We start from the raw sequence: 144,179 nt of genomic DNA on the forward strand, positions 1-144,179 counted from the left end.
TACTGCTTGTGAGGCACTAATGCTGCTGGTTAGGCACTAATGCTCCTGGTGAGACACTAATGCTGCTGGTAAGACACTAATGCTGCTGGAGTGACACTAATGCTGCTGGTGAGACACTAATGCTGCTGCTGATGAGACACTAATGGAGACTGCAGGTGAGGCACTAATGCTACTGTGACACAGTAAGTGACACACTAATGCTGCTGGTAATGAGCTGGTGTGACACTAATGCTGCTGGTGAGAGGCACTAATGCTGCTGGTGAGACACTAATACACTGCTGCTGGTGAGAGACACTAATGCTGCTGGTGAGACACTAAGCTGCACATAATGACACAAATGCTGGTGTGAGAGGCACTAATGCTGCTATTGAGACACTAATGCTGCTGGTGAGACACTAATGCTGCTTGTGAGGCACTAATACTGCTTGTTAGGCACTAATGCTGCTGGTGAGACACTAATGCTGCTGGAAAGACACTAAGACACTAATGCTGACTCTAATCCTGCTGGTGATGCTGGTGACACTAATGCTGCTGACACTAATGCTGTTGGTGAGACACTAATCCTGCTGCTCGTTAGGAGCTGCAGTAATGATGCTAATGCTGCTGAGACTCTAATCCTGCTGGTGAGGCAGTAATGATGCTGGTGAGGCACTAATGCTACTGGTGACACAGTAATGCTGTTGGTGACACACTAATGCTGCTGGTGAGGCACTAATGCTGCTGGTGTGACACTAATGCTGCTGGTGAGACACTAATGCTGCTGGTGATACACTAATGCTGCTGGTGAGACACTAATGCTGTTGGTGATACACTAATGCTGCTGGTGAGGCACTAATGCTGCTGGTGAGACACTAATGCTGCTGTTGAGACACTAATGCTGCTGGTGAGACACTAATGCTGCTGGTAAGGCAATAATGCTGCTGATGACACACTAATGCTGTTGGTGACACACTAATGCTGTTGGTGAGGCACTAATGCTGCTGGTGAGACACTAATGCTGGTGGTGAGACACTAATGCTGCTGGTGAGACACTAATGCTGTTGGTGACACACTAGTGCTGCTGGTGAGGGACTAATGATGCTGCTGAGGCACTAATGCTGCTGGTGAGACACTGATGCTTCTGTTGAGACACTAATGCTGCTGGTGGGGCACTAATGCTGCTGGTGAGACACTAATGCTGTTGGTGACACACTAATGCTGCTGGTGAGGCACTAATGCTGCTGGAGAGACACTAATGCTGCTGGTGAGACACGAATGCTGCTGGTGAGGCACTAATGCTGCTGGTTAGGCACTAATGCTGTTGGTAACACACTAATGCTGCTGGTGAGGCACTGATGCAGCTGGTGAGACACTAATGCTGTTGGTGACACACTAATGCTGCTGGTGAGGCGCTAATGCTGCTTGTGAGACACTAATGATGTTTGTGACACAGTAATGCTGCTGATGAGGCACTAATGCTGCTGGTGAGACACTAATGCTGCTGGTGAGACACAAATGCTGTTGGTGACACACTAACGCCGCTGGTGAGGCACTACTGCTGCTGGTGAGACATTATGCGCTGTTGGTGAAACACTAATGCTGCTGATGAGACACTAATGCTGCTGGTGAGACACTAATGCTGCTGGTGAGACACAAATGCTGTTGGTGACACACTAATGCTGCTGATGATGAACTAATGCTGCTGGTGAGACACTAATCCTGCTGGTGAGACACTAATGCTGCTGGTGAAGCACTTATGCTGCTGGTGGGGCACTAATGCTGCTGGTGAGGCACTAATGCTGCTTGTGAGACACTGATGCTGCTGGTGAGACACTAATGCTGCTGGTGGGGCACTAATGCTGCTGGTGAGACACTAATGCTGCTGGTTGGGCACTAATGCTGCTGGTGAGACACTAATGCTGTTGGTGACACACTAATGCTGCTCTTGAGGAACTAATGCTGCTGGTGAGACACTAATGCTGTTGGTGACACACTAATGCTGCTGGTGAGACACTAATCCTGCTGGTGAGGCAGTAATGATGCTGGTGAGGCACTAATGCTAATGGTGACACAGTAATGCAGTTGGTGACACACTAATGCTGCTGATGAGACACTAATGCTGCTGGTGAGACACTAATGCTGCTGGTGAGACACTAATGCCGCTGGAGAAACACTAATGCTGTTGGTGACGCACTAATACTGCTGGTGAGGCACTAATGCTGCTGGTGTGGCACTAATGCTGCTTGTTAGACACTGATGCTGCTGGTGAGACACTAATGCTGCTGGCGGGGCACTAATTCTGCTGGTGAGACACTAATGCTGTTGGTGACACACTAATGCTGCTGGTGAGGCACTAATGCTGCTGGTGAGACACTAATGCTGCTGGTGAAACACTAATGCTGTTGGTGACGCGCTAATGCTGCTGGTGAGGCACTAATGCTGCTGGTGAGGCACTAATGCTGCTGGTGAGACACTAATGCTGTTGGTGAGGCACTAATGCTGTTGGTGACACATTAATGCTGCTGGTGACACACTAATGCCGGTGATGATGCACTAATGCTGCTGGTGAGACACTAATGCTGCTGGTGAGAAACTAATGCTGCTGGTGAGACACTTATGCTGCTGGTGAGGCACTAATGCTGCTGGTGAGACACTAATGCTGCTGATGAGACACTTATGCTGCTGGTGAGGCACTAATGCTGCTGGTGAGACACTAATGCTGCTTGTGACACACTAATGCTACTTGTGACACACTAATGCTGCTGGTGACACACTAAAGCTGCTTGTGACACACTAATGCCGCTGGTGACACACTAATGCTGCTGGTGACACACTAATGCTCTTGGTGAGACACTAGTGCTGCTGGTGAGACACTAATGCTGCTGCTGGTAAGACACTAATGCTGTTGGCGACACACTAATGCTGCTGGTGAGACACTAATGCTGCTGGTGAGACACTAATGCTGCTGGTGAGGCACTAATGCTGCTGGTAAGACACTAGTGCTGTAGGTGACACACTAATGCTGCTGATGAGGCACTAATGCTGCTGGTTAGACACTAATGCTGCTGGTGAGGCACTAATGTTGCTGGTGACACACTAATGATGCTGGTGAGGCACTAATGCTACTGGTGAGACACTAATGCTGCTGGTTAGGCACTAATGCTGCTTGTGAGGCACTAATGCTGCTGGTGAGACACTAATGCTGCTGGTGAGGCACTAATGCTGCTAGTGAGACACTAATGCTGCTGGTGAGGCACTAATGCTGCTGGTGAGACACTAATGCTATTGGTGACACTCTAATGCTTCTAGTGAGGCACTGATGCTGCTGGTGAGACACTAATGCTGCTGGTGAGGCACTAATGCTTCTGGTGAGACACTAATGCTGCTGGTGAGGCACTAATGTTGCTGGTGACACACTAATGATGCTGGTGAGGCACTAATGCTACTGGTGAGACGCTAATGCTGCTTGTAAGGCACTAATGCTGCTTGTGAGGCACTAATGCTGCTGGTGAGACACTAATCCTGCTGGTGAGGCACTAATGCTGCTGGTGAGACACTAATGCTGCTGGGGAGACACTAATGCTGCTGGTGAGACACTTATGCTATTGGTGACACTCAAATGCTTCTGGTGAGGCACTGATGCTGCTGGTGAGACACTAATGCTGCTGGTGAGGCACTAATGCTACTGGTGAGACACTAATGCTGTTGGTGACACACTAATGCTGCTGGTGAGGCACTAATGCTGCTGGTGAGAAACTAATGCTGCTGGTGAGGCACTAATGCTACTGGTGAGACACTAATGCTGTTGGTGGCACACTAATGCTGCTGGTGAAGCACTAATGCTGCTGGTGAGGTACTAATGCTGCTGCTGAAGCACTAATGCTGCTGGTGAGACACTAATGCTGCTGGTGAGACACTAATGCTGCTGGTGACACACTAATGCTGCTGGTGACACACTAATGCTGCTGGTGACACATTAATGCTGCTGGTGACACATTAATGCTGCTGGTAACACATCAGTGCTGCTGGTCACACATTAATGCTGCTGGTAACACACTAATGCTGCTGATGACACACTAATGCCGTTGGTGACACATTAATGCTGCTGGTGACACACTAATGCTGTTTGTAACACACTAATGCTGCTGGTGACACATTAATGCTGCTGGTGACACGCTAATGCTGTTGGTGACACATTAATGCTGCTGGTAACACACTAATGCTGTTGGTGAGGCACTGATGCTGCTGGAGAAACACTAATGCTGCTGGTGAGGCACTAATGCTGCTGGTAAGACACTAGTGATGTTGGTGAGACACTAATGCTGCGGGAGAGGCACTAATGCTGCTGGTGAGACACTAATGCTGCTGGTGAGGCACTAATGCTGCTGGTAAGGCACTAATGCTGCTGGTGAGGCACTAATGCTGCTGGTGAGACACTAATGCTGCTGGTGAGACACTAATGCTGCTGGTGACACACTAATGCTGCTGCTGACACACTAATGATGCTGGTGAGGCACTAATGCTACTGGTGAGACGCTAATGCTGCTTGTAAGGCACTAATGCTGCTTGTGAGGCACTAATGCTGCTGGTGAGACACTAATCCTGCTGGTGAGGCACTAATGCTGCTGGTGAGACACTAATGCTGCTGGGGAGACACTAATGCTGCTGGTGAGACACTTATGCTATTGGTGACACTCAAATGCTTCTGGTGAGGCACTGATGCTGCTGGTGAGACACTAATGCTGCTGGTGAGGCACTAATGCTACTGGTGAGACACTAATGCTGTTGGTGACACACTAATGCTGCTGGTGAGGCACTAATGCTGCTGGTGAGAAACTAATGCTGCTGGTGAGGCACTAATGCTACTGGTGAGACACTAATGCTGTTGGTGGCACACTAATGCTGCTGGTGAAGCACTAATGCTGCTGGTGAGATACTAATGCTGCTGCTGAAGCACTAATGCTGCTGGTTAGACACTAATGCTGCTGGTGAGACACTAATGCTGCTGGTGACACACTAATGCTGCTGGTGACACACTAATGCTGCTGGTGACACATTAATGCTGCTGGTGACACATTAATGCTGCTGGTAACACATTAGTGCTGCTGGTCACACATTAATGCTGCTGGTAACACACTAATGCTGCTGATGACACACTAATGCCGTTGGTGACACATTAATGCTGCTGGTGACACACTAATGCTGCTGGTGACACACTAATGCTGTTGGTAACACACTAATGCTGCTGGTGACACATTAATGCTGCTGGTGACACGCTAATGCTGTTGGTGACACATTAATGCTGCTGGTAACACACTAATGCTGTTGGTGAGGCACTGATGCTGCTGGAGAAACACTAATGCTGCTGGTGAGGCACTAATGCTGCTGGTAAGACACTAGTGATGTTGGTGAGACACTAATGCTGCGGGAGAGGCACTAATGCTGCTGGTGAGACACTAATGCTGCTGGTGAGGCACTAATGCTGCTGGTAAGGCACTAATGCTGCTGGTGAGGCACTAATGCTGCTGGTGAGACACTAATGCTGCTGGTGAGACACTAATGCTGCTGGTGACACACTAATGCTGCTGCTGACACACTAATGCTGCTGGTGACACATTAATGCTGCTGGTGACACATTAATGCTGCTGGTGACACACTAATGCTGCTGGTGACACACTAATGCTGCTGGTGACACATTAATGCTGCTGGTGACACCTTAATGCTGCTGGTGACACACTAAAGCTGCTGGTAACACACTAATGCTGCTGGTAACACATTAATGCTGCTGGTGACACACTAATGCTGCTGGTGACACACTAATGCTGCTGGTAACACACTAATGTTGCTGGTGACACATTAATGCTGCTTGTGACACACTAATGCTGCTGGTTACACACTAATGCTGCTGGTGACACACTTATGCTGCTGGTGACACATTAATGCTGCTTCTAACACACTAATGCTGCTTAAGACACACTAATGCTGCTGGTGACACACTAATGCTGCTGGTGACACACTAATGCTGCTGGTAACACACTAATGCTGCTTGTGACACACTAATGCTGCTGGTGACACACTAATGCTGCTGGAGACACACTAATGCTGCTGGTGACACACTAATGCTGCTGGTGACACACTAATGCTGCTGGTGACACACTAATGCTGCTGGTGACACATTAATGCTGCTGGTGACACATTAATGCTGCTGGTAACACATTAATGCTGCTGGTCACACATTAATGCTGCTGGTAACACACTAATGCTGCTGGTGACACACTAATCCCGCTGGTGACACATTAATGCTGCTGGTGACACACTAATGCTGCTGGTGACACACTAATGCTGCTGGTGACACATTAATGCTGCTGGTGACACGCTAATGCTGCTGGTGACACATTAATGCTGCTGGTAACACACTAATGCTGCTGGTGAGGCACTGATGCTGCTGGAGAAACACTAATGCTGCTGGTGAGGCACTAATGCTGCTGGTAAGACACTAGTGATGTTGGTGAGACACTAATGCTGCGGGCGAGGCACTAATGCTGCTGGTGAGACAATAATTCTGCTGGTGAGGCACTAATGCTGCTGGTAAGGCACTAATGCTGCTGGTGAGGCACTAATGCTGCTGGTGAGACACTAATGCTGCTGGTGAGACACTAATGCTGCTGGTGACACACTAATGCTGCTGCTGACACACTAATGCTGCTGGTGACACATTAATGCTGCTGGTGACACATTAATGCTCCTGGTAACACACTAATGCTGCTGGTGACACACTAATGCTGCTGGTGACACATTAATGCTGCTGGTGACACCTTAATGCTGCTGGTGACACACTAAAGCTGCTGGTAACACACTAATGCTGCTGGTAACACATTAATGCTGCTGGTGACACACTAATGCTGCTGGTGACACACTAATGCTGCTGGTAACACACTAATGTTGCTGGTGACACATTAATGCTGCTTGTGACACACTAATGCTGCTGGTTACACACTAATGCTGCTGGTGACACACTAATGCTGCTGGTAACACACTAATGCTGCTGGTGACACACTAATGCTGCTGGTAACACACTAATGCTGCTGGAGACACACTAATGCTGCTGGTGACACACTAATGCTGCAGGTGACACATTAATGCTGCTGGTAACACACTAATGCTGCTTGAGACACACTAATGCTGCTGGTGACACACTAATGCTGCTGGTGACACACTAATGCTGCTGGTAACACACTAATGCTGCTTGTGACACACTAATGCTGCTGGTGACACACTAATGCTGCTGGAGACACACTAATGCTGCTGGTGACACACTAATGTTGCTGGTAACACACTAATGCTGCTGGTGACACACTAATGCTGCTGGTGACACACTATTGCTGCTGGTAACACACTAATGCTGCTGGCGACACACTAATGCTGCTGGTGACATACTAATGCTGCTGGTGACGCACTAATGCTGCTGGTGACACACTAATGCTGCTGGTGACACACTAATGCTGCTGGTAACACACTAATGCTGCTGGTGACACACTAATGCTGCTGGTGACACACCAGTGCTGCTGGTGACACACTAATGCTGCTGGTAACACACTAATGCTGCTGGTGACACGCTAATGCTTCTGGTGACACACTAATGCTGCTGGTGACACACTAATGCTGCTTGCGACACACCAGTGCTGCTGGTGACACACTATTGCTGCTGGTGACACACTAATGCTGCTGGTGACACACTAATGCTGCTGGGAACACACTAATGATGCTGGTGACACACTAATGCTGCTGGTAACACACTAATGCTGCTGGTGACACACTAATGCTGCTGGTGACACACTAATGCTGCTGATGACACACTAATGCTGCTGGTGACACACTAATGCTGCTGGTAACACACTAATGCTGCTTGTGACACACTAATGCTGCTGGTGACTCACTAATGCTGCTGGAGACACACTAATGCTGCTGGTGACACACTAATGCTGCTGGTAACACACTAATGCTGCTGGTGACACACTAATGCTGCTGGTGACACACTAATGCTGCTGGTAACACACTAATGCTGCTGGCGACACACTAATGCTGCTGGTGACACACTAATGCTGCTGGTGACGCACTAATGGTGCTGGTCACACACTAATGCTGCTGGTGACACACTAATGCTGCTGGTAACACACTAATGCTGCTGGTGACACACTAATGCTGCTGGTGACACACCAGTCCTGCTGGTGACACACTAATGCTGCTGGTAACACACTAATGCTGCTGGTAACACATTAATGCTGATGGTGACACATTAATGCTGCTGGTGACACACTAATGCTGCTGGTGACACACTAATGCTCCTGGTGACACACTAATGCTGCTGGTGACACACTAATGCTGCTGGTTACACACTAATGCTGCTGGTAACACATTAATGCTGCTGGTGACACACTAATGCTGCTGGTTACACACTAATGCTGCTGGTAACACATTAATGCTGCTGGTGACACACTAATGCTGCTGGTAACACATTAATGCTGCTGGTGACACACTAATGCTGCTGGTGACACACTAATGCTGCTGGTGACACACTAATGCTGCTGGTGACACACTAATGCTGCTGGTGACACACTAATGCTGCTGGTGACACACTAATGCTGCTGGTAACACATTAATGCTGCTGGTGACACACTAATGCTGCTGGTGACACACTAATGCTGCTGGTGACACACTAATGCTACTGGTGACACACTAATGCTGCTGGTGACACACTAATGCTGCTGGTAACACACTAATGCTGCTGGTGACACACTAATGCTGCTTGTGACACACTAATGCTGCTGGTTACACACTAATGCTGCTGGTGACACACTAATGCTGCTGGTGACACACTAATGCTGCTGGTGACACACTAATGTTGCTGGTGACACACTAATGCTGCTGGTGACACACTAATGCTGCTGGTAACACACTAATGCTGCTGGTGACACACTAATGCTGCTGGTTACACACTAATGCTGCTGGTGACACACTAATGCTGCTGGTGACACACTAATGCTGCTGGTGACACACTAATTTTTCCTTTTAAGGGGGAGATGAAGTATTATTTAGTTCACATTTAAAAAATTCTTGAATCTAACCAAGTTATATAAACTTAACATAACCAAGTTATATAAGCTTAACCAAGTTATATAAGCTTAACCAAGTTATATAAGCTTATATAACCAAGTTATATAAGCTTAATATAAAGTTTCTCTCAAATACTTCGTTGTATCTATTATAAAAAAGGCGGCTTGCATTAAAAAAAAAAAAGATTGTAGAGTAACACTGGTCACTATATGATGAAAGTCACATTCTTTAAGCTAACACAAAGGGATCAAGTCATGTAACCATTTTTACCAGACTTTATATGTCTACTCACCGCATTATTTTCACTTATTTGTCCTTTTCCAGTTTCTCCAGATTTCATTCTTGCCATCCCACTTTTGTTCCAGCAAAAAAAAAAAATGTAATGTGAGGAATATATACCTCTCTTGTTGTGTGGATATTGAGACTGACGGTGTATATACATATAGAGAGTTTATATATAACTATGTATATACTTGGAATTTACTTTAATCCTTGTGTTTGGAATCAAAGTATCCTTGACTTGTGGGGTACAGGTGACATAACCTAACAAACCAACCATTAAAAAAAATGAAGTGCAGCTTATGTTGAGCCATAGAGCAGGTCATTGTGTGACAAAGATCCGTGTGAGGAGACACTTGCTCTGTTTCCTGACGAAGAAAACACAGAAACCACAAGCACGTAGTGTCAGGGTATATACAAAGAGACGTGTGCATCACTCTGTATATTTACACTGAGTTTACTTTTATCCCTGTGTAAAGGTTAAGAATATTCTTGAGAGGGAGTGTACAGCTTTAGTGGACCTCGTCTAACTCAAAGGTTTTAAACCTGTTAATAAACCTATTTCCTAGTGTAGATTCCGTCCTACAGGGAACCCCGTGGATTGCGTCCTACAAAGAGCCCCAGGGATTGCGTCCTACAGGGAGCCCCAGGAATTACGTCCTACAGGGAGCCCCAGGGATTGCGTCTTACAGGGAGCCCCAGGCATTGCGTCCTACAGGGAGCCCAAGGGATTGCGTCCTACAGGGAGCCCCAGGCATTGTGTCCTACAGGGAGCCCCAGGGATTGCGTCCTACAGGGAGCCCAAGGGATTGCGTCCTTCAGGGAGCCCCAGACATTGCGTCCTACAGGGAGCCCCAGGAATTGCGTCCTACAGGGAGCTCGAGGCATTGCGTCCTACAGGGAGCCACAGGCATTGCGTCCCACAGGCAGCCCCAGGCATTGCGTCCCACAGGTGTTGTTGTCTTGACACCAGTTGAACCCTCACTCTGGTACTGTTGTCTTGACACCAGTTGAACCCTCATTCTGGTATTGTTGTCTTGACACCAGTTGAGCCCTCACGCTGGTATTGTTGTCTTGGCACCAGTTGAACGCTTATTCTGGTATTGTTGTCTTGATACCAGTTGAACCCTCACTCTGGTATTGTTGTCTTGACACCAGTTGAGCCCTCATTCTGATATTGTTGTCTTGACACCATTCAAACCATCACTCTGGTATTGTTGTCTTGACACCAGTTGCACCCTCACTCTGGTATTGTTGTCTTGACACCAGTTCAACCCTCACTCTGGTATTGATGCCTTGACACCAATCAAACCTTCACTCTGGTATTGATGTCTTGACCCAATTGAACCCTCACTCTGGTATTGTTGTCTTGACACCAGTCAAACCCTCACTCTGGTATTGTTGTCTTGACACCAGTTGCACCCTCAGTCTGGTATTGATGTCTTGACACCAGTTGAACCCTCACTCTGGTATTAATGTCTTGACACCAGTTAAACCCTCACTCTGGTATTGTTGTCTTGACACCAATTGAACCCTCACTCTGGTATTGTTGTTTTGACACCAGTTGCACCCACACTCTGGTATTATTGTCTTGACACCAGTTGCACCCTCAGTCTGATATTGATGTCTTGACACCAGTTGAACCCTCACTCTGGTATTGTTGTCTTGACACCAGTTGAACCCTCACTCTGGTATTGATGTCTTGACACCAGTTAAACCCTCACTCTGGTATTGATGTCTTGACACCAGTTGAACCCTCACTCTGCTATTGTTGTCTTGACACCAGTTGAACCCTCACTCTGATATTGTTGTCTTGACACCAATTGAACTCTCACTCTGGTATTTTTGTCTTGACACCAATTGAACCCTCACTCTGGTATTGTTGTCTTGACACCAGTTGAACCCTCACTCTGGTATTGTTGTCTTGACACCAGTTGAACCCTCACTCTGGTATTGTTGTCTTGACACCAGTTGAACCCTCACTCTGGTATTGTTGTCTTGACACCAGTTGAACCCTCACTCTGGTATTGATTGATGTCTTAACACCAGTCTCCCGCCAGTAGTGCTCAGTTAAAGGCTGTCAAATGACAATTCATCTTAGAGCAAGAAAAAGTACAGCATTTGTTTCCTGTTTAAATAACGAGGAGAAAAGTATCATCTTGCACAAATTAGCAAGTCCAACATTGTTAAGCCAGCTGTCACTTTTGCTTTGACCTGCCTAGGGCTAACTTTCACTACTGCCATGGCCTGCCATTCGACTAATAGTACTGCTGCCGTGGCCTGCCATAGGGCTAGTGGTCGCTGCTGCCGTGACCTCCCATAGGGTCATTGGCTACCCCACCTTCGCGTGTCAGAAATATTGTTTCGCCCCTTCTGAGTGGTTTGTCATGTGACAAACCACTAGTAAGCTTGCGCCCGCTGCTCCCTCCGTCCACTACACTTATACGACAATTGACAGGCACCATTTCCACGTGACCACAGAGACCACTGTTTTATCGAGCCCTCCCGAGAGGGCGGACATCACTGAACGAGCTCATTTTATGACGAAGACCAGTGTCATATGACTGTCCCTGAAAAATAAACAGACAATATTACTTCTAATTATATGAATTTAATTCTTAAAGAAGGTGAAGGCAGGAAGGTGAGACAGGAAGGTAAGACAGGAAGGTGAGACAGGAAGGCTTCGGTCTCATAATAAAAAGTTTTACGAAGTGGGTCACATGACTTAAGACCCTCGTCAGAGGGAATCTTCACAGAAGGAAGACTAAGAATCTGAAACATGAGTAAGACGCTTTCGCCTACACAAAAGGCTTCCTCTTCAAACGAATGGAGAGGAGACTAAAACTGAAGACAGCAGAGGCAGCGAAGAGGTGTTGATGTTACCAGTCCCTTAACCTCGAAGAAGTAATTGCAGGTAAATAATTGATAATTCTAATATTATTAGTACTTGTATAAGTAAATAAATTGTAAGAGATTATTAAGATTCAACTCTAATAGTTATAATCATAACATATTTTTTAAAGAGGAGAACCGGTAAGCCAGCGGAAGGCCTCGGTCAAATGACCAAAAGCTCCAACTGTGGGTCATCATATGATTAAGACCCGCGGCAGGAAACACTTGTCCTGTTTCCCGACAAACTTAACCTAACCTAACCTAACCTAACCTAACCTAACCTAACCTAACCTAACTTAACCTTACCTTACCTAACCTAACCTTACCTTACCTTACCTTACCTAACCTAACTTAACCTTACCGTACCTAACCTAACCTTACCTTACCTTACCTTACCTTACCTTACCTGGTTGTCTTCAAGAGGGAGCTGGACAGATACCTAAAGACGGTGCCGGATCAGCCGGGCTGTGGTTCGTACGTTGCATTACGTGCGGCCAGCAGTAACAGCCTCGTCGATCAGGCTCAGATCCGCCGGGAGGCCTGGTCGTGGACCGGGCCGCGGGGACATTGATCCACGGAATTCCCTTCAGGTAGACCTAACCTTTCCTAACCTAACCTAACCTATCCTAACCTAACCTAACCTTACCTAACCTAACCTAACCTAACCTAACCTAACCTAACCTAACCTAACCTAACCTAACCTAACCTAACCTAACCTAACCTAACCTAACCTAACCTAACCTAACCTAACCTAACCTAACCTAACCTAACCTTACCTAACCTAACCTAACCTAACCTAACCTAACCTAACCTAACCTTACCTAACCTAACCTAACCTAACCTAACCTAACCTAACCTTACCTTACCTAACCTAACCTAACCTAACCTAACCTTACCTAACCTAACCTAACCTAACCTAACCTAACCTAACCCAACCTAACCTAACCTAACCTAACCTTACCTAACCTAACCTAACCTAACCTAACCTAACCTAACCTAACCTAACCTTACCTAACCTATCCTAACCTAACCTCACCTAACCTAACCTTACCTTACCTAACCTAACCTAACCTAACCTAACCTAACCTTACCTAACCTAACCTAACCTAACCTAACCTAACCTTACCTTACCTAACCTAACCTAACCTAACCTAACCTAACCTTACCTAAAATAACCTAACCTAACCTAACCTAACCTAACCTAACCTAACCTAACCCAACCTAACCAAACCTAACTTAACCTTACCTAACCTAACCTAACCTAACCTAACCAAACCTAACCTAACCTTACCTAACCTAACCTAACCTAACTTAACCTAACCTAACCTTACCTTACCTAACCTAACCTAACCTAACCTAACCTAACCTAACCTTACCTAACCTAACCTTACCTAACCTAACCTAACCTTACCTTACCTTACCTTACCTAACCTAACCTAACCTAATCTAACCTAACCTAACTTTACCTAACCTAACCTAACCTAACCTAACCTTACCTAACCTAACCTAACCTAACCTAACCTAACCTAACCTTACCTAACCTAACCTAACCTAACCTAAGCTAACCTAGCCTAACGTAACCTAACCTAACCTTACCTAACCTTACCTAACCTAACCTAACCTAACCTAAGCTAACCTAACCTAACCTAACCGTACCTAACCGTACCTAACCTAACCTAACCTAACCTAACCTAACCTAACCTTACCTAACCTAACCTAACCTTACCTAACCTAACCTAACCTAACCTAACCTAACCTAACCTTACCTAACCTAACCAAACCTAACCTAACCTAACCTAACCTAACCTTACCTAACCTTACCTAACCTAACCTAACCTAACCTTACCTAACTTAACCTAACCTAACCTAACCTAACCTAACCTTACCTAACCTTACCTAACCTAACCTAACCTAACCTAACCTAACCTAACCTAACCTAACCTAACCTTACCTAACCATACCTAACCTTACCTAACCTAACTTAACCTAACCTAACCTAACCTAACCTTACCTAACCTAACCTAACCTAACCTAACCTTACCTAACCTAACCTAACCTAACCTTACATAACCTTACCTAACCTTACCTAACTTAACCTAACCTAACCTAACCTTACCTAACCTAACCTAACCTAACCTTACCTAACCTAATCTAACCTAACCTAACCTTACCTAACCTAACCTAACCTAACCTAACCTAACCTAACCTAACCTTACCTAACCTAACCTAACCTAACCTTACCTAACCTAACCTAACCTAACCTAACCTTACCTAACCTAACCTAACCTAACCTAACCTTACCTAACCTAACCTTACCTAACCTAACCTAACCTAACCTAACCTTACCTAACTTAACCTAACCTAATCTAACCTAACCTAACCTAACCTAACCTAACATAACCTAACCTAACCTAACCTAATCTAACCTAACCTTACCTAACCTAACCTTACCTAACCTAACCTAACCTAACCTAACCTTACCTAACCTAACCTAATCTAACCTAACCTAACCTAACCTTACCTAACCTAACCTAACCTAACCTTACCTAACCTAACCTTACCTAACCTAATCTAACCTAACCTAACCTAACCTAACCTAACCTAACCTAATCTAACCTAACCTAACCTTACCTAACCTAACCTAACCTTACCTAACATAACCTAACCTAACCTTACCTAACCTAACCTAACCTAACCTAACCTAACCTAACCTAACCTAACCTTACCTAACCTTACCTAACCTAACCTAACCTCACCTAACCTAACCTAACCTAGCCTTACCTAACCTAACCTAACCTAACCTAACCTAACCTAACCTTGTCGTATGGGTTCTTAAATTGAGATATCGAGGATTGAAGATAGACACACTTGTTGGATGGTAACACTATACAGTCAGACTGTGGTAATGGGAGATGGAGCCCAGCCTTGCCGTGTCACTGCCTAATTGGATGTCTATGCGCCGACTGAGAGGGAGGCAGAGGTACGAACGTACACATGCGCATCCCGTCACGTCACACAAACAGTCACTCGGCCTAAAGGGATCTTCTATATAAACACACATAAGGGGATCAGCAACTATGCTGACAGCTCGGTCATGTTACGTATGTCGTCTCGACATACAGTACTATGCTATAGGCTGAACAGGCAAGTGGTTATGGGCTGATTCTATACAATAACAAATTCATATATAACTTAGAACTAATGGATGGTATCATAATGGATGTTAACAAAATGAGTTTTACGTAATAGGTGTTAACGTAATCACTTTTAACGTAATGAGTTACAAACTATAAGAACAAATCATTGTACAATATGGATGGAATTGATCGATCGATCTGTATTCATGCACTCTACGGATTCTTAGGAAGAATAAATATATATATTTACAAAGTGAAAGTAATTAACAGCAAAATCTGGCGCACTCAGATCATTACTGTCAAATTCTCAGAATACGGAGGGAACGTGAACACGAAAATTTCTGACAAACTGATCAGCTAATAACAAGACACACAGTTGAGAGTTTCATTCATCTCGGACATCTAATTATACAGGCTGTTTACACTTAAACCCAATTCTGCGAGGGTGAGGTTTACATATGCAGAATGGTTATCATCTCTGGGAGGATCGAATTCCTATGCAATGGCTAACACATGCCTTGACTGAGGACAGTTCGAACGAGTATCTACAAAAGATACAGCTGCATTCACTAGTGACTGTGGAATTACTAACTCTTCTGCTAGGAGTGCTCAACTCGACTGTTCGATACAGTAATTCTTGGCTCATTACAAAGTCACTAATGGGTGCAGGTGGCTTCACATTCAGAATAAGATCTTCCTGGAGCAGGAATCGAATCACCAGAACACAAGGGATCGGTTCTTTAACCTAACCTAACCTAACCTAACCTTACCTAACCTTACCTAACCTAACCTAACCTAACCTAACCTAACCTAACCTAATCTAACCTAACCTAACCTAACCTAAAGTAACCTAACCTAACCTAATCTAACCTAACCTAACCTTACCTAACCTAACCTTACCTAACCTAACCTAACCTAACCTTACCTAACCTAACCTAATCTAACCTAACCTAACCTAACCTAACCTAACCGAACCTAACCTAATCTAACCTAACCTAACCTAACCTAACCTAATCTAACCTAACCTAACCTAACCTTACCTAACCTAACCTAACCTAACCTAACCTAACCTAACCTTACCTAACCTAACCTAACCTAACCAAACCTAACAAAACCTAACCTAACCTAACCTTACCTAACCTAACCTAACCTAACCTAACCTAACCTAACCTTACCTAAATTAACCTAACCTAACCTAACCTAACCTAACCTAACCTAACCTAACCCTACCTAACCTTACCTAACATAACCTAAAATAACCTAACCTAATCTAACCTAACCTAACCTTACCTAACCTTACCTAACCTAACCTAACCTAACCTTACCTAACCTTACCTAACCTAACCTAACCCAACCTAACCTAACCTAACCTAACCTTACCTAACCTAACCTAACCTAACCTAACCTAACCTAACCTAACCTTACTTAACCTTACATAACCTAACCTAACCTTACCTAACCTAACCTAACCTAACCTAATCTAATCTAACCTAACCTAACCTAACCTAACCTAACCTAATCTAACCTAACCTAACCTAACCTAAACTTACCACACCTAACCTAACCTAACCTAACCTAACCTAACCTAATCTAACCTAACCTAACCTAACCTAACCTAACCTAACCTAACCTTACCTAACCTAACCTAACCTAACCTAACCTAACCTTACCTAACCTTAACTAACATAACCTAACCTTACCTAACCTAACCTAACCTAACGTAATCTAATCTAACCTAACCTAACCTAACCTAACCTAACCTAACCTAACCTAATCTAACCTAACCTAACCTAACCTTACCTAACCTAACCTAACCTAACCTAACCTAACCTAACCTAACCTAACCTAACCTAACCTAACCTAACCTAACCTAACATAACCTAACCTTACCTAACCTAACCTTACCTAACGTAACCTAACCTAACCTAACCTAACCTAACCTAACCTAACCTAACCTAACCTTACCTAACATAACCTAACCTAACCTAACCTAACCTAACCTAACCTTACCTAACCTAACCTAACGTAACCTAACCTAACCTAACCTTACCTTACCTAACCTAACCTAACCTTACCTAACCTAACCTAACCTAACCTAACCTAACCCTACTTAACCTAACCTAACCTAACCTAACCTAACCTAACCTAACCTAACCTAATCTAACCTTACCTAACCTTACCTAACCTAACCTAACCTAACCTAACCTAACCTAACCTAACCTAACCTTACCTAACCTTACCTAACATAACCTAACCTAACCTAACCTAACCTAACCTAACCTAACCTTACCTAACCTTACCTAACCTAACCTAACCTAACCTAACCTAACCTTACCTAACCTTACCTAACATAACCTAACCTAACCTAACCTAACCTAACCTAACCTAACCTTACCTAACCTTACCTAACCTAACCTAACCTAACCTAACCTAACCTTACCTAACCTTACCTAACATAACCTAACCTAACCTAACCTAACCTAACCTAACCTAACCTAACCTAACCTAATCTAACCTAACCTAACCTAACCTAACCTAACATAACCTAACCTTACCTAACCTAACCTTACCTAACGTAACCTAACCTAACCTAACCTAACCTAACCTAACCTAACCTAACCTTACCTAACATAACCTAACCTAACCTAACCTAACCTAACCTAACCTTACCTAACCTAACCTAACGTAACCTAACCTAACCTAACCTTACCTTACCTAACCTAACCTAACCTTACCTAACCTAACCTAACCTAACCTAACCTAACCCTACTTAACCTAACCTAACCTAACCTAACCTAACCTAACCTAACCTAACCTAATCTAACCTAACCTAACCTTACCTAACCTTACCTAACCTAACCTAACCTAACCTAACCTAACCTAACCTTACCTAACCTTACCTAACCTAACCTAACCTAACCTAACCTAACCTAACCTAACCTTACCTAACCTTACCTAACCTAACCTAACCTAACCTAACCTAACCTTACCTAACCTTACCTAACATAACCTAACCTAACCTAACCTAACCTAACCTAACCTAACCTAATCTAACCTAACCTAACCTTACCTAACCTTACCTAACATAACCTAACCTAACCTAACCTAACCTAACCTAACCTAACCTTACCTAACATAACCTAACCTAACCTAACCTAACCTAACCTAACCTTACTTAACCTTACCTAACCTAACCTAACCTTACATAACCTAACCTAACCTAACCTAATCTAATCTAACATAACCTAACCTAACCTAACCTAAGATTCCAGATTGAACCTAACCTAACCTAACCTTACTTAACCTTACCTAACCTAACCTAACCTTACATAACCTAACCTAACCTAACCTAATCTAATCTAACCTAACCTAACCTAACCTTACCTAACCTTACCTAACCTAACCTAACCTAACCTAACCTAACCTAACCTAACCTAACCTAATCTAACCTAACCTAACCTTACCTAACCTTACCTAACCTAACCTAACCTAACCTAACCTAACCTAACCTAACCTAACCTTACCTAACCTTACCTAACATAACCTAACCTAACCTAACCTAACCTAACCTAACCTAACCTTACCTAACCTTACCTAACCTAACCTAACCTAACCTAACCTAACCTTACCTAACCTTACCTAACATAACCTAACCTAACCTAACCTAACCTAACCTAACCTAACCTAATCTAACCTAACCTAACCTTACCTAACCTTACCTAACATAACCTAACCTAACCTAACCTAACCTAACCTAACCTAACCTTACCTAACATAACCTAACCTAACCTAACCTAACCTAACCTAACCTTACTTAACCTTACCTAACCTAACCTAACCTTACATAACCTAACCTAACCTAACCTAATCTAATCTAACCTAACCTAACCTAACCTAACCTAACCTAACCTAACCTAACCTAACTTAACCTAACCTAACCTAAGTTAACCTGAACAGATTCAACTGATTGTTTTTGTTTTTCAATTCATTTACGTACAAGTGTTTCATAATTATCAAATAATATATGTTGGGGATTATTTATTTTATTAACATTAAATGAACATAACAAACAGAATTTACATAAAAAAGGAACTCACACTTTATATAGATTTTTTCCGGTATGTAACGATACGTATTAATTCTATTTATAAGAGAAGTATTATTTCCAATAAATTCTTGCCCCAAAAATATTTATTTTAGTAGCATTATTATTATTATTATTATTATTATTATTATTATTATTATTATTATTATTATTATTATTATTATTATTGAAGCACTACACTCGCACTCAACAATACTTCAGTCAGTAAATAGGAATCTAATTCTCAGTGTATATACATTTAAAAAATACAAACCTCTGTGCATTAGTAACATGTTCCTCTCAGTGAACACTGCTATCATAATTTGTCATAACTTATAATTAATTTACAGCAAAGTCTCATTTCAAAAAATGGTATTTTTTTCAAGAATCACAGAATCCTTCTATTATATATATATATATATATATATATATATATATATATATATATATATATATATATATATATATATATATATATATATATATATATATATATATTTATATAAAAAGTACCACCTCTATAGCTGGAATGGGGACCCTCATCCTCAGAGAAGACAATAAACGTACCTCAGGGAAAACTCAAGGTTCTCCCCGGAGCTGTTTGAATATTTATATATATATATATGAACTACCACATGGAGTACACAATGAGCTACAGGTCACAAGATGAGCTCCACAAAATACTATCACTCGTAAGATAAGCATGGAGCACAAAACAAAGTTGCAGCCAAGGCGCAAAAAAAAAAATGAATCGAAAAAATGTCATATCCTGACCTCACCGCCTCGACGTATATATAAGGGGCAAGCAACGTGACAGCCTCACACCTGGCGCCACCTCTACCACAAGCACATCTCCTCGTGTAACTTCTGCGTGTTTAAGGGAAGTTATAAGTGAGCCGAGTGATCTCAGACATGGGAGGTGAAGCTCATAAAGTTGTGATGCTGGGTAAGATCAGAGAACGTGACCCTCTCACATTATGAACAGAACGTCTTGTAGATGTCACCACTCTTGTATGTAGACCGTATCATGTACTTGACACTAGTGTAGTGTCAAAAGGATAATGTTTCAGTTTTCCAGTGTGAAGAGGCAATCTGCTGTCTCTTAAGCACTGTCTATGTAACTCAAGTTGATATAATAGCACATTAGTTGTATCCAGTTAATCTTTAACTGACACCTAGCCGTCATTTCATAGTCATATAACTTACGTAGCACAATTACAGCAAGAACCCCAGTTCACTTTTCAATGGAACTAATCCATCTTCTCACGAAACTATTCCTTACATGTGTCTCAACTAATACCCTAACTACAGTATTCTAATCCACACTTACATTAAAATGTAACTAAGACTGTTTATCTCTTATGAAGCTTGGTGTTTTGCTATTTGGTTTACTAGTGACACTGGTCACTGAGAACTCCTGGATATATTAAGCCTATATTACACAAGAAATCAAATGTAGCGCTCCTATCCACTCATTTCTTGTATTTCTTTCTTTCATTTATGAAACCAGTGTGTCTTGCACACAGCCTTCCTTCATAAAAGTCATAATTAATGGTCGGGTTATGATTAATTATCCAGGAATCATAGTGAACACATGGGAGTTTTGCTTATAATTTTGTTCGTTATTTTATACCCTGAGTGTTTGCTGTCAACTCCGAGTGTTGATTTTCAACCTTAGTGTTTTTCCTTATTCCTGGATGTTTGCTCTTAACTCAAGGTACTTTGTTCTAGGCCCTGGGTGTTTGTTCTAGGCCCTGGGTGTTTGTTCTAGACCCTGGGTGTTTGTTCTAGGCCCTGGGTCTTTGTTCTAGACCCTGGGTCTTTGTTCTAGACCCTGGGTGGGTCTTTGTTCTAGACCCTGGGTCTTTGTTCTAGGCCCTGGGTCTTTGTTCTAGGCCCTGGGTCTTTGTTCTAGGCCCTGGGTCTTTGTTCTTGACCATGGGTCTTTGTTCTAGGTCCTATGTGCTCGCTCTAAGCCCTGGGTGTTTACTCTGTTCCCTGGATTAGTTTAGCTGCCACCAGAAATCAGAATAAAACAAATAAAATCAGCATGTCACCAGTTTGTATTGTCTTGATACAGAATGACAAAGTTGTGGTACTTTGACACTGCCTTGTTTGTTGATTGATCTCATTTGTTGACTGACTTTGTTGACCCATCTTGTTTGTTGACTTTGTTGACTGACCTTGTTTGTTGACTGACTTTGTTGACCCATCTTGTTTGTTGACTGACCTTTGTCTATGCTCTCTGGTGTAAATCTCCCTCTGTTTATAATTCTTACCCATTTACCGCTACTTGTCCCACTCTATGGTATGTATTATTATTATTACTATATTATTATATTTATATATTCTTGAAGAAGTGTTATACTCGAAATGGTCATTCAGCACATGGGGTATAAGAGGAAATCAGATTTGATCAGAGGAAAGAGAGGATAGCTCCAATTCCTTGGATCGAGAGCCCCACCAGCATCATGGCACCTTTTTCCCTCCCGTCACTTCCCACCCCCCATCACTTCCCACCTCCCGCCACTTCCACTTCTAGTAATTTCCCACCTCCCATCTGGTAGTTTCCCTTGGTAATACACAGCTTATCTTGGCCTCCTTGCCACTGTCACAAGGGGCGGCTTTCCGCTAGATTACTCGGTTTGCCTTTCTCATGGATACTTATCGGGTGCAGGAAAACACTTGCCTTCCTGTGTATATACACCAAAAGATGTGTATTTTATTATTTTATTATCACACTGGCCGATTCCCACCAAGGCAGGGTGGCCCGAAAAAGAAAAACTTTCACCATCATTCACTCCATCACTGTCTTGCCAGAAGAGTGCTTTACACTACAGTTTTTAAACTGCAACATTAACACCCCTCCTTCAGAGTGCAGGCACTGTACTTCCCATCTCCAGGACTCAAGTCCGGCCTGCCGGTTTTCATGAACCCCTTCATAAATGTTCAGGTAGCAAAGGTCGAGTTTCAGTTTATGTGTTGCCATTCATTTCAAGAAATCTTTAGCAATTCGTAGTTGTAAAAAGTTTATTTAGTTCATCTTAACTCTTCCAGTAACTAATTTGATCTCATACTCAGTGTTCGTGGGTGTAGTCAGCGCCACCTACTTCGATGGGCCCAAGACTTCGTCTGCTAACCACCTCTCCTCCACTGGTGGTGGCGGTGAAGGATTTGCTGGTGGTAACGCTGGAGGAAACAGAGGATTCGGTGGAGTAGGCAGTCTAGGATACAGCAGAGGAGGGAGCAGAGGTGGAAGTGGAGGGAGCAGTTACAGCGATGTTAATGGAGGATCTGGTAGCATCGGAAGTCAAAGCAGTGGATTTGGTGGCAGCGGAGGCGGAAGCGGAGGATTTAGTGGCAGCGGAGGTGGAAGTGGAGGATACAATGGAGGCTTTGGTGGTGGTGCCACCATTGCTGACTTAGCCACCATCATCCCTGGAGGTGGTGTACCTGGCAAAGACTACCCCATCCTGGCCTACGTCCCAAATACCGGCTTCTCCTGCAACGGTCAGCTTCCCGGTTATTACGCTGACACTGCCCCCGAGGCAGGCTGTCAGGTGAGTCTTCCACTGCCCCAGAGGCCGGATGTAAAGCAAGTCTTCTACTGCCCTCGATGCCGGCTGTCAGGTGAGTCTTCCACTGCCCCAGAGGCCGGATGTAAAGCAAGTCTTGTACTGCACTAGAAGCCGGCTGTCAGAAATATAATATGCTCATCTATTTATGGTTGCTGATATGTCTTGGTAAGTAAAACAGTGATTAATGCCTGATGTAGGGATTAAAGTGAACTCTAAGCGTACTTATACTGAAACATCCTTCAGTGTATATTTACTGCTTCTTTCAATGCATTCGCATCAAGGAAGATATACTTCTTGGCTTATATAAGCAGATCGTTTACCATATAATTTGTGGTTTGACACAAAGACTGGATTAACAAAATTTCCCTAGATTTTTTTCTCCAACTATGAATGACATTCAGTGAATCTATCATTTTGTACTAAAACTTTTCAAGAATTTCATATTTTGAAAAGGCAAAATTTTCTAGATATGCATATTGATGCATTTAGAAATAAATCACTGTAATACATGTAACTACTGATGTGGAAAAAATGTTACAGTGAGGAGGAGAATACAAGAAGACTTCCTCGTCTTTACACACTGGTAGTACGCTGACAGACAGCAACCATCAAGTTGACAGACAGCAACCATCAGGTTGACAGACAGCAACCATCAGGTTGACAGACAGCAACCATCAGGTTGACAGACGGCAACCATCAAGTTGACAACAATCATCAGCAGTCATCATTTTTTGCCTTGATAACTCATGTACAGTTTATATTTTACAAACCTCACAAATTAACTTTTCTCTCCTCCCAATATGTGAAGCAGAAATACGATTTTCAAACTGCACGAGCGCTAGCCATTTGGTTACTGCTTTAAATCCATTGTGTTCCATGCAAGTGTAACTGGTCCTTTTAGTATACTATGATGGCTGCGGGTCGTTAGTGTAGTCAGGGAGAATAGCTGTGCAACGATCACCTCATCAGGTGAAAATATACACCTCTCTCAACCCAAGCCTCACTGGTGTTTCTGACTATTGTCTTTAAAACAGCAGATGGAACACAATCATCAGGTTGACAGCAATCATCAGGTTGACAGCAATCATCAGGTTGGCAGAAATCATCAGGCTGACAGCAATCATCAGGTTGACAGACAGCTACAATTAGGTTGACAGATATCTGTCACCCATGAAAATACATATTACCGTCGAGTCAATGAGTATGAAATGGAAACCGATTTATTTTTTTTTTTAAGTCTGGCAACACTGCTGATTTTTTCTTTCTGTCTCACGGTAAATCTTACGAACTTATATTTACATCTAGGGTAGAAATAACTTTGGTTAACTATGTGTGTGTTTATAAGTAGCTTTTAATCTTCTAATATTTCATTTCCACTCTTAGGAGACCGGACAGTGTGTGAGGATAATCCCCAGGACTGTCAGAGAACGTGTTGCTATAGGTATTATAGTTGCAAGAGAGTGTACTCAGCATCTACTTTTCTCCTCTCTCATATAACATAACTATTTAAGAAATGACGTTATTCTTATGTGAAAAACATTTTATCAAGGTTCACATTCTCAGGTATTTCACATCTGTCAACAAGGTGGAAGAATCGACTCGTTCCTGTGTCCCAACGGTACCATCTTCAGCCAGCAGTACTTCGTGTGTGTCTGGTGGTTCAATTTCGACTGTTCCACTGCTCAACAGTTCTATTTCCTCAACGCTGAAATCGGAAAAATCAGAGGTAGTGGTAGCAGTTATACCGGTGGAAATATTAACGGCAATGGTTTTAGCGGCACTGGAGGAGGATTTGGTGGTCCTTCCGGTCAACAAGGATCGTTCTCAAGCGCTCTAGGTGGAATTGGGAACGTTGGTGCTCCTTCACAGTCTTATGGACCACCCCCAATAGGTGGAAGTGGAAGCGTCACCGGTAGAGGTGGTAACGGAAACGCAGGCTTCAATAACGGTAACGGTGGCAGAGGCAGCGCTGTTGGCAACAGAAACCTTCAACCTCCCTCTGGTCTCTATCAAGTACCAGCAGCTGGAAAATAAGATCTTCCACGTATATTCGACGAGTAAATAAAGTTTTATCTTACAAATAATAAATATCATAAATTAATGTAGGCATTAATAATGCTTCTAATAGCACTAGCTCTTCCCACTTTGGAGACGAAGGAAAACTTACTTCCCACCTGTTGGTGGCAAGGTTGTTATAGTATCTCTGACCTCCCACTCGTCCATTAGGATAGTCCTACTTATTATTGTATGTAAATATTTGCCACTCTTTTCTCAATACCTTACCTAATTGAGAATTATCTGCTTTAATAGAAAGCTTATTACATCAGAGTGCGGTCTTACTCAGGTGCCATACAACACAAATGAAAAACTTATATATTTTATATATGCATTTCGAATAAAAGTCATAAATATCACTAAATATTTTAGTTATATATTATACCTCTATAACAGGTACATCATGTACTTGTGTCTATATCCACAAAAGAAGACTTGTCTCCACATCTTGGAACTCAGCATGAGTACTCTGAACTGGAGATCGGGGTGACCAGTAGATCGAGAACCATTCCTGGAGGGTGTTCCGGGGGTCAAAGCTCCCGCTGCCCGGTCCATAACCAGGCCTGGCAGTGGATCGGGATCTGATCAACCAAGCTGTTACTGCAGGCTGCACACAATCCAACCTACAGACCACAGTCTGACTGGTCAGGTACTTTATGTGTCTGTCCAGCTCCTACTTGAAGACAGGTAGGGGTCTATTGATATTTCCCTTTATGTATGCTGGGATGCGGTTGAATAGTCTTGGGCCCCCTGACACTTATTGTGTTATCTTATTGGAGTTACCAAAGGTATAATTTAGAGAGCTGAGGAGGTGTTATTGAAATGGGTTGTGCATTTAGAGGGCATAGAGCAGCAAAAGGATGAGCAGTAGTGTATATATATCTAGGGTGAAAAGAAGAAGTTTAGGAGTCGTCCCAGGAAAGGTTGGAGGGAAAAGAGTAAAGGAAATTTCTAGTGGTAAGGGATTGAGCATCCAGCAGGCTTATGTGAGCGTGTTAGATTGGAGTGAGTGGAGACAAAGAGATTTTATGGCTTCGTGTGCTGTTGGAGTATAAGCTAGTTAATATTTATGAAGAGATCCAGAGGAACCGGTTAGCCAAACTGTACTTCTTAAGGTGGGAATTACAGTGCCTAGATGATTAATTGAATTTTGATGTCTACGCATTTCTGTCAAGACAGCTGTTGCATGAATAATGCTGAAAGTTTTCTTTTCGGGGGTCGCACTACCTTGGTAGGAAACAACAGGTGTTAAATTATTATTATTATTATTATTATTAGTATTATTATTATTATTATTATTGTTGTTGTTGTTGTTGTTGTTGTTGTTGTTGTTGTTGTTGTCGTTGTTGCTGCTGCTGTTATTGAAAAGCACTTAACCTGCAGGAGTTACAAAGCACCTGAGTAATGGTAGGTAATCATATTTGATCCAAAGAAGCGGATGGGAACCCCCATTCCTCAGATCAAAAGTCCTTGACCAGCATCAAGGCACTCATCAGATGGGACCACACTGGAACACTGGCCACGACCAGCTGCAAAAACCAGAAATGCTCAAGAGTGGTAGGTAATGAAACAACTAAAACCTATGCCAATAAAATTGCTAATTTACTATTTCCAGATTCCCTGCCTTCCAATTTTCAAAGTGTTTGCACTCATAATCGATGCTGTACCAGAGAAAGGCAACAATCTTGCAGTGTTTTTCTATACATAATTAACTCATTACGACTGTAACCAGACATAAACATGTAAACAGTTTATTACCACTGTAACTTGTTGCAAAGCTATCGAGACTTTGCTTCCCAGTCTCTGGACCCATTATGTGCCTCTGCAATCTCTTGACTGATGCCCACACCATGGGTATGAGATGCATATTAAAGATATTAAATTAAACCGGCCTTGTATACCACTAGCCTAGCGTCGTCAGACATCAAATACGTTCATTGTTACACATGTAAAAGACTGAAATGAGTTACTTAGATTAGGTTAGGTAAGGTTTGTAAGGAAACAGGACAAGTGTTTGTTGAACCGGGCCTTAGTCATATAATGACTCACAGCTGGCACTCTTGGTCATCTGACGGAGGCCTTCCAATGGCTTACCGGTCCACCCCTCCCTTTAAAAATTATGTTACTTAGTCATGTCAAGGAAAGCGAGATCATGAATCAAAACAAAATAAGCAGATCTAAGTGTTGAAGCGGCAGAAAGCTGGAGTGAGGTTTGTTTATAATTTTAACTTAATGTTGTACTAGTAATTATTATATTTCTAACATAAGACAGTACTAAAAGTCAACATAAGAAAAAACTATCTTAGGTACTGAATTATTTAACACTGCTAAAAATAATTCCTATAGGTTTCCAGAATATGTAATAGCTAGTTATAATAATATAAAGCAGTGTATAACACCCAGATGTGTATCTCTCAGTACATGTACAAGGAATTTACCTTAACGCCCAGTTTTATTAGGTTTTAAAGTATTATTTTATTATCAGCATTGCTGAGTGACCCATACTGCTTTTACAGTACTACCTTTGTATAATAATAATAATAATAATAATAATAATAATAATAATAATAATAATAATAATAATAATAATAATAATAATAATAATAATAATAATAATAATAATAATAATAATAATAATAATAATAATAATAATAATAATAATAATAATAATAATAATAATAATAATAATAATAATAATAGAAGAAGAAAAAGAAGAAAAAGAATTGATAGAAAGTGAATTACAGCATTAATGATCCATTAGCAGTCCATAGGCTTTCTCTCCACCACACTAATTAATGATATCCGTCGATTATATTTAATGGTCTTCTTACCAAAGTATGTGAGAGCCATCAGTTTTAACATAATATCTGTTACTGACCCATATTTGTTTTCAGTAAAATGCATCCAAAACCTAAATTAATAGAACTAATCAACACGAAAATAATATACTTAAGGAACCAAATTATCAATAAAACCATTATATATATATATATACATATATATATATATACATATATATATATATATATACATATATATATATACATATATATATATGCAAAACAACCACTCTGAAAGAATAGAGAAATTCCAAGCGCTTTCGTGACTACTCACATTATCATAGTTCCTTGATAATGTGAGTAGTCACGAAAGCGCTTGGAATTTCTCTATTCTTTCAGAGTGGTTGTTTTGCATATTCTGAAATCACCTGTTTACTGTGATCTTATTGCATATATATATATATATATATATATATATATATATATATATATATATATATATATATATATATATATATATATATGTAATGTATATATATATATATATATATATATATATATATATATATATATATATATACATATATATATATATATATATATATATATATATATATATATAAATTATGTAATGATAATAATAATAATAATAATTTACTCATTTTCTGACGCGAAAGTCACAATCATAATTTCCTAAACTAAAGTATTACCTTTCAATTCACGACTTGACTGGTGAGTGAGGTCAGCCACGAATACTGCGAGTAGCCACCTTGTTATAGGCAAGGTTTAATCTCATCTGGAGGCCGTATTCACGACCTGCCTCTGACCTTCACAATCTATCTCTGTATAAAAGACTAGACTCCATCTAGGCATCATCACATCCCCTCTCTACTGGAACGGTGAAAAGCAGCAACGTAGGCAACCTCGCAGATATGGACAAGAGAGCTTATAACTTCCTGGCACTTGGTAAGAACTTATATCAACGTCACAGAAAGGTTCAGAAGTAGTCATGACATATGTACTTCTGGATGAATAGACATAAAAGTGTGGTAGTTTTATCATGAAGTTTTGACTAGATAAAAATCCTCTTTAGTGAAGCGTTGTTATCATATAGGCTTAGGCTGTTTTCATTATGATTGATATAGTGATATAAGAAATCTGTGGATAAGAACACTTATCCACAGTTCGGGACATTTATTAAAGGAAATGTTTCGCCATGTGTGGCTTCAGCAGTTTTAATGACTAAGATTGAAGAAGCTACTCGTATTGAAGCGTTTCTTATACAGCTGCAACTGTACATAACTGTCTTTATCCTTAAGCTGCTATGTGTCTCTCTTTCATCCTCTCTTGGGCTCACTCACTATTCCACTCGGATACATTTCTCTTCAATCCTTCGAAAGTTAAGAGGCGGGACCACAAGCTAGTGATCAACCCACTAACTTATTTAGATAATTATAAACAGGTAATCACAGCACGACGATAACTTGATTCAGAGTCAGTGTTGATGGTGTTGTTATTATTTATTTATTTATTTATTTATTTATTTATTTATTTATTTATTTATTTACGTCTTTGCAAATAGTACATTGAGACTATGTATTTACAATAATGGGTTGAAATGCAAAGAGAGCCTCTATTATGCCTAGGCATTATGGGCCAACTTAACATTATTGGCTTACTGACTACTTAACACTAAGGAATTATGTCATAGTTGTACAGTAGATCTGTCAATTATAAGTGAATCTAGTTTATATAAAACAAATGATATACGTATTCATATATTCAAAAATGCTTTTTGTGAAACAATGATTCAATTATATTCCTGTCGACAATGGATAGTAGGTTCAAAAGTAATTATTGAAATTATGATATGGGAATATGTATTGAGTATGGGAATACTGAGTATTGAGCATTTAGTCGAGGGTGATTAAGTGGCTTTTGAGAAGAGTCCTAAATTGATTTTCAGACCGGATTACTTTAGTATCTTCTGGTAATGAATTCCATATTTTGGGGCCCTTTAGGTGCATAGAGTTTTTACACAGTGTGATATGGACACGAGGTATGTCAAACAGAGATCTGTGCCTTGTGTTATGGTAATGTGTCCTGCTAAGGTTGGTGAGGAGAAGTTTGAGTGGAGGGTTTATATTTGCGTGTAATGTTCTATGTATGTAGTAGGTACATGAATAAGTGTATGTTTGAGTGGAGGGTTTATATTTACGTGTAATGTTCTGTGTATATAGTAGGTACATGAATAAGTGTGGATGTTCTTAATAGTGAGCAGATTTAGACTTTTGAAAATTGGTGGAATATGCTGTCGGGAGTGGGAATTTGTTATCATTCTGACTGCTGCCTTTTGCTGGGTTATTAGAGGTCTTAGGTGAGTTAATGTTGTTGATCCCCATGCACAAATTCCATATGTGAGGTAAAGGTATACGAGTGAATGGTACAGTGCCAGGAGAGCTGATTGTGGAACGTAGTACCGTATCTTTGATAGTATGCCTACAGTCTCAGAGATTTTCTTGGTGATTTGTTGTATGTGTGTCTGGAACTTTAGGCTAATGTCAAGGTGGATACCTAGGAATTTTCCCTCTGTAAGTCTTGTGACTAGTGATCCGTTTAGCGTTATGTTAAGTGGAACATTTACAGCTTTGATTCCAAACTGAATGAAATAGGTTTTATCAGTATTCAGGGTAAGTTTATTAGTCATCATCCAGACAGATAGTTTCTGCAATTCAGCATTGACAGTGTTGGCGAGTATGACTGTTTGGGCGGGAGAAGACGTATGTGGTGTTGTCAAAGCTTTTCTGAGTGAACTAGAAATATGAAAACCAACTTATTGTTAATTATAATTATAATGTTCTACCAAACCTTACATGAACTTTGCTCTTTGTTATTGGAGAGACACCAACTAGGTATATTTCTTATTGTGGCTAGCTAGTCTAGTGGCTAACGCGACGGGCTGGATTTCTTGAGCCATGAACTTTGCTCTTTGTTATTGGAGAGACACCAACACTAACTACAATATTTAAAAAAAATATATTTAGTATGTCATTACATAATTATACTACTTAATTACTACTGGAATCTGGAATCTGGATAGAATAACATAGAAGTTTCAAACCGGCAAATTTTCCACAATGAAGTAAGATTATCAGAAACATTTTGGAAGCTCCATTTACTTTGTATGCATGTGAACTGTTCTTGAGAACACTTTTTATAATGATATAGGCTCTCGGAATTCAGAGACAACTCACACAGAAACGTTCAACATACGTCAAAGTATTTTATCCACAGTGGTATATTACAGACAATTCTGGAAAAATTCCCTGACATTGCTCCCTGTAAATAAAGGATTACCACGTGTGTATGTGTGTGTGTGTGTGTGTGTGTGTGTGTGTGTGTGTGCGCGCGTGTGTGTATGTGTGTGTGTGTGTATGTGCACTCACCTATTTGTGGTTGCAGGGGTCGAGTCTTAGCTCCTGGCCCCGCCTCTTCACCGGTTGCTACTGGGCCCTCTCTCTCTGTGTGTGTGTGTGTGTGTGTGTGTGTGTGTGTGTGTGTGTGTGTGTGTGTGTGTGTGTGTGTGTGTGTGTGTGTGTGTGTGAGTGTGTGTGTGTGTGTGTGTGTGCGTGTACTCATCTAATTGTACTCACCTAATTGTGGTTGCAGGGGTCGAGACTCAGCTCCTGGCCCCGCCTCTTCACTGATCGCTACTGGGTCCTCTCTCTCTCTGCTTCCTGAGCTTTGTCATACCTCTTCTTAAAACTATGTATGGTTCCTGCCTCCACTACTTCACTTGCTAGGCTATTCCACTTGCTGACAACTCTATGACTGAAGAAATACTTCCTAACGTCCCTGTGACTCGTCTGAGTCTTCAGCTTCTAATTGTGACCCCTTGTTTCTGTGTCCCCTCCCTGGAACATCCTGTCTTTGTCCATCTTGTGTGTGTGTGTGTGTGTGTGTGTGTGTGTGTGTGGGTGTGTGTGTGTGTGTGTGTGTGTGTGTGTTGGTGTGTGTTGTGTGTGTGTTTTGTGTGTGTGTGTGTGTGTGTTGTGTGTGTGTTGTGTGTGTACGTATGTACTCACCTAATTGTACTCAATTGTGGTTGCAAGGGTCGAGACTCAGTTCCTGGCCCCGCCTCTCCACTGAACGCTTCTAGGTCCTCTCTCTCTCTGCTTCCTGAACTTTGTCATACCTCGTCTTAAAGCTATGTATGGTTCCTGCCTCCACTACATCACTTGCTAGGCTATTCCACTTCCTGACGACTCTGTGGCTGAAGAAGTACTTCCTAACATCCCTGTGACTCGTCTGAGTCTTCAGCTTCTAATTGTGACCCCTTGTTTCTGTGTCCCCTCCCTGGAACATCCATACTCTGTCCACCTTGTCTATTCCACGCAGTATTTTGTATGTTGTTATCATGTCTTCCCTGACCCTCCTGTCCTCCAGTGTCGTCAGTCCGATTTCCCCTCAACCTTTCTTAGTAGGACATTACCCTGAGCTCCGGAACTAAACTTGTTGCAAACCTTTGCACTTTCTCAAATTTCTTGATGTGTTTGTCCAGGTGTGTGTTCCAAACAGGTGCTGCATACTCCAGTATGGGCCTGACGTACACAGTGTACAGAGTCTTGAACGATTATTTACTAAGGTAACGGAACACTATTCTCAAGTTTGCCAGGCGCCCATATGCTGCAGCAGTTATCTGGTTGATGTGTGCTTCCGGAGACGTGCTTGGTGTTATGCTCACCCCATGATCTTTCTCCTTGAGTGAGGTTTGCAGTCTTTGGCCACCTAGCCTATACTCTGTCTGCGGTTTTCTGTATAATTCTCCAATCTTCATGACTTTGCATTTGGCGGGGTTGAATTCGAGAAGCCAGTTGCTGGGTAACGTGTTCAGCCTGTCCAAGTCTCTTTGTAGTCCTGCCCGATCCTCATCTGATTTAATTCTCCTCATTAACTTCACATCATCTACGAACAGGGACACTTCTGAGTCTAACCCTTCCATTATGTCATTCACATATACCAAAAATAGCATTGGTCCTAGGACCGGCCCCTGTGGGACCCTGCTCGTCTTAGGCGCCCACTGTGATATCTCATCTCGTACCATGACTCGTTGTTGTCTCCCTGTCAGGTATTCTCTGATCCACTGCAGTGCCCTTCTTGTTATATGTGCCTGATCCTCCAGCTTCTGCACTAATGTCATGTGAGGAACTGTGCCAAAGGCCTTCCTGCAGTCCAGGAAAATGCAATCAACCCACCCCTCTCTCTCGTGTCTTACTTCTGTTACCTTGTCAAAAAACTCCAGGTTTGTGGCACAGGATTTGCCTAAAAATGAATCAATGCTGGTTGTCGTTTATAATCTCGTTCCGTTCCAGGTGCTCCACCACTCCTGATAATCTTCTCCATGACGTAGCATACTATACATGTCAGTGACACTGGTCTGTAGTTTAGTGCCTTGTTTCTGTCTCCTTTCTTAAAAATGGGGACTACATTTGTCGTCTTACATACCTCAGGTAGTTTCCCAGTTTCAAGGGATGTGTTGATGATTGTGGTTAGTGGCACACACAGCATCTCTGCTCCTTCTCTAAGGGCCCACGGGGAGATGTTGCCCGGTCCCATTGCCTTTGAGGTATCAAGGTCACTTAGCAGCTTCTGCACCTCCTCCTCCTCCGTTGTGTGTATGTCATCCAACACTTGTTAGTATATTCCCTGACAGTGTTCCCCTCTGCGCTGTCTTCCCAGAACCCTTCCTGTCTCTACTGTAAATACTTCCTTAAATTTCGTGTTGAGCTCCTCGCATACCTCATGATCGTTTCTTGTGAGTTCCCCACCTACTTTCCTCAGCCTGATCACCTGGTCTTTGACTGTTGTCTTCCTCCTGATGTGGCTATACAGCAGTTTTGGGTCAGACTTGACTTTCGATGCTATGTTGTTTTCATACTGTCGCTGGACCTCCCTCCTTACCTGTGCATACTCGTTTCTGGCTTTTCGACTAATCTCCTTATTTTCCTGTGTTCTTTGTCTTCTGTACTTTTTCCATTCTCTAGTGCACTTAGTTTTTGCCTCATTACACCGTCGGGTAAACCAGGGGCTCGTTCTGGTTTTCCCATTGTTTCTGTTGCCCTTGGGAACAAACCTTTCCTCTGTCTCCTTGCATTTTCTTGTTACGTATTCCATCATTTCATTTACTGACTTTCCTACCAGTTCTCTGTCCCACTGAACCTCCTGCAGGAAGTTCCTCAAACCTGTGTAGTCCCCCCTTTTATAGTCTGGCTTTTCCCATTCAACTCCTGTTACCCTCTCCACTTGTAACTCTACTATGTATTCAAAGCACAGAACCACGTGATCACTAGCTCCTATGGGCCTCTCATATGTGATGTCCTCAATGTCTGAACTGTTCAGAGTGAACACAAGGTCCAGTCTTGCTGGTTCATCCTCCGCTCTCTCTCTCTGGCAGTGTCCTTAACATGGTGAGGCATGAGGTTTTCCAGTACTACATCCAACATCTTGGCTCTCCATGTTTCGGGACCCCCGTGTGGCTCCAGGTTTTCCCAATCGATCTCCGTGTGATTGAAATCGCCCATAACCATTAACTTTGCTCTGCTCGAGTGAGTTCTTCTTGCCACCTCAGCCAGTGCGTCCACCATTGCTTTGTTGCTCTCTTCATATTCCTCTCTTAGCCTCCTACAGTTCAGTGGTGGATTATACATCACTGCAATGACTACCTTATGTTCCCCAGACTGAAGTGTACCTACTATGTAGTTCCTTTCTTCAATCTCGACCATGCCTCCCATTTCCTCAAATTTTCATTGGTTTTTAACGAGCAGTGCAACCCCTCCTCTCCCTCTGCTCCTTTTATCTTTCCTCGGGATCTGATATCTGGGTGGGAAGATTGCATCTGTTATTGTCTCAGTGAGTCTCGTTTCTGGGGACTTCTCATTGATTCTTCCATGCCACTCCTCATATTTATTCGTTATTCCATCCGCATTCAACTTCTTTTCTATACTCGTGTATATGTGTGTGTGTGTGTACTCACCTAGTTGTACTCACCTAGTTGTGGGGGGTCGATTCACAGCGCCTAGCCCCGTGCGCGCGCGCGCGTGTGTGTGTGTGTGTGTGTCTGTGTGTGTGAGACCCAACAATTAACATTTGCACCAATAACTTATAGTTGTGACCGGGTGTGGACGTGTGAATTGCTCATTACTCTATAATTTGTTCATGATTGTAGCCATGTATAAACGTAAGTAAATTTACTTACTTACATGATTCATTACCTTTGTAACTTGTGAGTTCATTACCTTTGTACCTTGTTCAGCTATCAAAGCTTTGGGGCCTCGTCCCTGGACCCATTATGTAATCTTTTGACTACCGCCCACAGGATGATTATGGGGTGCATAATAAACATATTAAACTAAACTAACTCGGAATACGCATCTTTGTTCAGATGGATTTTTTTTTTTTTTTTTGAGGACTTGCAACATGGAATATTAGATTATATATGATAATTTGTTACAGTCTTCTCTGATTAGTTTCAAATCTTCATTTCTACTATTAGCTGCATTAGAAACTTATGCCTCACTATGCATTTTTCCCTTTGCATGCACTAAAGTGGAGGGGGCTGGGCTTATGAGATACTGATATAACTTACAAGGATCAAGCAGCTACCGAAAAGCATCAAGTTACCTTTTCTTTCTCACAGCGCTCATAGGAGTAGCCAACGCCGCCTACCTTGACGGCGTCCAGGCCCCAGCCGGCACCCAGCTGTCCTTCGACACCAGTTTCAGCAGGGAAACTCATAGTACTTCTCCTGCAAGAAGTGGCTACTACGACAACCGTGGTAACAGCGGGGGATTTCCGACCAGTGGAGCTACAAGAGGTACTCTTGGAGGTATTTCCAGTGGAGCCAGTAGCAGTATCGTTAGTGGAGGAGGATTGACAGCCAGTGGTAGTGCCACTGGGGAGGCCGTTTTACCAGGACGGATTGGTTCTGGATTTGGAGTAGGCTTACAACTCTTGGAGTCTGGTGGTAGTGAAACCATCAATGACCTGGGGAATGCTATCGGTGGAGGAGGTGTCCCCGGTGAGAACTACCCCATCCTCGACTCTGTCCCCAGTACCAAGTTCTCCTGCGATGGTCTACTCCCAGGATACTATGCTGACACTGACAAAGAGGCCCGATGCCAGGTAAGGCTTGAAGAGACACCTAAACAAATTATGTATTTTTAAATACTTTCTTTACTTAAGGCCTATGTAAAAGGAGATTATTAATAGTGCATCGAATACTCTGTTTAGGTTTTGTACTTCCTCCAAAAAAAAAATAAATAAATAAAAAACAGCTTCAGCATGAGTTACTGAGACACATCACTTCATGAACTGCTACAAGATTCTGTCTTTGTGCTGATTTTATGCTGGAAAAATACATACATGAATTCGTTATTATTATTATTACATTCATGGAGGGAGCGTTAAGCCCATAGGGGTCATACAGTCATCTGGAGGAAATGGGAGTCAATCAGGTTCGATCCATGGAAAAAAACAGGTCCAATTCCTTAGATCAAGAGTCCTCACAGACATCAAGGAATTAGTCTATTGGAAAACTCAGAGCCTTAGTAAATCTAGTGAAATTTAAATTTTTTTTCGTTACGGAAGCCATGTCTGTGTCCGAGGCAGGTGACCCAGACATTTGCAGCAACAATGTAAGCAAATAGGTTGTTTTCTTCTAATTGGCAAGATTTTTTTTACTGTAAATTACATTATTTCCATTATAATTTAATTATACCCTCTGGAATTAAAACTGGTACTCAAAGATGAAATAAACTTACGTAAATCAATAATATTTTTTCGTTAACATTTTTTGTTTTATAGGTGTTTCACGTCTGTCAAAGCCGTGGACGGATTAACTCATTCCTCTGTCCCAACGGTACCATCTTCAACCAGCAGTACTTTGTGTGTGACTGGTGGTACAACGTCGACTGTTCCACTGCTCAACAGTTCTACTCACTCAATGCCCAAATTGGTCAAGTTGCAATCGGCGGCGATAGGTTCGGCACCGCCTCGTCTCTCCAAGAATCAGTATCTTCCTTCGGTAACGGTGGACCTCCGACAAGTTATCAAGCTCAAGAAGGAAGCAACATTAACATTGTGGATTCTAGAATTAATCAAAATAATGCCTTAATCAATGATGGAGGAAACGCATTCAATGGAGACAGGCGTGGCTCGGCATCAAACCAACAGGATTCTTTCTCTGCCCTCACTGTGGGCAAAATTAATGGAAGTGCCTCTTCCTCGCATCATGAAACCACAAATGTCGCTAGAAGTAACTTTGGAGCCAGCACTAACCCAGAAGTCCTGAGAAGAGGCAACACAGGAACTACAAGTGAGAGCAGAAAGGAAGGTTTAACAGGATCTAATACCGAAGCCGTATCAGACAGGTTTGACTCGGCATCAGCTCAACTGGGTTCTGTCTCTCCCTCCACTATCACTGCCTTTAACGGAGGTGCTCCTTCTGCTTATTACGAAACTCCAAACAACTTCAATGGTAACTTTGGAGCCAGCTCTAAGCAGGAAGTTGTATTAACAGAAAAGGATACCACGGGAACTGCAAATGAAGACAGAAGTGTTGGGTTTACCGGGTCTTATACCAACACTCCGTCACAGAGGTCTGGCTCGGCATCCGTTCAGCAGAGTTCTTTCTCTCCCGTCACTGGTTATTCTATCAACGGAGGTGCTCCTCCCAGTTCTTATGAAAACCCAAGCAGCGTCAATGGTAACTTTGGAGCCAGTTCTAAGCAAGAAGCTGTAGTAAGAGGCGCCACGGGAACTACAAATGTGGACAGGAAACATGGTTTTACTGGGTCTAATACCCAGGCTTCATCAGACAGGTCTAGGTCTGGCTTGCCTTCAGTTCAACAGGGCTCTCTCTCTGCCTCCAATGTTAATGCTATAGATGGAGATGTTCCTTCCACCTATTATGAAAGCCAAAGCAACGCCAGTGGCGTCTTTGGAGCCAGCGCTAACCAAGAAGCTGTACTGAGAAGCAACATACGAACTGCAAATGGAAGCAGGCAGGGTGGTTCTACTGTGCTTTCTATACGAGCCCCATCAGGTCTTTACGAAACTCCCGAAAATTAAGCAATGTGTACTATAATTTATAAAAGCTAATTTCGGTTTAAAAATATTGTAAAGCATTGATAAAACCAAATAAAAAATAACAATCAACATTTTTTAACTCTACATAATAAAATAAATATGCATTTAGAATACATGTTGAAGAATGAGACACGTAACATATGGGAGTCTTTATTAAGGAAGGCGAGTCGAAGTAGGACAAGGCGGAGTCACAGTGGTACCATCCACTAATGTAAGTAAGTCTTCGTCCAAAGGTTGAACAAGTGTTGAAGAATTCCTTGTATCAAGATCCCATGACGTTGCAGTGTCTAACAAATGTGATAAATGGGCTTTTGACTGGGTTTCCTCTGTGGTTATCCTGTATATGAATGTATGTCTGGTATGTACTCACTAATATGTGGTTGCAGGTCGATTCACAGCTGGCTCCGTCTCTTCGCTGGTCGCTACCAGGTTCACTCTCATATCTTCAAGAACGTTATACATTTTCTTTTAAGCTATGTACGGATCCTACCTCAACTACTTGACTCTCTCTCTACACACACACACACACACACACATATATGTATATATATATATATATATATATATATATATATATATATATATATATATATATATATATATATATATATATATATATACATACATATATATATATATATATATATATATATATATATATATATATATATATATATATATATATATATATATATATATGTCGTGCCGAATATGTAACACTGGTCAATTAGCAAGAACTCATTTAAAATTACGTCCTTTCTAAAATTTTCTCTTATAAGTTTAATGATATATTTTTTCATTAATGTTAATGTAAAAAATTTTAATTTTGCTCCAAAAGAATCTTAGAAAACTTACCTAACCTTATTATAACAAGAATAATTTATTTTAGCCTAACCCAACTAAATATATTTTAGATTTGTTTACAATAATTTAATACTAAACAAACACAATGAAATATATTTTTTTCGTTAGGTTCAGAATGATTTTGGCGAAATTATTGCATACACAAATTTTCGCTTGTCCTATATGGCAAGATGAGCGTTGCTATTTAAGCCAAGATGGCAAGTTCTCCTTATTCGGCACGACATATATATATATATATATATATATATATATATATATATATATATATATACATATATAAACATATATATATATATATATATATATATATATATATATATATATATATATATATATATATATATATATACATATATATATATACATATATATACATATATATATATATATATATATATATATATATATATATATAGATATATAAAAATATATATATATATGTGTGTGTGTGTATATATATATATATGTCGTGCCGAATAGGCAGAACTTGCGATCTTGGCTTAAATAGTAACGCTCATCTTGCCATATAGGACAAACAAAAATTTGTGTATGCAATAATTTCGCCAAAATCATTCTGAACGTAACGAAAAAAATATATTTCTCTGTGTTTGTTTAGTATTAAATTATTGTAAACAAATATAAAATATATATAGTTGGTTTAGGCTAAAATAAATTGTTCTTGTTATAATAAGGTTAGGTAAGTTTTCTAAGATTCTTTTGGTGCAAAATTAAAATTTTTTACATTAACATTAATGAAAAAATATATCTTTCAACGTATAAGAGAAAATTTTAGAAAGGACTTAATTTTAAATGAGTTCTTGCTAATTGACCAGTTTTACATATTCGGCACGACATATACATATACATATATACATATATATATATATATATATACATATATATATATATATACATATATACATATACATATATATATAATATATATATATAAATATAATATATATATAAATATATATATTACCTGGAGTTTACCTGGAGAGAGTTTCGGGGGTCAACGCCCCCGCGGCCCGGTCTGTGACCAGGCCTCCTGGTGGATCAGCGCCTGATCAACCAGGCTGTTGCTGCTGGCTGCACGCAAACCAACGTACGAGCCACAGCCCGGCTGATCAGGAACTGACTTTAGGTGCTTGTCCAGTGCCAGCTTGAAGACTGCCAGGGGTCTGTTGGTAATCCCCCTTATGTGTGCTGGGAGGCAGTTGAACAGTCTCGGGCCCCTGACACTTATTGTATGGTCTCTTAACGTGCTAGTGACACCCCTGCTTTTCATTGGGGGGATGGTGCATCGTCTGCCAAGTCTTTTGCTTTCGTAGTGAGTGATTTTCGTGTGCAAGTTCGGTACTAGTCCCTCTAGGATTTTCCAGGTGTATATAATCATGTATCTCTCCCTCCTGCGTTCCAGGGAATACAGGTTTAGAAACCTCAAGCGCTCCCAGTAATTGAGGTGTTTTATCTCCGTTATGCGCGCCGTGAAAGTTCTCTGTACATTTTCTAGGTCGGCAATTTCACCTGCCTTGAAAGGTGCTGTTAGTGTGCAGCAATATTCCAGCCTAGATAGAACAAGTGACCTGAAGAGTGTCATCATGGGCTTGGCCTCCCTAGTTTTGAAGGTTCTCATTATCCATCCTGTCATTTTTCTAGCAGATGCGATTGATACAATGTTATGGTCCTTGAAGGTGAGATCCTCCGACATAATCACTCCCAGGTCTTTGACGTTGGTGTTTCGCTCTATTTTGTGGCCAGAATTTGTTTTGTACTCTGATGAAGATTTAATTTCCTCATGTTTACCATATCTGAGTAATTGAAATTTCTCATCGTTGAACTTCATATTGTTTTCTGCAGCCCACTGAAAGATTTGGTTGATGTCCGCCTGGAGCCTTGCAGTGTCTGCAATGGAAGACACTGTCATGCAGATTCGGGTGTCATCTGCAAAGGAAGACACGGTGCTGTGGCTGACATCCTTGTCTATGTCGGATATGAGGATGAGGAACAAGATGGGAGCTAGTACTGTGCCTTGTGGAACAGAGCTTTTCACCGTAGCTGCCTCGGACTTTACTCTGTTGACGACTACTCTCTGTGTTCTGTTAGTGAGGAAATTATAGATCCATCGACCGACTTTTCCTGTTATTCCTTTAGCGCGCATTTTGTGCGCTATTACGCCATGGTCACACTTGTCGAAGGCTTTTGCAAAGTCTGTATATATTACATCTGCATTCTTTTTGTCTTCTAGTGCATTTAGGACCTTGTCGTAGTGATCCAGTAGTTGAGACAGACAGGAGCGACCTGTTCTAAACCCATGTTGCCCTGGGTTGTGTAACTGATGGGTTTCTAGATGGGTGGTGATCTTGCTTCTTAGGACCCTTTCAAAGATTTTTATGATATGGGATGTTAGTGCTATTGGTCTGTAGTTCTTTGCTGTTGCTTTACTGCCTCCTTTGTGGAGTGGGGCTATGTCTGTTGTTTTTAGTAACTGAGGGACGACCCCCGTGTCCATGCTCCCTCTCCATAGGATGGAAAAGGCTCGTGATAGGGGCTTCTTGCAGTTCTTGATGAACACAGAGTTCCATGAGTCTGGCCCTGGGGCAGAGTGCATGGGCATGTCATTTATCGCCTGTTCGAAGTCATTTGGCGTCAGGATAACATCGGATAGGCTTGTGTTAATCAAATTTTGTGGCTCTCTCATAAAAAATTCATTTTGATCTTCGACTCTCAGTCTGGTTAGCGGCTTGCTAAAAACTGAGTCATATTGGGACTTGAGTAGCTCACTCATTTCCTTGCTGTCATCTGTGTAGGACCCATCTTGTTTAAGTAGGGGCCCAATACTGGGCGTTGTTCTCGATTTTGATTTGGCATAGGAGAAGAAATACTTTGGGTTTCTTTCGATTTCATTTATAGCTTTTAGTTCTTCCCGCGATTCCTGACTCCTAAAGGATTCTTTTAGCTTAAGTTCGATGCTTGCTATTTCTCTGACCAGTGTCTCCCTGCGCATTTCAGATATATTGACCTCTTTTAGCCGCTCTGTTATTCTTTTCCGTCGCCTGTAAAGGGAGCGCCTGTCTCTTTCTGTTTTACATCTACTCCTCCTTTTTCTTAGAGGAATAAGCCTTGTGCATACATCGAGTGCCACCGAGTTAATCTGTTCTAGGCATAAGTTGGGGTCTGTGTTGCTTAGTATATCTTCCCAGCTTATATCGGTTAGGACTTGGTTTACTTGGTCCCACTTTATGTTTTTGTTATTGAAGTTGAATTTGGTGAATGCTCCCTCGTGACTAATCTCATTATGTCGGTCTGGGGCTCCGCGCATACATGAGTGAACCTCAATTATGTTGTGATCTGAGTATATTGTTTTTGATATGGTGATATTTCTTATCAGATCATCATTGTTAGTGAAGATGAGGTCTAGTGTATTCTCCAGTCTAGTAGGCTCTATTATTTGATGGTTTAAATTGAATTTTGTGCAGAGATTTAAAAGCTCGTGTGAGTGTGAGTTTTCATCAGAGCTGCCTCCTGGTGTTATTACTGCAACAATATTATTTGCTATATTCCTCCATTTTAGGTGCCTTAAGTTGAAATCCCCCAGGAGCAAGATGTTGGGTGCAGGAGCTGGAAGGTTTTCCAGACAGTGGTCAATTTTTAACAGCTGTTCCTGGAATTGCTGGGATGTTGCATCCGGAGGCTTGTAGACTATCACAATGACTAGGTTTTGGTTCTCGACCTTTACTGCTAAAACTTCCACTACATCATTTGAGGCATTTAGCAGTTCTGTGCAAACAAGTGACTCTGCAATGTACAGGCCAACCCCCCCCCTTTTGCCTGTTCACTCTGTCACATCTGTATAGGTTGTAACCTGGGATCCATATTTCGTTGTCCAAGTGATCCTTTATGTGGGTCTCAGTGAAAGCCGCGAACATTGCATTTGCCTCTGCAAGCAGTCCACGGATGAAAGGTATTTTGTTGTTTGTTGCTGGCTTTAGACCCTGTATATTTGCAAAGAAGAATGTTATCGGACTGGTGGTATTGTTGGTACTGGGGGGGGATTTTTTTTCCGGCATTAGTATCTGTATCTGTTGGTTTGGAGTAGAGGCCATCGACTGTGGTTCCACTCCAGGAATGACTGGATTTGGTGTACGATTTCTGCCATTTCCTGCCAGTTTTTTTTCCTTCCTGACACTAAAAAACCTCTCCCTCTTGAGTGGCTGTGGCTACCCAGGTTTTCCCATGGCCTGGATGTTTTGTATCTTTTTGTCCCCTTTAGATGGTATGCCTGGCAATTTAAGTTATAGCACAGTCTTTCCTGTACTGAAGAGGTACACAGTTCAGGGTGAAAAAGCTTACAGGAAGGGAGTTTGCATTTTCCTGTTGTCATATGGGCATGTATAGTCTAAGTAATTTGTTAAGAAAAATGTCTGTCCAGTCATCAATACCATTGGCGGAGAAGGAGCTTATAAACCGTTGGTAGGAGAGGTGCAGCAGACATAGGTGGTGTCACATTTGTTCAATGTGGAAGTAGGTCGTGCCCAAGAATTAGGCAAGTGAAGAATTCCCAAGTATTAAGATCCCAAGAAGTTGCAGTGTCTGACAGGTTTGTAGATGAATGGGCACGACCTACTTCCACATTGAACAAATGTGACACCACCTATGTCTGCTGCATCTCTCCTGCCAACGGTTTATAAGCTCCTTCTCCGCAAGTATGCCGTATTCTATTCAAGATTGATGGACTGACCACATCGACTCAAGGTTGAGGGACTGATTACCTCATTCTCCTCCTGTTCTTCAAGATTCTCCTTTGTATGGACTGATGAAGCCACTGTGTGGCGAAACGTTTCCTCAATAAAGATACCCAAGAGTTGCACATGTGTCTAATTTATCAACATGTCGGTTCTCTGAACCATTCATCTACAAACTTTCTTACTACCAAGAGAAGACTTTAATACAATTAAAAATAAGCTCCATCTGAATTAATATAATACTTCACTTAGATGAAGTAGTTTATTTTTCATTAGCAACTTTATATTGTCATTTTGATTATTTTGCGAAGTTGTTGCTAACCAATTCATTCATTTATTAAAATATTCAAAAGTTTTAGGTAAATGCCGAGGAAAATTTATTTCGTTCCAAATCTTTTTAATGATCAACAAAGGCTGGCATTAAAGGTAAAGCTCATTTAATTGCTGCTGTTTATTTATTTTCGTTGATTTATTGTATTTGTTTTTTAAATCAATATTCTTATTTAATATTTATTGCAGTGGTCGATTTTCAGCTCGTAGTTGTGACTCTCCAACTGACCACTTGTGTTGCATATACATGTTTCAAACAATGTATGGATCTTCACTTGACCTCTTCACTGTCCAGGTCGTTTCACTTCCTGACCATTCTGAGGCTGAAGAAAAATTTCTCAGCATCCCTGTGACTCTGTGGTTTACCTTCAGTTATGTCCCCGTGTACCTGTTTCCAGTCTTTTTAATATCCTTTCCACTAAACAAATGTGTTATACAAAATATTTGCGGCTTCACTGTTATTTATGGAGTTAGAGAAAGCTAAACAGGTTTACGTATCTTTCTCATTTATGTACAAACGATGGTTATTCTCTCACTGGTATTCCTATATTAGCTCCCCTCAAGAAAGGTGCCTCGTTGCTAGTGAGAGGCTCTTGATCCGAGAAGTTGGAGAAGAGTGATTTCTTGTACAGCTAACAGTCATGTAACTATCATTTTTAAGCTGATCCTCACTTTAATGTTAATGTAAATAACTCAGTTTACCTTATTCTTAGGATAACATTTTATTGTTGCTGATATTCACACAGTTGAGTTACTTAGCTGTTTTAACTCTAAGGTTTAATGACACGAAATTACAAGGACCACACTGGAAATAAGTCACTTTGTCCGACTTTTTGAGTTATTCTACTTACTTTACACTATGTATGATAATTGTACTTAAGTGTACCTGTGTTAAATAAACTTACTTATCCCTCCCTCTCCTTGAATCGAACCTGATTGCCCTCCCATTTTGCTACGGGTTTAGTGCTACCTCGTGAATATAATTATAGTGATAATCTTTCATTAATCTTGAGTTTTAAATAAAACTGAATACAGAGTATATACGCCACTGGGTATATATATATATATATATATATATATATATATATATATATATATATATATATATATATATATATATATATATATATATATATATATATATACACTCATTGTTTATACGAGGTACCTAGTCTCAACAGATTAGATTTTGCCACCGAAGTGGCTAGTTTATTGTGCACCTCATACCCATCTTGTGGACGGTAGCGCGAGCGCATATGGATACACAAAAGGCCTAGGAACTAGGCCTCAAAGGGTTAACAGGACTACATATGGATTTATATCTAGATATCTATAGTTCACTTATCTGTTACAAGCAAATTTAGGAAATTTGCTTAGTATATCTGGTATCTTATTTTCATTAATAAGATATCTTGACATGTCACATAGGTTATTATACTGTCTGTCTCTGTATTCTTCAATAAGTGGACAATTAAGCACATAGTGTTCAAGACAGTGACCATATGCCTGACCACATAATTTACAATTAGTTTGATCATCATCTGTGTGTCTCCCAAACTGCCAGAAGTACTTGTAACCAAGCCTAAGTCTGGCCACTACATCAGTCAGTCTGTTCACATTGCACTTTGCTCCATAAACATACTTATCTACGTTCATGTTATCATAGTGGGTTATAGATCTACTCAGGCTTCTAACTGCATTCCTATAACAATCATTTTCGTTATTTACTTCTCTCCTAATATTATTCCTAATGCTAGACACAGTTATACCAAAGTTATATTCTACATTCTCCTTCTGGGTACTCTTCTTGGCTAACATATCAACTTTATCATGAAGGAGTTTACCTGGAGAGAGTTCCGGGGGTCAACGCCCCCGCGGCCCGGTCTGTGACCAGGCCTCCAATGTGTGATGGGATCCATAGCAATTGTACATTAATTCCTCAGCATTCGCTGCCTGACCACGGTAGAGTGCGGTTGTGCTCTGCACCCCTCTGCTGTTTCAGGCGAGCTACACCAGTTCGTCAACAGTCATTGAGTAGTGAGGACGTGTGCTGCTCATTTTCCAACATGGCGCTGCATAGCAACAGGCGCATCAACACTGTTTGCGTTGAGTTGACCCGTGGGGCTGTCACGGGAGCCACGATGGATTTGTTACTACCGGCGATTATCCGTGATACCTACGGTATCGCAAATGAAGAGATATGTGGTGTAGCACTTAATGGGACGACACGGATTTTCGTTAAAATGACGTCAGCAAATGTCTACGAAGCAGTGGTGGATAAGTATCAAGAGACCATTATAGCCGTCAATTCAGCTGTATCAGTACGTCTTCATGATGTATCAAGATACTACACATGGGTAAAAATCAAGAATGTGCCTTTTGAAGCGACTGATTTTGTTATAAAAGATGAACTACGTAATTATGGTACGGTTCATATGGCCTCTGCAGGTCGGTGGGCCGCTGGACCTTATGCTGGAAGTTTGGAGGGAACATATTCAGTCAAAATGACCTTACGCCACCCCATACCGTCCTATATTATGCTGCAAGCATTTCGAACTCAAGTATATGTGACATATGCGGGGCAACGTCGTACGTGTCGGCTGTGTGGGTCGTATGACCACATAGCGGCACAGTGTGGTAAGCGTCGTGGGAATCTCCAAATATCGCAACAGCAACAACCGGAAGAAGTCGAGGAAGTTGAGGGACGAGAACAGTCTTATGCTCACCCGTCTCGACAACGGACATCTTGGAGTGAAGAGGTAGAAAAAGCGCAGGAGAATGCTTTGGAGGATGCAAAACAGCGAGAAGAATCACCGTCACTGGACATAAATAAAGTATTGGAAGAGACTCTGCCCACTATGGGGGAAGAGGATGTAGCGGCGTCTTTAGTGAAGGCACTGGATGTTTTGTTAGACGAGTCGATCGTCAACCATGTGGAGGATCCAGGTGCAATTTTGGGATCGGTTGAACATCATGGTGAGGCGACGGATGGAAGCATTGAGTCTAGTGTGTCGCATGGTATGACGGTAAATGTAGCAGAAGTGGAGGTGCATCACGATAGTACTAAAGAAATCCCAATGCAGGTGGAGGGTAGGACGCGAAAGCGAACTGCGACCCCATCAGACTCAGACGACGTGCTTACTCCTGCCCAAAGGCCAGGAAAAAAGTCTTGGGCGGATGTACAGAGGACAGGGAACAGAGAATCCACGAAACAAGGGTTTATCAAGGTGGTTCCCAAAAAAGGGGGGAGGGATAGAGGTGGTGTAAAATGTATAAGTGAAAAGTCTATACCTAGAACGAAAGGAAAACCCCATTAATTGACTTTAAGGTTTTGACAATAAATATTAACGGTTTGAGATCTGAGCGGAAGCGAAAGTGGTTTAATGAATTTTTGGTGCGTCTAGATGTGGATGTGGTATTTATCCAAGAACACAATTACAGAATTGGATATGAGTTAGAAATGGATGGTTATGATGTGTATATGGAATATGCGACGAGGTTAAAAGGAGGCGTCGCCATTCTGGTAAAGGAAAATAGCCCGTTTGTAGTACGCCATAGTGAAAGGGGGGAGGGGAGAGTGATTAGGGTGGATGGTTTATGGGGTAGAGCACACATAAGTTTTGTATGTGTATATGGGCCGGCCGAGGGAGATGTACGACTTAAAACTCATTTTGTACAAGATGTATTAGTATATTATCTACGTAGTTTACCAAATGTAGCGATAATAGGGGGCGACTGGAATTGTGTAATACGACGAAAAGATGTGGAGCCTCGAGGAGCAGGTTGTTGCTTGGGATTCCTGGGAGATTTATTGACGAGTGTGGGTTTAATGGATGTGTGTGGGGGGGGTGGCATGGTGGAGCATACTTTTATTAGACGAGATTATGCGGCGAGATTGGATAGAATGTACGTGTCTAGTGCGGTTACAGTGCGGAGAGTGAATGTGATAAATGTGGTTTTTTCGGATCATAGAGGAGTTGTAATGGATGTAGATATTGAGGGTGTGCCTAGAAGGGGTCCATCTTTTTGGAAATTAAATGTAAAGTTATTGAAGAGGGAGGAAAGTCTTTTGTCTTTTGGGCATATGTGGGAACGCCTTGTGGTTGAAGCACCTAGAGATGTGGATTTGGTTAATTGGTGGGAAACGATAGCCAAAAAGCGAATTAAGGAATATTATATTAGTCAAGGAGTGAGATATAGTCAGTTACAATACGGTTTCCAACGATATTTAGAGGGGCAGTTGCGCGACTGCTATGTACAAGCGAATGCTAATTATCCTGTTATAGAAATTGAAAGAATTAAGGAGCAACTACGAAATTTACAAAACGAAAGGTTTGATGGGGAAAGGCTTAAGGGTGGAATCGAAGAGGTTTTGTGGGGAGATCGGCCGTCGGCGTGTGTGTTGAGGAATCAACACAGACGTCGCAAAGCAATGGAGTTAATGGGGTTGAATGTTCAGGTAGGTATGCAGGGGTATAGAGTGAATCAGGAGTTGACGACGACGGAGGGTATGAGTGGGTATATAGATGCATGGGTTAAATTGAAAACGCAAAGTGTTGGAATAAGTGAAATTGCATTGCAGTCAATCGGTAGGTTTGTGCAGTGTGAGCTGGAGGAGCATGATCGTTTGATGTTGGGAGGGCCGATAACGGAGTGTGAGACTTGGGAGGCTTTATCTGGGGCGCAATTGGGTAAGGCGCCAGGAATTGATGGGTTGCCCAGCGACTTTTATCTTCAAAATTGGAACGTTTTAAAGGGGTTTTTGGTACGTTTATTCAATATAATGAAGCGGGATGGGGTTTTAGGGGAACAACAAAGGTTGGCTGTGGTCGTCCTAGTTCCTAAAGGCGAGCCATTAACGGTTAAAGATTATCGTGCAATCTCGTTATTATGTGGTGACTATAAAATTTTTGGAAGGATCTTGGCTAACAGAATAAAAAAAGTCCTGGGCAGAGTGATTGACAAGGGACAATATGGGGTGCCGGGCAGGTCTATGTATGAAGGTCACGGTATGATTAGAAGTTTTATTGAAGAAAGAGTAAGATTAGGAAAGGGGGGGGTATTGGCTATAGATTGGGAGGCGGCATATGATAGTGTGGAACGGGAGACGTTATGGAAGATCATGAGATGGCAGGGGTTTGGTGCGGAAATTATATCATGGGCCAAATTAATGTATCAGGAGGCAACCTTGCGTGTGCAGGTGAATGGGAGGTTGGGAGATCGAATTCAGATGGGAAGGGGTTTGCGTCAAGGTTGTCCCCTTTCACAAATTTTTTTTGCTTGTTTTCAAGATCCCTTTTATAGAGGGATAAGGGTTTTATTGGAAGCAAAGGGGATGGGTAATGTAAGGGATGGGGGAGCGGGCATTGTTGGATATGTCGACGATACGACGATTTTGGTGAGAGAAAACATGGATTTGATTCGGGTAGAAACGTTAGTGAAAGTTTTTGAAAAAGCTACTGGCATGACGATCAACATGGGGAAAACAAAGTATATGAATCTTGGAAAAGGGTCACGTGAGGACGGAATGGTTGCTGAAAGGTGGAAAAGGGTGGACCAAATAAAGATATGTGGGATCGTTTATGTAAATGATTTCAAGTTAGCACAGCAAATAAATTCCGTGCGTATCGTTGACAGTGTTCTGAAGCGCCTCAGTGGTTTAAGAGCTGCTAATTTAAGTTTGCAACAAAGGGTGATTACAACGAATGTGCTATTATATAGTAAACTATGGCATGTTACGGTAATATTTCCGATACTTCGTTGTGAGTTAAAAAGGCTACAAAAAAGTGTTTTTAGATTCATTTGGGGAACAGGGAGCGAATGGTTAAGTAGAGCGGTTGTCACACTCCCGGTTGGCCGTGGAGGGCTGGGTCTTATAGATGTCGAAAAGAGGATAATAAGTATGTATTTAAAACATAGTTATAAGCGGGAGGGAGGGGTGAAAGGAGACGGTCTTCATAGAATACATCAGGATATGCGACGGTGGTGGGGGGGTAGGGAGTTCATGATAGGTGAGGCAATGTTACGGGTATTTATAAACGTGAGGGATCCTTTACATATTAAATTGAGAAATCTTGATAGGGCAGATGGTAAGGCTTTGGTAGCGGCGGTAGAAGGAGTATATCCGATGTATGATTGGCGTAATATTTGGGGGCGTTTAAACAAATTGCGTTTAAAACCTAAAGTCAGAGAAGTTATGTATAGATTTTTACATGGAATATTGCCGTCAGGAATGGTTTTATTCTATAAGAGAATACGAGAGGATGGGGAATGCAAGGATTGTGGAGGATTGGCGACTATTTATCATACGGTGTATTTTTGCGATTGTATTGAACTTATAAGGGTTTGGATGGGTAAGGTTTTAAGGTTAGTGGGGGGAGGGGGTTTGCAGGTCTTGAGAGTTTTAAGTTTAGATATAACTGGGGTGAATAAAAGGGTTGAGAATGCGATTGGGTATATGATTACGGATTATATATACATGATGTGGGCTATGAGGGAGGCGGACGTGCGTGCAAGAATTAATGCGTTGGCAGCAACTTTTTATAGGACACAGTGTAGGAATAAAGGGGTGTATGGAGGGAGATGGGAGAGAGATTTTAGTGAGGGTTATCGAAATTTCACATTAAGGGATTTATGGGATTTGCAAAATGGGTAAGGGGACACAACGGGCTATTTTCCTAGACTTGGGTGTGAGCATGGAGTGCTGTTTATAAGGATGTATAATTGAGTTTTGATATCTATGGGCAATATGGTTATTGCCCCGAGGGTTTCAGGAACTAAAAAGTTATCATTTAGAAATGTGTTGTACTACGATTGCATATTATCATTTATCATGCATAAATCATTTCAAGGACTTTATGATGAAAATTTTCAATGACTCAAATATGTTATAGGTGTCTTTAATGATTTTGATTCAAGTGTAATGTTTATAAAAAAAAAAAAAGTTTTTCCTAGCATAAGCTACTGGTTCTTATTTTGTTATATTTTATGCTGTGTTACAGTGTGCTTTTCAGTAATATTATATTACATGTAACTACTTGCATCATTTTTTCTTAGTTCCGCTGAGATGTAAAATTTCACATCGTAGTTTTGTTTTGTTATATTGGATGTTTTTATTGTGACTTTTAGTATTATCCCGTTTCCTTCTTTGTATCCTAAATACCTATGTATGTTAAGATCTTGTGATAATCGCCTAAATTAATGTTTGAGTATCGTGGTGCTCTGTTAAGCACCTGAGATCTTAGATTTAGTCTCTCATACGTGTGTGTTGACAGGCAGAAACCTCACCTATGTGTGCTTGTGTATGTGTGTCATTGTGCGTGTTTAGTTTTTTTTTATATCTCTTCTTTTATTGTACAATCTTTATAATTTCCAGTGTTTGATGTTTTGTATAAGTAACCTTGTTAGAGATGTTCTTTAACAAATAAAACAATATCACTGTAATGTATAGTGTTGAGTGTGAGTGTATATTCACTGTAATATACGGTGTGTTGTGTGTGAGAGTGTATTACCATTGTAATATACAGTGTGTTGGGTGTGTGTGTATTACCACTGTGCAGTATGGTATCAATATTAGGTTTCGGGTTAAGTGAAATTCTAGTGCAGTAAGCTTTTGTCGTGTATCTTTTAATATATTTCTGCTATTTGTATCGCACTGTTTTAAATAAAATATAAAAAAAAAAAAAAAATTCCTTTGTCTCTAATTTTTGAGTATCTATACCTGGCTCTAGTCTCAACAATGACGATTAAATACAATATTTTTCATATTGTATAAAGCAGGATTGCATCATACGGAATCGATATGTAAGCCTTACATCTAGGAAACTAACTTACCATTAACAAATAAATTTTGATAAAATATCAGAAGAATTATAATATAGTCGGTATACTGATAAACTGTTATTCTTTATTTAAAAAAATGCGAGATATTATAGTGAAGAAAGTGGTAGAGTGTGTGAGGGAGTATAACCGACCTCCGTGATGACAAGAGACGTGTAAGGCCGAGTCACCAGAAGTTTAGTAGGTAAGTTTATTTATAATTACACAAGGTTTAAGTGATTACAATTGTCTTATATAGTAACGTATGTGTAAATTACCCAGGATAACTCAAAAAAGTCAAGGTGACCTATATTCATTATCTTATTGTTAACAGCCTTTCTGTTAGATAGTCTAGAAATCAGACCTGATTATAACAGTAAAAAACAAAACAACTTTGTTACTCAACTGCATGAAAACCAGTTACAATAAAGAGCGATACAACAGGGATAAACTAAACTTGGTAGTTTACATCAACATTAAATAAGGAAACTCTGCTCGCTATAATAGGTACACGAATGTTAACCATACAAGAAATCACTGTCAGGTGAATGCTTTTCATATAGCAGTACACCTTTCCAATAAAAACCAGTACTTAATAAATAACTGACAATGGTTAATTGTAAATTTGCAAGCATCCAATGTCAGGGTCCCAGCAGAAATCAATCAGCTTGACTTTTATTTGATTACCCTGCGTATTCCCATAACATGTATGTGCCCTTAAAATCATTGTAAAAAATTAATGCAAAAATCTAAACTTTTTTCAGAATTTGTTGCAGATTAGTTACCTCATCTTTAATAAAAAGTTGCTTGCATTTTAAAAATATTAGCCTTAGTTAAGTTTTTAAATACTGTTTACTGTATACTCAGGTGTTTTTGTGTAAACTCGCCATTATTAAGTGTGTTGTTCAATGGAAATGTTTAAATTTAGCATTTATGGGAAAAGACCTGTTTGGTTATATAACCTAATATAACCCAGCCTAAGCTAACTGGCTGTTTTACAGCTGGTCTAGGATAAGTTACAATTGGTTGGGTTGCGATGCACTGTTATTCAGTTTACTTATCAAAATTAAGCCTCTTTCCTATTTGTCCAAAGTAACTGTTTCCATTGCAAAACCTATTTAATAAAAAAGAATTTACACAAATGATATTCTTTGTTTTGCATATCACCTGGAGAAGATATTTACTCAATAAATAGCTATTTTTTTCCCCTTGGAATGGATAGCATGGATGATATTTATAATATGAAAGATTAGCAGATCTCTCTCCCAGGAAAAAAGTAGAAAATGACCAGTTAAAGTCTTGAGGCATTCATATACCAGTGGACCTTCAGAGGTGAAATATCCATAGATTGCTTAGTATGTTTAAGCTCACTGGAAATAAGTCGCATTGTGTGTGGACAGAGACACTTATTGTTATGACATTCATTGAAGGACATGTATTGTCACGAGTGGCTTCTTCAGTCCTAACTCAGAGACAGCTAAAGCAAGAGACATACATAGTGAGATAGGGTCATGTGAAGTAGGGTAGATAGGGTGATAGCAATGTCCAGGTTGGGCAACAACTATTTTTGCCAAATGGAAATGTTGAAGCTGCCTGATTTTTTGTGGGATGGTCTTTGAGGTTGCTTTTAAGATAGCTTCCTAGCATCTTCATGTGCATGGGTCATACTTGCAGATAACTAGAATAACTCAATCACCAGTGGAGTTGTATTTGTGATGCAATAGGAAATACAGTATGTAGGTGAAATGGCAAGGTCCTTCTTAACTGAGTTTGTGAACATAAGTAAGCTTGCAGAAGCTTACAAGGACAGTTTGAAGTTGGGTGAGGCTATGCTAGTTATCTGCAAAAGTAACCTGTGCAGACAAAAAATGCTTGAAAGCTACCTTAATAGTAATTCCCAACACTACAGGGGTGATGATTCCCAGAACTATTAACACATAAGCCATCCGAAATGCTGTGCTTAACTGGGTTTTCTGCATGCACAACTAAATGTTGCCCATCTCTTTACAAACATTGTATCATGCTTAAATGAAATATTATTATCTTACAAAAATTAGCCAGCTTTAGTATCTCCAAATAATTGGCAAGTAACTAGACCAACTTGGATGCTATCATCATGTGATGCCAACCAATGCATATCATCATCTTGTTTTCCTACTCAGTTTCACTTGACCCCATCTCACTGTATATGTCTGTCATTTTTGCTTCCTCTGTATTAGGGCCAAAGAATCCACTCGTGGTAAAACATTTCCTTTAATAAATGTTGAAACTGCAAATTCAGAATGTTACTCTGTGATATCACAATACCTTTTATAACCACTCTTTATTTGGCTGTCCTTGGTTAAATTCAACATAATTTACAATGTGGTGTAAATCCCTTGTAAAAGTTTAAAACACTGGGATAATGATAGGTGTTTAGTACTGTCAGTTTTAATTCTAATTTATTGACTGATAGCCCTTCAAGGGGTGTCTTGTGCTGATGAAGAGCTCTTGCTCTAAGGAATTAGAGCTACACTTTCCTTTGGATCAAAACTGATTACCTTCAGTTTTTCAGGCACTGTATGAACCCCTGCATGTTTAGTACTTCTCTAAACATAATATACAATAATAATAATAATGCAGGTTGACCATCACTAATCCATCATTTAGGGTGCCAGATTAGTGATTTTGATGGATTACAGAATGGTTAGGTTAAAATACACTTACCCTAACGGCGATATTAATACATCGGCAATTTCACCCACTTTACGCCTATTTTTGACCCATTCTATTGTTCCAGTCTACCAGACTTATAGCTATTTTGCTGGTATTCCTTCTATTCTTTTGAATACAAGAAACTGCCCATTTACCTATTTCAACTACCTAATAGTCAGAAATTGGTAATTTGACCATTTTCACATAAATTTCAAGAGATGCCAATTTCAAAATAAGGTCCAGAATAAACAGTGCAGATATTCCTGGCACTAAAATAACATTTTCTCTGTTCATTAGTCACGTCTTCAGGCCACTTTCATATTACGCTTGCTTTCCATTTTGAATTTTTATTCACAAAAAATAGAAGTGCAGATTACTGCATTGTTGTAATGTACTATAAATAATGTCAACCCATTCATGACTGCGTATTAGACTGGCCAGTTGGACGTGTATTGGATGGTAACGTCATTTGTTTACTCTTGAACATTGGCAAAAATTGAATGTTTCCGCTACTTTGAGCTCAATTTTAAGGTACTTTTCGGCTTGAAACCAATCAAAATTACATATATTTCTGTAATATATTTTCCATTCTATCAAATGATGCCAAAAAAAATGAGAATACAACCATACAAAACCATTCGAAAATACACAACAAAGTCGCTGTTTTACACCAAAAGCACTGTCGCCGTTTTTTTTCATTATGCACTGCATGCTGAAGGATTTTTTTTTATATAGTGCACACTTACGACACAGACCTATTCTCTCGTATGTAGGCCCAACAGAATCCTTGGCTTCATATCTAGAAGTATAAATAAGGGAAGTCCTCAGATCGTTGTTCAACTCTGTACATATCCTTGGATAGGTCTTATTTAGATTATGCTGCACAGTTCTGGTTACCGTATTACAGAATGGATATAAATGTACTGGAAAACATACAGAGGAGGATGACAAAGTTGATCCCATGTATCAGAAATCTTCCCTATGAGGATAGACTGAGGGGCCCTGAATCTGCACTCTCTCTAAAGGCATAGAATTAGAGGGGACATGATTAAGGTGTATAAATGGAAAACGGGAATAAATAAAGGGGATGTAAATAGCGTGCTGAAAATTTCCAGCCAAGACATGACTCGCAGCAGTGGTTTCAAGTTGGAAAAATTCAGATTCGGGAAGGATATAGGAAAGCACTGGTTTGGTAATAGAGTTGTGGATGAGTGGAGCAAACTCCCGAGTACAGTTGTAGAGGCTAAAACATTGTGTAGTTTTAAAAATAAGTTAGATAAATACATGAGTGGGTGTGGGTGGGTGTGAGTTGGACCTGACTAGTTACTAGATCTGATGCCTTGCTCCTTCCTTAAGTGGAAGTAACCTGACTAGGTGGGTCATTGGGCTAATCTGGGGGTGGGGTGGGGGGTGACATGGACCTGCTTTGCAAGGCTCAGTAGGCCTGCTGCAGTGTTCCTTCCTTATTAGGTTCTTAAATTTACCAGTCACGGCTTATCTGAACGTGCTTAGCTCATGGCGACCGACAGTGGCTTCTAAGCTACCTTATCTTTTATGGACAATGTACGGTGCGTGTGCACTACACAACGAGAAACATTTCTTTTATTCATTGGAACCATGACTAGGGCTAAAAGTGAGCAGGTTATAACAATAAATGGAGAAAAAGAAATTGAAAAGACATATGCAGCAAGTAGCACCACCAAACAGCAGCGGCAGGCTGGTGTGGTGACCCTGGAAATTTGAAATTATGATAGAAATTAGTGCCAGATTACTGATGGAACTGGATTACTGATCGCTGGATTAGTGATGGCCAACCTGTACTTGTGACTTATGAGCTTTGTTCATAATAACTTTTAATTTTTGTATATTTTTATGTAAAATCAAACTGTAACTTAAGCTTATTTGGTTAGAATAGAATAAAGGTTTCCTTGAATATAACTATAAGAGTTTTTTTGTTGGCTATCCTTGTTGAAATCATCATCGTTGCTTATGTTGCATCAGTGTATGTTCAGTGCATGATAAATGTATAATGATAACCTGAAATAAATATCAGTTATGATTTTAGTACCTAACTTTCAGTGTGAATTTGACAAACCCAATTATATAAAATATTATCAACATGTCATGTTCAGTAAGAGCTTGTACACAATTGGTGTCTGAAAAAAAAAAAAACTAAAGTTATCACTTATTCAGGTTCCATTCCACCCCCCTCGCCCTCATTTTCAAAAACTTAATTAAAGTTACTTAATATACCAAATATTCATACTACTGTGCATGTTATATATTCAACGATTAGATTGTCCTGTCTGTTAGCAAGCATGCAGAATTTACCACCAATGTCGTCACTGCTCTGACACGCTTAATTTATCTTTCCTCCTTGCTGACAGCTCCACCTTAGACTCCACCTTTGACTTTTTGACAGCAGCAGATTTATTACACAAACTTGGATAATACTTCCTTTAGCACCTCACACTGCCCTTACTAACTCTACTAAAAAAATTTATTTGGATAATATCAACAGATATAGAGCCGTGTTCTTATGTGTGGAGGCCCATATAAATAACTGCAAGCAAGAATGAAGTGGTTTGAAGGAAACATTCCAGAGGCCATTAGCGCTGCCAAATCAAGGAATGCCATTTTTGTAGTATATGTACATGGTAAGTTTCCATATTGTAACATTTATCTACAGATTTCTCCCTCTCTGTGTTTACAAGTTCAATATTGTGTACAGTAACATATTAAATTTAGATATTAGAGATCCTAATAAGATCCCTGAGGTCTGAAGACTTCTGTTCAAAAATTAATATATTTCTCAGTGACACATTAACTGTTAAGTTGCACTCTTGTTAAAAAAAAAAAACTGATGGTATTTTTTCAATTGATCCCTCTTTCATAAGCATCATTTTAGAAGTAAGGTGGATGGTGCTGAATCTTCCTCAAGCATTTCAGCAAATCTGTTATTCCTATATGTAACTTTAGATATTATGCCCCTATACCGATTGATGCCAGTGAAGGGCTTTTGATCCAAAGACGACCATGACTGGGCTCCAGGAGTAGAAAGACTCTTGGAACTTGTCAATTGTATACCAAAGGTATCCTCCCCTTCCTTAGATTGAATCTGCTTGCTCTCCATTTTCCCATTAAGTGTATGACCCCTACTGGTCTAGAGCTGTACCCTGATTATAACAACAGTAATAGTAATAATAAACTCTAACATCTCTAAAAAATTCACATTCATTTGCAATAAAAAAAACAAGTCTTGGAAAACAGATTAGAAATAATAGAAGAAACCTTTTTGTGTATTAGCTTTCACAAATTTTATTTGTTGCCATAAATTTAACTTAGAGCAATCTCATTTATTCAAAATTCAAATTTCAGATTCTTCAGAAGCTTCCAAAACTACAGATGAAGCCTTAGGACAGAAAGATATATCATCTGCACTGGGTTCTGACAATTTTGTAGCAATACAATTAGAAAATGGTACTGAAGGTGCTAAACAATTCTCCCAGATCTGTATCCTTTTTATTATTAGCTATCCACAGTACAGATACTTTATGCTTTTTTTTTTTTTCAAAGCTTTTCCAACGATATCTTGAGAAAGCCTCTTTGCGTCAACTTAGCGATTTAATATTGTCATTCAGCAAGGCTTCCTATTGAAATAGGTCAGTGCAACCCTCTGAATATTTTGGGAACTCTATAAATGTGTGCTGGAGCATCTAAGTTGAGTAGTCATGCCTCTGATCCTGTATTTAATTGCAGTTTGAGTTGGCTTCTTTTGAATTCATTGTATTTATTGAGACAGTTTGTATGAAAATCTCCTATGATCACATAATTACCAGATGTTTAGTAACAAAATTATTTGACTATCCTTAACCTCGTCTAAGATCCATTAGTGCTGGTTCCGTCCCTGTTTTTTATTAGTGGCCAAACAGGAATACCCCTTGAGGTGCTTGGAGGCCCACTTACTGTTGATAATTTGCAACTAAAACTCAAAAACTTGGCCCCAAGCCTTGAACAGGTAAGTGAAATTTTGGCACCCTAATAAAAATTTTATCTAGTTGTAATTATTCACTACTATGTATATACCCATCAAGTGTTTATCCCTATATGTATTACTGAGTCTAAAAGGAAATTAAATTTTTTTTTTATTTTATTCAGTGTCCTCCATGTTAAGTTTATACAGGTCCGCCATCACAAATCCGGCAATCAGACATCCGGTTCCATCAGTTATTCGGCACTAATTTTGGCTAGCATAACTTCAAATTTCCAGGGTCATCACACCGACCTGCTGTTACTGTTTGGTGGTGCTACTTGCTGCACAAATCATTCCAATTTCTTTTTCTCCATTTATAACTTGCTTACTTTTAGCCTTGGCCATGGTTCTAACGAATAAAAGAAATGCTTCTCGTGTAAAGCACCGACACAGTACATTGTCTATTAGAGATAAGGTGGCCTTGAAGCCACTGTCGGTTGCTGTGAGCTCAGTCTTGTGATGCAGGGGAATATGCTTTATTATTATGCTAATATCAACACAACAGCTTATTTGCCTATCACAATTGACCTGATATGACATAATAAAGAATATAAATAACATAACATGTTAAATATTCAAGAATGAATAATATTTGGCATAATACCGAGCAGTTCGACGGAGGTATGAAGAGGATATGGGATACGAGTACAATTTTATCCTTGTCTTCCTCTTCAAGGGGGGCTCCTTGGCATGGTGAAGAGGCTCTTGGTCTGAGGAATTAGACCTGTCGGTCTACTTCCTCAGACCGAACCTAATTACCCCCCAATCCCCCGTTCCCTATCCCATCCTCCCCTTTTTCCTTTCCTCCTCCTCCTCCCCACCCCTCCCTTTTGCCCTTCCTTTTTGGCCCTTTTTTTTTTTTTTTTACCCACAGGCACGCTAGTTCCTAGGTAGGGGAAAGGGTACCGGGGTCCATCCCATTCCGTTGAGGTTCTTGGCGGTGGCGTAGTTTGCCGTGGAATCTGGATTGCCTGGGGATGTCCTGATCCCTCTCCGGTATCCCGGAGGGTGGCTTTGGGTGTCTCTCGGGCGACGGGTGTATCTCTGGAAGCCAACTTTCGGATTCCGGGGGTGGTGGCCGAAGGAGGTATGCTTTGTGGCGGATTTCCGGCCGCCCTCTCTTTTGTCCACCGAGGTAGCTCGGCAAATGTGAGGTTGCTATCCCGGATTGCCGGTTTACTGGCATGATGGGTAGGGTATGGCACGGGTTCCATGCTGCATCTGCGCTACTTGTGGTGCTGAGGTCCTCTTGGGCGCGGAGGGAGATTTCTGGCCCTTTCATTCCTCCTAGGAACTATCCCTCCCCGGTCCCCCCTTTTTTTATTCTTTTTTTTTATTTTTATTTTTATTTTCTTTCTTTTTTTTCTTAAAAACAAAAAGAAAGAAGTAACCTAACCATGGCAGCCCTAGTCCATGAACCTGCTACCCCCGGGCCCCTTCTTGATACCGCACCCCGTTCTGACCCCGCCTCGTCTTTGGACCACTCTTCGGACACTCCTCATGCCTCTGTACCTCTTGCCGGTGCTGTTTCCTCACCCGCTTCAGGTACTGAGGCCTCGACTGACTCCTTCGATTTATCTGACCTTCGCTCTCCTCTGACTATGCTTCCGGCCTCTCCCTCTACGGTGCGGCAATTTTCGAATCGCCGGCCCGTTCCACGTCGGACCAACTCTGGTCCCACGCCTAAACGACAACGACAATTACCTGCTGATGATACTTCTCCATCTTCTCGTTCTTCTCAGAAAAGATCGACACGTCCTTCACTACCTTTCCACGCTCAGTTTCAGACTGCACAGTGGACTAAATTCTTCACTTTATGACCGATTTCCTGTACTGCCTATCTTTCTGACCACAGCATTGGCAAGGCACTCCTACGCCATGTTGGTAAAGATATTTCTTTTCATGCTCTTAAGAGCGGTACGCTCATCGTCACCGTACAGAATGCTACCCAGGCTCATGAGCTTTCTCGTCTTTCCCATATCGATATTGTTCCTGTAACTATTGAAAAGCATCATTCCCTCAATTCTTGTAGTGGTACCATCATTCTGCCCCATACCATAGTTCAACAAAATTTCCAGACATGTGGCACTGACATTCTTGAACAGCTGGAACTCCAAGATCTCCCAATCCTCAAGGTAGACACTTACGTTCTTCCTGCCCGCGGGCGGAGACGATACCCTAGCAATGTGGCTCGTTTAACTTTTGACAGCCATGAACTCCCATCCTCAGTTTATGTAGCAGGACATTGGTTACAAGTTCGAAAGGTGATCCCTACACCGCAACAGTGTAGAAATTGCTGGCGATTTGGCCATCCAGCGAAATATTGCAGATCTATCGCCGAATGCCCAGTCTGTGGTGCCGATGACCATTCTAATACGTCTTGCAATCGACCTCCCTCTTGCCTTAATTGTCATGAGGCTCACCCTTCGTACTCTCGCCGTTGTCAAGTCTACTTAAACGAGCGGGAAATCCGTTACCTCAAAGAGGCAGAAGGTCTCCCTTATGCCATGGCAGTTTCTCATCTCCGCCTCCAAGGGAGACTACCTCGTGTTTCTTATTCCCGTGTTTCAAAACGTCCCCCCACTTCTGGTATCCCATCTTCTGCACCCACCTCTGTGGTTACCTCTCCCATAGTCACTCCTGTAGCTAATTCTTTTGCTGTCCTCGGCTCAGACGTCCCTACTTCAACGTCTCAGTCTGATCTTGCTTCTTCGTGTTCTCTCTCACAAGCCTCAGTAGCGACAAGATCTCGTATGACACCTCCTCCCAATCGTCCCTCTACTTCTCAAAAGTCAAAAAAAGGTCCGTTAACACCTCCTACCCATCTTCCACCTCCTCATTTTAACTTCCCTGTCTCTGTACCTGGTTCTCCCCCTCTCACTGGCTCTGTTACAAGTGTAGAGGTTCACCCTCCTCCTCGTACTGTACCTTCCTCCTCTGTTCCCTCCCAAGTTTCTTCCTCTTCGGCCACCTCCCAGGTTTCTGCCTCTTCTGTCTCCTTCCACGCTTCTCCAGTTCCCTCCACCCTTCCGTCCCCCCCTACCTTGGTACAGTCCATTACAGTTCCAATCTTTACTCATCCTCCCCCTACCATTTCCAATATTGTCTCCCATACGACGTCTCTGAATTCTGAAACACTTGAAGCAATCTCTGAATGTATTGCAGAGACCAAACCATCAATGGACACTGATCCACCCTCCGCTCCTTCTCTCTCCTCTACTCCATCTGCACAACTCCTTTCTTCACAGCGCACCGTTCCTTCGCTGCTTGAACGTTTTCCACTGCCTCCGCATGTGGACTTTTCTAACCCCTCTAGTCCATAGGAACCCTTACCTGCGGATTTCAGGTATCTTTATCATTGCCAATCATGGTTTATTTACAGTGGAATATACGCGGCCTCAGGGGTAATCGGGGTGAGCTTCAGATGTTACTCTCCCAGTTTTCCCCTGTTGGTGTTTGCTTACAGGAACCAAAATTACACTCTGCTGTTATCTCTCCCATCTCAGGCTATAATTTATTGTATTCTTCAGATCCTTTTCCTGATGGGACCTTTAATGAAAGTGCCCTTCTTCTACGCACTGATATTCCGTACCATCAGCTATTTGTTCGTACTTCGCTGCATTACACAGCAGCCCGTATCCACTTGCATAGGTGGTATACGCTCTGTTCTTTATATCTCTCTCTCCTTCTCGGGCATTATCTATTCCGGATATTGCCTTTCTTGTTTCGTCATTACCACCACCGATTCTGTTACTTGGTGATTTTAATGCCCACCATTTCCTCTGGGGGGGGTCTCACTGTGATTCCCGTGGCATTCAGTTAGAGGCTTTTCTTGCCACCCACCCCCTCCATGTTTTAAATACAGGTACTCGCACCCATTTTGAACCTCGGACTCACACTCTCTCTTGCATCGATCTATCAGTCTGCTCTTCCTCCGCCGCATTAGACTTCACTTGGTCTGTTCTTCCAGACTTACATGACAGCGATCATTTCCCAATCATTCTTACTTCCCCTTCATATTCACCACCTCTTCGCATCCCACGCTGGCAATTTGATCAGGCAAATTGGAACCTTTACTCACGCCTAACTGTTTTTAGAGAGGTTCCTTCTTCGTCCTCCATCGATGAGCTTTTACACCTCTTCTCGTCCTCCGTTTTAACCGCAGCTTCTCATTCTATACCCCAAACTTCGGGCAGGCATTCTCAGAAATGCGTGCCTTGGTGGTCTCCTGCTTGTGCTCGTGCAGTACGTTTGAAATGCACTGCATGGGGCAGGTACCGGTACAATAGAACCACAGAGAGACTTCTTGAATTTAAGCAGAAGCGTGCGATCGCTCGCCGTTTCATCCGTGACACTAAACGCACTTGCTGGCGAGATTGTCTCCACCATCTCTGCTTCCTCTGAGTGCAGTCTGGAAAAAAGTACGAAAACAGAGTGGTAAATATTCTCCTGACCCGGCTCCTGTTCTGCGGGTTGCCGGTGTTGATATAGCAAACCCACTAGATGTTGCCAATGAAATTGGCAATCATCTGGTCCGTATTTCTCAGGGACTCCATCTATGCCCCTCATTTCTTTCCTCAAAGTCTGCCAGAGAGTTAGCACCCTTGGACTTTTCTTCTCTCAGAGAAGAACAGTATAATGTGCCTTTTACACTTCAAGAACTGGAGGCAACACTCTCAGCTTGCCGATCATCGGCAGCTGGGCCCGACGACATTCATATTCGTATGCTACAACATTTACATCAGTCAGCCCTTGCAGTCCTATTACGCCTTTACAATATTATTTGGTCACAAGGAGTTCTTCCACAGCTGTGGAAATCCGCCATTGTTCTCCCTTTCCGCAAACCAGGCACTACGGGACATGAAACCTCCCACTATCGTCCCATTGCTCTTACCAGTGCAGTTTGCAAAGTGATGGAATGCCTAGTAAATGGACGTTTAGTGTGGTATTTAGAGACACACAACAGTCTCTCCACTCGTCAATATGGCTTTCGTAAGGGACGTTCTACCATAGACCCCTTACTACGCTTGGATACGTATGTTCGTAATGCCTTTGCGAATAACCACTCAGTTATTGCCATATTTTTTGACCTTGAGAAGGCATATGACACAACTTGGAGGTATAATATTTTAGCCCAAGCCCACTCCTTAGGCCTTCGAGGCAATCTACCATCCTTCCTTAAGAACCTTTTAACTGACAGGCATTTCCGTGTTCAGGTTAATAATGTGCTCTCCCCAGACTTTGTCCAAGCTGAAGGTGTCCCCCAGGGATGTGTTCTGAGCACAACACTTTTTCTCCTTGCTATTAATGATTTGGCCTCTAGTCTTCCATCAAATATTTGGTCATCACTCTATGTTGATGACTTCGCTATTGCCTGTGCAGGCGCTGACTGTCACCTTATTACAGTTTCTCTCCAGCATGCAGTCAACCGTGTTTCCAATTGGGCCACCACACGTGGGTTTAAATTTTCCAGCACTAAAACCCACCAAATTACTTTCACTAGACGCTCTGTCATCTCCGATCATCCTTTGTACCTCTATGGCTCCCGTATCCCTGAGCGTGATACAGTCAAGTTTCTGGGCCTCCTCTTTGATCGTAGGTTATCCTGGAAACCTCACATTACCTCTCTGAAGGCAACTTGCCACAGCCGGCTGAACCTCCTTAAAACCCTTGCTCATCTTTCATGGGGAGCTGATCGTCGAACCCTCCTTCGCCTACATTCCACCCTTATCTTATTGAAACTTGATTATGGTGACCAGATCTATTCAGCGGCATCTCCTGCTACTCTCTCTAGCCTTAACCCCATTCATCACCAAGGATTACGTTTATGCCTTGGTGCTTTTCGCTCTTCCCCTGTCGAGAGCCTCTATGCAGAAGCGAACGTTCCATCCTTATCCGATCGCCGTGATGCCCATTGCCTTCGCTACTATGTACGCTCTCATGATCTCCGCAATCCTTCCATTTATAGAATGGTCACTGATATTAGTAGACATTCTTTATTTGTTCGCCGCCCCTGTTTACTCCGTCCCTTCTCTCTTCGCCTTCATTCGCTCTTGTCTTCTCTTCAATTACCACCTTTCCATGTACATGTAGCATCTCACTTTTCCCTACCCCCCTGGGAAGTTCCAGCTGTTCGTGTCTGTTCTTTCTCTCTCCCTTGCTCGAAAGCCCAACTGTCTACGGTCGCTTCCCGCTCTTATTTTCTTGACCACTTTCACTCTCATTCTCATGCCATTGCTGTGTACACAGATGGCTCTAAGTCTTCTGACGGCGTAGGATTCGCAGCAGTGTTTCCGGACAGCGTCGTACAAGGGCATTTACTATCTTCGGCTAGTATTTTTACTGCTGAATTTATGCCATCCTTACAGCACTTATCCGTATTGCATCTATGCCTGTGTCATCATTTGTGGTTGTCTCAGACTCCCTTAGTGCTTTACAGGCTATACAGAAATTTGATACACCTCACCCCTTAGTCCTCCGTATCCAACTTTGGCTACGCCGCATCTTTACCAAGCATAAAGATATTGTTTTTTGTTTGGTCCCTGGTCATGTTGACGTACAGGGCAATGAACAGGCAGACACTGCTGCGCGGTCAGCAGTACATGACCTACCAGTTTCATGTAGAGGTATTCCATTTACGGACTATTTTGCTGCAATATCTTCCCAACTTCACACCCGTTGGCAACAACGTTGGTCTACTATGCTCGGCAACAAACTTCAATCTATTAAACCGAGTATAGGTTACTGGCCGTCTTCTTATCACCAGTGTCGAGGTTGGGAGACTACTCTCTCCCGTCTTCGCATTGGCCATACTCCTCTTACTCATGGATATCTCATGGAGAGGCGCCCTGCTCCTCTCTGTGAGAATTACCAAGTTCCATTATCAGTCAGCCACATTCTGTTGGACTGCCCACTTTATCAATGAGCACGCAGAATTTACCTCTGTCGTCGTCTTCGCTCTGCTGCTCTATCTTTACCTTCCCTTCTCGCTGATGGACCCACCTTTCATCCAGACTCTCTCATTGACTTTTTGACAACAACTGACTTACTTCACAAATTCTGATACCTTCAGCCCTTTCTACTTCAATCACTTGCTACCCCCTTCCCCCGTACTATCCCCTGCCCTGCTGTTTTCTGTAACCTACTGATCATCCCTCCTCCCTTCTGCCATCCAATACCCTCGCTTCCTTCCCTACCCTGCAGCGCTGTATAGCCCTTGTGGCTTAGCGCTTCTTTTTTGATTATAATAATAATAATATCCTTGTCTTGGGGGCTTATATAGGAGAAAATGTATAGCACAGGGCTAACTGTGATATACACTCATACTGCACCATAAAACTGAAACAAAGCTATTTTCTCTACATAGATTACCACACATAGCAGCATATGTGTAGAGAACCTAGGATAACCCAAAAAAGTCAGTGGCTTATTTCTAGTACCTGGCTTGGGCTAGCCATACATGTATATGATTTTTGGTAAATATACGATTCCCAGCCAGGGTAGTAGCATTGAGCATGTTTCTTTACACCTGTTGTCTATGTTCACCCATCAGTAAATGGGTACCTGGGTGTTAGTAGACTGGTGTGGGTCGCATCCTGGGGCACTGACCTAATTTGCCTGAAATGCTTAGCATAACAAGGGGCTTTCTATATAGTACTATGTCACTGATGTCAGCTAGGTCTGATTACCATGTACATGTACGTGTAGTAAATAAAGATATTATTATTATAATTATTATTTTTTTCTCGCAGTTGTTTGTTGGGCTATCTTAATGAAACTTGGGCAATGTATGATGGAAAGATGCTTCTTAATGTACACCAAAAATGAAAGAAATAAGACCATAAATAACGGAGTTCACTTCTCAGCCATTAGCGGCATATTTTCGTATGGTTTTTATGGTTGTATTCTCATTTGTTTTGGTGTCATTTGATAGAATGGAAGATATATTACAGAAATAAATATGATTTTGATTGCTTTCACGACTAAAAGTACCTTGAAATTGCACTCAAAGTAGCGGATATGTTTGATTCTTTAGCGATGTTCAAGAGTAAACGAATGATGTCACCGTCTAATACGTATGTGCCTGCCAGTCCAAATTACAATACGCAGTCAAGAATGGGTTGACATTATTTATAGAATTATTACAGTAATTCAGTAGTCTGCATAACAGTAAATCTTCTGTTTTGTGTGTGAATAAAAATTCCAAATGGTAAGCAAGAGTAATATAAGAGGGGCCTGGGACCATGACTAATAAACAGAGAAAATATTATTTTAGTGCCAGGAATGTCTGCATTGTTTATTCTGGACCCTATTTTGAAATTGGCATCTGTTGAAATTTGTGTGAAATTGGCCAAATTGCCAATTTCTGACCACTTGAATGGGTAGTTGAAATAGGTGAATGGGTGGTTTCTTGCACTCAGTCGACAGAATAGAAGTAAGTAAGTTTATTCAGGTATAAACAAATACAGTTACATAGTTTATCATATATAGCAGCATATGTATAGAGAACCTAGGATAACCCAAAAAAGCCAAAGTGACTTATTTCCAGTACCTGTCTTCGGCTTGCCATATATGATTTTTGGTAAATATTTTTTTTCTCGGTTATTTGTTGGGCTATCTTACTGAAACTTGGGCAATGTATGATGGAAAGATGCTTGTTAACATACACCAAAAATAAAAAAAAGGACAATAAATAAGGGAGTTCACTTCTCAGCCATTAACTGCCTGTTTGCTGTATATTTTCGTATGGTTTTTATGGTTGTATTCTCGTTTTTTTTATCTCATTTGATAGAATGGAAGATATATTACAGAAATAGATATGATTTTGATTGGTTTCACGAAAAAAGTACCTTGAAACTGAGCTCAAAGTAGTGGAAATGTTCGATTTTTGACGATGTTCAATGAGCTTCGTGTAAGTCAAGTTGGTTAATTTTATAAAGTGTATTCTAACCTAACCACTCTGTAATCTGGCAAACTCAGTAATCCAGCACACTACAGGTCCCAGTGATGCTGGATTTGTGATGGAGGACTTGTATTCCAGAAATATTACCGACAGTATTGCCAAGGAAGTAGTCTAAAAAATCTGAAAATGTTGGAAAATAATAAAATATTAGTGCAGTTTGTATGGATACCATGTTAACAGCACAAGGAGTGAGAGAGCTGATGAATTGGCACAAATGAAATATCAAGAATAAAATAAAAATGTAATAAAATATGAAGGACATGTTTGGGATATTAGCAGTTTGGAGGGATATCTAAACTGTCGTAGCTGAGCACCTCTACTAAGACAGTGATTATGTATGAGTGATGGTGAAAGTGTTGAATGATGATAAAAGTTTTTTCTTTCTTTTTGGGTTTTTCTTCTTTTTGGGTCACCCTGCCTTGGTTGGAAATGGCCAATGTGTTAAAAAAAAAATATCAAGAACATATAGACTACAGGTTTGCAGAAATGTTGCAGAATATTGCAAAAAAATTTAAACTTAGAAATATAGACCATGAGTTTAGTGAGAGAGCTTTTAGCTGACAGTAAATCTGTGCAGCATTACAATAAAGTTGCATTAAAGATAAAAAATAAAGATTTTATTTCTTTGCAAGGTTACAGTGTGTTTTTTTTTTTTTTCAACAAGTCGGCCGTCTCCCACCGAGGCAGGGTGACCCAAAAAAGAAAAAATCCCCAAAAAGAAAATACTTTCATCATCATTCAACACTTTCACCACACTCGCACATTATCACTGCTTTTGCAGAGGTGCTCAGAATACAACAGCTTAGAAGCATATACGTATAAAGATACACAACATATCCCTCCAAACTGCCAATATCCCAAACCCCTCCTTTAAAGTGCAGGCATTGTACTTCCCATTTCCAGGACTCAAGTCCGACTATATGAAAATAACCGGTTTCCCTGAATCTCTTCACTAAATATTACCCTGCTCACACTCCAACAGATCGTCAGGTCCCAAGTATCATTCGTCTCCATTCACTCCTATCTAACGCTCATGCACGCTTGCTGGAAGTCCAAGCCCCTTGCCCACAAAACCTCCTTTACCCCCTCTTTCCAACCCTTTCAAGGACGACCCCTACCCCTCCTTCCTTCCCCTGTAGATTTATATGCTTTCCATGTCATTCTACTTTGATCCATTCTCTCTAAATGACCAAACCACCTCAACAACCTTTCTTCTGCCCTCTGACTAATGCTTTTATTAACTCCACACCTTCTCCTAATTTCCACACTCCGAATTTTCTGCATAATATTTATACCACACATTGCCCTTAGACAGGACATCTCCACTGCCTCCAACCGTCTCCTCGCTGCTGCATTTACCACCCAAGCTTCACATCCATATAAGAGTGTTGGTACTACTATACTTTCATACATTCCCTTCTTTGCCTCCATAGATAACGTTTTTTGACTCCACATATACCTCAACGCACCACTCACCTTTTTTCCCTCATCAATTCTATGATTAACCTCATCCTTCATAAACCCATCCGCCGACACGTCAACTCCCAAGTACAGTGGACCCCCGCATAACGATTACCTCCGAATGCGACCAATTATGTAAGTGTATTTATGTAAGTGCATTTGTACGTGTATGTTTGGGGGTCTGAAATGGCCTAATCCACTTCACAATATTCCTTATGGGAACAAATTCAGTCAGTACTGGCACCTGAACATACTTCTGGAGTGAAAAAATATCGTTAACCGGGGGTCCACTGTATCTGAAAACATTCACTTCTTCCATACTTCTCCTCCCCAATTTGATATCCAATTTTTCTTTATCTAAATCATTTGATACCCTCATCACCTTACTCTTTTCTATGTTCTCTTTCAACTTTCTACCTTTACACACATTCTCAAACTCATCCACTAACCTTTGCAATTTTTCTTTAGAATCTCCCATAAGCACAGTATCATCAGCAAAAAGTAACTGTGTCAGTTCCCATTTTGAATTTGATTCCCCATAATTTAATCCCACCCCTCTTCCTCTTTTCCCATCTACCTCTTACTCTAACTGTAGCTACAACTAAATAATGATCCAATATATCAGTTGCCCCTCTATAAACATGTACATCCTAGAGCCTACCCATCAACCTTTTATCCACCAATACATAATCTAACAAACTACTTTCATTACGTGCTACATCATACCTTGTATATTTATCCTCTTTTTCATAAAATATTTTTTTATTATTTATTATCACACTGGCCGATTCCCACCAAGGCAGGGTGGCCCGAAAAAGAAAAACTTTCACCATCATTCACTCCATCACTGTCTTGCCAGAAGGGTGCTTTACACTACAGTTTTTAAACTGCAACATTAACACCCCTCCTTCAGAGTGCAGGCACTGTACTTCCCATCTCCAGGACTCAAGTCCGGCCTGCCGGTTTCCCTGAACCCCTTCATAAATGTTACTTTGCTCACACTCCAACAGCACGTCAAGTATTAAAAACCATTTGTCTCCATTCACTCCTATCAAACACGCTCACGCATGCCAGCTGGAAGTCCAAGCCCCTCGCACACAAAACCTCCTTTACCCCCTCCCTCCAACCTTTCCTAGGCCGACCCCTACCCCGCCTTCCTTCCACTACAGACTGATACACTCTTGAAGTTATTATATTTTACTTATTACCAAATTTCTTTCTACACATAGCTCAATTAAAGGCTCCCCATTTACATTTACCCCTGGCATCCCAAATTTACCTACTACTCCCTCCATAACATTTTTACCCACTTTAGCATTGAAATCCCCAACCACCATTACTCTCACACTTGATTCAAAACTCCCCACGCATTCACTCAACATTTCCCAGAATCTCTCTCTCTCTCCTCTACACTTCTCTCTTCTCCAGGTGCATACACGCTTACTATAACCCACTTTTCACATCCAATCTTTATTTTACTCCACATAATCCTTGAATTTATACATTTGTAGTCCCTCTTTTCCTGCCATAGCTTATCCTTCAACATTATTGCTACTCCTTCTTTAGCTCTAACTCTGACTCAAGAAATCATAATGACACGATTGCAAACAGACCATACCCCCGGCCGGGATTGAACCCGCGGTCATAGAGTCTCAAAACTCCAGCCCGTCGCGTTAGCCACTAGACCAGCTAGCCACAATAAGATTCATCCAACTAGGTATATTTCTACACCATAGGAAGGTTAGCACAGGCTAACCTTCCTAGTGAAGGGACTTGAGCTAGAGTTCGTCACGGCCACGCTAGCTGGAGATTCGTCTGTAAAAACTTGCATTTGTGGTCACAGTGGTGCCTGTGCTAACCTTCCTATGGTGTAGAAATATACCTAGTTGGATGAATCTTATTGTGGCTAGCTGGTCTAGTGGCTAACGCGACGGGCTGGAGTTTTGAGACTCTATGACCGCGGGTTCAATCCCGGCCGGGGGTATGGTTAGCTCTAACTCTATTTGAAACCCCTGACCTAAACCCATTTATTCCTGTCCATTGAAACTCTCCCACCCCCTTCAGCTTTGTTTCACTTAAAGCCAGGACATCCAGTTTCTTCTCATTCATAACATCCACAATCATCTCTTTCTTATCATTTGCACAACATCCACAGTGTGTATTTACAATTTTGATTAGTTAAGTACACGTACAAAGAAAGCCACTATCGTGCCAGGGCCTTTTGGGCAATAAATTTATGATTAGGTTAAAATAGTGTAGTAGAGACAATGGCAGGATTCATTTGGGTAATCTGTGCATGTGGCAGATTCTCTTGTCTAATATTCAGAAGAAATCTGATCTTTTCTTAATTCTGTGTCTAATAGGAGGATGTTTATTTTATAATTTTTACCAAAACTTGAAATTCTATCAAGATATTTTAGATATAGGCAGTAGTCAGAAAGAATGTGTGTGTAGTAGGATGTGGCAAGTATACATAAAGAATTACAGTAAAGAAAAAAAAACTAATGCCAAGGTAGACAGAAGTCTTTTTTTTTTTTTTTTTAAGTACAGTAGGTTCTGTATTGACATGCATTAAAAGATGCATGTTTTAAAATAAATGCCAAGTGATTTTTAAAGTACAGTACTGTACATTTTCAGACTGATTCTGTCAGTGTGGATGTCGGTGAGCAGGTTACCACAGCCTGTGAAACTTTTCAACCTAACACTAAGAGTGACCAACAAGAGGAGCAAAATGAAGTGGAAACAAATGATGAAAATCTTCAAAATTCTGTAAACAATTCCACAGAAGAATTAGAGCTACCATCAGCAAGTAAAAATGAAGACTTAGTTGAGAGTGGCTCAGCTAATAAAAATGAAGAAAATGCTCTGCTGCCTGATGACACAGGTGCAACAGGTATGTGTAACAGTTTAAATAAAAAATTAACTCTTAACCCCTTCAGGGTCCGTGCCGTAGATCTACGGCTTCACGTTCAGGGTCCAAACTATAGATCTACGCCATGAGCTCAGCTCACTCGGATAAGCTGTGAGTGGTAAATTTGGGCCTAGTTATGAGAGATACATCTTTGTGGTATGTGTGCACCACATAAAACAAATCCTGCAGCACAGTGTATAATGAGAGAAAAACTGAGACCGTGATTTTCCATTAATTAGCGACTTTGCAGTGTTTTTTCGTATGTTTTTTATATACTAGTTGTATTTGCGATTTCTTGGTCTCATTTGATAGAATGAAAGATATATTACAGAAAGAGAGATGATTTTGATTGGTTTTAGCACTGGAAATGGCTTGAAACTGAGCTCAAAGTAGCAGAATTGTTAAATTTTTGTCAATGTCCAAGAGTAAACAAACGACCTCACATGTCTAATACACGCCAGCTGGTGGGTCTAATATGCATTCACAAATGTGGAGATGATATTTATACAATTATTACAATATTGCATAATAGTAAATCTTCTATTTTTTGGTTTGAATAAAAATTCATTATGTGAATAAAAAATCAAAATGGAATTCATTTGTAAAGCCTCAAAACGTAACTAATGAACAGAGGAAATGTTAGTTTAGTGCCAGGAATGTCTGCATTGATTATTCTGGACCCTATTTTGAAATTAGAATATTTTGAACTTTGTGTTAAATTGGCCAAATTACCATTTCCTATCACTTTATTTTGTAGTTGAAACAGTTGACTGGGTGATTTATTGTGCTCAATCGATAGGATAGAAGTAATAATAGTGAAATAGTGTTTAATGTAGATTATTTGGTGATGCTGCACGCGGATGTGTGAATTATAGACGTCTTCAGAGGCTTCTTACTCTATTTGTAATGTCGTAGTGGGTGGGTACACAGGCTTGTGTATTGTGCCCATGGCCCAGGCAGGGCCATCCTACAAGAGGGAACTAGTACCCCTTCTGTCTTGCTGCTTGGCTGCTGTGTGAATGAGTGTGGGACCAGCTTCCCACAGACTTGGACAGGCCCAGAGGGCAGTACCTTAGTGGCGCGAAATATGAACTAAGCTGGCAGACAGCATGTACTGTCTGTGCAGACAGTACAGGCTGTCTACATATGCTCGGCCACCTGCCATGTGGTCGTCCCAACCATGTCTGGCGGTAAACAAAAAAAATCTGTCTCTCATAGGAACAGGGCACAGAACACAAAATAAAAAACATATATATACATATGGACATGGAAAAAAACTTCCTACAGGGAGGGAAGAAAAAAACATGTGGGGTGTGCTAAACATCGTGGTCATAGGCAGTGAGCGTCGAAGGGCATCACTGCACGCCTTCCTGCGTCTGGACAGATACTGCAACACAGGAGACATTGCTGCGGCTGAGCTGTGACGTAACAGGTTACGGTCTCCTCTGGAACGGTGAAGCAGTCATCGTAGGAGTCGCTGCAGGTTTTCACTCGACCTGGGGCACGACATGCTGGTGCCCTCGAGTGAGGCGTCGACAAAACTCTGCAACTGGGCAGGACTTCTGGCAAGCGACTCAGGAGGACACTTCTCGACTGGTACTGTCGCTGGGCTGTCACTGGCGGCGAGCGTGGAGCGGCTGGGAGTCGTAACATCATACACCAGACTGCAGTGAGCGAGCTAGCAGTCAAAGTGACATCTTCTTTGTGCAGGCTGCTCACTGAAGCTTGTGACACGAGGCTGACACAGCGCCTGCCGACAGGGCTAACTGCGGCTTGACGAGTGTCATTCTCTCGGCAGTTGGAGTTATAGCAGAGGTTAGTCTAAGCGTCCCCAGACTTGTTTCTCTACATATAACTGCACTCTGAAGGTCTGGAGGTGAAGTGAAACAAATCTCGATGGGAATCGTAGCAGGTACGATTCTGCAGAACATCTATGAGCAACGAGCATAAGAGCTTTCTGTGCAAAGGGGCTCAAATGCTCAGAGCTGACTGATATCAGCTGTCAAACACGCTGGTCACACCGGGTGACTTAACAGAGTGGTGCTACACAGGGTCTCACACTGAACACACAGAAAACTTTAAACACACCCGCAGTACATGCGGTACAACATGGCTTAACTAGCAAATGATGCTTTTCTGAGCACAAAATTGACACTAAGCCATACACTAACATGTGAGAACACTGACTGAGAGGAACTAATTAACACACGACATATATCTTCTCTCAATCTTCTCGACAATACTGAAATATTTACTAGAAACACTCAATGTGACATGTGTGATGTCAGGCGTGACGTCAGCAGACATATCGAGGTGACGTCATGAAGTCGGGCAGCATCGTGGGTGACGTGAAGTCGGGCAGCATCGTGGGTGACGTGAAGTCGGGCAGCATCGTGGGTGACGTGAAGTCGGGCAGCATCGTGGGTGACGTGAAGTCGGGCAGCAGCATTGGTGATGTCAATGTGATGCGGGCAGCAGACCACCGCATGAGGCCTGGGACATCTGGCTTGGTAACTCACGTGGCTTGTAGATCCATGTGACATCGTCCACACCTCGCGTGGCATCAGGATCCACGTGGCGTGATCTACGTGGCATGCTGATCTACATGGCTTGCTGATCCACATGGCTTGCTGATCCACATGGCTTGCTGATCCACATGGCTTGCTGATCCACGTGGCTTGCTGATCTACGTGGCTTGCTGATCTACGTGGCTTGCTGATCCACGTGGCTTGATGATCTACGTGGCATGCTGATCCACGTAGCTTCGAGTGGCCTCGGGCACTCAGATACACAGCTCTGGCAATGAATTCACACGAAAAACGGCAGAAAACACAGCAGAGGGAGTGATGGTGTGGTGGTGTATGGTAGTGTGGTGGCGAGGAGCGTGGATGAGTGTATGGCAAGGGAGCATCTGGCCACTTCCTCCTCTCCCACAAACACGTGGAGAAACTCACACTGGATGCAGAAATCACAACAAAACTCACCTCTTGCTTGCTGAAATAGCTGTGCTGAGCTGAACAACAACAGCAGAACTTACAAGTGACGCTGAACACGTGACTTGAGAAACAGCGTGGGACGCTGCACAGCGTGGGGTCACTGAGACACCACTTACAGTTCTCGAAGAAATTCGGCAAATTCCGGCTAGATTCTGCTTGTATCTGTGTCTGGATGCTCAAATGTGCAGACACGACATCAGGATAACTTGATGTGAGACGGATGCTTCTTGCATGGGATGATGAAGTGAAGACTTCATTCCTTCCTTCCTCTCTCCGGACAAACACAGCTGCTGTAACCACCGCTGCTACCAATGTGAAACACAATTAATTGGTAGGCTGAAAGCGGGGTGTGAATTATAGACGTCGTCCCGAGACTTCTTTATTTATTTGGAAATGTCGTCAGTGGGTACACAGGCTTGTGTGTTGTGCCCATGGCCTGGGAGGCCATCCCACGAGAGGGAGAACTAGTAGGGCTTTTATCTTGCTGCTTGGCCGCTGTGTGAGTGAGAGAATGTGGGACCAGCTTCCCACAGACTTGGACAGGCCCAGAGGGCAGCACCTTAGTGGTGCGAAATATGAACTAAGCTGGCAGACAGCATGTACTGTCTGTGCAGACAGTACAGGCTGTCTACAATAGTTAAGAATTTGGTCGACTGGAATAATGTATTTGGCCTAAAATAGGAGTCAAAGTCGGCAAAATCACTGACACATCAAAATTCGTGAGAGCATAATTTCGTCAATTTTCCATCAAATTTCCCCTCAAGGAAGGTTCCTTGATGTTGGTGAGGGGCTCTTGATTTAGGGAATTGGATCTGTGCTCCAGTTCCCTGAATTAAGCCTGAATGCCTTCCACATCCCCCTCCAGGCGCTGTATAATCCTCCGGGTTTAGCGCTTCCCCCTTGATTATAATAATAATAATAATTCCATCAAATTTCGTACTTTTTGTTTTATTACCTTCAGAAAAAAAAAAAACCAGCATGGTTTTAGAGCAGGACGATCATGTCTGTCACAGCTGCTGAACCATTATGACAGAATTACGGAGGCACTGGAAGACAACCAAAACGCAGATGTGATTTACACAGATTTTGCAAAGGCATTTGACAAGTGCAATCATGGAGCGATAGCGCATAAAATGAAGGCCATGGGCATTACGGGGAAGGTAGGCACATGGATTTTTGGTTTCCTAACACACAGGACACAAGTAGTAGTGAACGGCAAGATCCAGCATCAGTGAGGTTAAAAGCTCAGTGCCCCAAGGCACTGTCCTGGCACCTCTGCTGGTCCTAATCCTCATAGCAGACATAGACAAAAACACCCAGCACACTTTTGTATCATCATTTGCAGATGACACTAAAATAAGCGTGAAAGTCAGTACGTTAGAGGACACTGAAAAAGTACAGGAAGACATAAACAGGGTTTTCCAGTGGGCAGTGGAAAACAACATGACGTTCAATGGTAGTAAGCTCCAGCTGCTTAGGTATGGAAAGAATGAAGAACTCAAAAGGAGCACTATATACAAAACTCATTGGGTCACCAAATAGAACGTAAGGAACATGTAAAAGACCTAGGAATAATTATGTCAGCGGACCTTTCTTTTAACCCTTTCAGGGTCCGTCCCGTAGATCTACGGCTTTACGGTGAGTGTCCAAACCGTAGATCTACGCCATGAGCTCAGCTCACTCTGATAAACTGTGAGTGGTACATTTGGGCCTAGATATGAGAGAATACATCTATGTGGTATGTGTGCACCACATAAAACAGATCCTGCAGCACACTGTGTATAATGAGAGAAAAAAACTGAAATCATGATTTTTCGATTAAAACAGCAACTTTGCAGTGTTTTTTCGTATGTTTTTTATAGTTGTACAGTGGACCCCCGCTTAACGATCACCTCCAAATGCGACCAATTATGTAAGTGTATTTATGTAAGTGCGTTTGTACGTGTATGTTTGGGGGTCTGAAATGGACTAATCTACTTCACAATATTCCTTATGGGGAAAAATTCGGTCAGTACTGGCACCTGAACATACTACTGGAATGAAAAAAGTTCGTTAAGCGGGGGTCCACTGTATTTGCGATTTCTTGGTCTCATTTGATAGAATGGAAGACATATTACAGAAATAGAGATGATTTTGATTGGTTTTAGCACTGGAAATGGCTTGAAACTGAGCTCAAAGTAGCGGAAATGTTAAATTTTTGCCGATATTCAAGAGTAAACAAACGACCTCACACATCTAATACACGTCAGCTGGTGGGTCTAATATACATTCACATATATGGTGATGATATTTATACAATTATTACAGTATTGCATAACAGTAAATCTTCTATTTTTTGGTGTGAATAAAAATTCATTATGTGAATAAAAAATCAAAATGGAATTTATTTGTAAAGCCTCAAAACATAACTAATGAACAGAGGAAATGTTAGTTTAGTGCCAGGAATGCCTACATTGTTTATTCTGGACCCAAAATATTCCAATTTCTAAAGAAATTGGAATATTTTGAACTTTGTGTTAAATTGGCCAAATTAACAATTTCCGATCACTTTATTTTGTAGTTGAAACAGTTGACTTGGCGATTTCTTGTGCTCAATCGATAGAATAGAAGTAATACTAGTGAAATAGCTAAGAATTTGGTTGATTGGAATAATGTAATTGGCCTAAAATGGGAGTCAAAGTCGGCAAAATCGCCAATTCGTAAATATCGCTGACACATCAAAATTCGCGAGAGCATAATTTCGTCAATTTTCCACCAAATTTCGTACTTTTTGTTTTATTACCTTCACAAAAAGATTCTCTACGATTTCATAAGAAAAAATAACAAATTTTTTTTTTGAAAATTCTTGGACACTGGTGCGTGACTCCAGATTTGGGCCTTGGACCCTGAAAGGGTTAAAGACCATAACAAGTCAAAGATCATGACAGCCAGGAAAATGACTGGGTGGGTATTGAGAACTTTCAAAACAAGGGAAATAATGCCGATGGTGACACTCTTCAAATCGCTAGTGCTCCCTCACTTAGAATATTGCTCAGTGCTGACGGCCCCGTTCAGGGCTGGAGAAATATCGGAGCTGGAACAAATAGAGATCGTTTACAACTCACATTGAACCAGTAAAGCACCTAAACTACTGGGAACGCCTGCAAGTCTTGAACATGCACTCATTGGAGCGACGGAGAGAGAGGTACATGATAATATATACCTGGAAGGTACTCAAGGGCTTGGTCCCAAATCTGCACACTGCCATAACAACATACTGGAGTGAGAGATATGGGAGGAAGTGTAAAATAAACCCAGAGAGGAGCAGGGGTGCCGTGGGGACAATAAGGGAACACTGTATCAACATCCGGGGTCCCAGACTTTTCAACATCTTACCAGAAGATGTCAGAAACACTGCTGGAACAAGTGTTGAAGCCTTCAAGAGGAAACTAGACAAGTATCTTCACCAGGTGCCAGATCAACCAGGCTGTGATGGATATGTGGGGCAGTGGGCCTCCAGCAGCAACAGCCTGGTTGATCAGGCAAGCACCAGACGAGCCTGGCCCATGGCCGGGCTCAGAGAGTAGATATACTCTCGAAATTCTTCAAAGGTATATCGAAGGTAAAGGTAAGAAAAAGATTCTCTACCATTTCATAAGAAAAAATAAAAAAAATTTTTTTTGACAATTCTTGGACCCTGGTGCGCACTTTGAAATTTGGCCTCTGGACCCTGAAAGAGTTAAATGGTACACAGGTAGGAGTTATGACAGCGCTTCTGTGGGTATTTTGTTTAATAAACATTTTAGGATTATAGATCACCCAAAGCTGAATATAAGTACAGTATGAAAAAATGAAAATAATAAATCCTTAGTTTTTTTTTTAAGTACAGTGGACCCTCGACCAACGATATTAATCCGTTCCTGAGAGCTCATCGTTAATCGAAATTATCATTAGTCGAGTTAATTTTCCCCATAAGAAATAATGGAAATCAAATTAATCCGTGCAAGACACCCAAAAGTATTGAAAACAAAAATTTTTACCACATGAAATATTAATTTTAATACATACAAACTGAAGAAGACATGTACAATTACATGACACTTACGTTTATTGAAGATCTGGTGATGATTGATGGGATGAAAGGAGGGGAGAGTGTGGATGGTGTTAGTGTTTAGAAGGGGAATCCCCTTTCATTAGGACTTGAGGTATCAAGTCCTTTTCCGAGGTTACTTCCCTTCTTTTAATGCCACTAGAACCAGCTTGAGAGTCACTGGACCTGTCGCACAACAATTCCTGCACATGTTTTTCAGCTGCTTTTTGGTCTGAACTGGCAGCCTCACCATGCCTTATCACATTATGTATGCCACTACGATTCTTAAATCTCTCAAACCAACCTTTGCTGACCTTAAATTCACTCGCATCACCACTAGCTGCAGGCATTTTTCTAATTAAATCGTCATGCAACTTCCTAGCCTTTTCACATATGATCACTTGAGAGATGTTATCTCCGACTATCTGTTTTTCGTTTATCCACACCAATACCAGTGTTGCTGATTTACTGAATGACTTACTGACTTGACTGATTGACTTGACTGATTGACTTGACTGACTGACTTGACTGACTGACTTGACTGACTGACTTGACTGACTGACTTGACTGACTGACTGACTTTGACTGACTTGACTTGACTTTGACTTTGACTTGACTTTTGACTTGACTTGACTTGACTTGACTTGACTTGACTTGACTTGACTTGACTTGACTTGACTTGACTTGACTTGACTTGACTTGACTTGACTTGACTTGACTTGACTTGACTTGACTTGACTTGACTTGACTTGACTTGACTTGACTTGACTTGACTTGACTTGACTTGACTTGACTTGACTTGACTTGACTTGACTTGACTTGACTTGACTTGACTTGACTTGACTTGACTTGACTTGACTTGACTTGACTTGACTTGACTAACTGAATGACTTACTAACTGGTTGACTGACTGAATGACTTGACTGACTTACCGAATGACTTAGACTGATGCCTTACTGTCAGTGGTATAATGTACTTCAGGGTAAACTAGAACAGAAATCCATTACAGAATTTATGCACACTCCATTACAACCATCGACTTCAGTAACAGAACCTCTACCATCCACCTCAGCCCAGTAGGGCCACAGCATAACTCCACTCTCTTCACAATCATTGACAAACACCAGCACCCACAATTTAACCCTTTGACTGTCGCGGCCGTATATATACGTTTTACGAGGTGCCGTGTTTGACGTATATATACTCATAAATTCTAGCGGCTTCAAATCAAGCAGGAGAAAGCTGGTAGGCCCACATGTGAGAGAATGGGTCTGTGTGGTCAGTGTGCACCATATAAAAAAAATCCTGGAGCACGCAGTGCATAATGAGAAAAAAAAAACTTCAACCGTTTTTTTTAATTAAAATGCCGACTTTGTGGTCTATTTTCGTATAGTATTTATGGTTGTATTCTCGTTTTCTTGGTCTCATTTGATAGAATGGAAAACATATTACAGAAATAGTGGTGTTTTTGATTGATTTTACTATAAAAAGAACCTAGAAATGGAGCTCAAAGTAGGGGAAATGTTTGATTTTTGCCAATGTTCAAAAGTAAACAAATGATGCCATTTTCCAATAAATGTCCAACTAGCCATTCTAATATGCAGTCATGAATGGGTTGATGTTATTTATACAGTTATTACAGCATTGCAGTAGTCTGCATAATAGTAAGTCTAATATTTTTTGTTTGAATAAAAATTCAAAATAGAAAGCAAGAGTAATATCAGAGGGGCCTGGAGACGTGACTGATGAACAAAGAAAACGTTATTTTAGAGCCTGGAATGTCTGCATTGTTCATTCTGGACCTTATTTTGAAATTGTCATATTTTTTAGTTTTCGTGAAATTGGCCAAATTGCAAATTTCTGACCACATTATTAGGTAGTTGAAATCGGTAAATGGGCAGTTTCTTGTACTCAATCGATAGAAAAAATTAAGTTCTAAAGAAATAGCTACGAGTTTGGGCGACTGGAACAATGGAATTAGCCGAAAATAGGGCTCAAAGTGGGCGAAATCGCCGATTTGTAAACAGCGCCAAGGTCGCTAACTTCGCGAGAGCATAATTCCGTCAGTTTTCCATCAAATTTCGTTTTTTTGGTATCATTACAATCGGGAAAAGATTCTCTATCATTTCATAAGAAAAAAATAATTTTTTTTTTTTTTTAAATTTTGCGACACCAGGAGACACCTCAGGATTGGGGGTTGCGACAGTCAAAGGGTTAAGGTAAGAAATACTATTAAATCTGTTGCAATTATAGTCTTAAGCAGTAAAAACAACATAATACATCACGACAATGAACTACAAGGAAGCTCGCATCCTGAATTTTTGCTTGTATCCAGGAACAAAAAATCGGCCGAACGACTGCTCTTATCCTGAAAAACTCATATGGTGGGGCACTCGTAACTCGAGGTTCCACTGTATTTGCAAGTTATCTCATGTACAGTGGAACCTCGGTTTTCGTCTTGAATTCATTCCAGAGAGTCTGACGAAAACTGAATTTGACGAAAACTAAAGCAATATTTCCCATAAGAAATACTAATGTAAATCTGATTAATCCGTTCCAGACACCCAAAAATATTAACAAAAATACATTTTATACAGAATAACTATAGTTTTACATACAGAAGACAATGAGAAAATTTAGAGCACTAATCACCCTCTACCACCATCACTATCAACTTCTTCCACCATCACTATTACCCTCTACCACCATCACTACCACCATCACTACTGCCCTCTACCATCATCACTACCACCCTCTACCACCATCACTACCACCCTCTACCACCATCACTACCACCCTCTACCACCATCACTACCACCCTCTACCACTACCACCCTCTACCACCATCACTACCACCCTCTACCACTACCACCCTCTACCACCATCACTACCACCCTCTACCACCATCACTACCACCCTCTACCACTGCCACCCTCTACCACCATCACTACCACCCTCTACCACCATCACAACCACTACCACCCTCTACCACCATTGAATTCTATTGTTTCTTGCCTTCTTTATCAAAGGGCTGGAACTCAGAACTTTCTTTGGCCCCATGGTGGTTTATTTAGCAGTCGCACTCAATAAACAAGAGCAAAAAACAATGGCTTATTACAAAATGTTTTGTATGAATGCACAAGGTAATGTTCACTCAATGAGAAACAAAGCTAGACTGACCCAGAATGCGTGTGTGGGATGCTTTGTGTGGGTGCTGGCAGATGGACACATTTGTACAGTGGATAAAAACTAAGGTGATGAATGAAAACTGGGACAATATTTTGATGAAAAAAGTCATTGAAAACTAAATTCAACGAAAACTAGGGCAAATGAAAACTGAGGTTCCACTGTACTTGAAAAAATTTATCAGTATGAGATGTTGAGCTGTCCTGTATTGGCCCAGCTGGCTGGCTGGGTGGGTCATTATGATGATACATCAAGAGGTGATGGGCACCTGTTGATGCAGTTTTTGAATACAGTATATGGTGTAAGATATCTACTGACAAGTTGCTATTTAATTGGCATTTAATGAAACCTAAGAAACCACAGAAATAGAAATCACCTGACATAACTTTGTAATGTGTTCCAGGGTGTTCATTTTGACTTTAAAAGTGATAAGTATGATTACTAGCCACCTAGGGGAATCAGACTTAAGTTTTATTTAAGAATCAAATCAACCCTGAATCATGATTCTTGTGTTTTTGCATATTACCATCATTGTTAATGTTTTATCAGCATTGCTAATGTATTTATTCCTGCAGGATTGGAAAATACAAGTACTTGTGAGACATCCACAGAAAATTCTCTGGATGAGAAAGTGGAAAGAGCAAAGTTTCTACTTGCACAGAAGCAGGCTAAAATAGCTCAAGAGAAAGCTGATGTAAGTATATATCAAACAATGGCTATCAGTAAATTTGTCATTTCAGCAAGTTGCTTAGAATATGAGCTTACCTCCCTGTTCATTACTGATTTTGCTTAACCCTTTGAGGGTTTTGGTCGTACTAGTACGTCTTACGCGTAGGGGTTTTTGACGTACTAGTACGCATAAATTCTAGCGGCCTCAAATCTCGCAGGAAAAGGCTGATAAGCCTAGATGTGAGAGAATGGGTCTGTGTGGTGGGTGTGCGCAGTAGGAAAAAAATCTGGGACCCAGTGGTGCATTGTGGGAATGCCATCATAGTACACAATTTCCACGTGCCCTGCGGTAAGAAGTTCCTCACTCCTCGGCGAATTGGGACACTTTTGTTCCCCAGTGACAGTTCTAATACAGATGGAAGTGACAGTGAAGATGAGTTTCAAGGTTCTGGTGAGGTTTTGACCGAAACTAATGACCATAATATGGGTAATAGTGAGGAAAACCCAGACAACCCACAGCCTTCCACCTCTGGTGCTGGGCCGTCGTTCAGTTGTACCAGAGTCAAAGAGGAAACTCCTATTTTCCAAAATCCCAGACTCAGATGTGAGCATTGGTGATGATAATGATAGTGATTATGAACTACAAGCTCTTCAAACTTGTTCCAAGAATGGAGGAGGAGGAGGAGGCAGAGGAGGAGGAGGCAGAGGAGGAGGAGGCAAGAGGAGGAGGAGGCAAGAGGAGGAGGAGGCAGAGGAGGAGGAGGAGGAGGAGGAAGAAGAAGAGGAGGAGGAGGAGGAAGAAGAGGAGGAGGAGGAGGAGGAGGAGGAGGAGGAGGAAGAGGAGGAGGAGGAGGAGGAAGAAGAAGAATACGTAATGATAACAATAATACATAATAATAATACATAATAATAATAATACATAATAATAATAATACATAATAATAATAGGTAATAATAATAATATGTAATAATAAATGTTCACCCATGACAGTAACAAGATAAGGGGAGATAACATCTGATAAGTGCTGACGTTTGATGAGGGTAAATGAGGGTAGAGCTGATGCCAAAAGATGAGATGAACATCGCCCTCCCTTTGTTTTTGCTGGTATACTAACATTTCTGTCTGTCTATTTGCCTGTCTGTCAAGCTCCCTGTCTATCCATCTAGCTCTCTGTCTCAGAGAGCCACAAGACTGCGTCATCACTTTTACTCACATCTTCAAGCAGAGTATAGCACTTTGTCTGGATTTCTTGGGTTATCCTAGGTAATTTATACTATGTATACTTGTATTTATGTGTACCTGTGAGACAGAGATAGACAGACAGATAGAAAGAGAGAGACAGATTGAAAGAGATAGAATGAGGGAGAAAGATAAAATACCATTGTGTATGACACCATGTTTCAGAGTTCCACAAGCTGCAGAACTAATAGGAATATGTTCAGTGACTGTATATTGGTATATATATTATAGAACAATAACAATAAACAATGTTTTGTATTGTTTGTTTTTGTAAACAAGTTTTGTAAACAATATATTGATAATTATGTTTGTGTGCTTATTGTGTTGTATACAACGAGTGTATATATGTACATTGCACCTTACTTTGGTCTCATAGGCCACATAAGTTATGTGAAAAAATAAAATAGTGAAAAAAACAACAAACCTTCAAATACAAGTAAATCAAAGTTTACCGGGTGAGCGGCAGTCGCCGCTGTTGCCATACGCGGCTCATTTTCTGCAAACTTCATGCATCCATATCTCCGTAAGTATTGATGGTAAAATTTTTTTGTTTATCCTATAATGTTTAGAAAAAAAAACTCTATTTTTTCATAAGAAAAAATATTTTTTTTTTTTTTTGAAATTTGGCCGACCCTGAGAACGAGTTTCAGAGAGGGCCTGTCGACCCTCAAAGGGTTAATGACAATAACAGTATTCTCATTGGAAAAGCCAGGTGTATATTAAAAAATAAGAAAAACGGGATTCGATCCCAAATATAATTATGTACAAAATTCTTGTATGCCCCTCTCCAGCTTACTCTCAGGCTGATTGGGATATATTTAAACAACATCTTGACACTATAGATCTCAAACACAATTACGACAATATACCTGTATCAGACAGGTTCACAAATCACACGTATTCATCAATCCATTATCCAAGCAGTTTCAATAGCCGTACCTATGACACAATATAAAGTAAGGTATTCTTTCCGCCCATCAGAAAGAACTAAAAGACTGCTCACCTGTTATAGACACCGTTTTCTTGCTAACCAAAATAGATTAAACACTATTCGCTGGGATCTTACCATACTCCGAGTACACATCATCCATAGTCTAGATGAAGACCATGCTAGACACTGGCAATCTCTCTTAAGCACTACAGATGTTAAACGCACTAAAGATCCATAAACTTTGTGGACCTTCATTAGAAGAATTACGGGCACCCCTCCTCCTAAGAGTTTTAGACACATCATCCACAACAATAGACACATATCAGACCCTGCTGAGGCTGTCCACATATTCAAAGATATATGGGAAAACATCTTCCACCCACATCCTCCTGATCCAGCTGCCATTGAACACACATTAGATATTGAAAGATGGGTTTCTACACACGAAGACTTAACCACTCCTGACCCTATAATATCTCTTAACACGCTCTCCTCTACTCATTCTCTTAACTCTCCTTTTTCTGTAGCCGATGTTCATTCCCTATTAACTCACCATCCTAAGAAAGCTCCTGGAGCTTCTGGTCTTTCACACACTGTTCTTAGACATATTCCACTTTCAGTTGCTTCTGCTATTACCGACCTCTTTAATGCTTCCCTAGCATCAGGATACTTCCCTCCATTCTTTAAATCCGCTACAGCATGCCTCATTCCAAAACCTGGTAAAGACTTGACTGACCCTAAGAACTATAGACCTATTAGCCTCCTTGAAATGTTGGGCAAAACCTTTGAAAGACTTATAAATATGCGACTAAGGACTCACCTTGAGACAAATAACTTACTGAATGACAATTTGGTTTCCGACAACACCGATCTACACAAGACATTCTGAACATTGTCCTGAATTATATACGCATAAACAAGGCCCAAAACTGTACCGCTGCTCTTGTTGTAGAAAAAGCTTTTGACACTGTTTGGCATGATGGATTAAAATATAAACTCTGTACCTCCTTTGATTTCACAGTAAATATAATAAAATTGTTATGTAACTTTTTAGATGGTCGAATGATGCATATACGATTTAGTAATCAATGTTCTATTTCACCTTACATGCAGGTGTTCCTCAGGGATCTGTCCTATCTCCTACACTGTATATTCTTTACACAAATGATTTACCAGAACCACTCTATCCAAATACACTTACACTATCCTATGCAGATGACATTACACAACTCAACACATGAAAACATTAGAGTCTTAGCACGCAGAACACAATGTGAGGTCGACAGAATTACGGCATGGGAATTACAATGGAATATTAAAACCAACCCGAACAAATCAGAGATAACGTACTTTCACAGAAGACGAGAAGTCCCAATTTCTGTCGAACTCCAAACAAGCACCTCCCGCACACCTATCCCACGCACCTCTTCCACAATTATCCTTGGGGTTACTTTAAACAATAGCTTAACTTTCAAACCACACATCACTGCCAAGACTGCAATGGCTAAGATTGCACTCTTGAGGCTTTATAAGCTAAAAGGAATGCATCCTAAGACAAAATTACACCTCTATAAAGCCATCATTCGATCTCTTCTTACTTATGCTCCACTTGCTTTGACGTTAACTGCTAAAACAAACGCTTTAAAACTCCAACGTATCCAGAATCAAGCATTATGTTGGGTGTTTGGAGTGAGATGGGACTATTTTGCCACCAGCGAATCTCTTCATCTCACGACCAACACACCAGCTCTGAATGAGTACTGGAAGACACTAAGTGACAAACAACCTGACAGACTTGAAACATACCATGACTATTGGACTTCATATTTAGGAGACACTGTCAGGCGTCCTTATAATAATGTAAATCTCTTCTCCTCTCTTTATGGCCCCATTCCTTCTCCCCGATACATAAGTTATATATCATATCTTGCAATATTGTCCTTTAGCTGCCATTGTCGTTGATCGGGTCCCTGTGTGTAAATACTGAATAATTTGCGATGATGATTGCGCCAACTTTCCATAGTCCTAATTACATGTAAATTTTTGCGTGCCCAGTCTTGCGATGATACCCTCGAGAGTACACTGTTGCAGTTATGCTTCCTTTGATTAGCAGTTGGGTCTAGTCTTGATACTTTTTCTCGTAAATTTTCCTCTCCCCATCTATTCTTCTTCCTGTCTCCACTTGCCCCTCGCCCCTAGTGGGTCCTTACCTGTGAGTCCTCATTCATTCATTCAAATATAATTACTCCTACATAATAAAGCTGATAAACTAGCAAATGATAGTATGTACTAGTGTACATGGAAGGAAAAAAATTAAATATATCTTTGGCTTGTTTGTGTTTAGCATTTGACATATTATTAGGAGAGAAGTAAATAATGAATCTTAATCCTTTCAGGGTCCAAGGCCAAAATCTGAAGGGGTGCCCCAGTGTCCAAGAAATTTTGAAAAAAAAAAATTATTTTTTCTTACAGAATTAAAGATAATATTTTTGTGAAGGTAATAAAACAAAAAAAAAACAAAAAAAAATTTGATGAGTACTTACCGAGATAGTGGGGAAAGTTGACCCAAAATGACCGGGTGGCGGCAACATCAGCGACTTCCGCAAAATCGCATTTTTTTATTTTACGTTTTTTATGCTTTTTTCTTTTCTGTTTTTTCTTTTTCTAGTAACATTTGTGGCCTGTGAGACCAATATAATGTATATTGTATAAGTGTACACTCATTGTATTCAACACAATAACTGCACTAATCTGTTTATCATTATATTGCTTACAAAACTTGTTTACAAGTTTATTGTAAACAAAATGATGAAAATATTAGTGCGGTTATTGTGTTGAATACAACAGTACCATATAGTACTATACGGTACAATGGTGCTATAGGGTGCAATGGTACCATATGGTACAGTATTACCATATGGTACAATATGGTACAATGGCACCATATGATACAATGGTACCATATGGTAGAATATGGTACAGTGGTACCATTTGGTACAATGGTACTATATATGATGGTACCATATGGTGCAATGGTACCATATGGTGCAGTGGTACCATATGGTAAATTGTACCATATGGTACATTGTACCATATAGTTCATTGTACCATATGGTTCATTGTACCAAATGGTTCATTGTACCAAATGGTTCATTGTACCAAATGGTTCATTGTACCATATGGTACATTGTACCATATGGTACATTGTACCATATGGTACTATATGGTACTGTTGTATTCAGCACAATAAACATTAATATTTTCATCATTATTTCATTTACAATAATTGTTTACAACAAAAATATGCAAAAATGTTGTATATTAGTAATGTTCTATTATATATTTACAAATGTACAGCCACTCGACATGTTCCTTGAGGTGGATGACAAAGCGTTTTGTCTTGGAAACTGCCGAGTCACTAGCTGCTTGCGTCGCCACTCACTCAGTCTTGGCTTGTGCCTTGTGGCATCAACATCTCTAATTGACCATATGGTACATGGTATCATATGTTACAGGGTACCATATGGTGCATTGTATTACATGGTATAGGGTACCATACAGTACAGGATACCATATGGTGCAGGGTACCATATGGTGCAAGACACTATATGGTACAGATACAGGGATCCCTATGGAAATAAGTCACCCTGACTTTTTTGGGTTATCCTTGGATTTTATACATATGCTGCTGTGTATGATAATCTATGTAACTGTATTTGTGTACACCTGAATAAACTTACTCGAGCACGTGTGGCATTGTAAGAAAGTTTATTTAGGTATACACAAATAAAGTTACATAGATTATCATACATAGTAGCATATGTTCGGAATACCTAGGATAACCAAAAAAAAAAAAAGTCAGACAGACTTATTTCCATTAGGGTCCCTGTACCCTGTACCATATGGTACAATGTACCATATGGTATAAAGTACCATATGGTACCATTGTACCATATGGTTCAAAACCATAGAATTCTTCAGATCCGCTTACATCAACCTTAGAACTGTAAGTTGTGAAGAGGAGAGTCAGAATTCGCCAGGAGAGTGAGTGGGGAGTGAGAGCTTCCTTGCCGCCAGGCATAATGAACAAAGCTACTTTGGCGGCGTTCCCACAATGCCATGCAGGCGTCCAGATTTTTTCTATAGTGTGCACACTGACCACCCAGACCCATTCTCTCATATGTAGGCCTACCAGCCTTCTTGCGCTAAATTTGATGCTGCTAGAATTTTGGCGTAGATCTACGGTTTGGACCCTCAACGTAAAGCCGTAGATCTACGGCACGGACCCTGAAAGGGTTAATGTTACAGGAATGCAGTTAGAAACTTGAGTAGATCTATAACTCTGTGATAATATGCATATAGATAACTACATTTACAGAGCATTTCACAGTGTATACAGCACTTGTTCATATTAACAAATGGACTTAAGATGCCAGTTCTAATTTTGCAATTATTTTTTTTTTTAACAAGTCGGCCGTCTCCCACTGAGGCAGGGTGACCCAAAAACAAAATACTTTCATCATCATTCAACACTTTCACCTCACTCACACATAATCACTGTTTTTGCAGGGGTGCTCAGAACACAACAGTTTTGAAGTATATACGTATAAAGATACACAACATATCCCTCCAAACTGCTAATATCCCGTAGTAGGTTGGTAGACAGCAACCACCCAAGGGGGTACTACCGTCCTGCCAAGTGAGTGTGAAACGAAAGCCTGTAATTGTTTTACATGATGGTAGGATTGCTGGTGTCTTTTGTCTGTCTCATAAATATGCAAGATTACAGGTACGTCTTGCTACTTCTACTTACACTTAGGTCACACTACATATACATGTACATGTTTATTTATACACACTCATCTGAGTTTTCTTTGATTTTATCTTAATAGTTCTTGGTCTTATTACTTATCCTTTTATATCCATGGGGAAGTGGAATAAGAATCTTTCCTCCGTAAGCCATGCGTGTTGTAAAAGTCAACTAAAATGCCAGGAACAATGGGCTAGTAACCCCTTTTCCTGTAACAATTACTAAAAAGAATAAGAAACAATTAATTTATATGATAAAGAATTTGATGAAAGGGCCAGATGTGCTCTTAGTTTGAGATTAGCTTTGCAACAAGGTAGAGGAAGAATAATCATCAATACTGACCTCAAAGGAGGTTCCTTGATGCTGATGAGAGGCTCTTGGTATAAGTTATTGGACCTCTGCTTCACTTCCTTGAATCAAACCTGAATGGTTCCCATTACCCCTGATGCTGTATGACACCATGAATGTAATGTGATGATGACTAGCAATAAATGATTTTTCTTTAATGTAAACCTCGAAGAAAGAAAAGTTTGTAGGGTTTATGAAATTTATAAAATTATTTGTGAATAAAGGGAAATACTGTACTAGTTATAATGAATTTCTTCCAACTATGAAACTGCTATTATATTGAGATAGGATAGTTAATGTAGTTTGTCATTTCTGTAAATGTGAATAATTTGTTTAATTTTATTATTATAAAATGCTTGACTAAAATATATTAGGAAGAAAGACGGAAGGAAATTGAGCGAAGGAAAATGGGCCAAGAAATAGCTAAGAAGAAGCAGCAGCAAGAAGATGAAGAACTCAGAGCAGCAGCAAGGGAGAGAAAAAAGGATAAAGAAGAGGACAGATTAGCACGGGAAAGGGTTAAGTAAGTAATTTCCCCACTTAGACTCTCTTTTTTTTTAGTGTATGTAAAGATTTTCATGAATAATTAATTTGAAAACAGGAGCTCACTGAATATATAATTTGGCAAAGCTATGCTGAACAACCCAAGCCAGTTTAGCCTTTTTTTGTTATTGGTGTTAATACATATTACAATTCATTGGTTAAAATTAGAGTACAGAGGTAATATAATTTTTTTTTTTTTTTTTAACATCGGCCCTCTCCCACCGAGGCAGGGTGGCCCAAAAAGAAAGAAAATCCCCAAAAAGAAAATACTTTCATCATTCAACACTTTCACCTCACTCACACATAATCACTGTTTTTGCAGAGGTGCTCAGAACACAACAGTTTAGAAGCATACAATTATGAATTAATTTTCAATTTTTTAAATTAATTTTCAAAGAAAATTCTGTAATGTATTAGTAGAATTGGAATGGCATTTTTTAAATGTTGAGAATTGTGAACATGAATGTAGAAGGAAACAAATTTGTGGAAGCTATAACAGTGGCAGATTTAGGTCTATGACCCATTCCAAATGTTAGGAGATTGCATAGGAATCCAACAGGTTGGAAGAGCATTGCACTTGTTCCTGGGTACCCAATTCCTTGGAAGTCTTAAACCTTTTATTGCTTTAGAGCTATGGCATTTGTGTGAATTCTTTGAGTTGTTAGAATAGCTGACTTAACAGGTTTTGCAAAATGTATATGCTTGGCTCACGAAATCGTAATGACACGATTGCAAACAAATCATACCACGGGCGGGGATAGAACCCGCGATCAGAGAGTCTCAAAACTCCAAACCGTTGCATTAGCCACTGGACCAGCTAGCCACAGTAAGATACCTAGTTGGACGAATCTTATTGTGGCTAGCTGGTCCAGTGGCTAACGCGACAGTCTGGAGTTTTGAGACTCTCTGATCGCGGGTTCTATCTCCGCCTGAGGTATGGTTTGTTTGCATTCGTGTCATTACGATTTCGTGAGTCATGTTAACGACTTTGAGGGGACTTTAGCTAGAGTTTGTCATGGTCACGCTAGCTGGAGATTCGTCTGTAAAAACTTGCATTTGTGGTCACAGTGGTGCCTATGCTAACCTTCCTATGGTGTAGAAATATACCTAGTTGGATGAATCTTATTGTGGCTAGCTGGTCCAGTGGCTAACACGAAGGTCTGGAGTTTTGAGACTCTCTGATCGCGGGTTCTGTCCCCGCCTGTGGTATGGTTTGTATATGCTTATTAATACATTTTCAATTTTCTAAGCAATAGGTACACTATTGCAGTTTTGTGGATTTTCCCTATTCTATGGAAGTTATTGCAAACTGTATTGGATCCACCACTGAAGTAAAACCAGTGCATGTGTGTATCCCTACTTGCTGATTTGTATCTAATAATTGTGTTGTACAGTGGTACCTTGACTTACGAGTGCCCCAACTTAGGAGTTTTCCGAGTTACGAGCTGTACCTCGGTCGATTTTTTGCACTAAAGTCCGAGTTACGATCTAGCTTCAGATGCCCTGCCACTAGTTGGCACAGAAGACGCGCACAACAGTGCACATGATTACCTCACTGTGGAAGCATCTCTCTTGTGTTGTGCTTGCATTTTGTGCAGTTAATTTGCCAAATTTCTTCTTTGTAACCATGGGTCCTAAGAAAGTAAGTGCAAAGGACAGTGCTGAGAAGAGGAGGAGGATGATGTCCATTGAATTAAAGCATGAAATCATAGAAAAACACGAGCAAGGTGCGCATGTAGTCGACTTGGCAAGGCAGTACAGTGGTCCCTTGTTTTTTGTAATTAAACCATTCCTGGAAGTGTGACTATTATCAAAATTGACAATTTTCGAATCCATTTTCTCCATAAGAAATAATGTAAATCCAGTTAATTCGTTACAGACACCCAGAAGTTTTTTTTTATTTTTTTCAACAAACCGGCCGTATCCCACCAAGGCAGGGTGGCCCAAAAAGAAAAACAAAAGTTTCTCTTTTCAAATTTAGTAATTTATACAGAAGGGGTTACCAGCCACTTTCTCCCAGCATTTTAGTCGCCTCTTACAACACGCATGGCTTACGGAGGAAGAATTCTGTTCCACTTCCCCATGGAGATAAGAGGAAATAAACAAGACCAAGAACTAGATAGAAAATAGCAGAAAACCCAGAGGGGTGTGTGTATATATATGCTTGTACATGTATGTGTAGTGTGACCTAAGTGTAAGTAGAAGTAGCAAGACGTACCTGAAATCTTGCATGTTTATGAGACAGAAAAAAGGACACCAGCAATCCTACCATCATGTAAAACAATTACAGGCTTTCGTTTTACACTTACTTGGCAGGACGGTAGTACCTCCCTGGGCGGTTGCTGTCTACCAACCTACTTGGCAGGACGGTAGTACCTCCCTGGGCGGTTGCTGTCTACCAACCTACTACCTAGGACACCCAGAAGTATCAACAACAATTTTTTTTTTTACCCTAAAGATAGATTTACATACACGAAAGAATGAACATTCGACATGACCGTTACCTTTATTGAAGGCTGTTGTTGATGAATGGAAGACAGGGAGGAGAGAGGGAAGAGAGGTTATTGTTTGGAAGGGGAATCCCCCTCCATAAGGACTCTAGGTCACTTCAGGGGTCACTTCCCTAGCTTAAATATAGATTTACATGCAGAAAAGAATGCCAAATAAATGTAAAGCACTAATAAAATGTATAAATGAACATGTAACACCACACCTACCTTTATTGAAGACTTTTGTTAGTGTATGGCAGAGGGAGGGGAGGCAAGGCGACTTTATTGTTGGAGAATGACATTAATATCAACTCTACGGCTTATTTATCTATCACAATTTAACTAATGCATGTATTACATAATAAACAATATTAATAACATAGAAACATAGAATATACTCTAGAATTAATAAAATAAGTCATTATGTATGTCACGAGAGGTGTGGTGTTGTGTTGTTGTTGGGTGTATAAGGGCCACTGAGAGTAAGCAGTCCATAATGGTGGTGAAGCAGCAGCTGAGGCAGCGGTGTTTTCTGTAGCCCTATATAACTCCAACAACATTGGAGGAGTTGGTAGAATTGCTGAATCACTGAAGAAGGCACCCTCTACCACCATCACAACCACTACCACCCTCTACCATCTACCACTATCACAACTACCACCATCACTACCACCTTCTACCACCATCACTACCACTATCAACTGCTAGCACCCTCTACCACCATCAATACCACTATCAACTGTTAGCACCTTCTACCATCACTACCACTATCACAACTGCTAGCACCCTCTACCACTATCACAACTGCTTCCACTCTACCACCACCACCTTCGTATTTTTCCACAAACTCTCATTGTTTCTCACATTCTTTACCAAAGGGCAGGCACTAGAAGCTTTCTTTGGAGCCATGGTGACTTATTTAGCAGTTGCAAGCACTAAAACGAATGGAATATTATGAAATGTATCATATGAACTCGTGGGATCATCCTTACTCAATGATAAACAATGGCACACTGGCTGGGATTGGAGTGTGAGGCGGCTCGGAGCTGTGTGTACACGTCCCAGACAAACGACTATTTGCGAGTCAAATGACGATTCGCAAGCCAATGTTTTGATGAAAATAACGTTATGATTTTTTAAAATTACTACTATCGAGCCTTACGATTATCGAGGGACCACTGTACAAGCGTAGTATGTACTTCGTGATTTACTTCCGAGATATGCACCCAAAATGTAGGCCAGTCTCCTGACTGGAAAAAAAAAATTTCTGAGAAAATTGCTTTTGCTTCAGTGTTTTCCTTATGAAGCTAGTGATCTAGCACAGTTAGCCTCACAAACACTCAGTTTTTCTCTTATAATAAGACCTCAGAAGGGCAAGAATGGGAAGGTATGGTTAGAGCGATAATTATTTTTACCTTGGGAGTGGCTGCCACCACTCATCACATAATGACATTTTATTCATTCTAGAGTATGTATATTTCAGGTTTCAATGTTGTTTATATTGTTTATTATGTCATATTAGATAAATTGTGATTAGATAAATGAGCAGTAGAGTTGATACTAGCATTATAATGAAGTATTTTTCTCCTGCCTCCCGAGAGCCTGGAATTCCGCTGGAATGGATTAATGGCATTTCATTTAATTTCAATGTGGAAAATTGATTTGATGTACGAGCAAATTGAGGTACAGTGTGTGAGCTGGGTCACAGAACGAATTAAACTTGTAAGTCAAGGTACCACTGTATATTGTATAATAATTATTGTGTATGAATCTGTAGTGGAGGGGAGGAGGGGTAGGGGATATCCTAGGAATGGATGGGGGGAGGGGGTAAAAGAGGTTTTGTGTGCAAGGGCCTTGGACATGCAGCGGGCATGTGTGAACATGTTAGATAGGAGTGAATGGAGACGAATGGTTTTTGGGACTTTATGACCTGTTCGAGTGTGAGCAGGGTAATTTTTCTGAAAGGATTCAGAGAAACCAGTTAGCTGGACTGGAGTCTTGGAAATGGGAAGTACAGTTCCGGCACTTTAAAGGAGGGGTTTGGAATATTGGATGTTTGGTGTAACATCTAAACTGTTGTATCTGAGTGTCTCTGCAGAGACAGTGATTATGTGTGAATAATGGTGAAAGTGTTTCTTTTTTGGGTTCACCCTGCCTCAGTGAGAGATGGCCAGCATGTTGAAAAAAAAAAATTGTGGTTGCAGGGGTAGCATATTAGTTCTTGGTCATGTCTCGATTAGGCTTTTGTCATATTCACTCCTTGCCTAAGACCCTATCAATAAGAAAAGTCTAATGGTTCTTGTTGTCCTTAGAGCTCAGATAGCTGCAGATAGAGCAGAGCGTGAAGCCCATGTTGCTTTGCTGCGAGGTGAACAAATTCCTACAAGTCAAGGAACACCTCCAGTTGCTACTGCTTCTTCAGCATCATCATCTGGTGTTTCACATAAGTTAGTACTTCTGTTTTTTTTTTTTTTACGAAGAAAAATAAATTAGAGCTAGAACATCAGACATTCATATGACAGTACTGTAGGACCCCCATATCCGCTGATTCGGTATCCACAGTTTCGGTTATCCATGGTTTACTGTGGCCCAAAAGTTCCTCTTAATTTTGCATGATAATGGCCCTAAAGTGCAAAAGTAAAGAAGCTGGCAGTTCTTCAAAGCCTAAGAGAAGCCATGTAGTATTTCTCATTAGTGAAAAAGTGATAATACTCTACTTACTGTGAATAATTTATCAATTAAACTTTATAATAGGTATGTAAAGGACTTGTATATATGGTTTGCTACTATCCACAGTTTTGGTATCTATGGCAGGTCCTTGGAATGTATTCCCTGCGGATACCGGGGTCTTACTGTACTATTGTTCTTAGTTTTGCCAATAAAAATTGGCATGATACTAATTTAAGAAAATGAACTATTGCAAGAATTTGCACCTAATGTAGAGTTGTTTTACATACCAGTTCAGGAACGTTGTTAAATATGGTAATGTTAAATTTAATACATAACACAGTAACTTGCCTTTCCATTTTCAGCAGCATTTCTAGATTGAAATTCCGCCTGCCTGATGGATCTTCAAGTATAGCACAGTTTCCAGCAGAAGCAACATTGTCTGAGGTGTTCCAGCATATAGAACAGAATGTGCAGCTCCCATTTTCTAATTTCAACCTAGGATCCACAGTTCATTCTGGACCATTCACACCAGATGACTATAATACCTCACTTAGAGATTTGGGTCTGGTTCCTTCAGCAATTATGGTCATCTTGCCTGTAAGTCATATATTTAGAAAGTACAGTAGATTTTGCAATTTTATTTAAATCTGAAAGTTTCTAAATATTTTCTGACCCTTGAAAGGATAAGAGTTATATAGTACCACAAGAAGCATACTGCAAGTGATAATGACTTGAATAACTAATTCAGCTGTTAAATAATAATATAGGTTTAAATTTTTTTTGTGAAACTGTATAATAAATGATTGTGCTGATATTAGGACTGGCACTAATAGAAACTATAATTTAACTATGAATAGGCAGGATCTTAGCCCATGGCAAGTCAGTTGTATAACTAGTAAGTTGAGCATAGTTTTGCTAGTTGTAGGACAGGCTTAACATGCGTTTGAACCCTTCGGTTATAACCATGGCCAATTTTGAATTCTACTTTTGACGTTTAATCAAAGACCAAGCTCTCTTGGTAACCACCTGGTCAGCAAGGCCATCATTGATGGTAACCTGCTATCTCACATAGTCATGGGTAATCCAGCTTCTATTCCATGGTTTCTTAAATATGGAGTAGACAGAAAAAAGAACTAAGAATAACCTTACGAAGTGTTTATATGCAAGCATCATGTAAAATTTTTGAAGCCCAACATACAGAAGCTCTTAGTGTGTTTTGTGCTTAAAAGGGCACCCCTCCTCTTGCTTTTTAAGTAAGCTCATGCATATTTCAATCCTATGAATATCCATAGCTGATCCTAATTGTAAATGAAGAGGAACTCCTGATGAAAATTTGAAGAAGAGCTGAGCTTATGTTTTTTAGTGCTGATGTGAGAACACTGGTAGCAGTGTTAAAGTAGGTATCATTTCACTTAGGGAATTTTAGGAAAAACCTGGGAGATGCCCAAGTCACCCTGCAGAACTGTGAGTGAACAGGTAATGATTGTAATTCATTTCCACTGGAAATACTCCTTTGGTTTGTAACATCTGTTTCTTTGACCAGTATCAAGGTCAGATGGGTTTCTGGAATCTGGTAGCATACAGTAATTGCCTAAACAGAAAGCCCCACCATGTTTTGGCCCCTCAGGGGAGGTTCCTTGATGCCTGTGAGGGACTCTTGATCCAAGGAAATGTTCCTGCCCTCCTCTTCCTTGGATTGAACCTGAATGCCTATTCCTCCCACTATAGGTTTAGTGCTCTTCCATGAATGTGTGGGGTTTGGGTGTAGGCTGTGTAGGTACAAATTTCCCAGTTTAATATGTTAAAATAGATTTGAGTTCTATAAAATAACTAGTCTGCTTCAAACTTTTAGCACGTGTGTGTTTCCTTCAAGAAACTGCATTGATTTTGAATAGTGTAAATTTTAATTTGCCAATTTTATTAAAAAAAAAAATGGTTTCTGTACAGTAACTGGAGAATGCCTCTTCTAATTAGCTTCATGCTCCAGATGATTGTGTATCTTATTTAGAGGAAAGTTTGGATTGATTTTGGGTGGGCTGTGTAGGTGTCAATTTGCCAATTTTTATTGAAAAAATTCTATTCTAGGAATTGGCAGAGAGCATGCATAGTTCCTTTGTATAAAGGCAAAGGAGACAAAAGAGTGTGTAAAAATTTTAGGGGAATAAGCCTATTGATTATACCTGCTTAAGTGTACAGTAGAATTAGTATTGAAAGAATTAAGAATAAGACAGAGTGTAGGATAGCAGATGAACAACGAGGCTTTAGGAAAGGTAGGGGGTATGTTGACCAAGTGTTTACAGTAAACTTATAGGTGAACAGTATTTAGATAAGGGTAAAGAGGTTTTTATGGCATTTATGGATTTGGCAAAGGCATATGATAGAGTGGATAGGGGGCAGTGTGGCAGATGTTCAGATGTTGCAAATGTATGGAATAGAAGGTAGGTTACTGAAAGTGGTGAAGAGTTTTTAGGAGGATAGTAAGGCTCAGGTTAAGAGTATGTAGGAGAGAGAGAAATTATTTCCCAGTAAAAGTAGACCTTAGACAGATGCTTGATGTCACTGGTTGTTCAATATGTGTATTTATTGATGTGAATGCTTGGGTGTTGGCAAGAGGTCTGAGGTTAAAAGATGAAGAATCTAACACAGAGTGGGCATTGTTGCAGTTGCTCTTTGCTGATGACATTGTGCTTTTGGGAGATTGTGAAGAGAAGTAGCAGAGGCTGGTGGATGAGTTTTGTAGGGTGTGTGAAGGAAGGAAGTTAAAAGTCAATATAGCCTCTTCTCACTTAACGATGGAGTTCTGTTCCTAAGACTATGTCGGTAAACGAATTCGTTGCTAAGCAAGGAGCATACTATAATGGTAGTGGGTTTGTGTCAACCATTTTTGATATTGTTTTAATGTCACCTTTGCACCATTTATAACATTTCTGGTATATTTTTAAATGTTTATATAGTAGTGTGCTCTTTATTGTAATGAACAGAATAGAGGAAATCAGTTCTAATGTACATTATTTAAGTATGCATACTGGTCAGAGAGCCCATTGTAAGTGCGAGTCATTGGTAAATGATTATTTCTCCAAGTGAGAAGAGGCTGTATAGGAAAGAGTAAGTTGATGAGGATAACAAAAAATTTAGGTAACAAAAGATTGGATATTGGATTGGAGGGAGCGAATATGAAGGAACCGAATGTACAGTGGTACCCCAAGTTTCGGCCATAATTTGTTCCAGAAGGCTGTTTCGAGTGCCGTTACCGAACGAATTTGTTCCCATAAGGATTAACGTAAGTTAGATTAGTCCATTTCAGACCCCCAAAAATACACTTAAAAAAGCACTTACAATAATACACTTACATAATTGTTTGAGTTGGGAGCTGTACGAAACTCGGGGTACCACTGTAGTACTCAGATATTTGGGAGTGGACGTGTTGGCAGATGGGTCTCGGGAAGATGAGGTGAATCATAGAATTGATGAAGGGAAAAAGATGAGTGGTGCACTGAGGAGTCTTTGGACTAACCCTTCTAGGGTAGGGTAGGTGCCTGAGCCCGAGCCTTTAGCTCATAAGACTGTCATTCCCATTTGCCCCCTTGGGGCGGGGATGGCAGACCAGAGAGGCCTAGCTTGTGGCTAGGCCTGGGGACAGTTGGTCCCAAAGATGAGGAGGTACTTGTGCCTCCTCCCATGGGAGACTTAGGTCTCAGACTCCCTAAAGAGGGAGCCAAGGCCGGGCCACCACTTGGAAAAGGCCCGGGCCGGGAGAGTACTGGCAAATCAAAAAGAAGAAGAAGAAAGAGTCTTTGGAGACAAAGAACATTATCAGTGGAAGCAAAGAGGGGAATGTATGAGAGCATAGTTATACCAGCACTCTTATATGGGTGTGAAGCATGTGTGGTGAATGTTGCAACAAGAAGGTTGGAGGCAGTGGAGATGTCATGCCTGAGGACAATGTGTGGTGTGAATTTAATGCAGAGAATCCATAGTTTAGAAATTAAGAGGTGGTGTGAAGTTACTAAAAGTATTATCCAGAGGGCTGAGGAGGGGTTGTTGAGGTGATTCGGACATTTAGAGAGGATGGAACTAAATAGTGACTTCGAGAGTGTATAAATCTGTGGTGGAAGGAAGACAGGGTAGGGGTCGACCTAGGAATGGTTGGAGGGAGGGGATAAAGGTTTTGTGTGCAAGGGGCTCGTGCTTCCAGCAAGCATGCGTGAGCGTGTTAAGTAGGAGTGAGGAGAGAGAAATCGTTTTAGGACTTGACGTGCTGTTGGAGTGTGAGCAAGGTAACATTTATGAAGGGATTCAGGTAAGCCAGCAGGCCAAACTTGAGTCCTGGAGGTGTGAAGTACAGTGCCTGCACTCTGAAGGAGGAGTGTTAATGTTGCAGTTTTATAACTGCAGTGTAAGGATGCCTCTGGCAAGACAGTGATGGAGTGAATGATAATGAAAGTTTTTATTTTTCAGGCCACCCCGCCTTGGTGGGAAATAGCCAATGTGTTAATAATAAAAAAAAAATATTCTAATTTTCACGTGAAATTTGTGAATGGCTCATCTGATCGGCTTAACTTGAGAATGCCACTTCTGAGCAGTTTCACACTTAGTGCTGGTGTATTTAGGGATATTAGTCTTTGGACAATAACTAGGAAAAATCTTCTGATTTCCCATAGAACTTCAAAACTTAATACATTTACATCTTAATGGAAGGTTCAAATTGGTTTTAAGCTGTATTGATGCCAATTTGCTTTTCTTGTAATTGTGATATTAGTTTCCATTTCTTATATATGAATGACTGCTGATTGGCTTCAAATCTTCAGTTCTGTATTTAACAGTAGAAATTTATACCACACTCTACTAGGCCTTATGTATGCATTGACATGGAGGAGGTTTGGCTTATGGGATACATGTATTGGGATACTTGTCTTGGAGTGATCAAATTGCATTTAGTTTTTAACTTGTTAACAAAAGAAGGTTTTGTTTAAACTCATCTGTGCTGTAGTGCTATGGGTTTAAGGGCACTGTCCTTGCTTTAGTACTATGCCATGAGCTCAGCTCACTCAGATAAGCTGTGAGGAATAAATTTAGGCCTAGATATGAGAGAATGGGTCTGTGCAGTAAGTGTGCAGCATACAAAAAAATTCTGCGGTTCACAGTGCATAATGAGAAAAAACTGCGACAGTGTTTTTGGTTTAACCCTTTCAGGGTTTTGGACGTATTAGTACAGCTTACGCACCAGGGTTTTTGACGTACTAGTACGCGTAAATTCTAGCGCCCTCAAATCTAGTGAGAGAAAGCTTGTAGGCCTACATATGAAAGAATGGGTCTATGTGGTCACTGTGCACAGTATAAAAAAAATTCCTGCAGCACACAGTGCCTAATGAAAAAAATAAACTTTGACCGTGTTTTTGGATTAAAACAGCGACTTTGCACTGTATTTTCGTATGGTAGTTATTGTTGTATTCTAGTTTTCCTGGTCTCATTTTATAGAATGGAAGACATATTACAGAAATTGAGATGATTTTGACAGGTTTTACAATGAAAAGTACCTTGAAATTGAGCTCAAAGTAGCAGAAATGTTTGATTTTTACCAAAGTTAAAAAGTAAACAAATCATGCTAAGCGTCCAATACACGTCAACTGGTGAGTCTAATATTCTTTCACAAGTGCGCCAATATTATTTATGCCATTTCTATACTAATGCAGTAGTCTTCATAACAGTAAATCTTCTATTTTTTGTGAGAATAAAAATTCAAAGTGGAAAGCAAAAGAATGTAAGAGGGGCGTGGGGACGTGACTAATGAACAGAGGAAATGTTATTTTAGTGCCATGAATGTTTTGTTTATTCTGGACCCTATTTGGAAATTGGCATCTTTTGAAATTTGTGTGAAATTGGCAAAATTGCTAAATTCTGACCACTGTATTGGATAGTTGAAATCAGTAAATGGGTGGTTTCTTGTACTCGTTCGATGGAAAAAATAGAATTCTAGCGAAATAGTTATGATTTTTGTCGACTAGCACACTGGAATTGGCCGAAAATAGGGCTCAAAGTGAGCAAAATGGCCGATGCGTAAACATCGTCGAGACCGCTAACTTCGCGAGAGCATAATTCCGTAAGTTTTCCATCAAATTTCATACTTTTGGTGTCATTATGATCAGGAAAAGATTCTCTGTCTTTTCATATGATTTTTTTTTTTTTTTTTTTTTTTAATTTGGGCGACCCTAAGAACAAGTCTGGGAGAGGGCCTAGGGATCCTGAAAGGGTTAAAACAGAATTTTGCAGTATATTTTCCTGTGGCTCGTACGTTGGACTGCATGCGGCCAGCAGTAACAGCCTAGTTGATCAGGCCCTGATCCATCGGGAGGCCTGGTCATGGACCGGGCTGCGGGGGCGTTGATCCCTGGAATAACCTCCAGGTAACCTCCAGGTATGGTTTTTATTGTTGTATTCTCGGTTTCTTGGTCTCATTTGATAGAATGGAAGATATATTACAGAAATAGGGATGATTTTGGGACTGAAAATAGCTTGAAATTGAGCTCAAAGTAACAGAAATGTTGATTTTTTCTGATGTTCCAGAGTACACAAATTACATCACTCGTCCAGCACGCATCCAACTGGTTGGTCTAATAAACATTAAGGAATGCACTGACATTGTTTATACAATTGTTACAATAATGCAGTAGTCTGCATAGCAGTAAATCTATTGTTTGTGTTTACCTGGAGTTTACCTGGAGAGTGTTTCGGGGGTCAACGCCCCCGCGGCCCGGTCTGTGACCAGGCCTCCTGGTGGATCAGCGCCTGATCAACCAGGCTGTTGCTGCTGGCTGCACGCAAACCAACGTACGAGCCACAGCCCGGCTGATCAGGAACTGCCTTTAGGTGCTTGTCCAGTGCCAGCTTGAAGACTGCCAGGGGTCTGTTGGTAATCCCCCTTATGTGTGCTGGGAGGCAGTTGAACAGTCTCGGTCCCCTGACACTTATTGTATGGTCTCTTAACGTGCTAGTGACACCCCTGCTTTTCATTGGGGGGATGGTGCATCGTCTGCCAAGTCTTTTGCTTTCGTAGTGAGTGATTTTCGTGTGCAAGTTCGGTACTAGTCCCTCTAGGATTTTCCAGGTGTATATAATCATGTATCTCTCCCTCCTGCGTTCCAGGGAATACAGGTTTAGAAACCTCAAGCGCTCCCAGTAATTGAGGTGTTTTATCTCCGTTATGCGCGCCGTGAAAGTTCTCTGTACATTTTCTAGGTCGGCAATTTCACCTGCCTTGAAAGGTGCTGTTAGAGTGCAGCAATATTCCAGCCTAGATAGAACAAGTGACCTGAAGAGTGTCATCATGGGCTTGGCCTCCCTAGTTTTGAAGGTTCTCATTATCCATCCTGTCATTTTTCTAGCAGATGCGATTGATACAATGTTATGGTCCTTGAAGGTGAGATCCTCCGACATAATCACTCCCAGGTCTTTGACGTTGGTGTTTCGCTCTATTTTGTGGCCAGAATTTGTTTTGTACTCTGATGAAGATTTAATTTCCTCATGTTTACCATATCTGAGTAATTGAAATTTCTCATCGTTGAACTTCATATTGTTTTCTGCAGCCCACTGAAAGATTTGGTTGATGTCCGCCTGGAGCCTTGCAGTGTCTGCAATGGAAGACACTGTCATGCAGATTCGGGTGTCATCTGCAAAGGAAGACACGGTGCTGTGGCTGACATCCTTGTCTATGTCGGATATGAGGATGAGGAACAAGATGGGAGCTAGTACTGTGCCTTGTGGAACAGAGCTTTTCACCGTAGCTGCCTCGGACTTTACTCTGTTGACGACTACTCTCTGTGTTCTGTTAGTGAGGAAATTATAGATCCATCGACCAACTTTTCCTGTTATTCCTTTAGCGCGCATTTTGTGCGCTATTACGCCATGGTCACACTTGTCGAAGGCTTTTGCAAAGTCTGTATATATTACATCTGCGTTCTTTTTGTCTTCTAGTGCATTTAGGACCTTGTCGTAGTGATCCAGTAGTTGAGACAGACAGGAGCGACCTGTTCTAAACCCATGTTGCCCTGGGTTGTGTAACTGATGGGTTTCTAGATGGGTGGTGATCTTGCTTCTTAGGACCCTTTCAAAGATTTTTATGATATGGGATGTTAGTGCTATTGGTCTGTAGTTCTTTGCTGTTGCTTTACTGCCCCCTTTGTGGAGTGGGGCTATGTCTGTTGTTTTTAGTAACTGAGGGACGACCCCCGTGTCCATGCTCCCTCTCCATAGGATGGAAAAGGCTCGTGATAGGGGCTTCTTGCAGTTCTTGATGAACACAGAGTTCCATGAGTCTGGCCCTGGGGCAGAGTGCATGGGCATGTCATTTATCGCCTGTTCGAAGTCATTTGGCGTCAGGATAACATCGGATAGGCTTGTGTTAATCAAATTTTGTGGCTCTCTCATAAAAAATTCATTTTGATCTTCGACTCTCAGTCTGGTTAGCGGCTTGCTAAAAACTGAGTCATATTGGGACTTGAGTAGCTCACTCATTTCCTTGCTGTCATCTGTGTAGGACCCATCTTGTTTAAGTAGGGGCCCAATACTGGACGTTGTTCTCGATTTTGATTTGGCATAGGAGAAGAAATACTTTGGGTTTCTTTCGATTTCATTTATGGCTTTTAGTTCTTCCCGCGATTCCTGACTCCTAAAGGATTCTTTTAGCTTAAGTTCGATGCTTGCTATTTCTCTGACCAGTGTCTCCCTGCGCATTTCTGATATATTGACCTCTTTTAGCCGCTCTGTTATTCTTTTCCGTCGCCTGTAAAGGGAGCGCCTGTCTCTTTCTATTTTACATCTACTCCTCCTTTTTCTTAGAGGAATAAGCCTTGTGCATACATCGAGTGCCACCGAGTTAATCTGTTCTAGGCATAAGTTTGGGTCTGTGTTGCTTAGTATATCTTCCCAGCTTATATCGGTTAGGACTTGGTTTACTTGGTCCCACTTTATGTTTTTGTTATTGAAGTTGAATTTGGTGAATGCTCCCTCGTGACTAGTCTCATTTTGTCGGTCTGAGGCTCCACGCATACATGTCTGAACCTCAATTATGTTGTGATCTGAGTATATTGTTTTTGATATGGTGACATTTCTTATCAGATCATCATTGTTAGTGAAGATGAGGTCTAGTGTATTCTCCAGTCTAGTAGGCTCTATTATTTGCTGGTTTAAATTGAATTTTGTGCAGAGATTTAAAAGCTCGTGTGAGTGTGAGTTTTCATCAGAGCTGCCTCCTGGTGTTATTACTGCAACAATATTATTTGCTATATTCCTCCATTTTAGGTGCCTTAAGTTGAAATCCCCCAGGAGCAAGATGTTGGGTGCAGGAGCTGGAAGATTTTCCAGACAGTGGTCAATTTTTAACAGCTGTTCCTGGAATTGCTGGGATGTTGCATCCGGAGGCTTGTAGACTACCACAATGACTAGGTTTTGGTTCTCGACCTTTACTGCTAAAACTTCCACTACGTCATTTGAGGCATTAAGCAGTTCTGTGCAAACAAGTGACTCTGCAATGTACAGGCCAACCCCCCCCTTTTGCCTGTTCACTCTGTCACATCTGTATAGGTTGTAACCTGGGATCCATATTTCGTTGTCCAAGTGATCCTTTATGTGGGTCTCAGTGAAAGCCGCGAACATTGCCTTTGCCTCTGCAAGCAGTCCACGGATGAAAGGTATTTTGTTGTTTATTGCTGGCTTTAGACCCTGTATATTTGCAAAGAAGAATGTTATCGGACTGGTGGTATTGTTGGTACTGGGGGGGGATTTTTTTTCCGGCATTAGTATCTGTATCTGTTGGTTTGGAGTGGAGGCCATCGACTGTGGTTCCACTCCAGGAATGACTGGATTTGGTGTACGATTTCTGCCATTTCCTGCCAGTTTTTTTTCCTTCCTGGCACTAAAAAACCTCTCCCTCTTGAGTGGCTGTGGCTACCCAGGTTTTCCCATGGCCTGGATGTTTTGTATCTTTTTGTCCCCTTTAGATGGTATGCCTGGCAATTTAAGTTATAGCACAGTCTTTCCTGTACTGAAGAGGTACACATTTCAGGGTGAAAAAGCTTACAGGAAGGGAGTTTGCATTTTCCTGTTGTCATATGGGCATGACATTTTCTAGGGTGGTCATAGTTGCATGTCCCATCTGTTTTTCCAGATTTCCCATGCCAGCAGATACCAAGTGCATAGTATGTGCACAGGCTTGGTTTCCGTTTGCCTTGGGTTTCTGTGACTGTATTCCCTGTTGGTGCATGTTTCCCTGTCTTATTCCTATCCTCCTTAGCACCAACAATGGAGCTCCCACCAGTTGTTTTTGGTAATTTATCCTCACTATTGCTATTGGAGTCCTCTTGTTTGCTATTTCCTGCGGTATTTCTGGTTTGCAATATTGGTTTTATCTTATCTTTGACTACACTTGTTTCCCTACTATGGCTCCTGTCCTCTATGAGGTCATTTATATGTATTCCTTCCTGCGTATAATTCCCGACTACCTGGACAAAATCTCCAGCTTCACCATTACTGTCTACCAGGACAGTATCTCCAGCTTCACCATTTCTGTCTCCCAGGACAGCACCTCCAGCTTCACCATTACTGTCTCCCAGGACAGTATCTCCAGCTTCACCATTTCTGTCTCCCAGGACAGCACCTCCAGCTTCACCATTACTGTCTCCCAGGACAGCACTATCAGCCCCACATTTACTGACTACCAGGACATCACCTCCAGCCTTACAGTTTGTGACTACATGGCCAGTATCAAGGGCAGTACCATTCAGCCCAGACTTTTTATGTTCCCATCTGTTGTAGAAAGCTTCCAGGTTTTCTATGAAAGCAGCTTTGATGTTATCCTCTTTTAATACCCTTGTGATTTTAGTCCACAGATTTTCCTCATTTGGGCATACCCAAAAACACTTCTCTGTTTTAATACTGCTTGTAGCTAGTTCTGGGATATCTGCACAAGGAGCGTGACACCAATTTCCACAAAAATGACAATTTATCCATGTGGTAGCCCGTTTGTTTGACTGACCACAGACTACACACAGCTTCATAATGATTTGAATGGTTGATTTACTGCAAGTCTACTAGCAACCTCTTGAATATTATATTAATAACCTTAAATGAAGCTCTAGCTATTTGTATTTCTGTTTCTAACTCTTTTTGTATATTGGACAGCTTACCGTCACGTTCCTGATTTTTAATGTTTGTGTTTATAAGGGCGCCTACAAACCCATCCGTTTACAGTCTGCTTTATTGTCCAACGAAACTGTTTGAAACCAGTCCCGGGTTCGGACCAGTCAAGGGTTCGGACCAGTCAAGGGTTCGGACCAGTCGATCTGCTCTGATCAGTGGGTCACTTATTTAAAACATACTGGTCGGTGATTTGAGCTAACACATGAAGGATCTACTGGAAATTATCTACCCGAGTAATATGTGATTTGACTGATACAAAAGTATAACTTGCGTGTTGAAGAGCCGGTGATATCTGGCAGCTCCTACAATGACGTACAGTCGACCTCTTTGTTTATCAATCGCTGTATCTGGCTTTTCTATTTTTGTTTTTCCGTCTCCACCACAATAAATGCTATATTATCACTATAGTTGACTGGTGCAAATTTTGGAGGAAGGACGCTTTTTCTGTAGTAATAATTGCTTCTCGTTGTGTATATTGCGACCGCTGGTAACTACAGGTTATATGAAATTCACAGTAACGTCTCGTATTTCAAGAAAATGAAACTAATGAAAGTCACTCCACTCCACTAAGTACCATTATAATACTGGTTAGTTGCTACTACAACACTGTATTCTGCTATTCACTGGTATCACTAGATTATATGCGAGTACAGTAGCAGGCCAGGAAGATTATTAAAAACAGCTGACCTGTGGTAAGTTTCTGGCGACTTCTGGCACCTGCCTCTATAGGCTTATCACTTCATTTACAAATTCACCTGTTTTCAAATGACACTTTAGCCTTTATCATCAATATACTAGGGAGCCACTGTAGTATACACTATACACTATGTATACTCAATGCTTTCAGGGAGACTTTCTTTCCTCTGACACAACGTTCAATTATTATTATTTTTTTCACACGGGAAACAGGCCTATGATTCCCCTCTGGCAGTAAACTCTGCTAGGTAATGCACACTAATTCTCCTTTTTTGACTCAGTATATAATGTTTTCCGCCCAAGATTGGTTCCAGGCGCTAGAGGGATGTATCGTATAGGATTGATGACACAAATTAAAGTTCTAGCACGTAAGAGCGACCGTGAAAACACCAGAAAGCCGGGAGCACAACGAGGCACGCTGACGGTGTCCCAAATTCCTACTTGTGTGAGTAAAAATTCAAAATGGAAAGCAGTCGAAATATAGGAGAGGCCTGAGAGCATAACTGATGAACAGAGAAAATGTTTTTTTTTGCCAGGAGTGTCTACACTGTTTATTCTGGACCCTGTTTTTAAATTGGCAATTTTTAATTTTGTGTGAAAATGGCCAAATTACTGATTCCAATCACCATTTGAAAGTTGAAATAGGTAAATGGTCAGTTTCTTATAGTACTCAGTTGATAGAATAGAAGGAATACTAGCGAAATACCTATGAGTTTGGTCAGCTAAAATAATGGAATTGGATGAAAATAGGGATCAAAGTGGACGACATCGCCGTTTCATAAATATTGCCAAGACCACTAACTTTGTGAGAGCATAATTCTGTAAGTTTTCCATCAAATTTTGTACTTTTGGTTTCATTACCTTCAGAAAAAGATTATCATTTCATAAGTTTATTCTTTTTTTGGGTATTGAGAACAATTCTTAGATCAGGGGTCTGGACAATGAAGGGTATTAATAGTGGTATTATTCAGCATATAAACTCATACACCAAAAGATACTCCTACTGTTTTTAGGTTGTCCCTTATAAATATCATGAAAGCGGGAAAGTAGATAATTATGAATTCTCTGTAAATTTTACAATGTATTTTTGTATCATCAGTCAATTTTTTTTTAACACACTGGCTGTCTCCATCAAGGCAAGATGACCCAAAAAAAGAAACATCATTTACACTATGCCTGGATTCGATTCCTGGCGGGGTGGGAACATTTTGATGCATTTCCTTACACCTGTTGCCCTGTTCACCTAGCAGCAAATAGGTACCTGGGGGGGACAAGATTGAGGACCCCAGTGGAAATAAGACACAGTCCTTGATGACGTACTGACTTTCTTGGGTTATCCTGTGTGGCTAACCCTCCGGGGTTAAAAATCCAATTGAAATCTCATCTTATCACTGTCTTGCCAGAGATGCAAAGATATGACAGTTTAGATGTCTCCCTAAACAGCAAATGTCAGTCACATATAACAAGATAATCATTATCACAACAGTTTGTGCTTGTCTTGTGTATCTCAATGTATTTATTTTTCAACAGGCCAGCTCTGGAAGCAGTGGCCGAGTAGTTGCAAGTGGTGGAATATGGGACATACTCTGGATCTTGCTATCTCCAATTTCCTTTTTATTTGGACTAGTCAGGCAATATTTAAATGGAGGTAGTGGACCTCGTACTCCACCTTCTCCAGACGAACCAGAAGCCAAGCGACCCAGAGATGGCTCAGGCAGCAATCAACGCCCAACAACGTTAGTTAATTCTTAACCTACCTGTTTTAATTGTTCTTTCAATTTATTTCTTCCTATTCCTTTAATATTTTATCTTGTGCTTTAGATTTTACTCATTCATGAGTCCTCGAACAGATTTTAATCCTTAAAAAAAACAAATCTCATTCTTGTGAGGCAAAATTTTTGCATATATGTAAAGGAAAGAAAAAAGGAAGAAGTATATATTAAATCCAGTGAAAAGCAGGAATGCTAGAAGCTCGGTTAGGTTATAGTATTGAGGTTTGAGGTTTTTCAAGAGACAGCTGGATGTCTACCTGCAACAGGTACCAGATCAGCCAGATTGTGATTGCCAGTCGCTAGTGACCCTGCATGTACACCTTGCTCATTCACTGGCAGGGAATGGTGTCAACCAAACTGCCAAACTTAATTTAGTTGCCAGAAGGGCTTTATATTGTGTAAATTTAGATTGCATGTCGGTTTTAGAAATGTAAACGTTACGCTAAGTATGGTAAGGATTTAATGTATTATTGGGCTTTTACTTTAAATAAAATTCTTTTACCAAAATTTTTTTTTTTTTTAACAGAGCTCATGGAAGGCGTGGAGAAACAAGATTGAGACAGGAGGGGAACATTCATCGTCTTGGTAATAATGACGAGGATGATGATGACAATAATACTTGGAACGGTAACTCTACTCAGCAGATGTGAAAAATAAGTGGTATATAAATTTGACAAATAGGGTTGCAGGATTTAAGATTGCTAATAGGTTTTTCTTATGACTGTGATTGGTTGAATATTTAGTTAGTATTATATTTTTAAAGTGCCTATATGCACAAGCAATTACTGGTGGTGATTTTTTAAATTATAATGTGTGCATTAAATCCTGAAGGTCAACATCTTGAAGACAAAGGCAATAACATAAAAAATAGTGGTGAGTTATAAAGTATATTTTCCATTACTGTTACTATTGAATGTCTTATAATGGACACAAGTTTATCTATAAATATATTTAAACACTATAAAATCTTTAATATGTGCATCTTTACATGCTTAGGTGTGATCATACCACATTTAATGGTAATTTTTTTATTTGCCATTCATTATATATAGAGGGATAAATTCGCATATACCAGGTAGTACTGTATATATAATGTGAAATATAAATCACTAACTTTTCATGTACCTAAACTAATTTGTAATGTGTCAACTGGATGATTGGAAAGGGAGGTTTGAGCTGTGATTAGTGCTTACAGGGCCAAGTCTTGTGTCCAGGTTTCTTGAGTTCTATCATATGTACTCATAAGCCATGTATGGAGTTAGTGCCTTGCCTGTCTCCCACTAATGCAGGGTGACCCAAAAAAGAAAACATTATCATAGTGCATTTCTTCATATACAGTCTTACTCTTAAATCTTGCATAGCTTTCTTTAGTTTGGTTCAGTATTTGATAAATCCTCTAAAGGCATAGACAACTGTTTTATCTTCTCAGTTTAGTGTGGTTTCAAATTTTAAAGGCATATAACGGAAAACTAAATTGAATTGTAGAAGGTAATCTTGTGCTGTAATCTACTTTAAAAAATCATATGGTGCTCTGCACATGCATATGTTACATCACACCTCTGCTTGCCAAAAAGTTTGGGAAATGTTGCTGTTGGATCATTTTTAATTAGCAAATCGTTCAATTTAATGCTGTCATCATATACAAAAATAAACAAGCATTCATATTGAGGAGTAATTCATCAGAAATTAGTTTTACACTTTCAAACAAAGAGTTCATAAAGTCAAAAAGATTAGAGAAGTTCAAGAGTTATTAGCCTTATCTGTGTTATATGTGGATCATAAACCAGATTCTGTGGGATTTTGGTATTTGATGAGTATATATGAAGAAGTTTTCAATTAATGGAAATATTAGTTATCACTAGCTTAAAATATTAATTTTTATGGTATGTACTTAGTCATGATGATGACTTAGGTCATGGAGATTGCAATCTGTTCATCTTTATCTGTTGTCATGAGATCACGTGTATATACATTGTACTGGACAATTATGGTTTGCCATGTAATTGCATTACTGTTTTGGTATCTACTGGAAATCATCCTTAGGCATAAATAATTATAAATAAATATAAATACCCTTGAGTTTGATTGCCTATGTTTTTCTGCCTCAAAGAATAGACCACAACAAAGATGTCCACTCATTAATATTTAGCTGGTGAAACACTACTCCAAATGCTGGATCTTGTTTAGTAAATAATTGAAGATTATGGTGTCAGGAAAATATTGGATGATGCATCCAGTTCTACTGGCTAACTGTAGATTACAACTCCTCTCTGATGGAATGTAATTGACACTGATTTTCTTTATAAACTGTCAGCTGTCTTCCCCACATTTCTATCAGTGTCCTCTTAGCAGCACCAACTCTATTGCATCAAGGTTTCTTTCTGTAGCAAAGGACTTCTTTCCCTGGATCAAATTTAAACAATTACACCCCTTCCTCTACTTTAGACTTTAATAACAAGGCCATTTCTTCATTCAAAACTGGCTGTGACTTGTATTTATTATTATAGTTAGGGGAAGAGCTAAACTCAGGAGTCGTGTAGCATCTGTGAGAATGGAAGATAATTGGATTTGATCCAAATAAGGGGAGGACAGGTATAATTCTTGTGTCAAGAGCCCCTTATCAGTATCAAGGAACCTCAAGGGGTTGTGAGTTATAACCTGTGACTGTTCAGATGCCTAGATTTCCACTTGTGCTGCTGGTGCTGTCTCACCACTGCCATTGGTGCTCCTCAAGGGAGGCATCATGATGCTGGTGAAGGGCTCTTGATCTGAGGAATGTGAGAACCTCCCATTCCTCAGGTACTAGATGACTACTACACATTTAGCTCTTCCCCATAAAAACAAATGAAAATGCAGCTGATGCTTCTGTTAATGATCCTGCTCATGTAAAAACAAAGTCCTCTATGATAGCTCACCCTTAATGCAGACATTCTCTTTCAGTTCTTGTCTTCCTCTGATATATACTTTATAAATACCTCTTATCTCTTGATCTAATGAATTGTAGCTTCCCTTCCCTTCTATAGCTCAAACCTGTTACTCCTTCATTATCCAGGCTCTTTATGATCCCCCACTTTTCTCTCTTTGCCTACATTCGCTCTTGTCTTCAGTTACCACCTTTCTATGTTCATGTAGCATCTCACTTTTCCCTACCCCCTTGGGAAGTTCCAGCTGTTCGTGTCTGTTCTTTCCCACTGCCGTGCACGAAAGCCCAACTGCCTACGGTGGCTTCTCGCTCTTTTTTTTTCTTGGCCACTTCCGCTCTCATTTTCATGCCATTGCAGTGTACACCAATGGTTCTAAGTCTACTGACGGCGTTATATTCGCAGCAGTGTTTCTGGACAGTGTCATGTGGGGGCATTTATTATCCTCGGCTAGTATTTTTATGGCTGAATTGTATGCCATTCTTGTAGCACTTATCCATATTGCATCTATGCCTGTGTCACAATTTGTCATCATTTCAGATTCCCTTAGTGCTTTGCAGGCCATAGAAAAATTTGATACACCTCACCCCCTTATTTTTCATATCCAACTTTGGTTACACTGTATCTCTAGCAAGCACAAAGATATTGTTTTTTGTTGGGTTCCTGGTCATGTTGATGTACAGGGCAATGAACAGGCAGACACTGCCACACAGTCAGCAGTACCTGACCTCCCAGTTTCACATAGAGGTGTTCCATTCATGGACTGTTTTGCTGTAATTGCTACCCACCTTCACACCTGTTGGCAACAACGTTGGTCTGATCTGCTTCATAAACGGAGTATAGGTTTCTGGCCGTCTTCTTGTCATTAGTGTTGAGGTTAGGAGACTACTCTCTCCCGTCTTCGCATCAGCCATACTCGTCCTACTGACGGGTATCTCATGGAGAGGTGCCCTGTTCCTCTGTGAAAATTGTCAGGTTTCAGTATCTGTTAGTCACATTCTGTTGGACTGCCCACTCTATCAACAAGCATGCAGAATTTACCTCCAATGCCATCTCTGCTCTGCTGCCCTTTCTTTACCTTCTCTTCTTGCTGATGGACCCTCCTTTAATCCTGACTCTCTCATTGACTTTTTGACAGCAACTGATTTACTACACCAACTCTAATGATGTCTCCAGCACTCCCCTCAATCCTTTCTACCTTAATCTCTTGCTACCCTCTACCCCTGCACTATCCAATGCCCCACTGCATTCCATAACCTAATAATCATCACTCTCCCTCTTGCTACCCAATACCCCTGCATCCTTCCCTGCCCTGCTGCATTGTATGACTTGTGGTTTAGTGCTCCCCTACTGGTTTAGTGCACTTAAAAAAACCCTTATTTTGTCACTGCTCTATCAATTGTTGCCGACATGGTTGACTAGCATAGACACCACACTCCTGCTGTCTCCTTCAAGGAAGGGGGATGCATACTTTATTATTGGTGAGAGACTTGATCCAAGGAAATAGTTTCCCTAGGATCAAACATGATTACTTCCCATTCCCCAGGCAATGTTAAGGAAATTTAAGGAGAAATAATCCCTTCAAAGAAGGATAGGGACCTAGGGGAGCTTTAAGGGATATTTTTAATTTTTTTTTTTTTTGGTGCTGTGTCAGTGCTGTATGACCCTTGTGGGTTTAGTGCTTAGTTTTGGTTATAATAATATGCTGTGCCTATTTTTTTATGCCTGTGAGAGCTGGGTGACCTACAGTATATGCTCGAATTGCTACATAAATGTCAACTATGTACTTCAAGGGAGATGCTGCAGTTTTAGTGAAGAGGGCTCTTTGTCCAAGGAAATGAAGCTATCTTCTCCCCTTCCCTTAAGGCAAGTTATTTGATGCTGAGCTGTATAACCCTTATGGTTTAGTGCTTCTCTTGATTATTATAATAATATTTGATGCTGAGGTGAGGAGGGACTCTGGAGACTAGGAACTGGCCTTATCCTGTGTTTCCTTGGATCAAATCTGAATGCTTCCCATTCTACCAATGCTGTATTACCCTTTCGTGTGCAGTGCTTCCTCCTGATTAAAATGCAAAATAGAGGGAAAATGGTTTAGTGCTTCCCCATGAAAAATTTTCTTTTTATTAAAGCAGTTGCTTTGTTGTACAATTTTTTGCTTTAACACCATTGACTTAATTAGGAATGCTTGTTCTGCTGCCACTTCAGGAGAGAACCATTATTCTTCTAATTACTGCTTGGATACTGACAATATTTCCCCTCTGGACACCAGGCTTAATACAGCGACACCATTCTAGGGTGGCTCCTTAATGTCCATGAAGAGACTAGGAATTATACACTTCTTGCATCAGCTATGATTAACTCATATTTCTCATTTCCCAATAATAATAATAATAATGTCACTTTGTCAGACATATTTGGGTTATCTTAGGTAATTTCTTTATGTAATTTACATGTATACTGCCATGTATGATAATTTATGTAACTATATTTATATACAGTATATACCTGTACCTGAATACCCCTCAAGGAAGGTTCCTTGATGTTGGTGAGGGGCTCTTGATTTAGGGAATTGGATCTGTGCTCCAGTTCCCCGAATTAAGCCTGAATCCACATATCCCCCCCCCCAGGCGCTGTATAATCCTCCGGGTTTAGCGCTTCCCCCTTGATTATAATAATAATAATAATGTACCTGAATACGGAATCCGGATATCCAACAACACGCTCAAGCACATAAATAACATTAACATGTTGAATCCGTATATCCGACTCTGCTCAAGAACATTACCAAAGAGCAATAAATAACGCACTTGTATCGTGAGATGGAGCAGCAGAGAACTGCAATATTCAACAATTTTTGAGGGACATGATCCCCTCAAGGGAAGGTTCCTTGATGCTGGTGAGAGGCTCTTGATCTAGGGAATTGGATCTGTACTCCAGTACCCTGAATTGAGCCTGAGTGCCTTCCATCTCCCCCACATGTGCTGTATAATCCTATGGGTTTAGCGCTCCCCCATGACTATAATAACTGAGGGACATTTTTAATTAGTTACCAATTTACATTTTCATTTAGGCACTGTTCTTTGATTTTCTCTGAGTCTGTATATTGCCTGATGATGGAATAAAGTTGAGTTATCAACTAGTGAATAAATGATGTGTCAAATAGCAATGCTGGTTTTCATCTTCCTTAAAAGTACCATTTTTATCAACATTATATATATCACATTATGGGACCAATGGAAATAAGCCTATAAAAAGTAACTTTATTTATGTACAAGGATACATAAGTACAATTATCATACACAGTATAACAAAATTACTTAGGATAACCCAAAAAAAAAGTCAAGTGACTTCTTTCCATTGGGATCCAATAATGACTGCTTACTTATCCTATGTTAAATCGTCATCATTTCTCACTGCTGTATGTATTAACTGATTACGTGTAACCAGCAACGCTGTACATTCTTTATATGTGAAATATTTATATGTTGTAACCTAAATAAACATCTTACTAAGCCCTGGTGAGGAGTTACTATTTCCGATGCTGGGTTCCAGCACTGCCGGATCTCTCTGGATAAAACACTCAGGGCTATTATATTTAAAGAATATTTCAAGCAAAAATGGATATGTTTACCAAAAATGCATTTAACATAATTCCTGTCATAAGTTGCATATAAAATCTAGATTTTTTGTTTTTAAAAGAGTATTGTTGTAGTGATGAATGCTAACCAAAACAAGGGTGCCGCAGTGATAAGCTCAGTCGAGTGTGTTGAGTTAGTGAGTGAGGGTGTACGCTGCTCTCCTGGAGGAGTAAATGCTTATTTTCTGCACGTGTTAAACACAGACCGCAAATATGCCTGTGTTTCACACCAAGACAATCGAGGGTATCTTGGAGCCCGTGGCCCAGCAGGTAAGAAGTGTCTCTACCTCTTGTCACGTTGTCTTGCCGGCGGCGGCCCAGTTGATTTCAAGACAGTCGTGACAACGTCTTCATGTGTCATGTTTAGTGGTGATGGTCACCTCATGGGAGGTGCCGTGGTGCCAGTGAAGGGCTCTTCATCCAGGGAGTTGCAGCTACCCTTCACTCTTTTGGATCAAACCTGAGTGCCTCTTAGTCTCCAGGCGCTGTATAACTCCAAAGTATTTAGCGCTTGCCCATAACTATACTGATAATAATGATGGTCATCATCCACCACGTTAGTTAGAATGCTGCTGCTTAGATATTCAGTGTAACCAGTAACTTTGTTGACATTTCTTTTATTATTTAAGTGCAACACTTCTACATTTTACATCGTGCTTTTGTATACTTTACTGTCAGTGTCACCATATATATCATGCTTTTGTTTTCCATTTTTAAATTTCTGTGAAACTTCTGCATTTAAGTGTGTGTACTACAGTAAACAATGGCAGCTGATGATTTTCAGCTGATATATATTTCTTTTTCATTTTTATATAATGTCCCTGTAATGCTGTTGTAAAATGTTTTAACTTTTGTACAAAATTTGAATAAAAACTTGCACTTTGGTTACCATTTTTTCTTTTAACTAGTTGTATTTCTCATGTGATAAAATTAAAATTCTGGAGCTTGTTTTTGGTTTACACATACTGTTCAACTCTGTTGTGTTTTATACCCAGCACTTATTTGTGGTATGTATTGTTTTGTCAGACCACAAATTTGTTGCAGTAATTTTTATTTAGGGGCTTCGGGCCCCCTTGCCCTTTCTTGGCACTGCCCCTGAACGACAGTTATCTTTACAGCCTTATCAACTAGTTGTTTTTTCTTTCACTGGTCTGGTGCTCCAGCCACGCCCCTTCCTCTCTTATTGCTGCCCATGACTCATAGTGTTTACCTTCTCTTATCTACTAGTTCCCAAGCTCTCACCCCTGATCCTTCTCCTACCTTTCCTGGTTCCTCTTCCTACTTGGATTCTACCTGAAATGTGCTCCATGGGTCAATGCCCCTGCAGCCGCAGCCCAGTCCCAGACCAGGCCTTCCAGTAGCTGGCATGATCAACCAAGCTCTTGGTGCTAGCTGCATGAAGTCCAGTAAAGTCCACCACAGCATGATTTATCAGGAATTGATTTGAGAAACTTGTCCAGTTCTCTCTTGGAGACAGCCAGGAGTTTGTTGGTAAACCCTGTTATGTTTGAAGGGAGGGCATTGAAAAGTTTTGGCCTGTTCGCATTTATTGTGTTTACCCTTCCTTTGGTCCTTAACATTCAATTTCTGGTTCCTTTCTCTTCTTTCCCTGATCTCTCTTTCCTTCTCGGGTCCCTCTTTCTTCTTTGCTCTCTTTTTTTCCTTTCTTCCCTGGTCCCTCTCCTTCCCTTGTTCTTCCTATTTCTTCTCTGGTCCCTCTCTTTCCTCCTCTGGTCTTTTTCCTTTCCTAGTCCATATTCTTTCCTTCCTCATCTTGTCCATATTCTTTCCTTCCTCATCTTGTCCATATTCTTTCCTTCCTCATCTTGTCCATATTCTTTCCTTCCTCATCTTGTCCATATTCTTTCCTTCCTCATCTTGTCCATATTCTTTCCTTCCTCATCTTGTCCCTGGACTCTCTTATTCCTTCTCCCATGTCTCTCCTCCTCCCTTCCCTATTCCCTTTCATTCCTTCCTTCCCTGTTCCCTTTCATTCCCTCCTTCCCTGGTCCCTCTCCCTTCTTCAATGGTTCCTTTCCTTCCTTGTCTGAACATAACATAGCTGCTGTATCAACTATGCACATTTTATGAATTTTATTTCAGTGAACTGTTTAGTGTTTTCAGCAGTAACAAATGGGTTGATCAAGCCTTGATTCACCAAGAGGCTTGGTTCGGGATCAGGTCACAGGGACGTTACCCTCCTAAAGCATCCTTTAGATATTTTATAGCCTCTGTAATGTCATCCTGTTATACGAATTGGTTTGCAAAAAGGCATTTCTGCTCTTGTATTCCAATTACCATCTTGTCAGCTTCTTTCTTTCATCAGAAAACTTATATTTACTTGCTTCACTCAGAATGATGCTACAGATTGTAGCTCACTAAACACTGCCACACTTTTTTTGCCAGATTAAGCAGATGGGTTTCCTATTTATACACAAAAAAATATATACTTCCAGCCTGTGTTGAATGCTTCCTGTTCACTATCTACTATACTTCAATTAACTCATTTCTAAATTAAAATGAGTAATATAATTTTTCCTTTCCAGAATTGGCACAGTAAATGCATAAATAAAAGCCAGAATGATAACAAATTCCCACTACAGACAGCACACTCCACCAATATTCAAAACTCTAAACCTACTCACAATACAAAACATCCATACTTATTACTTCACCTACTACATACATACAACACTTAACTCTGACATAAACCCTCCTCTCAAACATCTTACCAAGCTCAACAGAACACATGACCATAACACAAGGCACAGATCACTCTTTGATGTTCCTCGTGTCCATCTCACGCTATTCAAAAACTCAATGCACATAAAAGGCCCTAAAATCTGGAATTCATTACCTGTGAATATAAAAGAAACACTGTCTGTTTATAAATTCAAGTCTCTTCTCAAAAATCACATACTTACCCACAACTAAATAAATACTGAATAATTGTATCTCATAAATTGTATCTCATTATTGTATCTTGTTATTGTATCTCATAAATGTCAACCTGTGACCCAATCATACTTTGTTACTATTTAACTTCATTACCTAACAGAATACTCCATTCTACTGATTACACAGCAACACAGTAAATGACCATATGACCTGTCTTTGTAATACTCATTTGTACTAAATTGTTATCTGTTTTACAATAATTTTTGTACTACTGAATGTATCATTGCTTAGTTAATCTTAAGTTAATTTTAAGCCTGCCCATAATGCTCTGCATACAAGGGGCTTTGGCATGCTGCACTTTAAAAATTGTATTCCTTGTACTTCTCTGTATCATGTTCAAATTAATAAATAAATAAATAAATAAATAAGGTAACTTCAACAATATTCCCTCTTCTGAAATTTGTGTAAGAGGTTGATGTGCCTAGGACTAAAGCACCATAGAGTTGAATAAAGGCAGGTAAATTATAGAATCATGCATTTGCATATAAATGTTTAGCCATGACTTATATAATGATCTTTGGGTACCATCACCAGTGTGTAATCTACAGTGGCATCACAAGCTATGAGCCAAAGGCAAGTTAAACTACTTAACCTCAGTCACCCCACCACGTCACATGCAGAAATGCCAGTTAGACATTTTATGTTTAAAAATATTTTTCTTGCTAGACACAACTGTGAACCACATAAAATTCTTTAGTATTCTGCAATTTGTATCTCTGATATAAATAACAGTTTGAACGTGTTTCTTTGTTACTTTGTAAATTTAGTTTTTTCGTGGCTTATTTTAATTAAAAGAAATAGCATTGTTACAAGATTATTTTAAAAATTAATTGCAAATAAATTGGGTCTAAATAATTAGTAATGAAGTACAATAATTAAAAGAACTGGAGCATGTTTCATATTTATACATGTAGCATTGGTAATGATATTTCTGATAGCTAAATCCTGGTTAGAGGACTCCTTTATCCATGCAATAAACAAATCAAGTGACAATTAGTATTGTTCAGAATAGCTTCATTGGTGTTTAGATTTCCACTTATGTCAAGTCCTTTACTTTTATAGCAGGTAACTAATCTTTCCTTTACCAGAATGTTACACACCTGCCCAGTATCGATTGACTTGAATATTGTGGCAAATGGCTTGCACAGATTTTTTGTTTCCTCTTTAAAGACCCATGAAGAGGGTTTACTTGGTCTAGTTTCCTTGAGGTATCTAGCTCGCACAGTAGGTTCCTCACCTTTTCTTTGGTCATACTTATTGTATCCAGTACTCATGGGTGAACTCTACCTCTTTGGCTCTGTGGTAACATTCTTATTTCTTGCAAGAATACCTCCTTAAATTTCCTATGAAGCTCCTTACTCTGTATGTACTCACCTGTATGTGGTTACAGGTGTCAAGTCTTAGCTCCATGCCCCACCTCTCAATTTACCACTTACCAGATTCACTCTCCTAACCTCATTGGCCCTACTGTACCTGTTCCTAAAACTATGTATGGAGCTTTCCTTCACTTTTCCTGATCACTCTGAGAATAAAGAAATACTTCCTAACATCCCTGTGGCTCATCTGAGACTTGAATTTCCAGAGGTGTTCCTGAGTTGCAGTTTCTTGTCTTTCAAACAGCCTGTCACTGTTTACCTTATCAGTTTCCCTGGGTATTTTGTATGGTATCATCATCCCCCTGGTTCTTATGTCCTCCAATGTTGTTAGGTCCAGTATTATTAGCCTCTCCTTGTAATTCATGCCCCATTGCTCAGAAACAAGCCTTGATGCATACTTCTTCGCTTTCTCCAGTTTCTTAACCTGATTTTTTCAGATGGTGGTTCTGTACTGGTGCTGCATGCTCCAAGATGGTTCTGATGTATGGGTATGGTGTGTGGAGGGGGGCGACCTTGAGTATTGTGGATACTTCATGCCATAGGTCACACTTCAAATATACATGGTACATGCTGTCTCTCTCTAATACCTATGCTTGTAACTGGCATGAGTGAATAAGGAAACCAGGGAAAAGCTCCTACATCATAATTACCCCCAGCATACATTTTATTAAATAAAAATTCACAATACCATGGCTGGAACAATTCACTAAATGCCTGCACTTAGGAACCTTAGGTTGACATTTAAGTCCCTCCAGGACCATCGTCAAATTACAACTGAATGAGAAAGAGATGGAGAAGGCCAGAAGACTGTCCTTGTATGCTTTTTTCTCTTGGTTGTCAATTGACAATGTTAGGGACTGGAATGTCATCCTAAGGTTCTTCACATAAATGTGGGTTTTCTGGTGAATATAATTTATTGCATTAACACATTAATTTACATAAAATGTAATTAAACAAATTTAACTTCCATGACAAAAGCATACAGTGGGATCAGATTAACCATGTCCTAAATGAAACAAATTGGGGAGATATTCTAAACAACATGGATCCAAACCTTTGCTTAGAAAAAATTAACTCTGTGGTACTTAAGGTATGCTCAAGGCACATTCTCCCAAGGAAAAAGATGTAAACTAGAAAGAGGGAGATGCTTCCTTTACAGGTGATGGCAAAGAACCACAGCGTTGCTGAAAGGGGCCAATAAATCTGAAATACAGAAGGGACAGTGCAAAGAAACAGAAAATATTGAACTTAAGCTTAAGGAATCATATCGTAGGGGTTCTTAAATGGAGATATCGAGGGTTGAAGGTAGACACACTTGTTGGATGGTAACATATATTGTCAGACTGAGATGATGGGAACTGGAGCCCAGCCTTGCCGTGTACTAGCCTGGATGGTCTACCGCTGAGTGAGAGGGAGGCAGAGGTACGAGCCTACACATGCGCATCCCGTGACGTCACACAAAGTCACAGGCCTAAAAGGGATCTCCTATCTAAAGCACATGGATGATACTATATGCTATGCTATATAACACAGGGATCAGCAACTATGCTGACAGCTCGGTCATGTTACGTATGTCGTCTCGACATACACTACTATCTATAGGCTGAACAGGCAGGCGGATCTGGGCTGATTCTATACATTAACAAATTCATATATAACTTAGAACTAATGGATGGTATCATAATGGTTGTTAACAAAATGAGTTTTACGTAATGGGTGTTAACGTAATCACTTTTAACGTAATGCATTACAAACTATGAGAACAAATCATTATACAATATGGATGGAATTGATCAATTGATCTGTATTCATGCACTCTAGAAACACAGGAAGAATTTAAAGCCATGAATAAAATTAAAAAAAAAAATATATAATTCTTTTCCTATGCCAAATCTAAGGCAAAAACCACATCCATTATTGGGCCCCTGCTTAAACAAGATGGGTTTCACATAGATGACAGCAAAGAAGTGTGAGATACTGAAGTCTCAATGTGACTGAGCATTTAGTGAGCCGTTAACCAGTCTAAGGGTTGACAATCTAAGTGAATTTTTTATGACTGAGACTCAAAATTTCTGATATAATCCTAATACCACAGGGCTTTCTAAAAGTAATAAATGACACACCCATGCATTCTGCTCCAGGCCCAGACTCGTGGATCTGTCCCAGGCCCAGACTTGAGGAACTCCGTCTTCATCAAGAACTGCAAGAAACCCTTTTTGCATGCCTTAAATATTCTAGGGAGAGAGAGCATAAACACAGGGGTGATTCCACAGTCACTAAAAACAATAGATATAGCCCCACTCCTCAAAGGTGGCAATAAAGCAGTTGCAAAGAATTACAGACTGGTAGCACTAATGTCCCACATTAAAATCTTTGAAAGGGGTTCTGAGAAGTAAGATCGCCAACCACTTGGATACTCATCAGTTGCACAACCCAGGGCAGTATAGGTTTAAAGCAGGTTACTCCTGCCTCTCACAGCTATTGGATCACTATATGATCTAGGATGCATTGGAGGACAATCAAAATGCACATGTAGTATACACAGACTTCGCATGAATCTTCATATGATTTTCGCTCACCACGAGGCAGGGCCAAAATGACATGGGTTCGAATCCTTGGCTAGTCGCAGTGTTATTGATTCAATACCACTCGTTCGTGGTAACAGTAATATAAATACTGCTTGTGGAGGCTAGTACACCAAATGGGGATTAGAATGAAATTAGCTCAGAGGCACCCACACCACCATATGTCCTCAGATCAAGGTAAAACACTTAGCTCTGCTGGGTGCTTGATTCTTGTAGGATTGTGTGGTCCAGTGGGTTAGAGCATCATGTGATTGTCGCTCACCACAAGGGAAGGCCAAAACGACATGGGTTCAAATCCTCGGCTAGTCACAGTGTTGTTATTGATTCAGTACCACTCGTTCGTGGTCACAATAATATAAATACTGCTTTTGGAGGTTAGTACACCAAACGGGGATTAGAATGAAATTAGCTCAGAGGCACCCACACCACTGTATGTCCTCAGATCAAGGCAAAACACCTAGCTCTGCTGTGTGCTTGATTCATGTAGGATTTTGGGGTCCAGTGGTTTAGAGTGGTTGGTTATATTATCAAACACAACCTTTATGGAAGGTGCCTTGTTGTTGGTGAAAGACACTTTATCTAAGGAAATAGCCATCATGCCCTTCGTGGATCAAACCTGATTACTTCCTATTCCTCAGGCACTGTATAACCCTAATGGGTTTAGTACTTCCCCGTGGATATTAATGTGAAATACATATTCGGGTCTGAAGTTGACTAGGTTATTGGTTTACTATATACAAGAAAACATTCCCAGTCTCAACCATTTGCTTCTCATAAAGTAAGCAATACGAGGTAAGGTAGCATTTTGGCTTGTGCAGATATTTCGCAGAATTACCTAAATAGCATTTATTGAAGTATAATCAGACACCACACTCGGCGAATAGTGAACAGGAAAATGAGTGGAGGAGGGGGGGGGGGAACAGTCGGTCAGACAGACATCTACCCTGCTGCAAGGCTCATCTGAAATTTTTATTGGACTAGAGTTTTCGGGGAATAATTAACTAGAGAAACTGCAAAAAAAAAAAAAATACTATAAACTATTCTTTCCCCAGTTAGTTTTGCTTCTCCTCTAGCCACTCCTTTGCATTGTTCTGTTGTTTCAAGTCCTCATCTTTACCTCTGCACTTTCTTCTGAGCTATAGTTTCCCTCCATGGAGCTTGTCCGGCGCTTGCCCTGACCTTGTGATGGTGCAAGCAGTGGGCGGCCGACCACACCCATTATTTCCACTCGGTTTTATTAGACCGTGTATATTGACCTTGTGTGTTGCTCTGTAGCCTCCTTCCTTTATATTTTTCTGTTGTTATACCTGCACGAGATTTGTGCCCGTATATTTTTACATCTCCCTTCCAAGGGAGGGGATGGGGGTGCCTCGATACTGATGAAGGACTGTAGCCCAGTAACTGCAATTACTCGCCTCTGGGATCGAATCTTAGAACCTCCCACTCCCTAGGGGCTGTATGACCCTTAAGAGCTAAACGGTGCCCCGTAGCTCGATTGCTAGCACACATGGCTCACACATTGAGGTTCTTGGTTCGATTCCCGGTACTGGTGGAAACATTAACATGTTTCCTTAAGACACTTGCTGTCCGTGTTCACTTATCAGTAAAATATGTACCTGTGTGAACATGTATTCACTGGAGCGGATGAGAGAGAGAGAGAGAGAGAGAGAGACATGATAATATATACCTGGAAAATACTCGACGGCCTGGTCTCAAATCTGCCATAACAGCATACTGGAGTGAGAGAAATGGGAGGAAGTGTAAAATAAACCCAGTGAGGAGCAGGGGTGCGGTGGGGACAATAAGGGAACACTGTATCAACATCCGGGGTCCCAGACTATTCAACATCTTACCAGAAGATATCAGAAACACGGCTGGGACAAGTGTAGAAGCCTTCAAGAGGAAACTGGACAAGTATCTTCACCAGGTGCCAGACCAACCAGGCTGTGATGGATATGTGGGGCAGTGGGCCTCCAGCAGCAACAGCCTGGTTGACCAGGCAAGCATCAGACGAGCCTGGGCCATGGCCGGGCTCAGAGAATAGATTAACTCTCGAAACTCTTCCAAGGTATATCAAAGGTGTGTGTTAGTCGATTGGTGTGGGTCGCATCCTGGGGACAAAATTGACTTAATTTGTCCGAAATGCTCTGCATTACTGGGAGCACCTGGAAGCACTTGACTTGTCCTCACTGGAACGCAAGCGAGAGAGATATATCATAATATACACCTGGAAGGTGCAATCACTCCATACGAAAGCAAAAGACTTGGCAGGCGATGCAAGTAGGGGCGTCACTGGTACACTAAGAGAAAACGCAATAAGTGTCCGGGGCCCAAGACTGTTCAGCAGCCTCCCACCAGCAATACCGGTAGACCCCTGGCTGTCTTCAAGAGGGAGCTGGGCAGATACCTAAAGACGGGCTGTGGTTCGTACGTTGGACTACGTGCGCCCAGTAGTAACAGCCTCGTCTACCTAACCTAACCGGGTTAGGTTAGGTAGACCGCAAGTTAAAAGTTAGTTCTCAGCGCAGACTATGAATACTGCGGTAGACCGCACGCTAAAGTAGCACCAAAAAATCTATTGTGCTGAAGGACGGAACGAAAGTCGCGTTTTCGTTTCTACTTTATCTTTGTTGGGCGTTGTTGCACTCGTGGCATTGCCGTTCACGTTTCAAAAATACACAAGTTCCTTCTTCGTAAATCTGAGGTGAGAGCTACTGTGAACTGATTGTTGTATTGGTTGTGACCGTGTTGATTGGTTGAAGGTACTCACTGTGACCACTTTAAGCGGAGAGAGTTCTAAGCGACATAATAAAATAAGTTAACAAAATTAAGAATTTATGGGGCTGATAATGGTAGATAATTTGAATCAAGAGGACCAGGGATAAGGATGCTAGGAAATACGTCTTCAACATGAGGGGTAGCTAAAAAAAACCAATAAGGCTGGTCAACATAGTCTAATAGGGTAATTAAAGCAGGTGCTTTGTTGCTGGTGGGTTCATGATGCGAGGAATTGGAGCTACCTTCTCTCTCTGATCAAACCTGATTACCAGGTTTTCATGGGATTTTCAAGGTAATATATAGCCCATGCAGGTTTAGCAGTTTCTCATGAATATATATTAGTACGGTAAACTGGGTCAACAGTTAAGTCTACCCTCTCTCCTGCAAACAACTGGACATGTTCCAATGGCCTGGTGTCTGTCTCTTTCATTGTGTTTTTTTTAAGCCCTGCCAACACATTCACTCCAGCTCATTTCCTCTTCCGTTGATTTTTTTTCTCCTTCCGTTCAATCTTTTAACTCCATTGCTTCCCTCCCCCTCGGTCCCAGCCTTCCTGCCATTCAGGAGGCGGCCACGCCCTTCCACTCACAACAGAACCTCTAATTTAACTCTTTACTTTAGATACCACTGGTGTTCAGTGGTGCGGACCCATTACAATCTCTGCCAGATATTAGGTCTTTATTGTTCCCACAATTAATTTTACAGTCCAAGAGCAATCCTACCACAAGATCTGTACCCTTCATAGGTGAATTAATGCCACAGAAGTGCTGTTGATTCGAGTAAGTGGAGCTGTCCTTCCCTAACTTGTATTTGATTGCCTACCTTTCCCCCAGGCGCCGTGTAACCCTTACGGGTTTAGCGTTCCACTATGAATGTAATGTATATAATCTTTAATATATGTATATTATTTAAACATATCAGACCAGAAGAGGACTCGAACCTGCGTACTCTGCATCAAAGTACACAGTACTTATACCATATCGCGTCACGAGTGATATAGTATCGCTCGTTAGGCCAAAACATACAAGAGAAAGAAATAGGGACCATGACGTGACGCCTGATCAACTAGGCTGTTACTGCAAGCCGTACGCAATCCAGTGTACGAAGCACAGCCTGGCTGATCGGGGACTGACTAGGTATCTGTCCGGTTTCCTCTTGAAGGTTAAGCCACTCGTGGATAGTGCCCAAACGTAGGTTTGAATCGTGCTGGATGCGCTTATGTAATATATATATTATTGTACCCACGAACGAGTGGTATTGATCAGTAACAACACTGCCACTAGCCAAGGAGTCGAACCCATGCTGCTTTGGTCTGCCTCATGTTGAGCGAAAGACAGATGACGAGAATTGTGGTCCCGTGGACTACAGCATCATCTGTCTTTCGCTCACCATGAGGTGGGCCAAAGCAGCATGGGTTCGACTCCTTGGTTAGTGGCAGTATTGTTATTTATCAATACCACTCGTTCGTGGGTACAGTATATATATATATATATATATATATATATATATATATATATATATATATATATATATATATATATATACACCTTTAGCTCAAGTACTTTCGCACTTCTCAGTGCATCATCAGGAGCTATGCACTGTTGCAAGGTTGGAACTGAAGGAGTGAGGGGAAGTTCTCACTCCTTCAGTTGCAGCCTTGCAACATTGCTTAGCTCCTGATGACGCACTGAGAAGTGCGAATGTACCTGAGCTAAAGATTTCCACCCCCCCCCCCTGTGGCTTGTCTTGCATAGTTAAGATCGCCTGTCTGTGATTGTTTATATATATATATATATATATATATATATATATATATATATATATATATATATATATATATATATATATATATATATATATATATATATATATATATATATATATATATATTATATATATTATATATATATATATATATATATATATATATATATATATATATATATATATATATATATATATATATATATATATATATATATATATATATATATATATATATATATATATATATATATATATATATATATATATATATATTTCTCACATCTCATGTACTGTAGTACTGTATATGCCATCTGTATATCAACACTGTATCTCTTAAACCTTTTTGTACCATATTATGTAATAAAATATACCTATTGGTAAAAAAGAATGAAAAGATGGTGGTAGGGGAAGTGGAATATTCAGATGGCTTCAGGAAGAAATCCAATTATTCTTCCTTGAAGCCTTTTTATCCACTTCTCCGAGGCTATGGGTCCCACAATTTACACCAGAGGTCAACCCCATATATATATATATATATATATATATATATATATATATATATATATATATATATATATATATATATATATATATATATATATATATATAATATATATCCTAATGAAACTGAGGCAACAAGAGTAAGGAGATTTATCGTCTCTTCCAGCCTGGGAATCGAGCTTAGGCCCTTTCTGTTTTGAGCCTTTACTGTTGAACAGCCAGTTCCTCAGGTGCTACATGACCCCTGTGGATTTAGTGCTTTCTCATGAATAATACTAATAGTAATCGACTGCCAGGATCATTAGCATTGAAGCGACTGTGTGTAATTCAGACTAGTGGTGGTCTAAGTGGTATTCATATGTATGTTGAGTACAGTATACAAATCACTCTACGGTGATTTTTTTTATTAAAACAAATTGAATACACCAGCAGTATGCTGGTATGACAAGACACAGGATTTTTTTTTTAAATTGCTGGTAAGGGGCTCTGGTTCCAAGGAATTGGACTTGTCCTTCCCATCATTGGATAGAACCTGATTGGCTCCCATCCTCAAGCTCTGTATGACTCCTACGGATTTAACGTTGCCTCCCTAATATAATTTTACATCGTAATGAAATCTGTCAACCTGTGCTCTGGAAGTCTTCAGTTTGACAGGCTCAGGGTTCAGCACCTGCCGGAGTTTACAAGGTTTCGTTCCAATAAAGCAAGAATTAATTGTTAAGGAATTCGTGAAAGTACTCTGGTATTTTGCCACGAGAGTACTTTGTATTTGGTGCGAGTGGCGAGCCAACTACAAATGCTTTACACACTGGTTTGTATATTGGGTAATACTTTATTATATAGTGATGATCACCCACACCCGTCGTTACTCTTCCCACACAATAGATGCAGCAACATGTACAACCTTGTGCACAACACCACTACGCTCCTATATTATTTTGTATATCTCATTATGCATGTACCCTAATTGGGGTCTTGCGCAGGTCATTGTGTTTAACTTTGTATTTATCGACATTTTGAAGTTAAATATTAATTGGTTCCTTCCGGTCGGTAACCACTTTATGAAATATTTTTTAATGGATCTTCTGCGCTGCTTCTCTGAACGTAATTTGTAAATATAGCTTATTCCCTGAACTCATGTTATTTTTTTCCTATTTTATGAGTTCAGTCTTTCTAGAATCCATTTTAAATATTTTTAGCCGATTTATCCTAATTGGTGTTTTACGGACATTACAACACTGTTGTCTGTTTCATTTTTTGTCTAACGACCTATTTATTACTTATCGTGTTTTTTCCTCTTCAGATGTCTTATTTGCTTATCTAATGAATTTTACCAGGGTTTTAGCAGAAAAAAAATGCTCTTTAGTTCATGGGGTCTTGCCTTTTATTTTTTTTACATGCACAATATTTGTCATTTTTCATATATCTGTTAAGGTGCTTGGTAGTAGTGAAATTTGGCAAGTATTGTAGTGTGTAGTTTATTTCTTCCGTACATTCCTTTGATACCCAGGATGACACCTTATTTGGTTCCACTTCTTTATTTTGTACTGTGTGTAATAGTAATTTCTTTACCTCGTCACCGATTATTCCAGTGAGCACTCATTTGACTAGATGGTCCAAATTAAGTTTTTTTTTTTTTTTAACATTTCTTTTCATTTAATATATCTCATTTAATTTGCTTTTTCCTAACTTTAATGGAACGTTTAGGTTCAGCTTGCTTTTTTTTCCTACCCGTATTCCTGTGTTCGAGTTTTATTCTTCACACCTTTTTACATTCCACTCTGCAGAGCTGTATGACCCCTGTGGATTAGCACTTAGTTTTGTTTATGATAATAATAATAGTACATTCTAATTTGTTTGACTCCGGTAATCTTGTGCGGTTAGGTCGATTCCTTACACCCGTCACCGGAATTTACCTGTGACGGGGGTCAAGCATTTTCATTCAGGTAGCCCAACCTGAGGCCACGTTTGTTACTAGTTCCTTCATTATGAAGGTGGTGTGGCACTTTCTCATGTTGGGTTGTTACTCCGGACCACAGCCTGGTTCACTGCGGGCCACACCCTTGGTGCACTCCTGTGTGCCAATACTGGCGCACTCCTGGGTGGCACCACTAGTGCAGCTCTCGGTGACACCACTGGTGCGCGCCTGAGTGACGTCACTATTGCACTGCTGGGCGACGTCATTGGTGCACCACTGGCGCACTCCTGGGGCACTGTCAGGCTGGAACTGTAATATCCTAAATCCGCTGGTGACTTAATTCCTTAATAGACCAAATATATACTGAATATAACTCATCGTACTATAAAGAAATGGGACTGTATTACTGGTAACTGGGGGGAGTGAAAAGGAAAATATCTGGACTCCTCCCAGTCTTGCCAAAGTTGCAGCCCAAGAGAGTCCTTTCCTGTCTCAAAAGAATTCTTGCTACATCCCTAACTAAATATAACGAATCAGATATGTCCTTGTACATATGTCAGAGTTTTGGATTAATAAGATTTGCCTTGGGGATGGGGTCTAAAACACAGATTAACATTTAACATAGCTGGAGTAACATCACACACCACCACCCAGAGTACACTTCTGGACTACACCATTGGCACACCTTGCTAGTTACTGTGGGACACGCTCCTAACGCTACAAAGCCACACTCCCTGACACTACGGACCACACTCCTGACACTACAGACCACACCCCAGACACTCAGGGCCACACCCTGGCGCACTTCGGGTGAAAAACACTAAAATAAGCCGCAATAAGTGTGGGTTGGCGTCATGTATGTGTGGAACGCGGCAGCTCTCCCCAGCAAATCCCCGGACTGCGATGTGTGGGAAATGTTACTCAAGCCTCCCAGGCATGTCAGTGAGCCCTATGACTGAGCAGCCTCAACGCCACCACCTTCACTCTTAAAATTGATTATTTATTAACCTGTGGAAAAGGACACTTGTTTACGGTTCAAGACATATTTACAAGTGTCGTTTTCCACATTTTCGGTATCATACTATTACAACCTTCACTACCCTGGCTTCATAACACGTTTTAAAAACAAATTACTATAATTGCCTAGTTATTGTACTTGCCATGTACATCTTGCGTGAGAGAAAATGTCTTACTGTATTCTGTTCCACCTTCCTTTAAACTCGCCGCATGAACTATCTGAGGATTTATCACTTGTGAATATAATAATAGTAATACTGGATGTTATGAAGCATTTCATCAGTCTCAAGGTGGTAAGTGGAATGAGCCGGATAAAAATATGCGGAGGTTAATTATACAGAGCTTGGATGATACTTCCTCTAGCGCTCCTCCCAGCCCTTTCTAATTCTCCCTCTGTTGTCCACTCCACCCTTGTTACTCTATAATTCTGCACTATCTCCTTCTCCGATGCGCTGTATGACCCTTGTAGGTTTAGCGCTTCTTTTTTATAATTCAAGAGTAGATAAGGCCAAAGAGTCCAGGAACAATTAATACAGGTCGATAGGATAAGATGCAGGTCCAGCTACGAAACATTCCCTGCAAACATCTCGGTGAGCACTTTTTATTTTATGAACGTCATTATAAACGCCTTAGTTCTGTTGGATTCTTACCCCGGTATACGCTTCACTCTATATACTCTACGATATCATTGTATATATACATTTTATAACCCCTGTGGTTTAGCGCTTCTTTATTATTATAATTACATTTTATAGCCAATCTTCGTCGTTCATACCCATCCCCGTGGAGACCAGCATTGATGCGCATGACAGGTGGCTAAGACCAGTGTCTGACTGCAGGTTACTAGGGGTCAAGACCAGCGTCTTACTGCAGGTTACTGATATTCTCTTCACAAAAATAATTTATTAATGTCAGCTGATCCATATTTGGTGATAATTCTAACTAGTTGATTTTGAAGTTCACTGTATGCCAGAGGCTGTATGACCATTTCGGGTTTAGCGCTTAAATTGATGGTGATGATAATGTATGATAAAGGGGTGCAGGACTCTGCAGTGTGAATGATTTTTTTCTAGCGATAGGAAATAGTGCTTGGGTTTAGAGGCCAATTGCCAGAGAAAAGCTGGGGTCTCGCGTAATTCAAATCTTCAGTTATACTTTAATCTCGAGTCAAAGATTAAAATAAACTACGTATATATGCTAATATATATGACGGAAGTCAAAAGCGTCCTGATGGAGCCACTATGCTACCTTGGAAGGATGGAAAACAGATTGCCTGGGACTACACCTGTGCCGCCACATTGGCAGACACCTACTTGCCATACTCCGTAGTGGAAGGGGGTGGAGTTGCCAGTCACAGGGAGACCCAGAAGATCCGCAAATATGAAGACCTTCCCCCTTGATATAACTTCATCCCAATAGGGTCGGAGACCCTTGGAGCATGGGGCAAGTGTGCTCTAAAGTGCCTCAAAGAGCTGGGTGAAAAGCTCATCATAGAAACCAAGGACCACAGGGTGACCAGCTTCCTCTTTCAGAGACTCAGTGTTGCGATCCAGAGAGGAAATGCCTGCAGCATTCTGGGCATGCGGCCCACCGCCGGGGAGCTGGACGAAGTATTCGAGATGTAGCTCTGAGATATCTATGTTGTTTTACTTTCTATTGTATCTTTGTGAATGTTTTGTCAATGTATTCTGTCTTTAAATAAAATATATATTAATTAAATATAGGGGGTGGTAGGAGAAAATTCTCAAGCAGCTTCAGGGAGAACCTTGAGTTTTCCCTGAAGCAAGTTTATTCTTTTCTCTGAGGATGAGGGTCCCCAGGACAGTTCTAGAGGTGGTATATATAATTTGTGTATGCAATAATTTCGCAAAAATAATTCTGAATCTAACGAGAAAAATATATTTCACTGTGTTTGTTTAGTATTAAATTATTGTAAACGTATCTAAAATATATTTAGTTGGATTAGGCTAAAATAAATTGCGCTTGTTATAATAAGATAGGTAAGTTTTCAAAGATTCTTTTGGTGCAAAATTATAAATTTTTACATTAACATTAATGAAAAATGTATCTTTAAACGTATAATAGAAAATTTTAGAAAGGACTTAATTTTAAACGAGTTTTTGCTAATTGACCAGCTTTACCTACTACACTGCTGTATAGCCCTTGTGGCTTAGCGCTTCTTTATTATTATAATAATACCTACTACACTACTATGAGTGTTGTGTTGTAATATCGTTGAAGCCTCATTGATCCTTGTAGGTTTAGCGCTTCTTTTTTATTATAAAGCCGCATTGTGGTAATACTCCTAAATATATTCTGGTGCAGTTTTGTAGATGCATAGTAGAGCAAACGCGGTTTTGTTTACTTCGATCAATGGGAGTGTGAGGTAATACTAAATGATACGGACTTTTGCAACACAAAACTCCGACGATCTTGTGTGGTGCAGTGGCAGTAGTGACGTCACTGTTGCTCTTCATGTGCATGTACTGGAGTTTCTGCTTCGGTATTAACTCATGTCTTCATGTGTTATTTTGAAATGTTTCTATTTCAGTATATACTCTTGTCTCCGTGTGTTTATATTAAGTTATGTTTTTACGTCAATATCCTCTAATCTGTCATGTGTAGTTCCTAACTATACTTCCAACACCAGAGTAAAATAAGCTTGCGCTAAAGTGCAGCATTTTTTAATGAGTGAATTACCCAGGAGTGATAAGCATCTCACGTTCATCATTGCTTAATGTGCAAGTAAAATGCGACTTACGGGTACTGAAAAACATAAGTAATATCCTTACATACAAATGATTCCTTTTAGTCGTGGGGAAGAGCGGTAAGCCCTCGAGTCATTTAACACCTGGAGAATGAGACGCAGATTTGATCTAAGGAAAGGGAGGGTAGCTTCAGTTCTCTGACTGAAAAGCCCTTCATCGGTATCAAGGCACCTTCCTTGAAGGGACATACAGTTGTACTTTGTATAAACGTAATATTGTTTAACAGCAAGTGGGAGTTCACATGACCTACCAAATTTAAATTGAATGTTATAAGTATTTATATAAACTACTAACCTCATTCTAGGGTCTTCACTTACGGGGTCTGGTTGCTAGACATTGTGTAACAATTTAACTTAAGAGTTTGCAACCCATTCTCATACCTTTAGTGTTGTTCGTCCCCATCTTAACGTTTTTTTTTTTTTTTTTTTTTTTTTAATTATTCTTGGTATCGCTACCCTTTTTCTCCCCTCAAGGAAGGTTCCTTGATGTTGGTGAGGGGCTCTTGATTTAGGGAATTGGATCTGTGCACCAGTTCCCCGAATTAAGCCTGAATGCCTTCCACATCCCCCCCCCCAGGCGCTGTATAATCCTCCGGGTTTAGCGCTTCCCCTTGATAATAATAATAATAATAATAATAATAATAATAATACCCTTTTTCTTTTATTTTGCTTATATCTGGTCGAGTATTTTTCAGGCTTATGTAACCTAACGTAAAAAAAAAACATTAAGAACTTTTTTTTCGTAATTTTGCACAAGGCGTTAAGACACTGACATTAGACACCTTGTAAGAAAAATTATTATTTTTTTTTTCACATAAAATTACCGTAATAAAGCTGGTTTCTTTTTCTGTCTCATAAACACGCTAGATAACAGGGATATCTTGCTACTCCTACTTACACTTTGGTCACACTTCACAGACACGCACATGCATATATATATACATACATCTAGGTTTTTCTCCTTTTTCTAAATAGCTCTTGTTCCTCTTTATTTCTTCTATTGTCCATGGGGAAGTGGAAAAGAATCTTTCCTCCGTAAGCCATGCGTGTCGTATGAGGCGACTAAAATGCCGGGAGCAATGGGCTAGTAACCCCTTCTCATGTAGACATTTACTAAAAAAGAGAAGAAGAAAAACTTTATAAAACTGGGGTGCTTAAATGTGCGTGGATGTAGTGCGGATGACAAGAAACAGATGATTGCTGATGTTATGAATGAAAAGAAGTTGGATGTCCTGGCCCTAAGCGAAACAATGCTGAAGGGGGTAGGGGAGTTTCGGTGGAGGGAAATAAATGGGATTAAATCTGGAGTATCTGAGAGAGTTAGAGCAAAGGAAGGGGTAGCAGTAATGTTGAATGATCAGTTATGGGAGGAGAAAAGAGAATATGAATGTGTAAATTCAAGAATTATATGGATTAAAGTAAAGGTTGGATGCGAGAAGTGGGTCATAATAAGCGTGTATGCACCTGGAGAAGAGAGGAATGCAGAGGAGAGAGAGAGATTTTGGGAGATGTTAAGTGAATGTATAGGAGCCTTTGAACCAAGTGAGAGAGTAATTGTGGTAGGGGACCTGAATGCTAAAGTAGGAGAAACTTTTAGAGAGGGTGTGGTAGGTAAGTTTGGGGTGCCAGGTGTAAATGATAATGGGAGCCCTTTGATTGAACTTTGTATAGAAAGGGGTTTGGTTATAGGTAATACATATTTTAAGAAAAAGAGGATAAATAAGTATACAAGATATGATGTAGGGCGAAATGACAGTAGTTTGTTGGATTATGTATTGGTAGATAAAAGACTGTTGAGTAGACTTCAGGATGTACATGTTTATAGGGGGGCCACAGATATATCAGATCACTTTCTAGTTGTAGCTACACTGAGAGTAAAAGGTAGATGGGATACAAGGAGAATAGAAGCATCAGGGAAGAGAGAGGTGAAGGTATATAAACTAAAAGAGGAGGTAGTTAGGGTAAGATATAAACAGCTATTGGAGGATAGATGGGCTAATGAGAGCATAGGCAATGGGGTCGAAGAGGTATGGGGTAGGTTTAAAAATGTAGTGTTAGAGTGTTCAGCAGAAGTTTGTGGTTACAGGAAAGTGGGTGCGGGAGGGAAGAGGAGCGATTGGTGGAATGATGTGAAGAGAGCAGTAAGAGAGAAAAAGTTAGCATATGAGAAGCTTTTACAAAGTAGAAGTGATGCAAGGAGGGAAGAGTATATGGAGAAAAAGAGAGAGGTTAAGAGAGTGGTGAAGCAATGTAAAAAGAGAGCAAATGAGAGAGTGGGTGAGATGTTATCAACAAATTTTGTTGAAAATAAGAAAAAGTTTTGGAGTGAGATTAACAAGTTAAGAAAGCCTAGAGAACAAATGGATTTGTCAGTTAAAAATAGGAGAGGAGAGTTATTAAATGGAGAGTTAGAGGTATTGGGAAGATGGAGGGAATATTTTGAGGAATTTTTAAATGTTGATGAAGATAGGGAAGCTGTGATTTCGTGTATAGGGCAAGGAGGAACAACTTGTAGGAGTGAGGAAGAGCCAGTTGTGAGTGTGGGGGAAGTTCGTGAGGCAGTAGGTAAAATGAAAGGGGGTAAGGCAGCCGGGATTGATGGGATAAAGATAGAAATGTTAAAAGCAGGTGGGGATATAGTTTTGGAGTGGTTGGTGCAATTATTTAATAAATGTATGGAAGTGGGTAAGGTACCTAGGGATTGGCAGAGAGCATGCATAGTTCCTTTGTATAAAGGCAAAGGGGATAAAAGAGAGTGCAAAAATTATAGGGGGATAAGTCTGTTGAGTATACCTGGCAAAGTGTATGGTAGAGTTATTATTGAAAGAATTAAGAGTAAGACTGAGAATAGGATAGCAGATGAACAAGGAGGCTTTAGGAAAGGTAGGGGGTGTGTGGACCAGGTGTTTACAGTGAAACATATAAGTGAACAGTATTTAGATAAGGCTAAAGAGGTCTTTGTGGCATTTATGGATTTGGAAAAGGCGTATGACGGTGGATAGGGGGGCAATGTGGCAGATGTTGCAGGTGTATGGTGTAGGAGGTAGGTTACTGAACGCAGTGAAGAGTTTTTACGAGGATAGTGAGGCTCAAGTTAGAGTATGTAGGAAAGAGGGAAATTATTTCCCAGTAAAAGTAGGCCTTAGACAAGGATGTGTGATGTCACCGTGGTTGTTTAATATATTTATAGATGGGGTTGTAAGAGAAGTAAATGCGAGGGTCTTGGCAAGAGGCATGGAGTTAAAAGATAAAGAATCACACATAAAGTGGGAGTTGTCACAGTTGCTCTTTGCTGATGACACTGTGCTCTTGGGAGATTCTGAAGAGAAGTTGCAGAGATTGGTGGATGAATTTGGTAGGGTGTGCAAAAGAAGAAAATTGAAAGTGAATACAGGAAAGAGTAAGGTTATGAGGATAACAAAAAGATTAGGTGATGAAAGATTGGATATCAGATTGGAGGGAGAGAGTATGGAGGAGGTGAATGTATTCAGATATTTGGGAGTGGACGTGTCAGCGGATGGGTCTATGAAAGATGAGGTGAATCATAGAATTGATGAGGGGAAAAGGGGGAGTGGTACACTTAGGAGTCTGTGGAGACAAAGAACTTTGTCCTTGGAGGCAAAGAGGGGAATGTATGAGAGTATAGTTTTACCAACGCTCTTATATGGGTGTGAAGCATGGGTGATAAATGTTGCAGCGAGGAGAAGGCTGGAGGCAGTGGAGATGTCATGTCTGAGGGCAATGTGTGGTGTGAATATAATGCAGAGAATTCGTAGTTTGGAAGTTAGGAGGAGGTGCGGGATTGCCAAAACTGTTGTCCAGAGGGCTGAGGAAGGGTTGTTGAGGTGGTTCGGACATGTGGAGAGAATGGAGCGAAACAGAATAACTTCAAGAGTGTATCAGTCTGTAGTGGAAGGAAGGCGGGGTAGGGGTCGGCCTAGGAAAGGTTGGAGGGAGGGGGTAAAGGAGGTTTTGTGTGCGAGGGGCTTGGACTTCCAGCAGGCATGCATGAGCGTGTTTGATAGGAGTGAATGGAGACAAATGGTTTTTAATACTTGACGTGCTGTTGGAGTGTGAGTAAAGTAACATTTATGAAGGGGTTCAGGGAAACCGGCAGGCCGGACTTGAGTCCTGGAGATGGGAAGTACAGTGCCTGCACTCTGAAGGAGGGGTGTTAATGTTGCAGTTTAAAAACTGTAGTGTAGAGCACCCTTCTGGCAAGACAGTGATGGAGTGAATGATGGTGAAAGTTTTTCTTTTTCGGGCCACCCTGCCTTGGTGGGAATCGGCCAGTGTGATAATACTAAAAAAAAAAAAAGCTCTGGTAAGTTGGAGCATGAGGACAAGTTGGCTAAACTCTCCGCAGTCATCTGGAAGCCATACGGGGGAGTGGTACCAGCTTGCATAACAAATACAGCCGTCGCAGTTTTATTTCAATCCTTGACTCGGAATTCAAATATAGTTGAGGGTTTGAAGCAAGTAAGAAAGCAGCCTTAATCCTTGCAAATAGGTCATTAACCGTAACACGCTATTGCTCATCACCGAAAATCCTTCTCTCCGCGGACTCGTGTAGTCTTCTTGCGTACAATGTAAAGAGCAATGTTGTTGACAACGGGTGGCACTTGCTAACAGGTACTGAAAGCGGGGTCGCCCACGCAGCTGCATTTTCTAAGAATTGTATTGTGCAGTCAGCGTCCCCGCCGGCCCAAATTGGGCTTATAAAGACCTCACCATTATTGTTATTATATTCAGGGGGGAACTCCGTAGAGGCCGTATAGAGCCTGAGGAATGGGAATCAGTTAATAAAGTTCGATCTAGGGACAGGGAAGATAATGCCTTCGTTCAAGAGGCCTTAAACAACATCAGGGCACCCCTTTGAGGGGATAAAGCGGCAGTTAAACTACCTTTCAAAAATTACTTATAATGAATATATTAGCATTGAAAAAGCTTTCGTTATTTCTCTCAGTCAAGCGTTTCAAGGTTCACTAGGCAAGATAACTAACAGTAATTTAATATTGACCTTGCCAGGCTGCCGGGCAGACAGTGACCTCATGACTTATAAAAACTACCAGCATGATAATGAAACTGCCTGTCGTACACTGAACACTCGGCACAACAGTGAAGTCATCCCTCTCGTGCAACACACTTGGCACAACAAAGAAGTCACTCCACGCTCACTTGACGCACTTCTTTATATTATATCTATCAAGGATCTAGAATATTGTTAGGCATTGACGACACCATTCAAAGCAGGAGAGAGATCAGAGATAGGAAGGCTGGGAGAATATTGAAGTAAGGAGATCTACAGCCCGCCTAGAGCCAATGAAGTTTTTAAACTACTGGGAATGCCTCAAAGTACTAATGTACTCTGGAGTGAAGAAGAGAGTGATGTCTGATAATATATACGTTGAACATGTGCACTACCACTACTGAGCGTGAGATATGAGAAAGTGTAAAATAGACTCGGTGAAAAGAAGGGCCTCATGGGCACAATAAGAGAGCACAGTATCAATAACCGTTGCTGAAGATTCTATCTGCCATGAGTCAGCGCTGTATGACCCTTGTAGGTTTAGCGCTTGGTTTTGATTATATTTACTATGATCTGATACCAGAAGCATTATCGGAACAAGTGTAGAAGTTTTCAAGAGGAAAACTGGATTACTACCTCCTCTAAGTGCCAGATCAAATAGGCTGTAATGACTCTGGGCCAGCGAGTCGTCAACTGGAAAGCCCTGGCCCTCGGTTGCGAGGGTAGAATAGTTTGAAACTGGTCACAGTATGTCGTAGGTGAAAACTATGGATGGCACAGCTGTATAGCCCTTGTGGCTTAGCGCTTCTTTTTTATAATAATAATAATAATAATATGGATGGCACAGTGACAAAATTTTAACGATACCGATATTTTTTCTATATTTTTTTTTATTTTTAAAATTATAATGAACAGTCATTATATAAGGGAACTTAATTTCTCTGAGATGTCATTACTCATTACTTGGCCAGTTGTGTTAGTTACTGGTTGTCAAAAGCATTTGTTAATAGTGTGTGCGCGAATGTATGAGTAATCTTCACAGTCGTGAGGTAATGTTAATGTTGATGTTTTTAAGCACCCATGTAATATTAATAATTTTAAAACGTATCGGCCGTTTTATCACCGATATCGTAGAAATGGCCGATATCAATACATTGACACGTCCCTAGTAAAAACACTTAACCGACTTCAAGGTCCTCCCCCCCTCCCCCTTCACTTGAAGGAAGACTAGTGAATAAACTCAATTTATACACAGAGGTAGATTGTATGAATGCCATTCATAGTTGGAGAAATACTTGCTCTATAAATAGGGGCGGTTGTTATGTACATCACATTACAATTTTTTCTCTGTAAACTTATGATGAATGTTTATACTCCTGGCAATTTATGTGCCTGCTGTTCACGCTGCTTGAAGGAAAGACGAGAAGAGACTTAGCACGAGGTCTTCTTACACATGCTCACTTATAATTTAAACTTCTGGCTCGTACGATTTATATTAAAGATGAACGGTATATGACATGTTAGATTTTTTTTAATCTTTATTACTTCATGCAAGAGGCTTGAGTCTGCAGTGGCATCTCTGGTGCCTTTAATAAGGGACAGAAGAGGTGCCTTGTTGCCGGAGAAAGGATCTTGATACATGAAACTGAAGCTGTTCTATCTTGGATAAAACTTGATTACATCACATTAACCGTGGAAATAATGGTCTGTGTGTGTTGCAGGGGTCGTATCATAGCTCCTGGCCGCCCCTCTTCACTGGTCGCTACTAGGTCCACTCTCTCACTGTTCCATGAGCCTCATCATACCTCGTCTTAAAGCTATGTATTGATCCTGCCTCCACTACATCACTCTCTAGAGTGAGTCTAGACTGTTCCACTTCCTAACAACTCTGACTGAAGAAATACTTCCTAACATCCCTGTGACTCATCTGAGTCTTCAGCTTCCAATTGTGACAGCTGGTTGCTGTATCCCATCTCTGAAACAGCCTGTCCTTATCCACCTTGTCAATTCTTCTCAGTATTTTAAATGTCGTTATCATTTAAAATGTCAGGTAGATTTCCCTTAACCTCTCCTCGTATAGGACATGCCCTTTAGCTCCTGGACTAGTCTTGTTGCAAACCTTTGCACTTTCTCTTAATTTTTAGACGTGCTTGACTAGGTATGGGTTCTAAACTGATGCTGCATACTCCAATATGGGCTTGATGTACACGGTGTACAGAATCTTGAACGATTCCTTACTGGGGTGTCGGAACGCTGTTCTTAGGTTTGCCAGACGCCCATATGCTGCAACAGTTACTTGGCTGATGTGCTCGATGTTATACTCACCCCAAGATCCTTTTCCTTGAGTGAGGTTTGCAGTCTTTGGGCCTCCTAGTCTGTACTCTGCGGTCTTCTTTGCCCTTCCTAGTCTTCATGACTTTTCTCTTGGTGGGGTTAAACTTCAGGAGCCAGTTGCCGGACCAGCCTTGCAGCCTATCCAGATCCTTTTGTAGTTCTGCTTGATCTTCATCTGATTGAATTCTCATTAGCTTCACATCATCTGCAAACAGGGACACTTCTGAGTCTATCCCTTCCGTTATGTCATTCACAAATACCAGAAACAGCACCGGTCCTAGGACTGTCCCCTGTGGAAACCCACTTGTCACAGGCTCCCACTCTGACACCTCGTTTTTGCCTTCCTGTCAGGTATTCTCTGATCCACTGCAATGCCTTTCCTGTTATACCTGCCAGATCCTCTAGCTTTTGCTCTAATCTCATGTGTGGAACTCTGTCGAAAGCTTTCTTACAGTCCAAGAAAATGCAATTTACCCACCCTTCTCATCTTATTTCCGTCACGTTGTAAAACTCCAGTGGGTCTGTGACAGGATTTCCCTGCCTTGAAACAGCGCGCGCGAGTGTGAGTGTGAGTGTGTGTGTGTGTGTGTGTGTGTGTGTGTGTGTGTGTGTGTGTGTGTGTGTGTGTGTGTGTGTGTGTGTGTGCGTGCGTGCGTGCGTGCGCGTGCGTGCGTGTGCGTGCGCGCACGCACGCGCGCTTGTATTTGTTGAGGTCGAATAGCAAGGCCACGGTCACCACCACCACCCCAGAGGGAATACACTTGTATCCTCCTCACCCTAATAAAGGAAGCGTTTGCTCATGCTCACCTGCCTTGACCTTGTCGAAGAGATTACATCAGTAATTTAGAGTAAAAACTACGCGCGTGTGGCGGGGGCGTAGCGGTCGTGGGCGCCTTATACGACAGCAAGGGACCCCTTGCCCACGCCCAAGTCGCTAGAGTATTGTGGCTATATTAGGTCATCACTACTACGATCCCACCCTCTGACGCCACACACCACACTGGCCAATCCCAGCGCCTCTCATTATGACGTGTCAGAGGCTCTCCGCATTGCCTATATATGTTACACACATCTCCTTAATTATTTACGCAGCCTGTTCACACTCTGACTACAGGTGTCGTTTAACACAACAAAATATTGATTTTCTCTCACAAATTTAGAAGAGAGGCATTGAGAAGTGTTTAAGTTAGTGTTGGGGAGGTTTGGGTGCGGGGTGAAGGGGCCATTCATAGCCAAGATAAGTGACGTCATGGGTGAGCGTACAGGGGAGAGCAAGAGGAATGTTGACACCGGTTATACCCTTTACCCAGACCCACTTGTAAACTAGTTATACTGTACCCACACCCACCTATAAACTGGTTATACTCTGTACCCAGCCCGCCTGTAAACTGGTTATACCCTGTACCCAACCCACCTGTAAACTAGTTGTACTCTACCCACACCCACCTGTAAACTGGTTATACCTTGTACCCAGCCCACCTGTAAATTGGTTATACTCAGTACTCAGCCCACCTGTACACTGGTTATACTCATTACTCACCCCATCTGTATACTGGTTATACTATGTACCCACGCCCACCTGTAAACTGGTTATATTCTGTACCCAGTCCACCTGTAAACTGGTTATACTCTGTACCCAGCCCACCTGTATACTGGTTATATCCTACCCACGCCCACTTGCATACTGTACCTGCTGCTATTCTACGCTCACTGTATGACCGACACTACTGTGTACACCTGACACCTCGCAACAGCCTGAACTTAAACCTGTATCTTAATGTGTGTGTTGCAATTATTATACGAACCCAAAACACCAATTTGTAAAAAAAAAAAAAAATGCCGTCAACTTGAATAAAGTAAAAAAAAAAAAACATCAACATTCTCAACATTATCTATATATTCACTAATACTCGCCATCCTCTCCGATTTTTGGGTTGTTTGTGGTTCGTATATGAAAATGCATATATATATTTTATTTCACATGCAACTTTAGCGCTTCCCCCTTGATTATAATAATAATAATTCACATGCAACACAAGTGGTACACATGAAGTTTCATCAGTTATCTGTAAAAAGTAATTCCCTAGATTTGTGCATTCCTATTTTTTTCTTTTCCTCCAACATTCTCAAATTTCATAGAAACTAATTCGATTAATAAAATCGGCACATAACTTGCACAACGTTAAATCAAGATATTGCTTCCTCTGACGAAAACACTTCAGCATTGAAAAGTTTAAAGCTGACCAGAAGATGCATTTTCCAGTTAATACACAGAATCCAACAAAATTTGTGAGTACACAGCCTTAATCCATGAAATGTTTTATGCATTTCATACATTGCATCAGCCTTTGAAGACCGATGCCTTTCACAATTGTTATATCTCAAGCAGACGAAAACCATAAATTCATAGGGACCATATTGCGCCAGTTGAATAGGGTGCATTCAAACTAGATCCAAGCAAGGGAAAGATAAGTCCATTTCCTTGGATCAGGAGCCCCTCGCCAGCATCAGGACAAAATGCTGCAATTAAAAGTGGCAAAATGGCACTTAATACACTCATTAAATATACCAACCTTCTAAGTAGGATACAACAGTGTTGAAATTTGAAGCTGATGAGAGGAGGCTGTCTCCAGCTATCCCCTCAAGGGAGGTTCCTTGACGCTGGTGAGGGGCTCTTGATCTAGGAAATTAGATATGTGCTCCATTTCCCTGAATTAAGCCTGAATACCCTCCATCCCCCCTTTCCCCACAGGCGCTGTATAATCCTCGGGTTTAGCGCTTCCCCATGATTATTATTATAATAATAATGCTGTATAGCCCTTGTGGCTTAGCGCTTCTTTTTGATTATAATAATAATATAATAATAATGTTTGCAGCTATCACACGGAGACAAAATTTAGAAATTGCCTATGCAACGTGCATAAGAGGCCACCCACGAATGCAAATAGTTCCCATGAATCTTGGCCAAGATGATGATGATGATAAAATTATCCGAAAGGGTTACTAAGGGCCTTGTCTAAGATACCTAACACCAGTGTTGAGAATTTGAACCGATCAAATGAGGCGTTTTCGAGGAATAAACGAAAATTTAATTAAAGAAATTGCTGAGAACGT

General features: G+C 40.7%; 3 protein-coding genes across 4 annotated transcripts in view; all 3 read left to right on the plus strand.

Annotated features, from left to right (window-relative positions):
- The first annotated feature begins 20,397 nt into the window (after window positions 1-20,397).
- On the plus strand, window positions 20,398-38,086 carry LOC128695880 (uncharacterized transmembrane protein DDB_G0289901-like). Its single transcript, XM_053786809.2, has 6 exons — window positions 20,398-20,431; window positions 22,543-23,045; window positions 24,627-25,076; window positions 28,768-28,864; window positions 35,595-36,079; window positions 36,761-38,086. The coding sequence occupies exons 1-6, from the start codon at window positions 20,398-20,400 to the stop codon at window positions 38,024-38,026; spliced, it is 2,835 nt and encodes a 944-aa protein (XP_053642784.2). The 3' UTR covers window positions 38,027-38,086.
- A 13,814-nt stretch (window positions 38,087-51,900) lies between these two features.
- LOC128698758 (UBX domain-containing protein 4-like) lies at window positions 51,901-111,546 on the plus strand. 2 transcript variants are annotated; one of them, XM_070084897.1, is made up of 11 exons: window positions 51,901-52,006; window positions 57,017-57,152; window positions 57,874-58,008; window positions 58,380-58,513; window positions 71,589-71,844; window positions 82,689-82,807; window positions 90,486-90,634; window positions 95,456-95,590; window positions 96,176-96,410; window positions 109,233-109,438; window positions 110,001-111,546. In XM_070084897.1, the coding sequence occupies exons 2-11, from the start codon at window positions 57,071-57,073 to the stop codon at window positions 110,122-110,124; spliced, it is 1,575 nt and encodes a 524-aa protein (XP_069940998.1). In that variant the 5' UTR covers window positions 51,901-52,006; window positions 57,017-57,070; the 3' UTR covers window positions 110,125-111,546. The 2 variants fall into 2 exon arrangements, with proteins under 2 accessions (XP_069940998.1, XP_069940999.1); XM_070084898.1 differs by having other exon boundaries at window positions 51,918-52,006; window positions 96,179-96,410; window positions 110,001-110,369.
- Window positions 111,547-116,140: 4,594 nt separating this feature from the next.
- Window positions 116,141-144,179, plus strand: part of LOC128698753 (vinculin-like) — a 194,596-nt gene continuing 166,557 nt past the window's right edge. Inside the window, exon 1 of the mRNA XM_070085025.1 lies at window positions 116,141-116,305. Within this exon, the coding sequence (XP_069941126.1) occupies window positions 116,249-116,305 (57 nt within the window). The 5' untranslated portion in view covers window positions 116,141-116,248. The remainder of the gene's footprint in view (window positions 116,306-144,179) is intronic.

Source organism: Cherax quadricarinatus, chromosome 14 (genome assembly GCF_038502225.1).
Source record: "Cherax quadricarinatus isolate ZL_2023a chromosome 14, ASM3850222v1, whole genome shotgun sequence".
Lineage (NCBI taxonomy): Eukaryota > Metazoa > Arthropoda > Malacostraca > Decapoda > Parastacidae > Cherax > Cherax quadricarinatus.

Bases quoted from the DNA above. Each gene is read 5' to 3' on its own strand.
- LOC128695880 (XM_053786809.2), top strand. From the start codon at position 20,398: ATGGGAGGTGAAGCTCATAAAGTTGTGATGCTGG. The intron at 25,077-28,767 runs GTACCAGCAGCT...GACTCCATCTAG, and splicing joins CTCCCTCTGGTCTCTATCAA to GCATCATCACATCCCCTCTC. The intron at 36,080-36,760 runs GTAAGGCTTGAA...TTTGTTTTATAG, and splicing joins ACAAAGAGGCCCGATGCCAG to GTGTTTCACGTCTGTCAAAG.
- LOC128698758 (XM_070084897.1), top strand. From the start codon at position 57,071: ATGAAGTGGTTTGAAGGAAACATTCCAGAGGCCATTAGCGCTGCCAAA. The intron at 58,514-71,588 runs GTAAGTGAAATT...GTACATTTTCAG, and splicing joins TGGCCCCAAGCCTTGAACAG to ACTGATTCTGTCAGTGTGGA. The intron at 90,635-95,455 runs GTAAGTAATTTC...TGTTGTCCTTAG, and splicing joins TTAGCACGGGAAAGGGTTAA to AGCTCAGATAGCTGCAGATA.